Below are 125112 nucleotides of genomic sequence, written 5' to 3' on the forward strand. Positions count from 1 at the left end.
GCTGTATGTACATTCTTTGTTTATATTGTTTATTTCTCTATCTGAAGGGGATTGTCCGAGTGCCTGCACCCTGTCAGTACGCACACAAACTGGCTTTCCTGGTTGGGCAGAGCATACACAAGGAGCCCAACAGCAATCTGGATGACTTCCTATACTACCTGTAACCTGTTATCTAATAACATGTTTAATGTGGAAGCATAATGATTGTTTTGCTCTCTTGGTTGAATTGAAAGTATACTTGGAATGTTAATCAAACTTTGTTCAAAAAAAATGTTGTGTTGAATTTTCTAGGCTCTAGTGTGTTTCTGTTCTTGGTTATAAATTGAAGTGTAGTGACGGAGGATTCTTGCATCTGTGATATTTAAAGAAATTCAAATTTATGTTTAAAGGCTTTGAGTGTTGATTAATGGACCATTTATTTTCTGGTTACATGTGTGCAAAATGTTTGTTTGAGATGCATTTATGTTTAAAGGCTCTGATTGTTCATTATTTGATTTAGTAATGAACCATTTATTTTCTGGTTAGAAAAATAAGTGTTACATGTGTATACAAAATGTGTAATCTGCACATGTATCGTATTCATATATGGTTTGTTTCTAACAATTAAAGGTTTGTACAAAAACGTTTTTGTTGCTCTTAAAAGTGTAAAACCGGATTTGAACTTGTACACGTTTTTCAAAGAGATTATATTTGAGGCCAATAGCAGACAGCTTGTTTTTTTGTTTTGTTTAAAGATATATTGTAGTCCACTGTAGTGGCCACCTGTACCGAATATGCACGAAGGGTGGAGGATGATGGACTTGAACATTTTCCTTTTAATCAGAAAGAAACTTGAGAGATCACAAGGCCCACAATAGCTCGTATAAAACCGCATACTTCAATTGGAGTGAAGTGGTTTGGAGAACGAGTGTGCTGACATTTCATAGCGACTACATGCACTTCAATTATACTTTTATTGTTCGCTCTTATTGCAGAAGTAAAAAACATCGTTTATGTAATAATTGTACACTTACCAACGTAAATGTGAACCGGTGATCTTTATAAACGTTTAAAAGCGACGGGCGCTTTGATTGGGTCAACCCTTACAGCGCAGAGAAAAGTAACAGGTCTCATGTGACCAGGTTACCGTTAACTTTAGGCGCTTTCTGGACTGTAATTTGTCACTGAATAACAACACGAAGAAATTTTAATAGTCAATAAACTGGTAATATAATAAGTAGTTAAAACTGAAGTAATCTCCATTGGACCTGACAGAGTCATCGTTGAACTCCGCCTATTTCAGTACCGTTGCTCTACCGCCCTGTCTTTCAGCTGCGCCCACAGCATCATTCAGTCAACCAAACAAACAAACATGTAAACATAACTTCTTGACTCCGTGAACATACGCCAATATTATATATCCATCATCAACTCGCCAACGCCAATGGATACTTTAATAATCCACTTTATTTACTTTCACCGTCATTCGTTCAGTTTTTGTGATCTAGCCAGGACTTGCAATGGACTTTAACGCTTACGCACCGCCGCAGCGGACGTGTTCAGTTAACAGAGGATAGATCGACTTCACAAACGGCTTTGTTATGAGGGACCGACTGGCTGCTTTGAATGCGGTGAGTTTCAAAATGGTCATTAATCTGCGCACTTTTTGAAGCATTTGTTTGAATAACGCGATGAAGTAACGTTAGCCTAACTAAAAATTCAACTCATTCTTTTATTTGGAAACGCACTTTCTCCATGTTCCCCCCTTGTAACGTTACTTCTAAAGCTTTTTATGAGTTTTTCATGCAGGAGTCATCTGTGTTTATTCGCTTTTTTAGGGCAGTCAATGCGTCAGTAATGACGGGCTTGTCACTGTGTCCATGGAGAGAGATGGCTTCATGCAGGACTTTTTCAGAAAGGTTGTCATTCATCTTTATGAAGTTTGGGTGCTGCAGCTTCTGTTTAATCAGTTGTAAAGAAACATCTACAAGTCAACCTAAGTGCAACAGACATGTCTGAACTGTGCTCTGCTTTATTTCAGGTGGAGGAGGTCAAAAGTGTCATTGAAAAGATCTCCTCCCTTGTCAATGAGGTTAAGAAGAAACATAGTTTGATTCTCTCTGCCCCCAACCCTGATAACAGTAAGTCATCCTACGCAAAGCTGGTTAATGTCACGCCATTTACTCTCAACGTACAACGGGGTGTGGGTTAGTGGTTCGGTTGAAGGTTCAAACCCTGCTAGGGATGAATTATGAACCATCACAACTGAGCTTTTAAGCAAGTTACTTAAAGGGGTCATATGGCGCGAACACGTGTTTTTCTGTGTCTTTGGTGTGTTATAAGTTGCCCATGCAGACACGTAAAATTGCAAAAAGTGTGGTAGGTTCAAACCCTGCTAGGGATGAATTATGAACCATCACAACTGAGCTTTTAAGCAAGTTACTTAATCACAGGTTACGCTGAAGAGACTGTATTTGCACTAAGTGAACAAAAATGTCTTCTACAGGCTTAACCCTGGTCTGGTGTCATTTTCCTGTTAAACGCCACTTTTAACCCTGGATTAAAGAACGGTTAACACTATTACGTATCAATGGCTTTGCGTCACACTGCTGTCGCATGGCAACTTTAATATTGTCTGACTACACATAAAACCTTGTCATTCACGTCCACACAATAAACAAATAATACTCGGGGCTCTGTAACAAACAAACATGCTGTTGTATAACTGCACAATGCTTTAAAGCAGTGGTTCTCGAACTGGGGGGGCCCTAAGATGGATCCAGGAGGGGCAACAGTTTTGTGGCATTTTATGAAATATAGAAATTTAAGATAAATTTTGTGCAATCAAACGTCAGAATAATAAGACCACCAACCAAAAGAATTTATGTTCCAGCATTGTACAATAGAATATGTTTTTGGTTGAATTGAAATTCTATGTTTAAGATCACAAGTCTTTATTTGGGGGGCCACAAAGCGATACACCCAACACAAAGGGAGCCAAAACAGTTTGAGAACCACTGCTTCCTCTGCCCATTTTATCTATCGCGGAACACATCATTCTGAACAAGTACATCTGCAACAGCCAGTAAAACTATAGGAAGCTCCGATTACATTATACATACACACATTCTCATGGATCCTCTGATAAATAACTTTTTATTGGTGTGTGTGAGTTCAATGTGGCGATGGGGGTCTCTTCCCTCAAACCCGGAAAAAGGCGCCTCATAGGAAGTCAAGTTTGGGCATGTGAAGTATTGTGGTTTCTCCATCACATTTTTAGAGGAATTTGAAGTGTGTGTGAATTCTTTTAAGCTATTACTAGAAGGGCATGTATAGGACATGTGAGGAATGTAGGGTTGAGATAAAGACATCTGGGAGGGTGTGAAGGTATCTGCAAAGAACTCTGGGTTCGTTTTTCTCCTGCACACAAGTGCAATGTTGCAACGTAAGCCAGAGACGTACTTTTTGTAAATGTATGTTTGTTGTCCTCAAGAAAATGTGCGAAATGGAATGATCAGTGTGAGCATTCTGAATGTGTAGTTTTTACAGTCATTTAAAGGGACAGTTCACCCAAAAATGCAAATTCTGTCATCATTTACTCAACCTCAAGTTGTTTAAAACCTGTATACATTTCTTTGTTATGTTGAACACAAAGAAAGATATTTGGAAGAATGTCAGCAATTTTCAGTTCTCGAGTTTGTTATTTTGAGTAAGAAGTTTTGTGGTCATTTTTCATCCATTGTGTTTATTTTTGGGTAATATCTGTATGGCCTGAGTTGTTGGGCTGGATGGTTCAAGCTAACTGCCTATTCTGTATGTCATGATTGTGTTTTCAGAAACAAAGGAAGAGTTGGAACAGCTCACAGTGGATATTAAGAAAAATGCCAATATTGTCCGAAACAGCCTGAAATGTAAGTAGAATGATCTTCTTGTGTGTTAAAATGACAGTTGAAGATCCTGCAGATTAACATTTGAGGGTTTTACTGAAAAAAGGACACTCTTGGGAGGTCTCTTAAAGGAATAGTTCACCCAAAAATGGTGAAAGGGTGAAAGAAATGACATGGTTCACTCTGTATTTGTCTTAAGCCATACAGCAGGGTCTTCCTCCGGAGGAGCAGATGGTCCATGCTTCAGTAGATGTTCGCATCCAGAAAACTCAGGTGCACAATCTCTCGCACTGTTTCTACTGGCATCAGTTGTTTTGATCTCAGATTATTTTGTCCCTTTCTTGTTGTTGTGTCTTTTTTTAGTACACTAACTTGTCTCGAATGTTCATGGACGTGATGACACAATACAACGAAACCCAAGTGTCCTTTAGAGAGAAGAGCAAAAGCAGGATTCAGAGACAGCTGGAGATCAGTGAGTCATACACAAACAACACTAATTGTTTGCTGTGTCTCTCAGTCTTTCTCTCTTTGCTACACATTTACAAGCCATCTTTTGCTATACAAAATATTCATATGAGCCAAAAGTATAATAGACTTGATACAACCACCCTATTTAATTGTTATGAATCTATCTATTTAATCTCTATATGAATCTACAAAGCATTTGTTTATTATGGTGGACTAATATTTCATCTTGTCTTTCATAGCTTCGCATTACTTTATGGTCATATTTTGAGTATGAAAGTCTTTAAATATTAAAAGCAAAGAAAAATGTCCACTTACAAGTTACAACCTTTATTAAAGCAGGTGCCTACAGTAACATTCCAGTTTCATGTGCCAAGATCTGTTAAATATAGATTATTATGGAAAAATCATTTTTTAAGTCATTCAATCATTTTATAAGGGTGACTTGGAACAAGTTTCAGAGAATAAGAGAAATACAATGAGCCTGAGTGAGTGATGCTAACTGGGCATTGCTGTAAAGAAAATTCACTGAGTTATACATGGTCAGTTTTGAGCAGATGTACTGTAGGTGTTGTCTCTAGAGCGTGTGTGGAGAATGAGTCCCAGAGGGAGCAGATTAATGAGCTGCTTCTTTGCTTCACGACACATGAGATGAAGCAGGTTGTCACCAGAGACTGCAAGGCAAACGCTACCCTGGCAACAGGGCTCCTGGGATAACGCTGTAACTTTGGACAGAGGGGCAGGCAGGAGCAGAATGTCATGTGACACGGATAGTGAATCACAAGTCATGTGGCTTTTAGCGTTTACATAGGCCCAGTTACATCAAGTGAATTCCCTAAAATTTGATTGTGCTCGTGATTTTCCGTTTAAACTTTGTTTATGAAAGTAAATGTCCTGTTTATGTGACTTGAAGTACACTCGCTCCATTGCATCTGTGCTTCAGTTAGCATATAGATTTACATAAATAAAATATACATTCAAGGTCAAATTGACAATTAATCAAATTTTCTCCTTTTTAAGTATGCTTATGTGCACTATCCAGTGCTTATGGGCTGTAATGTGTGTGTTTTTCCAGTGACATTTACATTGATGCTTTCAGTCACTGTATTGTTCTCACTCTTTTCCCAGCTGAATCAATATAGTCCCAAAGGTATATTTAGATTGACCACACACACAGTTGCGTGTAGTACACACTTTACACACAGTTCCATGACACAAAGCCAAACAAATATACAAATGGACTAGCCTATTAGAAATTGCTGGTCACCATGTCATGTTTACCCATGACAAATTTACACAGTGCACTATTTAGCATGTGAATTATGGCCTGAAATCGGAATCAGCAGTTACCTAGAAACCCATTGATGTGTAGTATCAGTACCTTTAAAACACATTACATTCATGCATTTGACAGAGGCTTTAAGCGATTTAGAGGTGCATTTTGGGTGTGTTTTATCAGTCCGTGTTATCCATGAGAGTTAATCCCATGACCATGGCATTTTGAGGGACATGCTATACCAGTTTAGCTACAGAAGTAAAATGCCAAAGGGAGCCCGATGCAGGGTTGCCAGATATGCGAACAAAACCAGTCCAACGGCCAGTCATATCTAGCCCAATGGCCCCAGCCTAAATACCAAACCTAAAAAAAAAACTATAACTAAAAACATGTTTTACAGTTACTGTTATGCATTACACACAAATTCTTATTGTGAATCGCTGTGTAGTAGTAGTACACAGTTTTTTTTATAAATACTTCATCTTACCTAATGAATGACTGCCAAAAATCCATCCAACATTAACCCACGGAATAAAAAATACATAAAAAATATTTAAAAGTAGTAAAAAGTATAGGCAATATTTTAAAAGTAGACCAATATCAAGGGAAACAGAGGACTTAGCAACCCTGGCCTAATTTTAGTCGCATTTATTTTTCGAATCTCTTCTGAATCTTGTAGCTGGAAGAGTCACAACTAATGAAGAACTGGAAGAAATGCTGGAGACTGGAAACGCATCTGTTTTCACCTCTGATGTGAGTTTTCATCTCAAAATGACATTTTCTAATCTGATATCTGAATATCATTCAGCTTCATTTACTTCTGACTTGCTAATAAACAACATACTGTACTTTGTTATTTTTTCCTATGTAGCACCCTCTGCTGGATTTTTTCCGCATTGTGTGTGTAATGTGATTGCAAGGGCAAACTTCTTCTGTTTTCAGATCATCTCCGACTCTCAGATAACCCGTCAGGCTCTCAATGAGATCGAGTCCAGACACAAAGACATCTTACGCCTGGAGTCCAGCATTAAAGAGCTACATGACATGTTTGTGGACATGGCCATGCTGGTGGAGACCCAGGTGCAGTGTGCTGTCTTTATTTTCAATTTCTAACTTTTTGGTTGATTATTTATTCATTTGCTGTTTTGTGGTGTACAGGGTGAGATGATTGACAACATTGAAAAGAATGTGAACAATGCTGTAGAATATGTCTGCCATGCTAAAGTGGAGACCAAGAAAGCAGTGAGATACCAAACACGGGCCCGCAGGGTAAGAACTAACATTTAACTTTAAAGGATTTATCTTTTTGAATGTTGTCTTTTTGTTGTGAACAGAGCACAACAGTTGGGGAAGAAAATGTGAATTTTCTCCATAAATTAATAATTTTGCCCAGAAAATGATTTTGGCAGCAGTGTATAAATCTTAAAAAAACAGATGTTCCATAGGTTGTGATGATGTATGCTTCTGTAAAACCCACACGTCATTGTGATTTCAGTGTCAAATTTGGGATGAGAATTTGAAAAATGATGTGAATTATTTTATGATTATCAACACATATTTTAGATGTATCATGCTTTCGAAGCTAATGGTTTACCTTAGGTTTGTTGTGCATCACGATGTGTTTCACGTTCTTGAATACATGCTATCAATATAACACTTTCTCTCTTTTAACCTATACAGAAATACATAATTCTTGCTGTGATTGTTCTGGTCGTGCTTTCTGTTGTAGCACTAATTATTGGCTTATCTGTGGGCTTATCTACCAAAGCCGCTACTAACTCCGCCTCCTCCAGCTCTGGTTCCACCTAACCATGGTAACACCCTGTGCCCCATCACTAACTTACTATTTCACCATTTCTAAACTTTTCATGGTAATTGGAAATATATATACACTGTCGGTTTATCTGCTTTTAACACATAACATGAAAACGCTGTGTGCCTTTAACACAAAGGTATTTGGAAGTGCACCAGATTTAATTTTTCTTTTTTCTTTGTCCATCATAGAAAATGATCTACATTGCCATTTGTGGAGCTGCTTGCATTCTTCTTATTATTATTATCACCATTGGAGTTTACAGCGAGTAGTCACCTATAGCAAAGCGCTGGTGGGGTGTTTTTTTCTTTAACATCACTGTGTTATTAGGGAACAAAGACTTCGACTAAACCTTTGTTGTTTGGTTTTGACTGAGATTTCAGTATGATTGTATTGCTGAATACAAAAACCTCGAAGCTTTTTATTTTTGTAAACACTGATTTCTGCTCCGTGATCTTCCTTTGCGATTTAAAATCTTTGTCACTTTACGATAACAACCAAAGGTCATTTTTCTGCTCTTTTATTTATTTAATGTTGGTTTTCAAATTTTGCACAGTTTAGTCATGTTTATTATATATTGAAATATGTTACTTCAGGTACAGTTTATTTGTTGGGAGGTCTGACTGAAAAACGTGGAGTTAAATACAGTCCAACAAAGTGCACTTAAGATTTTAAGATGATCTTGAACAAAATTTGTTGTTTTGACACTGGTTTGGCCATGATGGATCCACATAATATGATGTCAGATCTATGATCAATGTTAAAAATGTGACACTTAATAATTCCTTTTCGTGTCTTACATATGACTGTTTCTGACAGGAGTGTAACCATGGAATTATGGTCAAATATTCACATGTGTATTGTAAAATAAATATGTTTCTCACTGTTCAAAACCGTTATACTCATGTTACTGTCATTCAGATTTAATACGAATAATTGCTAAAATTATAAAATGTGCAACACAGTGGGCAAAGATTTTTTTTGGACACTTTAGCAACACTTAAGATGTTTATATAAATGTCTGGGGCATTATGCGACGAAATATGCAGCAGAGACAAATTTACTGTATTTACAGCACAAGGACCCTTTTAAGTAAAATGTTTAAAAATACAATTAAAATGATTGCTCAAACGTTTTATTTCTTGGGTTTTGAGAAGATTTTTATGATGTTGGTAAATCTAACCCTATGCTGATGACATCATCATGATGGACAGCTCCGTACGGGTGAAAATCTCAAGCAGGTCCACACATTGATACTCATGAGAATTTACTCAAGACAAATAACAGCTGGGAAAATCTCTCTCTTTCACATACACAAGACAATCTAGACACTGTCCCTGCATTCATTGCTTTGTGTGTGTTTAATATACAATGATTATACACACACACTACAGTATATAATAGCTGATTTACTCGTGCCATGACACATCCAGGACATCCTATCTGTGTTATTGAGCTGTGAGTGCAGAGGCAGACACGTTATGTAACTGAAATGTTCCTGCCTCAGAGACAGTAAGTGAGCGTTCACACGCACACAAGGGACAATGAGAAATAAATAAATTAAAATATCACCTGACCTGGTTAGGGTGAATGAATAAAGAGATGAAGCTAAAATAGAGAGATTGATCATTCTGTGTGTGTCTGTGTCATCGGTTGGCTGACCAGCGGCGTACTGGAAAACAAAGAGTCTGACATCGAGGAAACTGAGTGTACAGGTGTGAATTATAATGTATGTGCCAGTGTATTGTAATATATCATAACAAACATGCATGATATTGTGAAATTGAAAAATCCTGTGAATAATTAGAAGTACCTTATTTGAATTGTTTAGATTTTAAGAATGCACATTAGCTTCTTTTCCAACAACTGGTTCATATTTAAAATGCAGTATATAAGAGACTGAAAGAAAATCCTCCTGGCTTTCAAAACAAAGCAGTGTCTGCAATTACTTGAGATTGATCAAAGCATAATAAAAGTATAAACTCTGTTTTAGTAAAACAAAGATCAAATATTATACATTTTTATCTGGTCTAAAACATTAGTTAATGTTATTCTTTACAGTAAAGATTTTTGGCATGTTTGTAACAGCTTATAACTATATACATTTTAATGTATTTAAGTGCTAATTGCGATTAATCGATTCCAAAGTAAATGTTTGTGTTTATTTAATATATAAATGCACACGTGTATAGACTGTTTCATCGGACACATGCGCCTGGCCCGAAATTAACTTCAGGTCTGAGTTTGTTTGTCGGCCTATATATTATAACAATTTGAGTTATATGAATAATTTAGTTTATATTCATTAACAATCCTCTACATGGACTCCTACATGGAATGTTGTTATTGATTTTACAGAGGTCTACCGGAAATTAACTTTGGGCCACATAATGTTTGTTTATGTTGTTGCTGTTGAAACCGTCTATATACAATAAATATTTACATAAATATATATACATTTATATTTAAATATAATTTACATTATGTATAAATATAAATCACTCATATTTCTTAAATATATGTACACAGTAAAATCGCCAGTGTTAAAAAAGGTCAAATTAACTCTCACAGTGTATATTTAATCCACACTTCGAGAGTTAATTTGAACTTTTTTAACACTGGCGATTTTACTGTGTATGTTTGTGTATTTATACTGTATATACATAGGCCTATAAAATACATGCCACACACATACTAATAAACAAACACAAACATTTATTTTGCAAGAATCGTGATTAATCGTTTTGACAGCAACTTATTTATTTATTCTATGAAAAGTTATGAGTACAACACTGTCGTATATACCATACACCGTGATAAAAGTTCAAGCAATTATTGTGATATGCTAAACATTTTGCGGAGGTTGATTGAACATGTAAGCTTAAAAGATAATAAACTTCATTGCGGAGGGAGCCATTTTGATTACGTTTGAAGTGTCTTATGATGTTCAGCCTTTAAATGATCTCTAATGCTGTGCTGTGTTTGCTCATTAATAGCCATCTTTAAAGAACTAGTCAACTAAAACATAATGTCATGGGTCAGATTTCTCTTTAGAAAGAAAATATGTTTACCCGTTTCATTATAAAATGTAAATGTGTTTTAGATGGAATTGTGTTAAAATTGGAATGTATGTGAGCAACCACAAGACAGCATAAATTCCCATCTGAATGTTCATTTGCATTATTAATTACAGAAACAAGCTTTACTTTTCATTTTTCCACACCTTGAGGGGAGAGAATAAATACTGTTGATTGAACAAAATGGAGTTGAAATTAAAACCACGCTCCTTATGAATAGTCAAAATGGGGTTAACATTACAATCACGTTCTCGGTTAATTATTTGGGAACGCTAATAAACGGTTCATTTTGCACCTGAAGTAAACACACAGAGGTCAAATAGATGTATTTGATAACGCAGTGTGCACCCTAGATTTAATGTTTGCTGCTGGAAACAGGCTCATTGAAGGATTGAAGGTGTAATCGATTTATTAAGGCCAGCTAGGTTTTCTGTTCACTAGGAGGGAATAGATCATTTAACCAAACTCGCCTTCGGCGATGTCCTCAGTTTTCCGTGTACTGCTAAGGGGTGATTCTGTGGCCTGTGCCCTATCCAAGTCAGGTCATGTGGTCTCCCGGCACCTCTATACTGGCACATCTGTTACTACAATTCCTCTATTATCATTTACTCAAACTCAAAGTATCTCCTTATCTGATCTGGTTTCCTACAAGGCTTTTTAACTGTGGGGTAACAAAATAATCCAGCATGGGCTCTTATGTAACTCTAGTGAAGTAGAGATATTAATAATCCCACGCCGGGTCTGTGACATCACGTCAGTCACAGCGGAGTCTGACTGTGGGTAAGCACGCTGGGCATGGAGCTGTTTGCTGGGGTTAGCAGGGCTGCCAAGGATTTTTCATAAATTTTGGGCCATGGTATGTACTGCTTATGCTTTACAGATGTGTGGAATGACAAATGATTTGGAGATTATAGGCTTTGGTCGGATTTGATTGTCTAAAAGCTTAATGTTATGTATAGGCACAGTTTTGATGCCTTTTGCATATGATGCCTTATAGATGAAGCACAATGGTTACTAAAATGAATGGGGATTATTGTATATATGAGGAATAAAAATAGTTTTAAAATGCTTTTTTCTGCTTGTGAACCATTTCTGTACCATTTGTTTCTGTATAAAGGGGAAGATGTTCAGGCCTTTGCACGGTAACAGAATATGCATAATATACAAAGTGTGTATACCGTATATGTATGTGTAAATGTTTTGTGTGAGTTCTGAGTTTATATGTTTGTATTTATGTGATACATTGTTCTCTGTCGTGTAGGAGATGATGGGGGTTGAAAGACAGTGTGGGGTGGAGGTTCCTAAACAATCTCAAAAGGAGTTGCAGTGGGTCCAAAAGCAGCTTTCAATCCTCTCGAACAGAACTAACGGACCATCTGGAACCAAAAACAAGGTTAGTCTCATCACAAAGTGAACATTTCCAACCATCACACAGCGCACCTACATTCCAAAAGGGCCAAAAGACCACTAGTGAAAATGATTTAATTGAACAATACATTTGATGTTGCTTTTTTCTAAAGTTTTCTTTATTATAAAATACCAGTGTATACGTTTGAATGAAAAGAAAAACATACATTTAATTTTAGAATTCAAAATAAATTAAGTACAGTACTAAGCCTTCATTTCAATCATTGATTGAATGAGATTTTATTCAGAATGTATCCAGGATGCAAATGATCAAACAAATGTGAATGTTTTAATTATTTGAAAAATAATTGGTAGAAATCACACAGGCAACCACAAAGCACGAGCCAAAGGGCATTGGTAGCCAATTGCATTAGTCTGTGTCCTGAGAACGGTTTGGTTTTTTGAGGACTTGACCGTCTCTCCTCCTTTACCTGCACCTCGTTTCCCTCCTCCTCCATCTGCTCTCTTTCAACAAAAGTCACCGTCTAATGTACAATCAAAAGCTTCCGAGAAGTTTACAATTAACATCAATTTAGTGAGTCTGCTTCAGTCTCTTGATCACTTTAACCTACAGTACTTCTGAACCGACCGAGGAGCAACCTTCCGGTCTCTCTTGTGAAACCAACATGGAAGTGACTTAATCTGCAATTCACTGACTGGCCGCTAGAGACGGTTTTGTGCCAAAACAGAGCAGAATCTCATTTGAGCCCCATGTTTAAATTCATAACTTTATAGCTTGGTACAAAAAAATGATTTATAATCAAAGCTAATTTTGCTCTTTGTGACCATTTTTTGTGTGAGTGAAATTGAATTTCTAATGAGAAAATAGTGGGTGTGGGTGACATATTTCACTGCGATGCAGAGCAGAGTGACAGTTGAAGGGGAGGAGTGAACGGATGCTCCGCCCAAGCCGTCTAACACACGTCATTTAGGATGGGGATAGCCATTACAGGAAGGAAGTGCATTTTCAGATTTAAACTAAAGATTATGAGGGCACACGAATTTTAATAGAGAATGACCCACATTGATAAACTATTTACAATAAACGCTGCAATTTTTCATGAAAAAAATCTAATTTAAAATTCTGTCTAATTAAGGATGTGACCACTTGAGTGACAAGTGGTTTCACCAACCAGGCACCTCAGCTCCACCCACATCCTGCCTGTTTGCCCTTTTTTATTATCCGGGAGTGACGTGCGGTGACGCGCTGCCAAGATGGCGACCACTGGCTCCACCCACTTTTTTAGGCTTCAAAATTGCTCTTCACAAACCTACCAGTGAGTGCAAAAGCAACGTAATATACCGGTATCATATTATAAAAGTAAACCATATGGACGTAATGTCTTTTAAAGCAACACTATAGAACTTTTGCTCATGGTTCCCCAATGTGGGTAAGCGTAATTGTATGTTACCAGTGTCGTAAAATGTCGCTATATAAGCTTCCACGTGGGCAGCGCAATACATGTGAATTTTTTTACCAAGCTGAAAGAGCCGACGAATGCAGAAACGTTGTTTGGATCCATGTCGCACTCTTCTGCAGGCAGGGGATGGGCGGGGCTGTGTGTACCGACCCGAACACAGAACTTACAGAGTGTGCTTGTAGGGTGCAGCAGCGGGTGTAGAATTCATCCAGTTAAGAGTTGTTCTACCACTGGAATCATTTTAGAGACATTATTTAAGGGTCGAAAACAACAAAGTGTTGCTTTAAAGCTAACTTTTGGTCTGTTTCTTACACAAAGCTATCAGAAGACGTGGTATATTGAGCTTGAATGGACTACTTTCATGAAACATTTAGCAGCACTTTTGAAGCTCATAAGCAACCACCACCCCCCCTTCCCAATTTTTTCCCAATATCTACAATTCATACTTTTCCTTCTGTGGTCCTGCGGGCTTAAAATGACATAACTCAAGTCAAAGAATTGACATTTTGTGGGTGAACTATTCCATTGATGAATATTACAATGTTTAATTTTAGTGTTATATGATGACACTCGGGTTATATCTGCCTTTTAAGAGGGGAAATAATGAAGGTTATATACTTACTGTTAGAATGGTGAACTATTTGGTTGTGGTTATGCAATGTGAGCTATCCCATGGGACAGAGGAGGGTCTTTCGGGATACGCTGAGGGAAAAAAAGAGGGACAGACAGCTTGCCAAAGCAGCCATGTAACACTTTCCTGTGGCTCAGTGGTTAGAGCATGGCACTAGCAATGCCAAGGTCATGGGTTCGATCCCAGGGATCTGCATATAGTCAGAAACAAAATGTATAATACAATACAATGTAAGTTGCTTTGGATAAAAGCGTCTGCCAAATGCATAAATGTAAATGTAATACGCACGCAAACTAAACGGACTTGTTTTGCATCTTGCTGGGCTCTGGAACCTAATTTCCCAGATTCACTTCCTGTGGTCTTACTCCTAAAAAATCGAGACTCTGTGTTCCTTGCGCACAGCATGCATTTGCGTCTCTTTTGGCACCGTGCTGTGATGAAGGTTTGTTGCAGTACCACACAGAGTCACGGGGGCAGCCTTGTCCTAATGTTGTCTTGCCAAGTCTGGGGAAACCCTGAACTGTCCAAATAATCCTCCTTAATACCCTGCTGCTCCCGCATCCCTGATCTCTGATTGGGCTGGGCTGTTGGGAATGGTCCTGCCACTGCACAGTGGGAGATAAACGATTGGTCAAACTCACTCATGGGGGGAAAGAGTAAAAGAGAGGAGGAGGAAGAGAGAGAGAAAGAGTACACAGGCTTCCTCACAAGAGCTCCTCATTATGAAATCCATATTTTATATTTAAATCACAGATAGTGTTAAAACAGAATGTGTGTGTGTGTGTGTGTGTGTGTGTGTGTGTGTGTGTGTGTGTGTGTGTGTGTGTGTGTGNAGAGAGAGAGAGAGAGAGAGAGAGAGAGAGTGAGTGAGTGAGAAAGCGACAGACAATGGTGAGAATGTGAAAGCACCTCGTTTGACCTTGTCAGCTCCCATCACGGCCCCTCCAGCTGCATCCAGGATGAGTGATGCTCCTGAAATGCCGATGAACGGCACGAGTAATACATATTTACATGACAGAAATAGAAGCAACGCACTGCTGTTAGCTGCACTGGCTCCGCACTCGCGCGTGCCTCCGCGTATGCGTATGTGTGCGCGAGAGAGGGCAGCGTTGTTCTCGTATCTTGCGTTGATCCAGCGCACAGATCTAGAGGTAGCGCTACGGGCACTGTACTCGAGCGCTGCGCTCTTCCAGCAGTGTGCGCGCGTGTGTAAGCGCGCGCCTGTTTGTGTGTGCGTTGTCTCTTCCGTACCGCCCGCTCCAGCGCTTCTCTCCTTCTCTCTTCCCGACGCTCGTTAATGAAGCGTTTTAAGCCCGGGTATCACGGACAGCGGACGGGAGCCGTCAGCCGTCCCCTAATATGACACAGGTGGACGCGGCCGTCTTTACGGGAATCATCTTCGGACGGAAGAGGTAGAGTCGCTTGTTTTCATGCACACAGCTGATCTGAAGGCATGTTGTGTCGATGGGAAAGGTGCATGTTTGGATCAGAAATGCTGGTTTGATGCGGTTGTAGGATGTGCATGTTCACGGTTTAGATGTAAAATGTCGCGATGTCTTTTGCGGCTGTACGCTTATAAATATAGACAGTGGTCCAATACATTATACAGTATGTGCTGAAAACAGTGTAAGGATGTGTGTGTCAGTGAAACACATGGCTGTGTGGGGTAGTTTTTTGTCAAAGCCATTTTAGATTGCAGCAGTGGTGAATGTTTCCCACAGTATGTTGTACTATTAAAGAGATAGTCCTCTTTTTTTTACATCAGACACTTCAGAATCTTTAAAACTCCCCCTGCATGCAATACCATTCACTTATTTGACATTCACTTATTTGTAGTATTTAACACATTTTGTAAATATGACCATCTAGGAAGAAGTGTTTTATATATAATATACAAATATAATAAAAAGTAATAAAAGTACCGTTTTTTTGCACATCTTTTATGTACGTTGGAATACCGTGCCATGTTGTATGTATCCTATATGGACATCAGTTACGTATATATCATTTTTACGATTTTAAATGAATGTATGTTTTTATACCTGGAGACAAATTCTCGCATTTGTTTATTAAAGGGACAGTTCACCCCAAATATAAAAATTCTGTCATCATTTACTCACGTTCGAGTTGTTCCAAATCTGTATCAATTCACTTGTTTGGTTGAACACAGAGAAAGATATTTGGAAGAATGCTTGTAACAGTTCTTGGACCCCATTGACTACCGTAGTAGAAAAACATTACTTTATCATTTTTTTGTTCTATTGAACACAAATGAAGATATAAAGATTGTGGGACAGCAAACAGTCCTGGGACACTTTTGACTTCCATTGTCATTTTTTATCCTTCTATGGTAGTTAATGGGGTCCAAGAACTGTTTGGTTACAAACATTCATGCAAATATCTTTCTCTGTGTTCAATCAAACAAAGAAATGTATACAGGTTTGGAACGACTAGAGAGTGAGTGACAGAATTTTCATTTTTGTGTGAACTTTCCCTTTATTAATTGTCGTATCTAGTACCCCATCATCTCATCGAATCGATTTGACACAGAATATCTGTCTAGGGAAACACGGCATCTTAAGCACAATTCAACACATTTTATTCGTACAGCAGTCAGCGTAATATGTTTGCTGTTGCTTTTCATAGCTTGATACCAAATCCATTTGGTCTAGTCACCAAAACTGTTGCCATTTCAAGCAGAAAGACACACACACACCCTTATGTGCTGGTAAATTATTAATATAGGCTATAATGACACAGTGTAACATTAGTGTAAGATGACTATCTGTTGTGAGATGTGTCAAGACTGCGTGTGTTACTTCACAGTAGGCTATGCAGAAACAAGATGAGAATGATGTTGCTGAAGTTGTGTTGACGTTAATTGTGTTTTAATGAAAAGATTGTTCCGGTCGTGTTGTGTTTCATAGCTCTGAAGTGAGGCAGTTGCCACCAAGCAGATGTTTCTTTCACACTAATTGCCACAACAGCCTCCTGATGCATTATGGGATGCATTACAGTAGTGATGGATTCAATGTGTTCTTTTATATTTGGATCGCACCGATCTTTTAGTCCGTGCGGTCCTATACAGTAAACAAGCAGACTGTGTAAGTTGGACTGCAGACTTGTTGTCATAAACTATGTCTTATAGTTGTGTTGTTTTTTTATAGTTCTTGGCTCCGTAGTATTAAAGCTTCTAGAAGTAGACTAATTTAAAAGGCTGCTGTAGGGTACATATAGTAGTGCAATAGCTATTATGAAATAGTTTGTGTAATAACTAATAAGGCACTGTGGTAAATTACTTACGGTATAAACTCAATTACTTGAGATGTGTCCTCTCAGAGGTCATAGAATATTAAAGGGACAGTTCGCCCATCATTTACTCACCCTCAGGTTGTTTCAAACCTGTATAAATGTCTTTGTTCTGATGAACACAAAGAAAGATATTTAGAAGAATGTTAGCAATTTTCAGTGCTGGGACATCATCCACTACCATAGTAGAAAAGCAGCATTGTGCATTTTTTTGTTCTGTTGAACACGAAATGAGATGTTTTGTAGAATTTAGGAAAACAAACAGTTCTGGGGCACTTTGGACTACCATTTTAATTTTTCCTACTATGGTAGTCAAGGATGTCCCAGAACTGAAAATTGCTAACATTCTTCCAAATATCTCTCTCTGAGTACATCAGAACAAGAATTTATACAGGTATGAAATTACATGAGGGTGAGTAAATGACGACAGAATTTTTATTTATGGGTGAAGTGTCACTTTTAGAAGTCTTAAGTCTCTCACAAGAACTCTGTTTGTGTTAGTCATGACATCAGTGTAATTTCGAGCATATAGCAGGCACAGGTCATACTGCATCTGAACAGTGTTGGGTGTAACTAGTTACTAAGTAATTAGTTACTGTAATTTAACTACTTTTCCCTTGAAAAAGTAAAGTAAGGGATTACTCTTATTTTTTCTGTAATTTAATTACAGTTACTTATGATGTAATTAAACTAAATACTTTGTGTAATATATGTGTGTGCAATAGTGGAATTGACATCAAAATTCAAAGTCTAACTTTAAAATCCGTGCTTTAGTGTATAATTCTCAGTAATACTTTGGTCAGTTAATAAGAGTACTTTATGTAGTTTAATATTATTTGATTGAATGAATTAAAAAAGCCATTTCATGTCTATCCTTAAATCACTTAACTAATCAAGGTTGATGTAGAATATAGAAAGTAATTTTGTAATAAGTAACTAAATACTTTTTGGAGAGAGTAATTTGTACAGTAATCTAATTACACTATTGAATATGTAATGAGTAACTAGTAATTAATTACTTTTTCAGAGTAACTTACCCAACACTGCATCAGAAAGATGAGGTGAGCAGTTTCAAAAAGTAACGAGTTTTACACTCACAAACACTTACAGCTCCATCAGCCCGGTCACCAGCCCGGTTCACAAGCAGGCAAACATTTTTAGTTGTATTTTTTTGTTCCTCATATATCCAATAATACAGATGCGTCAACTATCCCTTCAAGGAAACCGCTTTTTAGACTAGCAAAATTATTGTCGAGCCAAATCAAATCCTGCTTTTAGGTGTTAAAAGTAAAAAAACTCAATGGGAAGCGGTACATTACAGCAGTTTTGCCACAGGTGAGATGCAGTCTTGGGTGTGATGTGGAGCTGTTTGTGGTTGCCTAGCAACTTGCAGCATCAATATAGAATGTGCGGTCTGAATTTTAAGCCAGGATATCAATTTTAGCAAAGTCTTTAAACCCCAACATGAATCATTCCTTTGTAAACCTTCTTAAGGTAGAATTACACTGAACTATTAATATGATTAATGAAGTTTTAAGGATCTCTCTTTTTTGTAGTGTGTTGTAGTAATCTGGAATAAAGTGAAGCTTGTGTAGCCTGCTGTGCTGTAATATCTGGATTCTGGTGAGATGCTTAGTGCCCTGCTGGCAGTACAGGGCACGTGTCTCACTCTCTCTTTCCATTTTTCCCCTCCATCCCTGCCTTACTTATATGAACAGCGGCAGGCATGTCCACATTACATAACTGCCACTCTCACCCTCATTTGTCTAGTCCAGTAATGCTCATGTGGAATCTCACAATGATGCTGTAAACCTTTTATTTTGTCCGTTCTAAGACTATACACCCTTCATTTAAAATCTGTTCATGAAGATACTCATCATCATTCCTTCTCTTTGCCCAAAATGCTTTTGGGATTGTATTAGAGTCTTGCACAGCGGACAGGATTTAGTGTTTAGATTTACTAGTGTGCACTTGGTATGTGTGCTGAGCTGTGATTTTCTGTGACGGACAGCAGTCAACAGCGTAAGCCTTTACAGAGAGCTGCCGGGGAAATGGACATGCTATTGAATTATGAAATATGTGCGTATGCACATGCATTGCCTTGCAGACAGGTAAGAGGGAGAAAACAACGAGAAAGATGGAGGAGGAGGAGGAGAAGGGAATTCGAAAGCAAAGGGGTGTGTTAACAACAGGCGAAAGACAGAGGCCAGTCAACGGCTGGTGTTTGCATACAAATGAGTTTAGGAGATAATGGAGGAGGCCGTATTTATTGGTGGGAACAGATGTTTGAGGGTGTAGGTGTGTGTGAGGTTACACCTAAAGGTTTTTGTGCATCGTTCAAAAAATTGGGGCAAGAAAATAGTAGACTGTATAAAAACAAACTAAAAATAAATACGAAGTTTGAAAACCGCAAAACCTGCAAATAAAAGTTTGAGAGGGAGTCAACGTCTCTTTGCCTCTCTAGATCTAACAGCATTTTTATTGAGAACTTAAAGGCTCAATTTAATCCAAATTAAAGTTGACACAATCTATGGCTGTTTTTTAAAGTGACCCCTTGGCTTGGTTAAATACAATTATAGGCTTTAATGATTGAGTAATAATTGAATAATGAGTAGTGCTGTGAAAATGAATAAAATCAATAAATAAAAAATAATAATTAGTAATATCTATGAATCATGATCACATAGCCGACAGTAAACAAATAAATATGCTAGTTAAGTAAACAAATCTATTTTTCTACTAGTTGCTTGTAATGCCAAAAGTTTAAGGTTAGCCTAACTAAAATACAAATTTACATTGGAATAAAAAAATAAATGTGAAATGCCAATATTTCAGACGTCACATCACAAACGTGATCATATCTGATAGGCTATGTGAGCATGATTTATGCTCCTGATTTAATGCTTGTGTTTTGTTGTGTGGCTCTAATGGTGTTTCTCTGAGTCCTGTCATTTATCCCTGTCCTCCCAAGGGCTTCCATAATGAGCAAATGAAGCACGTTCGTCTCGCGTGTCTGTGGGAACATCCCGAGCTCGCGTGTCCAAGGAACTCCTGTATCACATAACACGCTGTGCCAGCTGATATTAATGATAGCGTGAAACCCTGACCCAGTATTCCAGCAGAGAAGACAACACCTCACTGTAATCTCCAGCTGTTTAATCAGCCTTAATTGGGATTAATCAAACACGCACAGCACAGCTAGAGCGGACAGAGATAACCCTGACGTTAGGTTTAGCCCTGATGTCTCGCAGGACTGGGACTCCAGCCCAGTTTGTCAGCTTGCTTGAGATCCTCTCTGCTTTCAGCATCACAGATCCGTCATCAGTTCAGGATGGGTCAAAAAAATCGAAACACATCTAGGTTCTCGTCAGAGAGACATTGATTTTTAATTATGCAAATATTAAACGGAGACAGTGATTTTCACCGAGGAGTCTGCCAAACATTGTTTGATAGCAAATATAAATAAAAAACATTATTAAGATGAAGAACTTCTTCGATAAAACTTGTGATGGCATACTTTATGGGACGTGGACTCTTTTGTGTGGAATCACTTTTCTTTCCTGCGATTAGAGTTTTTAGTTTGAAGGCGGCATGCCTGACAGGATTTATCTCTGCTTGTGATTGCCTATGACCCGAGCGTTTGAGTGCAGACACTTGTTGATCCAGTCATGTGGGGATTCACACTAATATGAAGTAACACCTTTCAGTAAAGCCGAGCTTCTATTATACAGTAATGTGACAGCCAAAGCTTCAAAGCTCACCCTGTAATCATCCAGAGACACCCATCCCCGGGTGATGCCCACAGACATCTGGTGTGGCATCCGGAGATTTTTTGTGCAGCTTGTTTGTTGTCATGGTCTTTGTTGGCCAGAACATTCATTTATTTGATGTATTCATTCATTGAAGTGTTTATAAGTAAATGCTGTATGAAAGTAATTGCTGCATCACAACATTTAGCTAACTTATTCGTTAAGCCTCTAGAATTGAACATAGAGCAGACATGAAGGAAAGTGAAAATTACGATTTATAATAAGATCTAAACTGAAAACAAATAGACACAGAAAAAGAGAGAAAAGCGTGTTTGCTTGAGATGTGAGTTTATATCATCATTTATGATATAGTAACACTATTTCAGTATTATATCAAATATTTTTTTATTTCAAAGCATGAAGAATGCCTTTAAAAGGACTAGTAAAATGTATCCATAGTGGCTGTTTCCTGCTGTGGATAGGAAAAGTGCATTGCCTGTGACGCTTTTAAGAAAAGTTTACTTTTACAGCTTGACACAGAACTCATCTTGACTAAACCTTTTTCACTGTTGTTGTTGTTGTTATTTTTAGTTTATTGTCTCGAGGATAATTGTGTGGCTATTTCTTCTGTAAAAACTAAAAATTTCAGTGTTAATTTTTACAGTATGTGCCATTTTTTTCTGTAAAAACGACCAAATTTCGCTGTTGTTAAAGGGGTCATATGACACGGCTAAAACAAATATTATCGTTTGTTTTAGATGTGATGCAATGTGTATACACGATTACAGGTTCAAAAACGCTGTATTTTCCACATATGTGCATGTTTGTATCTCCTCTTTGCCCCGCCTCTCTGAAAAGTGCAGATTTTTTACAGAGCTCATGGCTCTGAAAAGCAAGGTGAGCTATGATTGGCCAGTTAACCAGTGCCTAGTGATTGGTCGAATACTGCAAGCGTGTGACAGAAATGTAACGTTTCTTACGATATTTGGAACATCAGGTTCCAAAGCAATTGTGCTGACAGGTTCGCCCACCTTACTTGCGTATACATTTGGGCGGTCTTAGTCAAATCATACCACAAACTGATGTAGATTTGTGGGGGTGTGGTTACACGAGGCGTTTCAGGCAGGACTGGGTGAGCATTCGCTTTTAGATAGAATGCATCTTTTGTTCCGACACTTTAATTTTTGCAATTTTACGTGTCTATTACATGCATGGGCAACTTATAACACACCAAAGACACATAAAAACACGTATTCGCGCCATATGACCCATTTAATTTCAAGGACTATTTCATGGAGTACTTTTCCAAATGTGAGTGGTTGTTATAGGTTGTTCCCATGCTATTGCAATACTAAGCTGAATGGCTTTTAGTCCATTGTGATGAAAATGTTTTTTTGAGGGAAGCTACTGTAGGGCGTATTTTAAGCATGTTTTGTGTGTTTAATTTCCTCTTTTGTGTGTTTAATTTCCTTAGAGGGTTGTTAATTTCCTCTTAACAACCCTCTAAGAGTTAACCCTCAAATAACTCTTAGAGGGTTGTTTGGGCCAAGCTCTTTCAAACAGCCAATAGTGAGGTTTTTTAGCTGACAAGGTGATGACTTGTTTTTTTGGGGGGATGTGCCATATGTTGTTGTAGTCTTCTACCATCTCTGGGTAAATGTAGTGCTGCTGTATCAGAGCATGCCGGGCACTGACTCAGGATGTGATGTTGTCAGGCATTTCTTTTCTTTAGTTATCTGGGGCACGTTGGTAACAACTGTTCCAATGCCACAAGAACTCCAATTATGAGGAGTATATACGTGTGATATAAAAAAATTCAAAAAATGCATTTCTTTTTATAAATACATTTTTCAGGAAAGTAACATTTTTACTGAATAGTGATGTTTGATTTGTGATACATTTGATTTCTTTATTTGCCATCTTATCACAGGCATTTGCGATCTGGTTTTCAAATTTCAGCAAGGTTTAGGCTCCGTTTTTCTCCAGAGCTGCTGATCAATATGAAGACAAATGTCTTCAAAGACCCTCATTTACTCTGCAGGGTTAATTGATTCTCACTGCTGTTCTGATCAATTTCATTTCACACATCATTATGTCAACATAAATATCACCCCACTGTTCCCTCAGACAAATGCACGTCTTTTCCTTTCTTTTGTTTTCTTTTATCAAAATTTGTCACACCTTTCAATTCAACTTGTGTCTCTTTAGACAAGACTATAACCATTATTCTTTATTTTATTGATATGATGCTTATTTTGTCAAGTGTTACACTAAGTGCCCGCATTTGTGACAGCAATGTTTTTCATAACCTCTTTTAGAACGTTATTGCTCAAATACATTTTTTGAGATTTTAGTATATTGGTAATTATGTCACAAAGAAGTAAAACAGTCCTTTATGTTTCCTAGCTTTGTTTTGATACCATAGTTCACCCAAAAGTGTAAATTCTTTGATCATTTACTCACCCTTATGTCATTTCAAACCTTTATGAGTTACTTTCTTTTACACAACACAATAGAAGATATTTTGAAGAGCGTTAGTAACCAAACAACATTTGCTCCTATTGACTTTCATTGTATGGACACAAAACCACTGAGCCATTTCTCAAAATATCATAGTTTGTGTTCCAGAGAAGAAAGAGTCATGAACTGGTTTTGAACGACTTGAGGGTGAATAAATCATGTTTTTTTTCGGTGAATTATCCATTACATTACATTTAGATTACATTTATGCATTTGGCAGACACTTTTATCCAAAGCAATATTACATTGCATTATACTATACATTTTTTTCTGAGTATATGCAATCCCTGGGATCGAACCAAAGATATTACGATGCGTCACTGCCATTGAAATGAATAGGGAGGAACACAACGCTCAATATGGCCGCCCTAGCGAAGCTTTGTGCATGCGTAGTATCTAAAGCAACATGACAAAAAATGTTTTTAAGCGCAATTTGATCTTAGGAAACAAACTTTATTGTACAGTTTACGTCCTTTTTCAATGTTGTTTTTAAATTTGTACTTTAATTTGGATTTTAGCCAGCGATTGTTGCAATATCAGTATTCCCCATTCAATCTTGTTTGAATTACGTAATAACTGCCCGGAGGCGCATTGCAAACAGTGGCACGACCAGTAGCGTTGTTAACCACCACGCAAATCAGGCAAATGCGTAGGGCCCCGCAAGCTTGGGGCCCCCCTAGTGGGTACCCCCTCATATGTTTTTTTCTCTTTTGAAGTGCCTTTCTTGCTTTCCGGTGGCCCAATGCTAATTCGACATCACACAGTATAGATGAGCGCAGAATCTTTATCTCAGCCTTTCAGAGCATGAGAGTAGCAAAGGCTAATTGAATAGCATAGCTGTAATGGGCAAGATTTAATTTGACTTGCCCTCACTGAAAAGCAATTAGGCAAATGGTGAGGAGGGGCGGCCGCCTTCTCCATCCACAGTCCTGTCTGTAAGTTTCACTGTACTGGCATCGGGCAAATTTTTGCCTACACGGGCAGGATGCCAAGGCTGACCCCAATATAAATGGCCTCTCGGCTTTTGGAAAAAAAGGCTTAACCATATTCACAGAGAGCCTAACACGCTTATTAATATTGTTAATGGGGAGATCAAGGCTGTGCTTTGCAAACAGTGACACAATGATGGAATTATCAGGCCCTTGTTTTATTTTCATGGCGAATGAAGATGGATGATGAGCCCAGGGTACGATCCGTTCTGTGGTGCTGAATTAGTGCGGCGGCTTGCCAATCTGCTGTGATTGTTTGTTGTTTTTTAGGAATTGGGCATTCGCTAAACCCCGCCTTAAAAACCGCACAACCTGCCTAAGCAACTGTTGCCGTCCACCAGTTTAAAGGGATAGTTCACTCAACAATACACATTTTGTCTTTATTTACTCACCTTCGAGTTGTTCCAAATCTGTATAAATTTCTTTGTTCTGAAGAACACAGAGAAAGATATTTGGAAGAATGCTTGTTACCAAACAGTTCAAACATTGTAATTTGTCATACCATGGTAGTCAATGGGGTCCAAGGACTGTTTGGTAACAAGCATTCGTCCAAATATCTTTCTCTGTGTTCTTCAGAATAAAGATATGTATACAGGTTTAGAACAAATAGAGAGTGAGTAATTAATGACAGAATTTTCATTTTGAAGTAAACTATCCCTTTAACAGACAAGCTTATGCTCTTTTCTAATGTAAGTCTATGGAATAGTTTAAAACTGAATTTTACTATAAACCTCTATTTTTGGTTGATTGATAAATGTTGATTGTAAATTTAATAAAATGGCAGATATTTGTTTTAATCCCGCACTTTATTATAACATATTTAAGAATAGTTTATATCAAAATTGTGTTGTTTAAGTAATTCTTTGTCTGCAATGAAAGCATCATTAAAGAGACAGTACACTCAAAAATTAAAATTCTGTTATCATTTCCTCACCTTTATGACATTCCAAACCTTTGTTTCTTCTACAGAACACAAAAGAAGATATTTTGAAGGATGTTGGTAACCAAACAACATTCGCCCCCATTGACTTCCATTGTATAGACACAAAACAACTGAGACATTTCTCAAAACAAACAAAAGAGTCATATACAGGTTTTAATTGACATGAGGGTGAATCAATGATGACAGAATTTTTTAAATCTTTTTAAAGGTTTAATATATTATTCCTTTATGGATTACTGTAAAACATAAGGTGATCTGCTGTCACCTGTTGTGTCACATTCTGCTAAAATAATTGACCTTTTGGAAAGCTCCGCCTCCTCTGCTACTGTTGGTGGCTCGGACAAGCTTTACTGAATAAGTAGGCCTATTGTAAGTATTCTTTTTACAAAAGTATTTACTAAATAAGTATTGAGTGCAGTAACAACAACTAAAAAGGTTGAGGTTAGTATTTAAAACAAAAATTGTCATAAATAAACTAGAACTGTTCTGAAAGCGATAAGTGGTGAACGGTGAAGAAGTGAAAAAAAAAAACGTGTTGTTTTGAATTACGTAACGTGAACTCAGCTGGTGTGGTTTCTAAATGCCAGAGGTAAACAGGGTGATGGTGACATTATCATACTTCTACCAATTTATCAGGTCTTTCTCATTCTCACGTGCACTCTCTCTCTCTTGCCAAAACATCCTTTCTCTCTCTTTTGTGGACTGTTGATGTCCAGATGTCTGTTTGCGTTATGGACGTTATGTGCTTGGTTTGCTGGAGGGGCGAGCTTGTGTTGCCCAATTGCCTGTTGGCAGGGTGTAGGAGCCGTGCAGCTGGGGATGTGTAGAGCTATAAATACCCTGCCTCTCGTTCTCTTGAGGCCAATGGCTGCACGATGCATTGGGCTTTATCTGATCCGCAGCTTCTCTCTAAACACATAACATCTGAAAGGTCATTGAGTGGTCTCACATGCAAATGATGGATCTCAGTTGACTGCATGTGGCAGAGCGGAGTCTGATACTGGTCAGAATTAACAATAAAGGTTCTTTTGTGGTTCTTAGGGACAGCAGAGAATACTATTTTAATAATGTTTATCTCCCATGGTTGGCTGAAGTTGAGTTGGCTATGGTTTGTTTTTAGAATTTAATGTTTAAGTTGTTCTCACGATTCAATTCGATTCTGAATATCATGTCAACAGTTCGATTTTATTTAATATCATGATGCATTCTGATGTGCTGCATATTTAATTTTCGCAGTTACTGCACATGTACCTCTGTCTCTTCACTTTCTATTAGGCTCACACTTTTACAGTTGCGGCTCTTTTTTTAAAAGAAGAGAGGGTGAGAGAGTGTCATCTTTCAGTCTGAAAGATGTATTTGTATGTCAAAAGCAAAATTTTCTAATAAAATATAATATTAATACTTTATTTAAAATAAGTGCAAAACAGAAACCTTTGGCACATAATATACTTAAATGCATTTTTTTTGTAAATGAAGCTTATTTGAGGAAAATGAGGTTGAACCTGGTTAAAAAATTTTTTTTTGTTTTTATGAAATGCATCTAGATTTTCCAAGTATTTAAGTCTATTAAATATAAGTTAAATTGAAGTGACTTATAAAGCCAATTTGAGCTAACCTAAAAATGTAAGGCAGCTTTTGAGAATTTTTACAGTGAATCTTTCTATATGAGAATGTGTTAGACTTCTATATACTGTATGTTGGTTAGACTTAAAGTTAAGTACGAAGTTTCCAAGCATAGTAAAGCCATAGTAAACTTCTTTCTTTGCCATAGAAGACCATGAAAGATATTGCCATTTCACTTTATTTCCATAAATATACAGTCACACGAGGCAGTCACTTTGTCCACGTGCCCTTAACAATAGACGCAAGCTAATCAATTATGACGAAAACACTGACGTACACATACACGCTCAGTTACATTACCACAATCAAAATACCCTACACAAGCATATGAGCTTCACACTGCACGCCTGATGATCAGCCCTGTTGTTTTGTTTCACACACTTGTCAATGATCACGCAGTTGTCCACTTTGCTGCTATTTACACCATAGTCTATTTTTAGTCCCGTATATTAAGCCTAAAACGGGTTCGTCCCACAGTGTAACGTTTCTGCTTCTTCTCCAGAACAAAGGCTCCCCCCTGTTACACCTGACTGGCACGATGAATAAGTAAACATCCTTTTTGTTCGTTCTACTTCCTGTGATCTGGAGGGCTAAGCTAACCGTTAGGCTAACTCACCCATCCCAGTCACTTAAGAGCGGACGCTTAGGCAGGTGTGAGTATCTGGAGATCTTAAATGGCACACATGTAGGCACTTTACGCTGTTTGCTGGGTGAGTTGTTGAGTATTTGTGGTGCTGGAGATTGCGAGAGAGCAGTTTTATGGCACATTTGTTCCGATTCGGAAGCATTTTGCACTGTTTTTAAATGACATTTTAGGCATTAGATTCAGTTCAGGCTTCACTTATTCTCATTATTACTCCAGACTGGTTAAAGGCAGTGTCTCAGCAAGTTTAAAGTGGAGATGTGGTCTTTTGCTAAAGATGTGTAACAATTTACTACTGTACATTTACAGTAGATAATATACCTGTAAAGTGGGGTTAAAATGTCTGAGACCACTTGAGAAAATCTTCTTTGCATTTTTTATTTAACTTAATTTTTATTATTTAATATATTATTCATTATTTTAGAAACTTATTTAAAAAAATACAATTTGATTAAAGTGCTGAATTAAATTGATGTATGATGCATGCCTATTTCTGTACAATGCAGAAAAATGGCTAAGCTGCTTGTTTATTATTTACTCATTCATTTATGAAATATCTCAATAGGATCATATGAGGCTTGTGATGAAACCCAAACATCTGGTTTTACCTCCTGTTTCCATTCATATCACCTGGCTAACAGCAGCAAAGATTGTTGTTGTTTATAATACCCTCTTTTGTGTCTTCATTGCTGTTTGTTAGTTTTTTCTGTCTGCAATTAAACAGAGCAGGTGTTAAGGTTTTGTGTTACCCAAACCCTTTCGATGAGACTTAATGGGCACACACAAATGCACACACACACTGATAAGCTTGTGTTTGTTTGCCAGGGTTGTAATGGCCCCTGTTAATGTGTTAAGGACATGATGATGGTGTAATGCTGTTTTGTACTCGGCGGCCACCTGCTAAAGTCAGCCCTTACAGGAAACCACCACTGTTGACAAGAACCACAAAGACTCTCTCTACCAACAAAGAACACGCATTGTAAACACACACGCACACGCACACGCACACGCAGTAACAGACGGTTAAAATGTTGACGCTGCTCATTTAGACATTCATTAATGAATGTTTTTCCTGAAAAACACAATTGAAGGGATAGATCACTGAAAAATGTTTACTTACCTTCATGTTTATTCCAAACTTGTCTAACAGGTCAAATATATTTTGTGTGCTATATTCTATATTCTTTTTTAAGCTGTTTACCACTGTGATTATTGAGCAAGTGAGTTAAAGGACCAGTGTGTAAGATTAATGAGGATCCATTGACAGATATGCAAAAAAGCATGTTCGGTGTTCGGCCGAATAAGTGAACGTGTGATATGATCAAGCAGCAACCAGCGCAGAGAGAGAGAGAGAGAGAGAGACCAGATAGAGAGGTCATGCACAACATCAGCTCCTGAACTTTCTTGAACTTTCTTGAGTTTCTTGCTTCCAATATGAGGTAAACCGAAGAAAAATGACAAAATTTACAAAAAATGCGATAGTGAACAGAAGTTCACTCTAAAAAGATAAAAATTATATGACAAATTAGGAGAAATAGTTTGAAAAAACAAAGAAACCTTGTGGAAACTACATAGAAGGACCTTACTGGAGTGGACCATTTAACAAGACTTCAGAAGGAAATATACAAAACCTACTGGAAAAGGAACTACTCCCAATCTTTACTGGATTATCAGTAACGATTGTTCTGAAAAAAGGATTTAACTGAAATAATATTCTTACAAACAACAAGGATAAACAACAGTGAAAGGACAACCAAACCAACAAAGATCTCCAACTTTCCACTTGATAGAATCCTCTAGGACTCTGAAGCTCTAGAATTCCAAAGCAACTTTCAATAACAAAAGAGGATCGTTGGACTTCACACCTCTTGATTGGATTACCTGAGCTATTCATTTCAATACCAACGACCTGTGAACTGCACCATCATGGCAACATCAGCAATGGTGAATGGAGCTCACGCCTTCTCCTACCCCCCAGACATCCAGTCTGAGAAGAGCAGACAACAACACAAACTCAAAACACAGAAAGAAAATCCAGAGACACTGTTTAAAGACACTTCAAACAGTAAAGACAAAACCCTCACAACAAATCTACTCTTCTACACAGAACGCCCAACTGTTTGGCACACAGCTTTCTGCACATTATTTCAATATCATACCAAACATGGAATCTGCAAAGGCAGACAACTGTGTATATATGAGGCTCATAAAAAGACCCAGAGAACAGACATCTGACAACAAACTTCTACCAAAATGGAACCGTAATGGTACAGGGAAACAGTGCTGCACTAACAAACTTTGAACAGACCTTCCACACCTTAAAACATATGGTGGAAAAAGAGGAAGCAAATCCCTGAAAACAAAGCCATACAGACACATCAGAAAACACAGAACAAAACGAACCCTCAACCCATGCTAATACAAAGAACAGGACCACTCCAGAAAGAACTGAAAACACCATCATTCTTCCCTCAAGCCCAGGACTAAACAACAACACAGTCGCTCAACTGCAGCACAGCCTTGCACTGATGGAAGTGGAAATAGTGGAACTGAGCGAGCAGGTTCATGCCCAGACCACAAAAGACACTGAGCAACTCAGAGACCAGCTGTGCCAGATAAGAAACCAGCTGAAAACCTCTATCCAGGAGCTAAAGGGGGAAATAGACACCCTGTCCAAGGACAGAGAAACATTAAAAAAAGACTTCAAAGAAATTAAAGAGATAATGGGCAAGGAATTTTCAGAAATAAAAGATTACATGAGGAGGGAGCTCACAGGCTACAAAGTAAAGCTACAACAAAGGGACACACAAATTGAGACCCTGACAACACAGATATACCCCTACAAATGCCCCAAAGAGCAAAGACCCCCCTGGCCTCGCCCACACCCACACAGTCAAACTCCAGCACATCGCTAACATCCACCAAACCATCACAAACCAGCAATAATCAAAGAGATGCAAATGCACCTGCAACTCCCAGCAAGCCTGAGGAGGAACCTCAGAAAGCCACAACCCTGACTGAGAAACAGCCACTACAAACTGAGGCTGAAATCGTCATTCTCATGGACTCCAATGGGAAGTTCCTGCATGCGGAAAAAACTGTTTCCAGGCCGTAAGACAACAAAACTCTGGTGCCCAAAAACAGGTGATGCCCTCAGAATTTTATCTGACTCAAGCTTTGGCACACCATCACACATCATCATACACACAGGCACCAACGACCCGAGAAATGAACAGGAGAGAGTTGGACATCTGATCCGCAGAGTAGCAGAGAAAGCTACAGAGACCTATCCCAACTCAAAGATCATCATATCCACTCTCCTACCCCGCAGAGACATTCACCCAGACGCCATCCAGAGAGTCAACTCCGACATCTCCAAAGGATGTGCTCGTCTACCTAATGTGCACCTGGCTCATCACCTCACTATCACAGTAAGAGAGCTGTATGACCACGTACACAAGGTTAATGTGTTTGCAAAAACACAGAAAGACACAGCATGGGGCAGACAGGCCACCTCAACACCTCTGAAAACAAGACAGCTGTCAACACATCACACTCCACAAACCCAGAGATCCAGCAGAAACCCACAGTCTCTTCACAGAGAAAGAGCACCAACGACTGGACAATACTGGGGACCCCCATCCCACACTAAAGTCTACCTCAGAACACCTCACGCAGCTGAACATCACCACAGACCTCTGCCTACATCATTACACCTGCAGAAACCACAGACTGCACCAGATCACCACCCAAGATCCTCGCCACCACAAAGACATCACGCAAGGCAGAGGAACAACACCAGAACGGTGCCACAGCCCCCAGCAGCTAACCCAGCGCACCCACCTTCAGCTGAAAACACACCAAACTCAGCACCACCACCACACTCCAGGAGCTACGCACAGGCTGTCAAAGGACAGACAAAGATGAGTGAGATCAGACAGCTGCTGAACTACATCAGTGAACAACTGACTTCATGACAGTCTACAGTCTTTATAAAAAAAGACAACGTATCTTTTAAACATTCCAAATGTATATTAGGAAAGGATTACCTCTTATTCTTTGGAAACAAGAACTCTACACCTTGAACTCTTAGAATGTCTCTTTCAATATCAATGTGGAATATCCAAGGCTTGAACTCTACAGCATTCGGCTAAAGAGCTCAAACACAGAATTCCAAAAGAGCATCAAGGACATGGACATTATAATTCTACAGGAGACATGCAGCAGGGCAAACAGCACCACCCACTGCCCCCCCAAATACAGAGAAACGATTCTACCATCACAAAAACTCAACACAGTCCAACAGGGCAGAGACTCAGGAGGACAAATCATCTGGTACAATTCTAAATTTCACAACCACATCAACACGGTGAAACATGGAAAATACCACACCTGGCTCAAAATCCACAAGGATCTACTCCCATCTCAAAAAGATATATTCCTGTGTGCCATATACATCCCGCCGTCAGAGTCTCCGTACTACAGCGAAGACACGTTCCCAACATTACAGAAGGAGACGAGTCACTTCCAGGCCCAGGGAAATGTGCTCATCTGTGGGGACCTGAAAGCCAGAACACGACTACAGCCGGACTTCACCGACACACAAGGAAGTAAATATATCAACAGCAAACTGACCTGCATCAATGACACATTCTCACATATGCACAGAAATAATGATGACCATATGGTAAATAAGAATGGGAAAGATCTCCTGCAGCTCAGTCGAAGTCTGGGTCTGTACATTGTCAACGGTAGGTTACGTGGAGATACTTTAGGGAGAATCATACAGTTGATTACATGATAACAGACATAGATCCTTCATCTCTCAGATCATTCACTGTTAGAGAACTAACCCCGCTATCTGATCCCAGTCAAATTACTCTACATCTCAAAAAGACAGAAAATAGCATTAACACAGAGCCCAGTAAGCTGTACAATATCAGAAAACCATACAGATGGACTGAAAACACTGCAGAAGAATATCAGAAAGCACTTAGCAGTCAAAAAATACAAACGCTGTTAGATAACTTTCTAAATAACACCTATGATCACACTAAAGAAGGTGTCAATCTTGCCGTAAAAGAAATAAATTTCATATTTGAAAAATCAGCAAAACAATCAAAATGAAAAACAAAAACGGGGAAAAATCAGATATCCAAAAATGACAAAAACTGGTTCAATCATGACTGTCAAACCTTTCGCAAAAGACTGAGAACATTGTCAAACCAGAAACACAGAGATCCAAACAATGCAGAGATTCGACTTCTTTACTGTGAAACATTAAAACAATACAAACATACACTCCGAACCAAAAAAGCCCTTTACACCCAAAAACAGCTGACAATAATCGAGAAGTCAGTCAATACAAATCAATTCTAGGATAATTGGAAAAATCTGAAAAAAACTGATCATGAAGAATTGGCAATTCAAAATGGAGAAATATGGGAAAGTCATTTCCAAACATTGCTTAATAAAGTACAGACAGACACAAACCGTGAGCAAAATCAAACAATCAAACAATTAGAAAAACTAGAATTAGCAATCAAAGATAATCAAAACCCATTAGACTTCCAATAACTGAAAAAGAACTTGAAGGCAAAATCAAAAACCTTAAAGCAAAAAAGCATCTGGACCTTATGGGATTTTAAATGAAATGATAAAACATACAAACAGTCAATTCCAAAAGGCAATTTTAAAACTATTTAACGTGATTATGAGTGTAGGCCACTTCCCTGACATCTGGAATCAGGGCTTGATAACACCAATCTTTAAAAATGGAGATAAATTTGACCCGGACAACTATAGAGGCATTTGTGTGAGTAGTAACCTGGGAAAACTATTCTGTAGTTTAATAAACGCTCGACTCTTAGACTTCATCACCACACACAATGTCCTGAGCAGAAGTCAGATAGGATTTTTACCAAACTACCGCACAACCGACCATATCTACATGCTACATACTCTAATTGAAAAACACGTTAACCAAGATAAAGGTCAAATATATGCATGCTTTATAGACTCAATTTTGCACCGAGTACTTTTTTACAAACTTATTGAAAGTGGCATAGGTGGTAAAACCTATGACCTTATTCAATTAATGTACACCGAGTGTAAATGCGGCATAAAAATCAGCACAAAACGTACTAGATATCTTTATCAGGAGCGTGGAGTGAGACAGGGATGCGGTTTAAGCCTAAAATGGTTTAATATTTGCATCAATGAACTGGCAACCATCCCCTGGTCTCACTCTACACGACTCACAAATCAAATGTCTTCTGTATGCAGATGATCTGGTTCTGTTGTCTCCCACCCAACACTTTTTACAACAGAACCTGGCCCTGCTAGAACAATTTAGAACAATTGCAGAATTAGACAAATATCCACTGATCATAAAGATAGAAAAAAGGGAAATAAAATTCTGGAAACATCTCAAGCACAGTGACCCCCTTTCATATCATAATAGCCCTGAAATACCACGAGATGAGCAAAGAAATGAATCCTCTCTGTCAGCTGGTCCAGAGCTTCAGTACTGATGTTTCAGTCCTAACATCTACTGATGCTCTCGACCACAACAATACTGACAAAATCACAAAATTACAACACAAATGAAACAAAACTATATCACTCATTGAGAAACCCAAACAAAACAACAAAGTAAAATGCGATGTTATTTGGCCCTAAAGAGAGAATACAGTAAGGCAGACTATCTGTACACAGTGACAGATAAAAAACTAAGAGCCAAGTTGACAAGATACAGACTCAGTGGACATAAACTCACAATAGAGACGGGCAGACACAGACAAACATGGCTGCCACAGGACCAGAGACTGTGTCCACACTGTGATCTCAACAACATTGAGACGGAACTCCACTTCCTAACAGAATGCACAGAATGCACGGATATACGGACAATGATTTATGGAAAATCAAGTCCATACACCAGATGTTTGAAAGTCTGTCAAATGATGAGAAACTGGCGTGTCTGTTAGGAGAACACAAGGACTGCTGTGTGTTAGCTGCACAATATGTGTCTGCCTGTCACAACACAAGAGAAAACAATCAATCTGCCCTGACCTGATGTTTCCAATATATGATCATAACCCTTTATTCTGCTACTCACATGTATATTTTGCTTTTGTAAATCTTTGTTTAAACTATACTCTATTTCTGTTTTTATATATTTACATATACAAAGTATTATAAAGCACTTTAAGTTGCACTACATACGTAAACACTTTATTTTATTTTATTTTATAACTATAATTATCTTTCTTTTCGTTTGTTACATATTTGCACTATTTGCTTGCAGCCCCGCTGCAAACGCTTTGGCAATACGAATGTACATTTTGTCATGCCAATAAAGCCCCCTTAAATTGAAATTGAGAGAGAGAGAGACGTGCTTTAGTAATGTAGCAAACGTGTCGGCAGTGTGTGGAGCATTTAAGTGTCAGAGAAAGACACAGCACGGAATGAATTTCTGAATGAAAGCGTCTTTACCGGTCGGTGACTTGTGTAGTCCCGCCGCTAGCGACGTCCTTTGACATCATACAGTGGTGGCGTGCACACAGTTCCCTGTACTAAACAACTTGTACTAAACAAGTATGTTCTGTGCATCCCTTTTGTGGGCGGAGTTTGGAGGAGGCGTGAACTGAAATGGTTGTTTGTCAGCGTCAGTCAGCATTGCTTGCATGGATGATTTTTTTCTATAAATCATTTTGCCGTGTAGCCTATAATAATCCAACAGTTTTCGTTTATTCATATTTTTAGCTTATAATGTTGAATGACAGTTTTCAATGAAGTGTTTTGTTGCAGCGGTACAGAGTACAGTACACTCTTTCAGCAGTCAGCTGACATCACGCCCTATGTTGCAGTGGCGCCACCATCTTGGGAGGATAATATACCACTGCTATTATTATTTTGATTTGTACCGTTACTTGTTTTGTTTGATATATGGTGAAATCGAAAGTGAAAGAACCATGGGCTTTTCCTGAACGACTCTGCGTAATGCTATTGCAGTTTTTAACACAACAAGACCGACCTACCATAGTTATATTTACTACTCAAACAAGAAAAACAAAACACTTCATTGAACGCACTAGCAGCCATCCTCCCATGATGGTGCAACGTTTAATGCGGCGTGACTTCGATTAACAAGATCTATATAGGCTATTCAAGAAGGGAGAGGACTCATTTTTTTTTGTTTTAATTAAGCCTACTTGCTAAATTTTAGTTTAAGTTATATTGTATTATATTGAAAAGCAAGACAAAATATAAAAAGCACATTTTGACCATTCAGTTTATTCAATAGTGAAAAATTGGCTAAGTAAATACAATAGAAGAAATACAAAAAGCCGTGATCGGTGTTCGGTGTGTTTCATTTTTATTCGGCTTTGGCCAAGAATTTTCTTTTCGGTGCATCCCTAGTGTAAAGACCTTACATGCCGAAGCATTATGTTTTTATTACTTTAGAATGAGCTATTTATCTACATGCACCGCGGGTCCTCTAGCATGGAATTTACCATGTCGTTTCTACAGTAGCCCTAAACGGACAAACTGTTGTACAGAACGCATTTCGGAAATACGTTATTTCCTTTGGCAAAGTAGCGGAAACGTGACGACATCTCAGTGCTGTGTCAGCCACCATAGTGCTTCGAAAGGGAGGGGTGAGCGGTGGAGTGAGCCGTTGGTTGCAATTTGTTACCTCACCACTAGATGCTGCTAAATTTCACTAACGCGTCCTTTTTGAGAAACATGTGAGTGATTAGTCACAAATGAATCATTTAGAATGATTTTGTGAACCTGATAGGCCTTTTCTATAAAAAAATCTGTCTTAAAAATCTCACAGTACACGTGTACAGGCTATTTCTTTTGATAAATTTATTTATTTATATAAAATTTGATGTCTTTTTCAGAAACCAAGGAATAAGGTGTTTCCACTGCGTATAACGGAGTGCTCCCCTCAGCATGTGGAAGCATACCGGCTGCTAGAGGCCAGGAAATACAAACTCTCACCTGAGGCCTGCGCTCTCTACCTGCTTCAACAACAGCACAAACTACTGGTCTGTTTGCATCACTTTATTTCCAACTGTCTGGCAGATGTGATGTGGATAGGTTTTCAAATTTAATTCTAAAAAAGTAAAGCTGGAGGAGCCTTTGTTTTTTTAATGTTTACCAGCTCACACACACACACACACACGCACGCACGCACGCACGCACGCACACACACACACACACACACACACACAGTCATACTTTAACACATTTCCCAGTGGAGACAGTGGGATGTGCTGGACCAGATGGAAATGAATTGCATTGTTTACACACACACACACACACAAACGCACACGCACACACACACACACACACGCACACGCATGCACACACACACACACACACACACACACACTCCATATTTATGTTTTCTAGTAGAAATACTTGTCATCAGGTTTCCCCTTTCACTCAACCACGTACAGAAACGTTTGTTTTGCTGTGTTTATGTTCATACCAAGCTAATGATATTTATGTTGTGTTTCTACATCGAAATGTAATTCTAACATTTAGTTCTTTGTAATGTTATTTACACAATATTACATATTGTTTACATCTTACGTAATTTATCTTTTTTTTATTTTTTTTATTGGCAGCATGGTTACGTGTTGCTGTGGATGCACAGATTTGCAACCCGTCTCACCTGTTAGTTGCTAGGAAACAGCATTTTTATAAAAGCCGCTCATTAGCATGTCATTATGATCCATTTTTGATGTGTCACATCTTTCATTGCTCAAAAACTGGAAACAAGAATGTAGAGTGGTGCATCTGTTTGCACATGTGTGTGTGTGTGTGTGTGTGTGTATGTCTATAGGGTGTTATGGGAAAACAGAGGCAGCTAGTCATCAGATTTGTCGTTGCCTGTTTGGCAACACTGGTTTGTGCTCTCAGTCATGTGTGATAAAAGAATTAAGTGTTGGAAAACCATCAGTGCATAATGACATTTTGGTAATGTGTGTTTGTGTGTGTGAGCGTGTGTGTGTGTATGTGTGAGGTATTAACAAAGTGAAAAGTAATGTGTGTATCAGTTTGTTTCTGTTAAACACATTTACAGCATTATACATTTTCCCCGCTTGAACATTTGGCTCATTTATAAATCGTTTTGAATTGTAAAGTTCACCTAGTGTTGTTAACCGATTTGCTGAATGGCAGCTAAACATGTGGTATCCATATATTGGGCGGTCTGCATTTGTTAAGCGCCAAAGAACTTCTTCATAGTCTTAATGTTATTGTTGTGGCTTCTGCTACTGCTATGAAGAATCCGAGTCTAGACCAGATTAGTTTACCATGTATGAATGGCTGCACACACAAAATATGAATATCCTGCATGGGTTTTTACATAGGCCAAAAAAACAACTACGTACATAATAACATAATTGGCTGTATTTGCATTGATTATACTTGATTGTTTTAGATTCTGATCAATAGCCAAAAAGAAAACGTAAAAATCCGCACACGGTTATATGCAGGGCTAACACCTCCTTAAAAAATATTTATTTAATGCTCCTGATCAATAGAAATATTTTACCGTTTATATGCCTGGCTACTAAAAAAAACACGTGCATAAAAAACTAAGAGCATGGCCACGTTCATATAAATGCTAATAAAATTGAATCACCATGCTGACCACATTACAAGCCTTCCATAGACCTTTAATGTAATTATCCGTCTTATTAACGCTCAGAAGGAGACAGTCTGGCCAGACTCCTTGCTCGTTCTGTATCTCTTTTATTTCTTTTCTCCAAGATCTGTAATACCGGGTACAAAATGCTATTTTTAGCATTCTCATTGATCTATAGTTTTGATGAGTTTACTATTATTCTATAAGGTGGAAAAAATCGAAATAAAGAGAGTAATGTAAGTGTTTCCAAACTTTTGACTGGTGCTGTACATCAAACTTCGAGTATACGTGTACTTTTTATCCCAATAAAACTGCTAGGTTATTTCAACCCACGGTTGGGTCAAAAAGGGACGAACCCAACCATTGGGTTATGTACGAACTCAGGGGTTGGATATGTCCTTTTCTGACCCAATGTCCACATTTTTTGGAGATCAGGGTTTGATCATATCACATGATATTCTGTCAGTAATTGATGCCTATTGGCATGCAGCTAAAGGTAGACTGATGTCACAGGAAGGGATGTAACAAGCACCACAACACAGAGACTAACTGCAAAAGCAGACGAAACCAGCCAATATGATCTGCTTAAACATTTTCAATCGTGCCCTATTGAAAACGATCAAAGCAACATGACGTGTCATGCTTACTGACAAAGATATTCTGCTCTCTCACTTTTTTCCTTTCTCTAAATATTTCCCATTAGACAAGAGAAGAAGCAATGACAGGAGAAATCAGCCGAGCTGAAATCTTTTCCTTCCCTGCCAACTTTCACAGTCATTTTTCTTCCCACTGTGCGAGAATTCATTAAAATTTCACCCTCTTTCTCTCTCTCTCTCTTTATCAATCTGTCCCTCTCTCTCTCTCTCGTCCCTGTTCTCTCTCTCTGAATGAATGGATCTCTGAATAATGTAACCAGTTTTAACAAGATCATAAAAACCTCCATCTAACATTCATAAGCCGGTTAGCCGAGGTTTGAATCTTGGTGATCGTACGCGTACGTCAGACGCGCGTCGTCCTTCTCGCGTGCTCGCGTGTACATGCGATCGGGCACGTGCAGAAGCGCCACTCAAAAAATCGCCGCTATTCCAGATGCACGCACACGCATGCTGAAATTCCGCAGAGGATGAAGGAGTGACGCAGGAGCTGGTGAGATGAGAGAGTGGGGCGGCTGGAGGAGGAGGATGAGAGACAGAAAGTGAAATCAAAGGAGCAGTGATGTAAGAGGAGCCCCCATAGGTCTCTCAACTGTATGTGTGCTGAGAAAACTGCTCCGGCTGTCTGACTCACCAGCAAATTGGAGATGTGAATGTCATGCTTATGTTGCGTTATTTCTAGATCAGTTTTAGTATTTATAGCGCACGCTAAACAGTGTTTACATGCACATTCACAGTAGGGGTGTCACAATATACAGTTTTGTCAATAACCGTGATATAAAAACCATGATTATCAATACTGTGTTAATTCTACATTTATGATATTATCGTAAATAATTCAGCAGGTTTTGCCTTAAAGGAACAGTTCACCCAAAAATGAAAATTCTGTCATGATTTACTCACCCTCAAGTTGTTCCAAATGTGTATAAATGTCTTTGTTCTGGTGAGCACAGAGAAAGATATTTGCAAGAATGCTTGTAACCAAACAATTCTTGGCCGCCATTGACTACCATAGTAGGAAGAATTGCTTTATAAATTTATTTGTTCTCATGAACACAAGAGAAGATATTTTGAAGAATGTAGGAAAGCAAACCGTTCTGGGGCACTTTTGACCACCATTGTCATTTTTTCTACTAGTCAATGGTGGCCAAGAACAGTTTGGTTACAAGCATTCTTCCAAATATCTTTCTGTGTTCATCAGAACAAAGCAATTTATACAGATGTGGAACACCTCAAGGGAGAGTAAATGATAAAAAGATTTTGTGTTTTTTGGGTGAACTGTGCCTTTAAGAGGTCGCAAACTCTCTCTAATCCCTACACTCAAAGTTTTTAGTGTGATTTGTTGGCCAAAAATGTGTTCATTTTTTAAAAACATATTTAAATAGGTATCCCAATAATATCGTTACCAGAACTCATATGGCAATGAAAACCACGAAGTGAAAATCTGATATCATGACAGCCCTGGTTCACGTGCATATGGAATGAGATACAAGAAAACATCCACAGAGAAAAAGAATAAATAAATAAATACGTTTTTTAATGAATAATAAAAAATAATAATACAATTGGAAAAATAAAATGAAAAGCTAAATATAAAAAGAATGTGGTAAGTTATAAATAATATTATCAACAGCAATTATATTATTTATAGCGTTTCACCATATAAATTAATAGCAATGTGTAATAATATTTGTTTGGTTGAACATCTAATTTAGTGATAACGAGATATGTGGGTAGATGTTTGATTGTTGTGTGAATGTTTTTAAGTCCGTGAAAATAAAACGTGACCTGTGGAATGTCACATACACAACGTGGAACAGACTGCCGCAATTACTGTCATTCCAAGCTCAGTTAGTACATAAATATTGATGTTTTAAATTGGGACTTCTGTGTATGAGTGTATGTGTCTTGGCATATATTGCCTGTTTTTCCTCTATATTTGATCTTGGCATTTTTTCTTGATTCATCCCTATTTCATTTCAGCTGACATATGCAAACACGCCAATGCAGAAAGCCTCACGTTTGGTAGACGGTGTCAGACATCACAGTGAGAATGCAATTCTAAATCTGTAACATCTAATTTTACGCTATCAGAAGGAGGGACATGTTCAATCTCACAGCCCTTAATTAGATCTCTGTCAGTCGAGGTGTGTGTGTGCGTATGTGTATCTGCGGGGAAATGTGTGCATGAACATACGCACGTCTCTGTGGGTGGGTGTGTGTTTGCGCTAGACAAAAGGCGTTGACGTGAGAGAGACATTGAAATCAGTGCGCGTGTGTATGTGAATGTTGTGAGTGAGAAAATGTGATCATATGGTTTCGCGTATATTTGGCTCATTATAACACCTATTGTGTTTCTGTTGAGTTAATAACCATTAATCCATCTCACACATTTTAGGATTTGGCACCGCAATGGGTGTTTCTACAGAGACGGATACCATGACTACAGACTCTTAATGCATTTCCTGGCACCCCCCTCATAGTAATGCAGAAGAGTCTGTGTGGGATATTTTTAGGGGAGTGTTAGACTGCTCCACTTGGTTTTTATTTGGAGTTTTGACACCATGTGAGAAGGAACATTTGAAGCTGTTACAGTATACTTGCAGTTTATTCAGTTTTGCTAAACTAATGCCAGGAGAGTTATTTAAGGCAGTCACATTGGATGATGTTCAGATTGAAATACTTTTTGTTCAGGTGGTAAATATAATGTGTGTATAAACCATGCTGGTCTCAGCTTCACAGGCCCTGTGTAAAAATATTCTCTGTTCATTTGATGAATAGAAGTAGCATTTGTAGCAATGGCCAACAATACATTGTTTGGGTCACAAATATAGATTTATCTTTTATGCCAAAAATCATTAAGGATATTAAAGCGACAACGAGCAACTTCTGCTCACTGTTTCCCCACGTGGTTGATAAGCGGAATTGTCTGTTTACAGTGTCGTAAAAACTGTCGCAAAGATTTCACGCTGACAGCTCAATACACGTGAGTTTGTTTACAAAGCCGGCGGACCCAGATATGTCGTTCAAACTATGTCCACCGATCAGGTAAAGTAGTCCATATGTCCTTCGTATATCAGTACAAAGTTTTATGTATCGTTTCTCCATAATTAAAAACTATAATGTCAACAAAGAACAGTAAGTTAGCCGACCAGGCGTTGTGGTTTGTGTATAACTACAGTCAACTCGCTATGAAAACAGCGCATAGCATGTACATATATTTAACGATAACATTAGCCTACTCAACAACTGAACTGTTCAACATTTATGTGGTTAGTGGTCTGAACTAAAGAATCTGCTACTTTTTACCACAATGCGTTAATTGTGTTTTTTTACTATTCATTTACAAGCACTACACACATTCATGACGAGACACGACAACATGCTAGCTATCGACACCGGCAACAATATATTATCTCTCAGCTATCTTACGGTTATAAAGTGTGAACCGGTGGTGCGCCAATAATAACAAATACGTTCGAAAGTACAGGACAGTAACAAAAAATGTACAAATAACACTTACAAATCCAGGAGCAGGACCGCTAGGTCTACATACGTTTTGCAACCCGTTACCTCTTGCTGCTCGAACCACTGAGTGTAAGCCTGTCCGATATTGATTCGTGACCGGCCTCGTGTCCGATCACTCTCTCGCTTACTTTTCTTTGCTTCCTCCGACAAAACCCTCTTTGGTTTTTTGGCTGGCTCTGCCACGGTGATGTTTTGGTTTGTTTCGTCTTACTGTTAGCTCTGCTGTTCGTTAACTTCTCCCAGGCTACGAGTAAAATGTGACGTATGCCTTAAAGCAGGGGATAGGTGGACAAGGCTTGTACCGGCCCGAACACCAAAGTTGCAAGTGCAATTTCAGACGATAGGAGGCTGCTCAGGTAGCAACGGCAGTAAAATTCGTCCAGTTAAAAGTTGACCTACCACTAAAATAATTTTAGAGACATTATTTTTAGGTCAAAAAGTTGCTCGTTGTCGCTTTGAGCAAAGATCATGTTGCACGAAGATATTTGTAAATTTCCTACCGTAAATATATCAAAACTAAATTTTTGTGAGTGGATGCAGCAAAATCGCAAACAAAAATGGCCGCAAACTACAAACTTCACTCCCTGCTGCCCGCTCTTTGGGAATCACCCACTCTAGTTTGGTATTTCCGCTTTCAGGTTCATCTACTCTGCACAATGTCAAGCCAATAGAGAGATTGTTAAAACAAACCTGTTTCTTCTTAGCAAAGGCCTGCTACACTGTCTCTGATGGACAACTTTAAAGGCGATTTTCTATATTTTTATTGTATTTTTGCACCCTCAGATTCCAGATTTCCAAATAGTTAAATCTCGGCCTATCCTAACAAGCCATACATCAATGGAAAGCTTATTTATCCAACTTTCAGATGACGCATAAATCTCCATTTCAAAAAATGTACCCTTATGACTGGTTTTGTGATCCAGGGTCACAAATAATACTGAAGGAGTTGCCATCTATAAGCCACTTTAGAAGACAACGCTGGTCCAAAAGAACTTCCTGTTTCAGTTTTTCATACTGTTCAAAAGTTTAAACAAAATTCAACCAACAGTACATTTATAACCGAATCAAAACGATAAACGATTATCTTTACGATTTAATGATATATGTGAGATTAAAAAAAGTGATCTGGTGCTTCTGGATCAGTGTTTACATGTTCTGTGCTCTTATTGGCTGCTCTTTCCTCATTATTCAGTCAAAGTCATCCATTTAAATAACTATTTTATAAAAATTGTATTAAATAAAGTCTAATTTTGTAATAAAAAACCGGTATGTTTGTGCAACTATATTTTTGTCCGCAATTTTTTAAGCTTTCAGATCAAAAACAAGAGTTCCACAACTTTTGATTGTTAATTAGGGCCCGAGCACGGAGGAGCAAGCCACCGGCTTGCACCGTAGTGCAGAGCCCTATTGTTTCTGTGTTCTTCTCCCTCTTTGATCGCTAATTTGAAGGCCTAAACATGCTCAAAAACTCACAATAACTTGCACATGCATCAGACCTGGCGAAAATTTACGTCTGATATGGGTTTCAAAATTAGGCGTGGCAAAATGGCTCGCTAGCGCTACCTAGAACTGCCCAGGCCACCACGCAAAACGTACATGCACCAAATTTGGTGGACTCATAGAACACCCCGAATCATTAAGAAAAGTCTCTTGGAGCATATCTCTAAACACAACAGGAAGTCAGTTATTTTTAATTTCCTGTGCAATTTTGTAATTTGTTTCAATTTCCAGTCGTCGTACTTTAACAAACTCCTCCTAGAGTTTAAATCCGATCAACATCATCTTCATGTCATTCTCATCTTAAGGCCTTTGCGAAGCTAAATTGCGGAGATCTTGACTTTTCATGGGGGAACGTGACCCTGGCGGCCATCCAAAGTTTGGCGTTTCGCCATGAACAGGAAGTTGTTGTAACTCATTCATTCAATGTCCAACAGGCCCCAGACTTCACCCAGACTTAACACACTTGATAAAAGTCCTGACCTGAAGACACCTACATGGTAATTTTCAGATACAGTTATAGCGCCACCTGCAGGAAACAGGAAGTGACATGTTTTAAACTGTGATTAACTCCTCATAGAGATTTGAACAGATCAGCATCATATTTGAAGAGTACAGCCAGTATGATCTTCAGACCTTTGTGAAGATACATTGAAAGATCCTAACTTTTCGCTGAGGGGCGTGTCCGTGGCGGCCTGATAAAGTTTAATGTTTCGCCATGAAACAGGAACCTATAGTAACTCAGGCACACAATGTCTGACCAGTCTCACACTTCACACGTTTGATAAAAGTCCTGGCCTGAAGACATCTACATGGTAATATTCAGATACAGTTATAGCGCCACCTGCAGGAAACAGGAAATGGCATGTTTTAAACGGTTTTTAACTGCTCATAGAGCTTCAAACAGGTCAGCATCATATTTGAACTGTATAGCCAGTATGATCTTCAGACCTTTGTGATGAGACATTGCAAGATTCTGACTTTTTGTTCAGGGGTGTGTCCGTGGCGGCCTGATAAAGTTTGATGTTTCGCCATGAAACAGGAAGCTATAGTAACTCAGGCACGCAATGTCCGACCGGCCTCACACTTCATATGTTTGATAAGAGTCCTGGCCTGAACACATATCCACGTCAGTGTTCACTTATAGTCATAGCGCCACCAGCTGGCAATAGGAAATATGTAACTCCTTATATGCACGTTGCCTACCGTTCACTGTTCCTGAGGCCGACGGGTGGTGATGGCACAGGGATGCGGTTGCACTTTTGCGCGAGGACCCGATCATCACTGCTTGCAGCTTTAATGCGTATTGTATTCGTAAACAAAACGGTTAAAGCTGTCTGAAATCATACATTCCAGTTTTGGCTGGTTCTGATTGGCCACTTTTGCATTTGAACATTTGCAATAGATTTGAACAAGACTCTTATTCAAGTGTTTTGTTTGAGACTCTCCGTACCAGCAAGTAAACAAGATGTGGGTGGCCACTATGCATGTTAATCAGTCCCTCTCTTCATAAGTATTGTGATCTTGGCCATAATAACTTACATCGTAATCCAAACATAACTCTATAAGAACAAAAACATTCAAACTATGAGAATAGAACATAGGCTTTTTGGGATCCTCAATGGCATTGATAAAACTAGCGGAAAAGTTTGGATTAGTGAGCGAGTGTGTGAAATGTGTAGTGTGCTCAGTCTAGTGCATGCTTGTTTCAGCACCATGGACAGCTCCTTAAAAGAGAACGAGAGTGAGCGAGAGAGCAATGTACTGAGTGGGCTTCATTCCCTCAGACTGTGTCTTTCCTTTGCCAAAGAGCCAGTTTGTCAACATTTCATTAAAGGTTCATCAAAGAGCTGACTGGTGATGATAAATAAATAATTTGCATAAATTATCAACTGATATGTTTGTGCTGTGTGGTGCTGAAGAATTCTGTAACTGAGACGTATTTCTAAAGAGCTTTATTTCAGTTCATCATAGTCACAAACTGTAATGTGCTGCTTGCTAGTCAGCTACAAATTGTGCGGATGGATGGACATTTTCACTCGGTTTAATTGAATAAAAACTGTATAGTGCATGTATTTCCCTTTGAAGGGCTAGTTCACCCAAAAATAAACATTTGTTCTCCCTCATGTCATTTAAAACCTGTATGTGACTCTTTCGTCTGTGGAACACAAAAGAGATATTTTGAGAAATGTCTCGGTGGTTTGCGTCCATACAATGGAAGTTAATGGGGATCAGTGTTGTTTGGATACCAGCATTCTTCAAAATATCTTCTTTTGTGTTCTGCAATAGAAAGAAAGCCATTCACGAAAGGATTTTCATTTTGGGGTCAACGATCCCTTTAAATGTGTTTATTTCCTGCTACACTTTCTACAGTAGCATGTACAAGCTATCACACATGGACATGCCACATACCACATAAGATATTATTCTCTCTTTCTAAGTATATACTATGTATATGTGTGTGTGTTGTGTTTGTATTGAATCGAGCAGTCTGTAGGCATATCCATCAGTGCGTATGTGCCTAAAGGTTAATGTGAAGTTGGATGGCTTAAACCGCCCCTGTAACTCAATCAACAGGTATGGGATCAGTACACACAGTTGCGGTATTGAGTTACAGTGACAGCGCTCTACTCCTCCACCAATGGCCATCATCCAGGCTTCTGGAAACTTCTTGCGTGTTCAGATGTGTCTGTTAGAAGAGAAAGCAGTCATTCTGAGTGTTTGCGAGATGAGTACTGGTAATATTGGAGCGTGTGCAGGATGGTTGTAGTCGGTGGAAAGCGGAGAACACGATGAGAGACATAAGCCTCCAGTACTGCTCGGTGTGTGCATGGGAGAAGGTAAGAGAAAAGAGACTTCAGACTAATAGCTATAATGTAGGACGAACATATAAAAGTCTGTGATTAATTACATTTAGTTACATTTGGGAAACCATTTATGAACTTGAAGCACTTGGAGTATGTTTATTAATGCATGAATCAATGTATTTGGTATATACATGTGTATATATATTTACATAGACTTTGTGTAAAAACGTGCATACTTCTTCTGTGACAAGTTTCCATTACAGTTTAGCAATTTAAAGTGAATATTTACACATTTCTTTGTATTTGTTTACATTTTTTGTGCTTTGAGGATGCACTTTAAAATTGCATTAAAATCAATAAGTGTTTTATGGAAAAAGATCGTCTTTAATGGAAACCTGTTAAAACGATCAATGTGGCAGATTTGTTTGATGTTTAGTTTTATTTCATTAAAAAACGTGTATCACAGGCAGTTTTTGCCAATCTCATATTCATCTTGAGTGCCTATAGAGTAGTATTGCATACGTCGTGTCTTCGAAGAGTATTTAGTTTGATCAAATTTATAAAAGAGAGATACAGCTGTAAGATTATTTCCAGAAAAACACGAGCTGCTAGAGGTGGGACTAGTGGAGAGAGTGGGATGGAACTACAGCACGAGCTCACAACACATCATTCCTTCGTGTTTTGTACATTATGCACATACACGCCGGTTGCCAACAAAACACAGACGTATGACTTAGTTTGACTTACCACGTGCAGTTCATGTCCAGGATCTTTTAGCACTGGGACCGCGGCATCTATCAGTTTCAAACGATCTCCAAATCCAGCGTTATATCCACCGTTTATATAACATCCATCACCTAAACTTCACTATCGCAAGAGTAACGAGCTGCAGCGCAGCCCATCTTGACGCAGCGCAGACAATCTTGATGGTAAGCGGGTCTCGCTCGTCGGTTGGCTCGTTTGTGGGCTCTTTCACCTTGCCGTGCTTTTGGCCAATAAAAGGAATAGGATCCCTGTGACGACACAGGGATCCAGAATTAGAAAACAAAGTTGGAGTGCTGGGGGTGTGTATCAAGTACAGAAATACTACGTCATACGTCCACCTCATTTTTTAACAAGTTGACCATGTTAAGCATGAGAAGCCAGCACGTTCAACAGTGTAAAGAAGTCAGAATGCATGACATAGCATGATAGCTCCACTTTAATGCCCTAGAACTATGTGAATTAAGACACATATGTTTCTGAATTTATATAAAGTACAGGAATCTGAAGAAACTTTATTTAGGGACATTTCGGGACATCCTCATTAGCAAACTATTGAAGTGATAGTTCACCCAAAAATTGTCTGTCACCATTTATTCACCCTCGTGTTGTTCAAAACCTGTATGTGACTCTTTCGTCTGTGGAACACAAAAGAAGATATTTTGAGAATGTCTCAGTGGTTTCGTGTCCATACAATGGTGGTCAATGGAAGCCAGTGTTGTTTGATTACCAACATTCTTCAAAATATATTTTTCTGCGTTCTGCAGAAGAAAGTCATACAAGTTTGAAATGACTAGAGGGGGAATTTTCATTTTTGGGTGAACAGTCCCTTTAATATACTGCTATATAAGTCTATACTATATCCTCATGTATATACAAATTCACATGTGTTCTCATTAAGCTGGCGTAATAAGTGTTTGGTAAAGACTTTGTCCCCTGTAGCATGTGAGACAAGAACTCACATTACTTGTGAACTCATATTGGTTAATACAGAAGGAAACTTAGTGTAACCAGATCAGCTCCAGGCTACGGAAAGTCTGATCTCTGATCATCTCTGATGTTCCCACCCACGGCAGAGTCCATTTCTCTTTCTCCTCCATCGCTTATCTCTTTTCCTCTGTTAATCTCTCCTAGCGTTTCACTGAAAAACTCAACAGAAATCTCATTTGGATGGATGAGATTCTATATCTCACCCTCTCCAGATCCTCGTGCAGTCACATCGTCGGTTTACACTTTCTAGAATTAGGTTTTGACGGGTTCCCCGCTGAGATCTTTGATCGTGCTCATGTGTAATAGGCTTTGATCAGGCAGAAACAAAGGCAGTTTAGACGTAAAGGAAGTTTGTTTCCCCTTGATAGAAGTTTAGTTAAATCTTGTAAATGTTGTAAATGATAATGATTTGGTCGTGAGTTAAACATCTTTTAATGTATGTTTATGGGTGAAATGAAGCCTATGGATTTTTTCATTTCCCTGACGACACATTCAAAAGGGACAGTTCACCCAAAAATAAAAATTCTGTCATTATTTACTCACCCTCAAGTTTTTCCAAAACTGTATAAATTCTTTGTTCTGTTGAACACAAAGAAAGATATTTTGAAGAATGTGAAAAAATGAAACAGTTCTGGGGCTACTACAGTAGTTTTTTCCCTACTATGGAAGTCAATAGTGACCCAACTATTTGGTTACAAACATTCTTCCAAATATCTATCTTTGTGTTCAGCAGAACAACAGGAAATATACACAGGTTTCGAACAACTTGAGGGTGAGTAAATGATGACAGAATTGTCATTTTTGGGGGAACTGCAATGAAAAAGAGTTGAGATAAAAATGAAAGACGACATTGGCATTTCAAATAACAGCATATTTACAAACTGTCCATTCATCTGTATGGGTGTTTCAGAGGAATGAACTTAATACACATTAATTATAGTCTTAAGATGTTGATGTATGTGCCCGGTTGTCCTTCAGCTGCTTATTTCTGGAGTTGATGTCGCTGGTTGCTGTTTGTTTCTGTGGGTCTTTTATATTAACATGCTTTCTTCTTACTAAATCAAACTTTTTCGTTAGCACAGCCGCCCTCGAGATATTTGAGCCTTTGAGAGCCTTTTATGTGTGTTTTGTTGAGATATGAGTGCTTTGTGTTGCTTTTGTACTTTTTTGTACAGTAACTGTGCATTTATGACCTCCCTTTAGGACATCCTCATATGTAAAAACACTAAAAATGTAGTAAATTAAGCTTTTTCAAAATTGTAAAAATGCAGAAGGTTTTCGGCTAAGGTTAGGGTTAGAGTAGCTCAGTGGTAAGAGCATGGTGCTAACAACGCCAAGGTCGTGGGTTCGATCCCAGGGGATTGCACATACTTAAAAACAAACGTATAGGATAATGCATGCATTTTTGGATAAAATCGTCTGCCAAATGCATAAATATAAATACAAATATAGAGTGTGGGTTAGTGTTAGGTTATAGGGTTCCTAACTAGCTGTGTTGAAAAACAATCGGAGTCTATGAAAAGTGCTCATTTGATAGATAAGTAAACATGCATGTGTGGTATTTTGGTATCTCCTTCCGCATTTACTGTACGAGCCTGTGATTCTGGCAAACTTTAAGAATGCAGATGATCTTCTGCACCAGTGATGACTCATTCACGCACACACGCACAAACCCTGCAGATATAGGAAGAGAGATTGGGGTAGAGGGAATGAGAGAAAGGGGGAGAGAGGAAGAAATTGTAATGATGGAGTGAGAAACACAGTGCATGCTTGGTCCCACACAAATACACACACACACACACCAACTTGTTAATGCATGCACACACACACACACACACACGCACACACACACGCACACACGCACGCACGCACGCACGCACGCACACACACACACACACGCACACACACACACACAGATACATTATGATAACTGGAGTCAGCATAGCCTTAGGTTATCTCACATGAGAAAATCCTGCCTGACATTTATGTGTGTGTTCTTCTACCTGTTATTCTATATTTATCTATGTTGTACACATTAAACATTAGCTTTGACATTTAATCGTGCATCTCTGAATCCACAACCCTGCAAAATCCAGCATTATGTTGTGCACATGCGCTTGAAGACATGTACTGTACGTTATGTGTGTATGCTATATGTGTGTGAAAAGCGCCAAGGCCAATTGGTAATGCAAAGTGAACGTTTTGCGCATTACATAACGTTTCGACTTGAACAACCCCTTCACATTCAATCACTTCTCGTTCGTAAGCGAGCCACATCCAAACACTGTAAACTAGATAGGCACCCGCTCTCCAGGGCCTGACGCGCTGACTGAATGTGAGCATAGAGTGAGTGATGTGTGATTTCAAACAAGATCAGGCTTCAGAGATGGATGCGGTTGGGTTTCAGCACAGTAGGGTGCAGTTGTTCTGCAGTCTGCGGCGTTTCATGTTGGTAACGTTGGTTGTAGCTTGTAATTGCTATTGATATGAACATTTACATTTATGAATTTGACAGACGCTTACATCCAAAATGCATTCAGGTTATTCATTTTATCAATGTGTTTTCCCTGGGAATCAAACCCATGACCTGTGTTAAGCACTATCCATATTCTACCAGATCCAATATAGTGTAAGAAGTTCAGTAACTCTAATGAAAATATTACAGTCAATATGAAAATATTCTCATGATTTACGTATTTTATGCCATTTCATTTTTACTATATAAGCTCATAATATCCATGATGTCATTAGGAAGAGTAAATTATAAAAGAATTGTCATATTCAGGTATAAGTAGTTCATAGTATTGAATTTTGGCAGATAGCATTAGGCTGCTATACAATTTTTGAACAATAACTTAAACAGGTTCATGACGGGAAGAATCTCAATTCTTTATGTTGTAAGTGGCTTGTAATTACTTAAATAAATGAAATGTTGGAGCACTTTTGATATTGCAAAGAAAACAAGTTTATATTCACTTTTAAGTAATACAACAGTAATATTTGTACATGTATTTAGGAAAAGTTTAAAAAGTATTTGTATGTGATCACCTTGATTTTTATCACAGTTTTCATGTGTCTTGTCATTCTGTCAGTCTTTCACATTGCTATTGGATGACTTTATGTCACTCCTGAGGTTTGATTTTGTTAAAATTAAACTAGACTGGAATGGCCACAATACATCTAGAAATGCTGATTAAATGAACATTTGGAACGGTCTCGTAATATTTTCCGCGACTGTATAATAAAATCTTGAAAAACAATTAAAATCTTTATTCTGTTCAAACGTTTGTGTAGTGTTAAACAAATGAAACATGGAGTTCTTCTGGACCAAAGTGGTCTATACTGTAGTTGTATATTCTTACCTATATGTCAACAATTGTCTCATTGGAGTCTATTTTTATTTCACTTATGGAATTTTAAGAGACAAAATTGGTAACTCAATAAGCATAACTAAGAACTCCATTAAGCTATGAGAGAGCAACTTGAGCAATACAATTTTCCACTGGGCTTTCATCCCTCAACCCCTCCCAACTTACAGTAGCCCGCTTTGTCTCTGAGATTCATCTACTTAGCCCAGTGAGTCAAAACACCCCTGTTCCATTGGCGGGACGTGATCGCTCAAATAACTCGCTTTACCCAGAAGGTTAGAACCGTCTCTTTGGCTGACCAATTCGCGCCAGCCGGCACTGTAGAAATGCATTCTGGGAAAAGAGCTCGGAATGCTGGGCTGCCTTTCATATAATGTAAATCATCATTATGTGATAAGCCAACAAAGCTGCCACATGATATTTTAGCACCTCATAAAGGTATTAAACCCAGAATGAGTTCACTTTGCGACAGCTGGATGATAAATGAACTGCAGATTTGACACTGAGTAAGAGCTTTAACCTGCTTTGTGCTGGATGAATGAGACTCCAGGTTGTCTGTACTGTATAAACTTCTTGGGTGACTCATGGACTGATGTGAGAGAGATCTGTTGTGATCAATGAAGTCCGTCTAAAATGTCTCTGTCTATCAGAACTGCTGTTTGTGACTTGAATCTGGATATAAACAGCTCATTACCTCAATCATAAGATCTCTTTTTAAAGTCTTTTCAAATGATTTATGCTCTATCAAGATCAACATGATTACTGTGTACCACTATTCATTTTTTTATTACAATGACGGTCGGAATGCTAAAATATTAATTTAATATAGTCACATAAATCAATATTTACTGAGAAAAGACATTAGGCTGGTTTAAACAGAGAAAGTCCATCAAGCAGACTTTTTAAAGTCGCCTTAGGTCTGTGTGGTGTGTGTGCAAATGTATCATTCAAAACCATTGCTGAGTATTTTCTCTGTAAAACTACAGTTTTCCAAAGACAGTCCCAAAAATGTCTAAGCTAACAAGCAGCGCATGTGTGCATTAAGAAACCAGCTTTACCAGCGTCTGGAACTGTCGAATGTCTATCTATATCTAATCTATATGTATATCTATGGTCCAAGATGGTGTGATTGAAAAAGAATTGTGTGTGGATCTGCATATATTAAATAAAGCTATTTTAAGGCATGAAGCAACTATTATCACAGAAAAAACTTTTACATATTCTATTTTAATGTTTAAAGATAAGTTTTAAGTGACAAAATTATCAACAACAGGGGGACTTTAAAAAGGCCATAATAAAATATCAGTACATCGCACATTGCAATTCAAAGTTCTGATACGTATCGTAAAGCAATGGGCATTGTTTTATGTCGTCGGTTGAGCTGCCAACATGTGACCTGTGTCAATATAGTTAGTTTTTAATGCTTTAAGTTTTCTCTGTGTTTAGCTCTCGTAATACCTTTCTTAATTTAAGTTTTGTCTTAATTCGGTTTTATTTTTCAGTGGCATCTATTTAATTATTTAACATAATAATGTAATATAATGTGATATAATAACATTCATGCTTTTACGATTCACATGTATCACATATCGTGAGCATGTCTCGCATCTTCATCAGATATAACAAAGTGAATTCCAACATGGAGTGATGATGACAGACGTACATTAAATGAGGGGTGTACCAACATAACTGCTCTTACTGTAGATGAATTTTGAAAATTTCAACATATTAGCAAGCAAACAGTGGAGAGATTGAACGTCAAGTGAGCATATGCTGTTCCTTCTGTTGGCCTGTATCATAAGCAGAAGCATTTGTGCTGTGAAATGTCAGACGCAGCCAGGCTCAGAGCCCCTTGACGCCTCTGTAATGTATTCATAATGGGCTAGATCTGCTTGTCATCATAATACTATTAAATTATGTGATCAGATTCAAGATTGGTGTGAAAGCTCATGTGTGTCATTTGTGTGTGTGCGTGTGTGTGCGCGCGTGTGTGTGTGTGTGTGTGTGCTTGTGTAACGGAGGCCAGCTAGTGAAGAGCTGTGCAGTGTGTAAACCTCGCTCCCCGACCAACAGAGACGCTCTAGCGACAGACGCTAGAGACTGCGGTCTTTAGCCTCCTCGTTAGAGCGCACGTCTCCCATCCGGACCGACGCCGGTTCGAGGCCCGCACAAAGCGGTGCGAGTAGGACCGGTTGCATTGGTGCCTTGACCCGGATGGGAGTGAGGTTTAGGGGGGTGAGTGTAACGGAGGCCAGCTAGTGCAGTGCATAAACCTCACTCCACGACCAACAGAGACGCTCTAGCGACAGACGCTAGAGACTGCTGTCTTTAGCCTCCTCGTTAGAGCGCCCGTCTCCCATTCGGACCGACGCCGGTTCGAGGCCCGCGCAGAGCGGGGCTAGTAGGACCGGTTACACTTGTATGGCTTACAGTGGGGCAGAAATGTAGTGTTTATGTGGTTTTGTGTGTGGGGGGAGTTGCAAGCTTGGCATTCTGTTTGAGGTTTCGAAGCGTCTGATCGTTCTTAAAAGCTGCTTTTTTCTCACCCTTTCCTTTTTTCTCTCCCCCCTCCATCAGAGACAAATGGCTGCTTTGGGTAGTTGACTGACTGCTGACTGAATATAGGCTGTGCGCTCTGACTATGTGTGTGTGCTTCTGTCTGCTGACAAACAAACTTGCGTTCCCCTTCGTCTTTCTCTTTTCTTGCTTGTGGTGGTGGTTTTCGGTTCCTTCATTATCTCTGAGCAGGGATGTTCTTTCAAAGTTTGTGCTTTTAGCATCTAACAGACAGTAGTGTATTAAATCCCCCATATTCATAAATTCATCTTGAGCTGCTTAATGAATAGACAGTATTTGAATGTGGTTTTATAGATGAATTTAGCCTTAGGTGTGCTGGATTTGTTCATTTAGGATTAAAGAGTGTTCTTGTTGGAGCAATTTGGCTCACTTGGCAGCCATCTTGGAAACACCAGACTTATTTTCTGTATTTTCAGAAGTATTTTCTAGTCAGACATGTCTTATTTGCTTGAATGAAGAACAGCTGTATTCTGTATTTTCTACCGCCAATATAATCTCAGCTTTACTCTAAAAACTTTAGTGGCGATTTTACGTGAAACACTTTACACTAAAAATCTATGAAATATACTGTTTAAATTGTGTAAATGTGAGTAAATCAAATATTTATATTAGAATTCACCAAAAAATATTAAGTGTATATTAAAAATATAATTTGTTAATTAAATACTTTTTCATTAAATAAACTTAAATAATATATGCACATTTTAGAGATATTAACTGTTGGATTTTTAATCATTTTTTTCATGTCCCACTGAAAAAAATCAGTTAAATTATTTTAAAAGAGTTTATTAATTTAATATAACTGTTTATTTTTGTGATATTTACTAAGACACATGAATGATTTTTAAAGTGTTCTTTAGCTCACTTAAAAAGGCTTTGGGTTTGGTCTAACTAACAGCAAAAGCAAAAGAGACAGCGACACATAGCGCGACCCTGGCGCCGTAAACACTGCGTAATTTTACTAGGAGTCGACTGTCTCGTCTTTTTGTGCCTCTGTTTTTCTCATTAAAATTTATTGAAAGAATGTTCATAATTTTAAGACAAACTGTTGACGTTGATGAAATTGTATTATTTGTAGGTCTGAATGTGATAACTGGCAAAAAAATGCAATGCACTATACAGTAGGCTACGATAATGCATTTAGTTTGTAAAATCATTGAAATGATAATCAAATATATTTCAAATCTGAAAATTCCTTTGACGTTATTTCTGGGAAAAGAAAGTATCACTGTCTCACCAGACTCTCTGCTATCTGCATTGAACTTAAACTTGCTTTAAACTTTTTGAAGTATTACAATCATTCGGTTATTGCAAACCATTGCGACATACATTTTGCAATATTTAGATGATTTTGATATATCCTCCGGCCCTATCTGCTCACAGTTTTACACTGGTTTATTTCATTTGAGTCTTTAGAATGCATATGAAATCATGAATGACACGTGAACATAGAAATCACATGACATGTTTTTTCTACATAATGTTGGAGATGCAATTCCTCCGCTGTCATCATGACTGTCTATCCAATCAGCATCACACTGATCACGCTGATGGATCACGCTGAAAGCTTTAGTTGTTAGTGGCAAACACTGGGCATATTCAGCTGCCAGGATACAGGCAGTGTGCTTCTCATCCTTTTGCGGCCTGTTTGCTGTCGTCGCATTGTTTGAACTATAATTCACCGAATGTGATTATCTTGTTAAACAACATATTCTCTATTTGTTTGGTTTCGTCATTGGTGTCTGTAGTTCAAAGACAGGAAGGAATGGGAAATGTGATTGTCTGGGTGATGCGTCTGGAGAAAGAAGTGCAGAACAGTGAAAGGTTCATTTTGTCAGTCATCATTCTTTATTTCCTTCTTAATCGGACTTTCCTCTAACTTAAATCTATTGCTTTGTATTTTATATTTCAGCCTTTTTTGAAGAGAATTATTATTATTAATGTGATATCAGTCCGAGGTCTGAGTGAGATGTCAGATCTGTGGCGGGTTATCTGATGTGTTTGTTGTTTTCTTGTTTATGAATTCTCTTGTCATCGGATGCTCTGACATTCCTGTCTCGTCCTCCGATAAGGCTCAGTGAGCGTGACAACAGTAACCAAGCTGAGAGCCGATGTCTTGTGTGTGTATTTTCAAGAATACTGATGCACTTGCAGCTTTGCAGTTTGCGTCTTCACAAAAGTAAAGTGTCTGAGACTATTTATGCACTTTTTGCAAAGTTTTCTGCAAAGCCTGAAGGGCTTTTTCTTATGATTCAATAGTTCACAAGTTAATTTATGAATTATTTTGATGAAGAGCCAAAATGTTTTTTTATATATTCGTATATTCATCGTTCCCTAATGTAAAGCCTATATGCCGTTGCATAAATCTTCACCAAGGGGTCCGCAATTGGAGTTTGCTGGACAGTCATTGTTGGATCTCATATTAGATAAGTAACTAAAAAGTAAAAATTTCCTATCAACCCTCCAGAACTCCCAAGCAACCATTTAACAACGCCCAGACAACCACTCACAACACAATAACATCGTGCACACGCAAACACTACATTTTTGATATAGTTGTAACAGTGCTACTAAATGCACCAAATTCCCAAAGTTATACCTAAAAAATGCAGTCATACCCAGATTTGCAGTCTCAAGAGTGATTGATGCTAAAGAAGTCCAATCAAGTTCCTGTCCTAATCCAGGACCCACCCCTTCACCTCATACAGCTCTCAGCTGGTTTGGAATGACATGCCACTTTAGGATCTTGGTTCCTTTGAGAGGACTCTTGAGAACAACCTGCTAAAAAGGGTCATGATTGTCGTCCGGTGACTGTCACTGCCGAAAGAAAGCGTGGCAGAAGCTTGATTCCTCGAGTGGCCATCACTGGTCTTGATTTCCCAGCCAATCAGGTTCATCCTGTGTTTCTCACAGGACATGACTTATGCCGGGGCCTCACCAAACGATTTTTTAAATCTTATAAGAGTTTCAAACTGTGAGAGACCACAAACACGAGGACAAAAAAAATCCTAGATTAAAAATTTTTTGCTCCTATTTTTGGTGCGCCGTGATGTGTCGAAGAAAACACACCACACACGAACAGAGTCCCTGACTCGCAAATTCTCTCGAAATTTTTCAGAATACGTTTTTTATTATTTCACTGTATGTTTATTATATGTGTTCAAAATGTGTACCTATAACCTTTTATGTGATTTTAAAAATATTATTTATCGTTGAGAAATTGCTCAAGCAGCGTCGTCTAAAGCACAGCACTAGATATCATTTTATTGCAACATTCAAATGTTGTTGTATTTATGTCTTCAGAGCAGTAGTGAACCGTCAGGGCCCTCTGTGATGACCTAAACTATCGTAAAAAATTATATTTAAAAACTTGAAAAATACTATTTTCAATAAAAGTCGTCCGATTTACCCTATTAGATATGTATATTTGACTTCCTGGATCGATGCGGACTCTATCCACGTGAGATTTCCAAGTCTCACGAGAGAAATTAAAGATCACGGAGCAGTCGCAGTTCTGCGATGTCATAAGCTGTCTGCGCAGCCTGCGCATGCTGCAAGTCGAACGTGTGCTTACATCGGGCACCTTCATACCGCTGGCTGACAGTACAGTAAATCAATGGGAGAGATTAATTTTGAGCGACAGTTAAACTGACCAATCATATCATTTTTCTTAATGGGCGCACTTTGTTTTTTTGGTAACTTTCCGCCATCTGGGGTGTTATTCACCAGCAGTCTCGTAAAGCGGAAGAAGCACATGAAGTTGGTTCAACAAACGCCAAAAAACTGTAAAAGAAGAAGAAATGAGGAAAACGTCATTCAAAACAGCATGTGGATGAACTTTGTTATCAAGTCTCGGGAAAAAAAAGAGAAAAGCTGATAAACGTTGTTCAAAACAACAGGAGGAAGACTTTGTTATCAAGTAATTTGATAATCAAATTGTAAGTTATTTATGATTTAAAAGGCCGCCGTGACTCAATTCACTCTGGTTGCTGATGTGCGCATTTGTTTATGTTGCTTAGCTTGCGTGCGCAGAGGGCCAAGGCTCAAACGTCACGGTTCGCTACTGCTTCACAGTAATTAAAAAAGAATATTAAAACTGTTTTGTTAATAGCTGATGACATTATCACCTGAAAGAGTCTGCTGGCTCCACTGGACCAATTTTTTCTGTTCTACCTTAAAGCATCAGCACACTCGGACTCCTACCACTACCGTCACTTGCACACTGCCTGAATTTTTTTATTGAAATTATTCATAATTGCGATAATAGTGTTTGTAATGCTTTTGACAGAAAATTGACAGAAGAAAGAAAAGGGTTTGGTTGAAGTCATGACTACGGTTGTTGTGCATCTGTCAGCAGTGTTCTTGTGCGTTTGTCCTCGGGGTTTCCCCCACACAACAGGATTTCTGATCGTAAATAACATATATTTACGATTTGAGATCGGGGCGGCTCCGATGTTCTTCCGATCAGGTTCATTCACTCTTAACACACATCACACCACAGGGAAATCTGATAAGATCATCTGTAGAGCCGTTTAAGATCATCAGGACTTTACCTAGGATTGTCGGAAGGGAGAAATCGGCCCGATTATGTTGTGGTGAGGCGCCAGCATTATTTATAAATGTCAGTGGCATGGCAATGCATTATAGGCTGCAATACAGCATTGCATATTTATGGTATACGGGATAAGGTTTAATATCGTTGCCTTCTGAAACCTTGGATGTCCAGACTGGAAAAACATTGTACTTATTAAATGATTAAATACTGTGTTCTCAAAGTTGACAAGCACTTTTAAGGCTTTTATTGGTTAGATATTTGCTAAACCCAGTGACAAACAAGGATGACTAGTAATAATGATTTATGGCAAAAGAAATCACCAAATATGGAGGTACAAGGTTTCAGAAGGACAGCAGTGAGATTTAAAGTGACAGTTTAACCCAAAAATGAAAATTCTGTCATCATTTACTTACACTCTTGTCATTTCATGGCTTTCTTTCTTCAGCAGAACAAAAAAGAAAATATTTTGATTAGAAGAAAGTTGGTAACTGAACAGCACTGGCCACCATTCACTTCTATTTTATGGACACAAAACCAATGCAAGTGAATGGGTGCCAGTTAAAAACTTTTTCAAAATATCTTCTTTTGTGTTCTGCAGAAGAAAGTCAAACAGGTTTGAAATGACAAGAGGGTGAGTAAGAGAGAGACAGAATTAGTTATTTTGGGGTGAACTGTCAATTTAAGTTGAGTATGTTGACAGTAGTATATTGTCTGTGCATTTTAGGAGTATGCATCCATTCTTTGTAGGAAGTTTCAAAATAAAAGTAAATTGATAAAAAATAATATTTGTAATATTTATTATTATTTAATATTATTATGTAGGAAGTTTCAAAATAAAAGTAAATTGATAAAAAATAATATTTGTAATATTTATTATTATTTAATATTATTATTTATTATCCCATTAGTATGCTATAACGCGGTTTGCTTTCGCATTTTCCACCTTGTAAAATAGTTACAAGTTCCCGTAAGATTTTTCAGGTTTCTGTTGTAGAAATATGCTCGTTTATATTAGCAGCTCTTGTTTTCTACATCATATCTATTGCTACCAACTACAGACTGGTAAAATAAATCAGAAGGAGGAGGACGTGTGTGTGGTTAGTTGTGAGCGTGGAGGAGAAGGCGGTGTTGAACTGTGCAGTGCCTGCAGTCCAATCTGTGTGCAGACCAGAAAATAAAGCAATTTGTTATCCACTCGGTCTCTGCAGGGGTGCCTCCTCAGCACTTTTCCTACTCGCTGTGTATGCGCGTGTGGTGGGCGAGAGAGACTGTGTTTGTAATTTCACTTGTGATGTGCTGTGTGTATGTTCCAGTACATTACCTTAATTGCTCGGGTCTGTCTTTGTGTTCCTCTGTTAAGCTCAAAGCAAAGCTCAAGCCCCTGTGCTTTGCTTTCTGAGTCACTAACACGCTCAAATCTCATCTTGCTCTCTCTTTTACAGTATATGTGTTACTGGAAACCTAATCCTAGAGCTAAAGCCTGATGCGTTTGTTAGAGATGCAAAATTGTCACTTGTGGTCTTTTGTAAAATCTACTCAGCTGTTTATGTAGGTATGTATTACATTTTAACACATTTAGTGCTTGTAATGCAAAGACAAATGATGGGAAATGAATTTTGCCTTAAAGGAACAGTTCACCCAAAAATGAAAATTCTGTCTTCATTTACTCACCCTCAAACAGTTCTGGGGCACTTTTGACTATCACAGCAAAATTGCCAGTGTTAAAAAAGGTCAAATTAATACTCGCAGTGTTGTTTATATAATCTTTTAAAAAAAAAAGTTTGGTTACTTACAAGCATTCTTCCAAATATTTCTCTCTGTGTTCATCAGAACAGATTTGGAACAACTCGAGGGTGAGTAAATGATGACCGAATTTTAATTTTTGGGTGAACTGTTCCTTTAAGAACGTTTCATTGCACCATTTATCTTTGGTAAGTTTATTTGAATCAATTTACCCAAGTATATTCATTATTTTTGGGTGAACTGCCCCTTTAACCAGCCATCTTTTTAAATGCATTTTTACCAAAGAGCAAAAACAAACATATTAGCTCAACTTTGGACAGATAGGAGTGGATGTACATTGATGTATATAGGCCTGGTCATGTTTTATCAAGACTATTTTAGCGCCCTGTAGGAAACATCTGTCTTCATTTAAGATCAGGACTCAAGATCAGAGAGAGAGAGAGAGAGAGAGAGAGAGAGAGAGAGAGAGAGAGAGACAGAGACTGTGTCATGCTGCTTAGACAGTCAGGAGAGGGCTGTAACAGTCATAGACATTTAGTGGGACACGGAAAAAACTTCAACAGCTCCTTCAGATGCCGTTTTTATTCTTTCAACCACCCATCGATCCACTTGCACAGGATTGTGGGAAATTTTAGGCAGTGAAGGATACATCCATGGTGCTTTCAAACATCGACCACTTGGGGTGTCTAAGCAGACAGGAATTCTTGGTGGCTTTCTACAACTTGATATGACCTCTTTGTACACATCTTTCAGATTTCATACGCAATCAGAACATTGAGAATTCACCTCGCAGAACTCACAATGTCTTCTGTCAGTGCTGGTGTAAGAAGCAGGTCTGTTATAGTGTATAGAAATATAATACTTTTCAAAGCCAACAGATTTACAGATGAGACAGAATTAGTGCAAAATAGGATTCGAGGCATTTGCCAGTGGCTTAGTATGTTGTTATGGTAACCTCTGCAGTTTTATCGAGAAAGACAGATTGTATGGGCATAACACAGAAAAGTCTGTATATAAACCTAATTATGATCAAATAAGTGCCAAAATAAAGGGAAATATGATTTATTTTTGTTTCATGTGACATGAATGCTTTAACAGTAGCCAGAGTCAAAGGGATAGTTAGCCCAAAAATAAATATTCTGTATCATTAATTCACCATCATGTCAAAATCTATATATGACTTTGTTTCCTCAAAAGATATTTTGAGAAATGTCTCAGTGGTTTTGTGTCCATACAGGGTTGAAATGACATGAAGGTGAGTAAACGATGAAATGACTTATTTTTTAGGGTGAAATGTTCCTCTAAGTGGTGTGCAAGCTTCACTTAGACAGTAAATTCTCTTTCGTTGTTTCTCACATTACTCTTCTTGTCTATGTATAGTGTGCTCTTACTTTCTGATTTTTTCTCATTGTGTACCTTTATGTTATCTCTCCGCTTGTCCTTTTTGTAGGTCAGCATATGTGCTCTTAATATGCGTTTCATCGCAGCGGTGCTTGTTTTTCTCCCTCACATGAGTCACATGAGTGTCTAGTGGGTGACGAGACCCTCAAGCAGCGAGCTCTCACACAAACTGACCTCATGTAATTCAGTCAGCCTTTTCCAATGATGAGCGATCGGGAACATCTGAGATGAGGATTTGAGTGTGTCTGGATCATCACAGGCAGGATACATGTTTTGTAGGGTTCTGAAAACCACAGACTCGAGTGTATCGGTTTTATGTGTGTGCAAAAAAAGTTGTAAGTGTAATGTGAAAGTGTTTGGGACAGTGTTAAAGCGTGTTTGAGCTTTGTGTGTCAGAGAATGTGGAGTATTAGGGTTTAAATGCGTAGTTGATGTGTTAATGAAGTTGCCACAGACCTTAGTTAGAGCAGACGCCATATTTTATTGATGTATAAGAATCTGAATCTGTGCAGGATAGAAGAACTGTTCAGTTGACGTCAAACAATCTGTTTGAAATATTCATGAAATACTGGTTTTGTCTTGTTTTTTCAGTGATTAATACATTTATTTAATAAGCAAAATGGCATTAAAAATGAGGTGATAGTACAGTGTCAGTGACCTGTTTCTCAGTGAGTCGATTCTCTGCGTTATTATTGTCACAAATATGGCACTTGCATGTTTCTATAAACTGGTTTAGGCTTTTATATAATATATTTTATAATTTATTTAAAATGTGTAGGTAAAACTTTACGATAAGGTGTTTTGGTTAACATTAGTGAATGCACAATATAGGTTTTCAGCATTATCTTTGTTAATGTTGGTTAATGCCAATACAGTTGTTCATGTTAGTCCATTGTGCATTAACTAATGTTAACAGTTTCAACGTTTAATTAAAAGATTAATAAATACTGTAGAAGTAGTTAGTTGTACATTGTTAGTTCATGTAAATACAACCTTATTTTGTTACAGGTTTATAGAATCCACAGCAAAGTTTTTTGTAATCATAAATGGAGCCAAACCACAGTTTTTACCTGTGGTTTCTTTGTTTTTACTACACATAGATGAACCCAGGAATTCACTAAACAGTTCTACCATTTTTGTGCATGACTTTTATTTCAGTTTATTTCATCACCTTTTTACGAACCACCTGCAATCCAGTTTAATCAGACACTTAATGTGTTGAAATACTGTGTACTTAGTACTGTAGTTATTGCCGTTCTGTGTTTCCGGCATTAACTGTGACTTGCCTTCGGTGAGATTTCCCTCTTCCTGACACTATTTTCTTCCTGCAGTGCGCTGAACCCACGAGACTCAGATCACACAGTGATTGCATTAATATTACCAGTATCTTAATACATTTATATAAAATAGATAGTTTACCCCAAAATGAAAGTTCTTGCATCATTTATTCACCTCTATGTCTTTCCAAACACAGAACACAAAAGAAGATATTTAGAAGAATGTTGGTAACCAAACAACATTGACCCCCATTGACTTCCATTGAATGGACACAAAACCAAAGAGACATTTTTTCAAAATATCTTCTTTTGTGTTCCACTGAAAAAAGAGTCAAATACGTGTTTTGAACAACATGAGCATGAATAAATGATGACAGGATTTTTATTTATGTGTAAACTATGATGCGTCACAGTCTGACAGAATGTGGTAGTCTACCGGCTTGCAAGATAAAGATTTTTAGCGTCCGTTGGTTTTAAATCATTATTGTTGAACTTCCCTGTCAAAGTGTATGCAAAAACTGTGATGTATCTTAATAAGGGGTCAAAAATAAAGCTGTACCTGTGTAGCGGTTTACAGATGGCCTCACAGCTTTGCATTCAGTGTTACACAGCATGACAAGACATATGCATACAAAATCAAAGTGAAGCTCTTATATAAAAGGCTGATTAGGCCTGATAGATCGCTGTGTTGAAAAGGTTTCTCCCTTCATCCATTTAATCTCAGCGTGTGCTGTATCGATGTACCGTGAAGCCCGAGCCAGCTTGAACGCGAGGCTGGAGGGCTTTAAATGAACATCAGCGCTATGCTCGAAGACAAATGACTGCTGATGAAATGTTAAATATTCATACTAACACTTAGAGCCATGTTGGAAACAACACACTGCTCAACGGCAGCCATTAAACACCGCCACGCCTAGGAGCTGTGCTGCCAGTCTATATCACATAACTCTATGCTCCACCAAACAAGAGCAATGCCAAACTACAGTATGATACAGCCATTACTCTCTGGCATGTTACGGACCCACAATGCCAAGTCGTGTTATGGAACTGAAACAGAAAAAACATTACAAAGGCTACAATATATAATATACAGGACACAAAAAAATTCATAACATTGAATAAAGGCCACATTGGCTTCCATTGACATTAGATTAAATAAAAGTGTTGAATTTGAGTTTTGAAACAATTAGTTGAAATGGACAGTGTGTAATTTTTTGGAGGGTCTATTGACAGAAATGCAATATAATATACATAACTATATCTTCAGAGGTGTATAAAGACCTTACATAATGAAGCGTTATGTTTTTATTATCTTAGAATGAGATATTTCTATCTACATACACTGCGGGTCCCATACATGGAATTCGCCATGTTGTTTCTACAGTAGCCCTAAACGGACAAACTGATCTACACAACGCGGTTCGTAAATATGTTATCTCCTTCTGTAAAAAAGTGAAAACTTAACGACATCTTATAGTGCTGTCAGCCGTCGTGGTGCTTTGAAAGGGAGGGGTGAGTAAGTGAGGGGTGGAGTGAGCCTTTGGTTGCAATTTGCAACCTCACCACTAGATGCTGCTAAATTTTATACACTGGACATTTAATGTGAGTCACAGAAATGAATTGATCTTGAGAAACGCCATTTAAACATCTATACACAAGGAGGGAAACTGGTGTAATAACATGTGTTTTAGGAAACTTAATAAAAGAATCACTATATTCACTTTGCTGGTTATTTTTATATTAGCAGCAAAATCATTGTCAATATAGCATGAATACATTTAGTGTGCTATAATTTTCACAAGCTGTTTCTGTATTATAAACGCAACAATTCATTGGTCCACTGCAGTCAGTCGAGACTTCACGTGTCAGTGAAGTATGTTTAAACTAGATTACCCAGCGCTGCACATTCTGTACAGTTATTTTTTTTAAGTGTTTCAGTGAGCAAGCAGGCCTTATTTGTGTGATTTATTTTATTTACCTTCTCTCCTTCCCTGATGCTGACAGTCAGATCAAATTTGCAGATCTAAGCTGTTTTTGGCCTTTTGAGGTTAGTTAAGTGTCGAGATTTGTGAAATAACATCTGTTTTTGTCTTTAATAGTGTTACCAGACTGGTAGTACACAATGTTATTCTTAAATTATTACACGGCTCGCTGGAATGCTTGATTCTGATTGGCCAGTCGCGACATTTGCAGGTTCGTTATTCCCAGATAACAACCTCTCAAAACTAATAACACACGGTAAGCCGGATGCAGCAAATCATTTTGACAAATCAAGTTTTTTTTGACAAATGAAAAATAAATATGTCTTTTAATAACATATATGAAATTATATTTACAAATGATCAAACCAAATTGCCTGGTCGAGACATATGAACGTCCTTTCTTCCCTTAAAACCGAAAGTAAACGGCTTTTCCTCGCGGAAGGTCCGCAGTCGGTAAAAATTTGCTAATAAAATATTTCAAATTCACATTTCATGTCTATTTTTTTCTCATGTGGCAAGTAGCCGTGTAATAAGCGGGAAAATGTACAAGAAGCCTGCTGTTATCGTGAAATAAGCCCCTTCAGTGTGATACAAGACCTGATCAAGACCTGACCTGACCTGATTTCACAAATGACTAAATAGGCTTGTAACATCAACCCCGTTTCTAGTGTCAGAACATGCGTCTTAAACAGCTGATCAGCAGTTAAGTGTTGAATATCCAGTATCTCTCTAATCCATCCATCCTCATAGATATTCATTTATTATTGGAATTGGATCTTGTGTCTTCCATCCCTGGTGTCACTAAGCAGGATGGATGTTGCCATTCACTAATACTGCGTGGACGTTCACACACTCTCACTCCCAGCTCAGGTTGACTTCTGTTAAGACTGATTCACACATTGTTATAAGGACACGACTGCCATGTGTGTCCCAAACACGCACAAATACCTGTACAGTCCCACATACAGGCACACAGTTATCCTGCCTCCCTGGAGACCAATGAAAGTCATTAAGCCATTGGCAGGTTCAGTGTCCTTTGAAACGGTAGTGTTGTAAGCCAAACCGTTGAAAAATTACCCATATTACGCTCTTACGGTGTGTATGTGTGTTTGTGTGTATCACAGTGAGATCTACTGTAATTAGAGAGTGACATCAGCAGTGGAGACTCCATCAGTCTTGTGTGTAACGCTGAGGTTTGGATAAACCAATGCTGACATCCTGTTTAGATGTAAACCGCTTGCATCATCAAATGGAAAAATAGCTTTTTTCACGTTTGTTTAATGCACACTTCCCCATCTGCCATTAGTTCACCCAAAAATAAACATTCTGGCATCATTTACTCACCCTTTTGTCATTTCAAACCTGTATTACTTTGTTTCTTCTGCAGAACACAAAGAAGATATTTTGATGTTGTTAACCGGCACCCCTTCACACTTCACACTGGTTTTGTGTCCGTACAATAGAAGTGAACGGGGGGCAAGTGCTGTTCGGTTACCAACATTTTTCAAAATATCTTCTTTTGTGTTCTGTGGAAGAAAGTCATACAGGTTTGAAATGACAAGAGGGTGAATAAATGATGACAGAACTATCACTTTAACCATCCTGTAGACATTTTTATTACTGTGTGCATTTAAAATTGTGCTTAGCTTTGTTTTTCTTGCACCAAATATGTTTTTCTAGTGACTTTTAGATGTGCATCTCATTAGTGGTGAACAGTTTTTATTTATAGGTGATTTACAGTATATGGGGTCCACACCAGCTGTGTGAATGTTGTATTATTTTCTATGCTGGCGTGTGCACACGCAGTGTTTGTGTGTTATGCTGCATAAAGCGTTCTGGTGGTTTTATTAGGCCAGGTTGTGTACTATTATAGCAGAATGAATCCTTCCATCCATCCAACTAACAGTATTTATTTTTTCTCTTCCTTAGGAAACTGAGATCAGCAAGAAGAGAAAGGAGTGTGAAGTTCTTGAGGAGGAGGTGAAGAAAAAGAGTCAGTCATGTCAAACACTGGTGAGAGCCTTTACAAGTCTCCGGAGAGGGTCATGTATGCTGCGTGTCATGAAGAATCTTCTGAGATGTTTGTTAGATGGTTATGGTGCATTTATGGTTGTGATTTATGCTGCATCTTGAAGAAGTAGTGGCCAAAAGTGATGTCTGTAGGGGCATATTTGTTCAATATTTACTTTTAATACCCCCACAGGTTAGATTAACTTTTGTAGGCCAACCCGGAAGTTAGTGCCACAGTGGTTCTCTCGACCGAAAGCCTGTGCATTTTTCCCATAGACTTTTGGAAGATTGCAAAAAATAAGCTATGTGATTAACAAAGGTTTATGATGTTTACACGTTTTGTCTAACAATATAATCTTTACAAATGAACACATTTGTTACTTTTGAAGCCTAAATACATTTAGCAAAAGTAATAGGCTAATGTGAGGCTATAAACAGACTGGTCGCTCGATATCAACGTCACCACCACCAAGCATCCGACAGTCGCTTTTAGCAACTTGTTAGCAGCCAGCATTTTTAAGACACAATAGCTGTGTCCCAATTCGAAGGCTGCGACCTTCTAAGGTCGCGGACTTAAAAACGAGGTAGCACGCAGCCCCCGAAGTCCACGAAGCGAACCGAAATGAGACGGTCTAGCCTTCCAAGTCCAGGAACTGTCCAGAAAAAGTTTTCTGCAGATAACATTCGTTTATTTTAAGAGTAAACCTTAAAATTGCACTTCATGCAGTGTGTAATGTTGCTGTGTGTGGATGTAAACAGTCTGGCAAGTTTTAAAGCCGAAAGTGAACGAATAACAAAGTTATTGGCTTGGGAAAAAAGGAATCGACTCACGCATCTGTCATTCTAATTTCAGTTCCGGGTCGGATTTGCTTCACTCTGTGTAATGCCCACCTACGTTCCATTTGTGACACTGCACGAGGTAGACCAATCACAGCAGACTAGACCATCTGACCAATCAGATCAGAGTAGGCTGACAGAAATGAGGGGATTAGACAGAAGAATCGCCAAATGAATCATTTGAGAAAAACATGTATTCTCTGAGGCACTCTATTGTACAAATGCGATTGGTCGGCAAACACGGTCATTATTTAGTTTTATGTAACTACTTATTTTAAGCAGCATGAACTTGCTACTGTGCCTTTAAGACTTTCTCATGTAAATTGCATCTGGTATGACTGGCTAACCTCGATATGATTGACTAATCTGGTTGAAATTAATAATAATGCTTACTTTAGGGCTCCGGTAAAAACCATGGGTACTTTATTAAATATTTAATATAAATAATGTCACTGATTTCTTAATTTATTATGTCACTGGTTCCCATAAATGGTTTGCACAGTGTACATTAGTAATCTTAAACTCTTGCATTTACAACATCAGTGAATTTGTTTTTGATGATACGGCTCCTTTAACTGTGACCAGAGCACAGGTCACCTTACGACGCATCGCTCGAAGCCACAACATTGAAACGCGGTGTAGGATTATACAGGGCATTAAACCATTAACCTTGTGGGACGTGGCCCACTTCTGCAGGTCTTCCCATGAGATCTGTGTGCTTCTGTATCATAATTATGCTGTATTTTGATTGGCACGGTACATTTTGATACAGGTGGACCATTTCTGCTGGAACGCAGTTGCTGATGGAGGTGATTTCTCGGTAGCGGCACATAGATGTTGGAAAGGCTTTTAGTTTTCAACAAGGCCTGCTGTGCCGCTACACCATGACCACACACACATACTCATCCCTCTCAAGGGCATTTTCTCTCTCTCTCTCGCTGTCCCCGTACTCCAGACGTAGAGCACTGACTTCAGGGTGCACTGTCAGGGTAAACAAAGCGGAGAGAAGGACAAAAACGTAAGAGCAAGATAGTGGAAAGGAGCGAATGTGGAAGGAGAGAGAGAGAGAGAGAGAGAGAGAGAGAGAGATAGAGTAAGGGTTGGTGGAGGATATGCCGTACAGAGGCTAATCGTCCTTGACTGCCATGGGAAACTATTTTAAAGAGGTTCTCTCTTTTCTTTATTCATCTCACCTCAGCATTCGGGGAAGACTTTTCTTCCATAACACATGAGAGAAGCTTGCTGGGTCTTTATAAAGCTGAGAAAAACCTTTTAAATGGGTCATGCCCCGAATTTCAGATGTGACTCCTGGTTTGCAGTCTTTTACAGAATGAATCAAGTATGCACATGGATTGTTACGCTGTACATGATAAGTAGTGTTTTTGTGCGGTTTTCCTGGAAAAATATCTACACATTCTTCAAGCAAGATGCGAGTAAAATACTAATAACAAATGTGACCCTAGACAACCAAACCAGTCTTATGTGTAAATTTTTCAAAATGTTTACATCATCTAAAAGCTGAATAAATAAGCTTTCCATTCATATGTTTTGTTAGGATAAGACAATATTTGACCGAGATATAACTATTTAAAACTCTGGAATCTGAGGGTGCAAAAAATCTAAATACTGAGAAAATCGCTTTTAAAGTTGTCCAAATGAAGTCCTTAGCATAGCATATTACTCACAAAATATATTTTTTAATTCATTTATGGTGGGAAATTGACACCATATCTTCATGGAACATGATCTTTAATTAATATCCTAATAATTTCTGGCATAAATGAAAAATCGACCGTTTTGACCCATGCAATGTTTTGTTGGCTTTTTCCACGAATATTCCTGTGCTACTTAAGACTGGTTTTGTGATCCAGGGTCACACATCACGTTTTTAGAGAATATATCTTAAATTAGTGTGATTTAAAGGTCCAGTGTATGAGATTTAGCGGCATCTAGCAGTGAGGTTGTGAATTGCAACCAACAGCTCACTTCAACCTATAATGTTAACATTTGTATTGTTTTAATATGGAGTAGAATATACTAGAAATTAAGGTAGAGTTGCCACAGCTGTAAGGTAATCAGTCATTGATATATCTTGTGTTATGAGTAACAGAAGTAGATCAGCACGCCCCTCAACCGTATTTAATCAATGTATTTCTCAGTGATTTTTGCTTGATTTAGTTTAGTTTTGTCGTGTTAAAAGTTTGTTTTGTGGTTTTGTTTAGCTGTGCTTAGGGAACTAAATGATCCATAGATATTAGCTCAATCTGAGAAAACCTTCCTTTGGGGATGTGCTGGGGCATTCTCAAAGACAAAAAATCTTAAAAGAAGAAACCTTTTCTTTTTAAAATGCAAACTGCTTTCTTTCAAGGCTAGAGAAGGTCCATAGTGATTACAGTGTTTTATTAAAACCGTGCTGTAAGTCAGTGATGCGTCCTCAGTAAATATGTGCGTGTGTCTTAGTAGGATGCGTGTTTCTCAGTGTGTGAGAATCAGCCGTGTAAACGTTTCTCTCCTGTGGGAGTCTCTTTATACCACAGGAGGCTCCGTTTTCAAAGTAATGACTGTAAAAATACCCTGAGCCTAATCTCTTGGCAGGTCTCTACACACGAAAACATTATCAAAGCCTGAGAGCGCCGTTTTGCTTGTTTGTTAAACTTTATTCACTGCGTATTGGCGGAGCATTCATCCAAGCTCCTCCAACCTCTTTTCAACGTTGCTTTCATACAACGCAATCTTTATTTATCGCAATGTAACTAGGGTCAGGAGAATTTCCTCAGAGCACAGCAAAAATGTTAGTAAAGTGTAATGCAGTCACTTTAAAAAGTAAATAAGTTTAATAAGGGTGATGGCACTATTTTAATCCCTTTTTCATCAGGTGAATCTAGGCCACTTTTATGCCATTATTAAAGACTGTGCTATAGCTAAAACAGTACTTAGTTGTTATATTGAAATGGCTGGATGGAAATTTAGATCTCATGTGACCTCTTTGCATGAGTACAGTCAGTGATGTTCCCAGTCAAGCACACTTTTCACGGAGCTGCAAGGTCCTAACTCAATTACCTAAAATCTGTGTTCGTACGTGGGAGCCTTTGAATCATCTAGAAGATGCCCTGGGTTGTTTGTGTGGTGTGTTGTTGTTTTTGTGAGTATACTGTATGTGTGCCGTTGTGTGTGTGTGTCAGTTAGTGACAGAACAGGGCAGTTTGTCCCTTCGGCTCTAGTAGTTGCACTCTGTGCTTTTGTGGTCATTCTGTGTCCTTCTGAAAGGCTAACATGAATTAAAGTGGAACAAAATGTCAAAAAAGATTTGATGTCCTTGTACATGATGTAAAAATGATGTCTTTTATTCCCTCCTTGGAGCTCAGTAATACTGGAAAAAGCCATCCTGAGCAGTAAACACTTTTAATGTCTTCTCCAAAAATTGGTCATTAACAAAACTTCTGTCCAAATTTAGATGTTGCTTGCAAAAAAGAATATGGTCAATTTAAGTGGTTCATTGAATAGCCGTCAATGGAGAATGTGTCATCTGTGCCCTCGTCTCGTCCTCTCGTCTCGTCTGTTTTGTCCAAGATCAGCAGAGTGCAATGGAAAACTGTTACTGGTTGTGTTGTGCAGTATCTTTGAGGGTGGGATGGAGGGGTGGTCTCTCATATGGTACCATCTGGCTCTACGTCTTATTCACTCATCACATTTACATCTGATTACTGCAGGCAGCCATGTTAAACACAGATCTCCACATGTGCACCTAAATGCATTTGCGATTTCGTACCATAACTATATCCAAAAATAATTCCCATACATTTGCAATTTTGTGTATGTCATGTTTCAGTGCTATGCGTGTGTATAGGTTTTACTGTACATACAAGATGTAAGATAACAAATAATTGAAAATGCATGTTGTTGGTTCAAATCTACAGTAAAAAAATGTTCACAAGTTTGTTTATAAGATACAGCGCATTTCATTAGTATGAAACGGCTGTACAGTGCGACATTTATGTTGCATATGCTAAGAAAAAATCGGTCTGTGCTACATATAAATGTAATAGTGTGGCACGCGTGCGATGCTGTTTGGCAGGTGCATTAGACAGAGCCGCTTGTTTGTGTGAAGTGCGTTTGTCGTTGTTCATGTGTGAGGGTAACTAATGCCGCACCACTATTTATTTTTGTTTTTGCGATTAAAAGTTGTTTTCTGGCTGCATCAAGTCCATTGATCTAGAGCCCTATAATGTGCATGATGTGGAAAACATTTAAGGAATCACGAAAGCAGAATTCTACTATTTAAATATGTCCTCTGCTTGTTCTGTGTGTGTATGAGTGAATTAGTTGCACATGTTACAATATAACTCGTATCTCACACTCTGTATCTCACAATTCAAGGACGTGAATACATGAACTTCATCCACAGAGTTGTTCCAGGTTTATTTTACGAGCATTTAACTGTTTGTGTGAAGCTACTGTCAAACAAGCTGAAGCTCAAGTGTCTTCGTGGCCAACTGCCAAAATAACAGTCAGCTTAATTTGAACCAGATGATAAAGTAATTAATTCGTAGTAAATTTATAAACTGTAGTAAACACAAGGGGCTGCGCTAGGGGTGGGCTAAGGGGGCTGAAGCCACGAAGGTTTTCAGTAAAGCCCCGAATGTTTTATTGCCATGCCGTGTACGAATCACTTAGGGGCCGTTTACAATTTGCGTCTTTTGCATGTCTACCCACAGATAAATGTGAGTGGGTCCTTCGCCGTAAAAAAATGTAGAGTGTAAAAACAACACACCTTACCCAGCAGTTTCTGTGACGTAGGGAGTAAGACGCATGACAAGTAGTACTGACTCGACATAAGAGTTCAAGATCGAATCCACCTTTTGCCGAACTACATTCACATGACATATCAGATCATACAGACATTTATTTTCAACAAAATTGAAAAAATAGTTGAAAATGGCTAACAGATGTTTAATAATAAAGTGTATGGTGAGGTTACGGGTAGTAGAGAGGTCTTTATTGTACCAGTTAGTTGTCATCTATTTAATCATTTTAATACATATCATTTACACTCTTATTATTATTGTATAATGTATAATTTACAACATTACTTGTTTACCTTGCGGTGTCGAAAACTGAATGAAGTTTAATTTATATGGACTCTGAATGAGCTCGTCAATATCAATCTAATTGAGGTGGCCAAACAAATGAAAGAAGGCGATCAGCTTTAACTGTGAAAGAGCCAGTGCGATGTAAGTAGCTAAAAGTTTAATATTTGATAACTGTTTTATCATAGAAATGTTGGGGCCATTCACATGTTGGGAGTTTACACTCCCTTGAGGTCTGCCGTTACTATTTGAGTGCGATTGACACGCATTAACATTTAAATAACAAACCTGAGTAAACAACCAATGTCCAGTAATGCGCAACGCGGTCGCAAACAGAGTGTCTATTTACACTGAGTAAAAATAGGCCGCCTTGTTGGCAGAGACTATTTGCACTAGCTCCGCCCACCAATATGTGATTGGAATAGAGAAAGTGTAAGAACGACGCCATCTTAAATAGCGACTACTGTGGCGTCAGGTGAAAAGTCTCCAGAGCTTGGCAATGGAGACCGGAGTTCTAATCCACCTCTTGCTGAAAATGCTCTTTTCCCTTTTTCTATCACATTACAGATCATAAGGGCATTTATTTTCAATAAAAATGATTTAAGACTTAAAATTCTATTTTATTCATAAAGTTTAGGTTTAGTGTAAGGGTAGGTGTAGGTGTAGGGCTTTAATATCTCAATAAGTTTCCATCATTTTAATCATTTTTATAAATATAATGATTTACACTCTGTTATTATTGCATAATGTTTAATGCACAACAATACTGAGGTGCAAAAAGTAACGTTATCTGCCACTATTTATAAGTACCAATACATCTAACTACAAATTCTACTTAATCCAAAGAAAATTCAGCTATTTTCGGTTAGTGCAAATAGCATATCGCTAAGAAATGCTGCTATTGTCACTTAGTGTAAACAGAACCTACTGCTATTTAAACTTAAAATTGCCGCTGCCTAGAAGTTTTTGCATAAGGGCCCGGACCTGATCTTGCCACGCCACTGTATTCGAACACATATGTGGAGGTCTCTGGGCTAAGCCCCGGATATCCACTCACCTTAGAACCGCCCCTGGTAAACACTATAGTATACTTTAATATTTACTATAGTAATTAGGGTGACCACCGTCCCGCTTTGTGTTGTGCCGCACAGCATTTTCACCCCTTGTCCCACGTGTCGCATATTGAGAAAATGTCCCACATTTTCATCAGTCTATTGATTTTTAGTTGTCACATTAAGAAACGTTCTTTAACCTGAAACGCACATGAGACGCTTGTTCGCGCCATTGTTTGTTTAACTATTTAATTGTGCTGTGTCAAAGCAGTCCAGTGCATACCAGTGTCCAACGAGCTCATAAAAACGCAACTATGTTTTAAAGCCTGACTTTTATCCAATGTATGAGAAGACGGCAGTGATTTCAGTCATCAAGAGGCTGCATCTTTCAGTAGATCACATGGCGATCCTCCCATGTCAACTTGCCGGATAAAAATTCACTAAAGCCTCAAAAACTGTGTGGCTTTGAAACTGTGTTTAGCCTTTAGGTTGTGGTTAGAGTATTAAAATAAAAATTATTTAGCAAATAATAAAATGCATTATTTAACAATAATACATTTCAAAAGAGAAACTCTTTTTCATTATCTTTTTTTTATTCTTTTAGTTTTCTCTTTTTGAGAAGATCTTCAAAGTGTACAACATGATGACTCCGCGTCTAATCTGTACTCAACATTTAAAGAGACAGAACACCTTAAATTGAAATCGCCATTAAAATGGTTTTATGTTATATAACATTTTAGCTATGCCTTAATTATGCTGTAGTTGGAATGGACTAAATAACAAATTATTTTTATGAGGTAAAAGGTAGCAAAAATATATAAAAGTGTTTAATTCCGTTATTATATCCCCGTTTCACGCTACCTTTCAGTGGTGTCCCACATTGTCCCACACAAAAGTATTACCTGTCCCACATTTGGTTTGTTGGGTGGTGATCACCCTAATAGTAATGTTCAAATATACTATAGTACACAAGAATTTTACTGCAGTCTACTGTAGAAAATACTATAGTATACAGTATTTTTATGGACAAATGTATTTACTACTGTATAGTAAAGCATTGAAAATACAGAACTCAGAAAAATTTTCAAGGAAAAAACTAATTTGGTAAAAACTAAAAATTAAATGGCCCTAATTTATCTATTTGTATTACATGAATGTCCTTTTTCAGTTACCTGTCTATTTATGTGATGACCTGCACTTGTGTTTTTTAAAAGATGATAACAGATGTATACTTGTGCTGCAACTGTCACGAATTTCGAGTGAGAACCCATGTGCAGACAGCAGTTTGCACAAAGACTTTATTTAAATAAAAAGCTCACGAGGGGGCAAACAGAAAATAAACAAGAACCAAGGGTAGAAAATGAACACTAAAACAAAACACTTCCCACGAGGGGGCAAAACAAGAACTAAACCGAAAATAAACACAACTCTGGGGACAAGGCGGACTGGGATATGAGAAAGAGTCAAAACAAACCAGCACAGGACCGAAGACAAGAGGGCCATAAATAGGGGAAACTAACAAAGGATAATTACAATAGCCAGATGTGGGGCATGAAACACTGGTGGGAAGCTAAACGAGGAAACGAGGGGGGAGGGGTCAAAACACGACAGTAGAGCACATGGCCATTATAACAATTAAATGGCCATGCGCTTCCACACAAAACACAACAAGCACAAAAGACATGGTACTGTCACAACCCTGTCCACAAAACTAGAAAACTCCTGACAAGGAGGACAGGATCATGACTACAACTGTTTGGCCTGTGCTACAAAATTCTAAAACTCTGTTGCACCGTTTCTTTGTGGAAAAAACGTTAACGTACAGCCTTGTGAAAACCATGTGCATCTGTGAGTTCGACATAAATAAATTCAGAGTGTGTTTCTAAGAGCTAGAATAGAAACATCACCTAAAGCGTTTCAGAGATTATTCATGTGAGAATTAAATACGGCAGTTTGCTTTTGGCAAATGTTCAACAAAGCATATGCATATGTGTTCAATATTTGCCTCTTAATTAGGTCAAAGATTATTAGCACTGTGGCAGTACAGTCATTACTTAACATGTCAATTCAGTTTTCTGTAAACATATGGACAAGACTGCACCTCTGGAGTATTTTTCTGTGTGTTGATGTGCATCGATGAATTGCCTTACTTGACTTTGCCAGTGGGGACTTAAATACTCTTGTTTGTTGGATTTTAAGGTCACGCCTCTCTTGAATGATTAGTCATAAAAGTGACTTAGACTAAAACAATTTATCTTTTTTATCACATCAGGATTTGAATAATATGCCTACAGATTCTTATTGTTAAGGGTACAAAGTGCATATTGTGTATGTATAGCTATGTTGGTTAAACTAATTCAAAAGAATACCTAGCATAACTAATATTTTTCCTCAAAATGTTTTGCAATTTCAATTAAAGGGACAGTTCACTCAAAAATGAAACTTCTGTCATCAATTACTGTATCATTTTCTGTATAAATTGAACACGGAGAAAGATATTTGGAAGAATACTTGTAACCAAACAGTTATTGGCCACCATTAACTACCATAGTAGGAAAGTTGACAAATTAGTCAAAAGTGCCCCAGAACAGTTTGCTTTCCTACATTCTTCAAAATATCAACAGGACAAAGACATTTATTAAGCAATTTTCATTTATGGATGAACTGCTCCTTTAACTCTATTTCTTGACACAGGTTGTCCTTTGACTGTGCAAAATTCAGATTTATTCATTTTGACTGGTGGACAATAAAACTGGCAATAAAGAAAACACAGGCCATATCTTATTGTCCCAATATTATAGATCAGGGGTGCCCAATCCTTCTATTAATAATAGTAAGAAAATCTTCCACCCTTTTTGACCTTCCTTTCAGAAGCTGAGAATCTCAGTGTTTTTACCAAAAACTCAAAGTGCAATTCCTCAGTGAGTACCGCTAATCTCAGTTTAACTGAATCTTGGTGTCATGGGGATCTCTTGAGAAAAGTCTCCATGGACCGGAGAAAACACAATTGCGAAGAGAGAGGGGCGTTTGGCGAACAAGCACCGAGTCGAACAGATTGTGTCGTCTCAAAGGTCACCGTCGCTTATTTCCTGGAAGAGGCTGGCATCCATTACCCCAGTCCTGACTGGACACATTTCACGCAGCAGGATGTCTAGATCCAAAAACTAACACACTAGCCATGTTCAGAATGGATTTCTTGCTTCTTCTTTAGTATATCTATTTGTAGTACATGAATGTCCTGTGTTTGTTATAGGTTATTTGGAGTAGACATGACATGCAGTTAACCGCATGGCATAGTTGCGGAAAAAATGGAAACAAAGGGAGGACAGGATCCACAGAATAAAGAAACATGCGTAGTACAATCCCAGTAATATGGATGTGACATTTTCAATCAAAACTTGAAATATAAATGTTCAGAGAACGTATTTATTACAAATATATTGAATATTTGAGTCCAGACATCAGAAATAAGCACGAGTTTTCTATTTTAAAAGAGAGAAAAATGAATGCATTATGGATGTGACAAAAAAGAATGCACATTTTTGCGAGACGAATCTTAATAAGATTTCTGTGAATTAAAATGCACAAACTAGAAGCAATAATACCCAACAAATGAAGAAATGGCTGTTCATAGACCACAAAATAGACCGAAACATAGACATTGTTATAGAGATGACGAAGAGTTCTTAGTGTGCGAGTCTAATTAGTGTCCTCCTCACTTCTAATGCATTATTATCAGGCTATTCCAGCAGAATGAACATTTCTGTAACGACCTCCCTCATGGCATGCCCTTTATTTTTATTTTTGTTCGTTTGCAGCACATGCAGATTGCGCTGCTGCAGAACCAGCGTCGTGTCTCCCGGGCTGTCTCGTGCAATTTGTTAGCGTTCAGTGTGAATCAGAGTTTATATGCGTCTAATCTGTAATCATTAGATCTCTCTCCACACCGGGTCACTTCATTTTTTCGTGGCTCGGTCTATCATCCGTTCAGAGTTTTTTCTGGATCGATGTTTAGCGAGCGGTCTGCCAATGCCGTCATGTGCTGCTCAGGAGAGATTGGAAGTGACTGCAGCGAATTGACAGTAGTTGAGATCACAATGACTTTTCGATGAAACTGAATGGAGAGAAATAGAGGTGATCTTCTGTTATGAGGCGAGACTGTGTGCGTGCGTGCGTGCGTGCGTGAGTGTATGTATGGAGGAAACTGTTTTTAAAATGTGAGATCAAACATTATTGGTTTAGTTTTTTTTTGTCTCCTTGAGCTATGAAAAGGCAACATCTGAGCAATAACACAGTGATTAAACCTTACTCTGGGGAATGTGACAGAAAGTCAGCCATTCAAGCTTTTCAGACGAAGATAAACACACAAGCACATAATGCTTTCCCAGAAGATAACACGTTTAAGTGACACTTGCATCACATCACATGGATGTTAGTGGAGTGTAATTAAGTTTCTCGCTATCTGTGAGGGAAGAATCTCAATCTGCATGGGATGAGGTTTGGTTAGGGGGCGTATGCAAATTCTCATCCGCGTTCAAGATTAACCAATGATTTGAGGTGTTAACCTAATTACACAGAGCTATTTAAAGACACACAGATGATTCAATCATGAAATCAGCATGTGCTCTGGTCCTGTGTTCTCCCTTAGCAACATATAGTAGTGGCCAAATATGATGTCCAGAGGGGTATATTTGTACAATGTTTGCTTTTAGTGTTCTCTTAGGTCTTATAAAACCATTTAAATGTGAAGTTTATGGTACAACATGGACAAAACACTAAGGGCCAGATTTACTAAGAGCTTGCGCCAGCGCAAGGATTTAGAGACACGCTGTAAAGCATCAGCACTAATTAGCACAAAAAAATTGCAAGGACAGTTGTTTTTGCATGCTTAACTTATTGCACATACATTCGTAGGAGTTTCCCTTTCAGATGCAAAATATATGGGAGTTGAGAATTAAAATAAATATTTTACCAACATTTTTGTGCGTCAATTTGCGTCTTTAATGTTTTAAATGCTAATTTGCACTGACTTAGATTACATTTGTCATTATGCAAATGAAATATTGTGCCTGTGTTTTTTAAATATGCGGCATGTCAAGAAGTTACCCGCAGAAATATATTAAAATAAAAAGAATTAGAATAAAAAGCAAAAACGTCAATTGTCCAAAGTTGCCCATCACTTTTAGCTGGGACTGTGTGTAAAATAAAAAAATGTTGCCTAAATGAAGCAAGCAAGTAGTAATAACAAATAAAAGTCAAATAGTATAAAATAAAATTTTAGTGCAAAATTAAATTAGAAATTGTTAACCAGATGGAATTAATGTGGTAAAATAGTGCCTAGAGTAAATGTGCTAGTAAATGTGTCAATAATAGTTATAGTGGTCTCTCTGTCTCTGTCTCTCTACTTTCTAGTTCCTGGCATGTTCTGATCTCTAGTTCAAACCTTCGGTGTCAGACTCACAGTATAGACTGCAGTCTCTCTCTCCCCTCTCTTTCCTTTACTGTCTGCGTATATCATCACTCTCTCTCTCTCTTACTATCTTCGTCTTGCTCTTCTCAAAATGAATAATGCATTGACAAACACTGACTGGGTTGAAAACTCTCTGTTCCTACCGGGAACGGAGCCTCCTTTCTAAACGCGTGTTTATCTGTGTGTGCCAGTCATTATTTCTGCCTGACACATGACAAGCAATGTAAAAATGTGTGTGACAATCTGATCTCTCCCTCAATGGTTTTGTTTGTGTTCGCAGGAGAGTGAGCTTCAGCATGTTCTGCAGGAGAAAGCGCGTCTGAATCTCCAGTTGTTCAACGATATCCAGAAGGCAGCCAAGTATGAGCAGGTAAGCAGTCAGTCTCATTCAGGCTTTAGGGCTATAGATAACAACCCCTCCACACACACACGCACACACACACACACGCACACGCACACACACGCACACGCACGCGCACGCACACGCACACGCACGCACGCACGCACGCACGCACACACACACACACACACACACAATGGCATTGTAATCCGTTCTGGCTGTAGTTTGTTCTCTGGTGGAGAGAGCTAATGGTGTTTTTGCCACTTGAGTGGAAATGGAGGATTGTTCTTCATAAAGCTGGAGGCCTTGGGCCGCCCCAACACATTTTTGCTCCTCTAACTCAATCCGTTGAGTCCCTCTGCCCTGCCGGAGCACATCAGTGACCACCCACTCGTTCGGGAGATTGATGAGTTCAACTATGAATGAGTGTATCCACACACTGAATATAAAACCCTGAGCCGCTTCACTGCCTAACTCTTATATGTGGTTGCCTTCTAAGGTAGCGTCCTGCTTTAAATGGAGCCTTGTGAGTGACTGATCAGGAATGCTTTACCAAAATTCCTTCTGGAAAAATCACAGGCACTCATCTGCAATGTTTGCAACCTCTTTGGATGGCCAATTCAGTAATACATGACCTGTGTCCTTGAATGGGGGAGGACAGAGATCTTAAAAAAACGCTAAGATCACAATAAAACAACATATTTTTGAGTTTGACCAACATTTAAACCTTAAACGTTGAATTAGCACCTCAGCGACCAACAGCAAGAACTCTATTAAAACTTATGGCAGGACTGCCATGAAGACACAGCTTGTCTCTTGGGCAGAAGCACTGATGTGCATGGTGTTACAGACTCGCAAATCTAGACCCTTGAGCAAAGGATAAAAGTAATACATTCTAATCCATTTTCAACCTTACAGACAGGTTTATCTGGTAATGTCTCTTGCCAGCTTTTTAACATACATTCGTAATGGTATGATCAGCTTTCTCGTGACTGTCTTTATGTCTGACAATTGCTCTGCGTGGTTGCCTAGCAGGCAAAGAAAGAATCAATGGCAGGGTTTCCATCACCCCATAATTTGAAGTTTCGCATCAGAAACAAGTGATGGAAATGCCAAATTTCGAAATAGAAACCGTTAATTCGCAAAAAAGTTTTTACGCTCGCTTGAGGTGGTTTTTCTTCTTTTGCGAAAAAGGGTTAATGCGAATAATTGGAGATGGAAACGCATTTGCCGAATAAATTCCTCCAGAAAGTAATGTAACTGCACTGTAAGACGGCGTAACCTGACTAACCAGAGTACTGATCTTGATACACATCATCTGAAATGTTGTTATGGTCATTATTAAATGCCTGAGCAAAGTCGTCGAAGTATTTCTGTAATTGCCTCCCAGAACTGTCACGACTGCGTTTCCCAAACAGCACAATAGCATCTGTCTGCAGACGAGATGCACTGTCAGACACATGCACTCTCAGCCGCGCATGCGCACTCGTCACATGCACTGTCAGCCGCACATGCGCACTCAGGCACATGCACTCACAGCCGCGCACATTGCGGTGGGTCGAAAACAGAAGTCGGTCAAAATGCTGTGTACAAACTAAAGGTACGACTTAAGAAGAACTTCCTGTGACAACCGTCGGAAAATATTTGAAAATAATAACGTATTTCACGAAGTGAACTGTAAAATTCTATTAATAAAATGTGAAGGTTACTGCTTTTTAAGAGTACCGTGAAGACTGGTGGTTCGGGTCATTGCCCGGTATTTATTAAAATTTATACACGATTAATCTCCGATTATTTTGGGAAATATTGGGAAAATACATTACTAAATAAAACCTTTTCTTGTACACGTATTCTTCCGGCCTAAAAATATATATAAACAAACACACATGTATACATAAATGTCTCATTCTACAATAAACAGGTGCTTGTTAATCAATGGTTTATTTATAAAGTTTTATTATGTACACATTGTCAGGAATGGAGGTGGAGAAAGAACCCAAGCGCAGGCAGCGGCAATGAAGGGGTTAACAAGGATTTTTATTTTAATACACACAAAACAAAACCCACGATGGGGGAAAACATAATACAATAAGATAATAACAGGACGAAGACTAACTAACACTAAACTGAAAATAAACAACACTAGACATAAACTAAACTGAACACTTACTAGACTGACGGGGGTTTTCACAGCAAACAGGAACACGAGCGTGGAAAAAACAGGTAATCACTGGACACATCAAGACATGGAACTCAACCAAAGACACCATATACAATGACCGAGCAACAAGACAATGAAACATGAGGGCATTTTAAAGGGAAGACAAACGAAGGGTAATCAACGAGGGCAGGTGGGAAACATGAGCTGAGTGAATCGTTACATCCCTATATTTTATAGATTTCAACATCATATTAAATAATGTTGAGTAACACCTTGTCTAAAAAATAATTATATAGTGCAGGTCACCTGCAAACTTTCCTGTCAGTTTTCAGAACAACAGCCAAAACACAGAGTCAGCCAAACGCTACAAAATTAATTTAGATAACGTTAGTTCTTCACTAAATTACTGTATGAAGAACAGGTATCGTTACCCAAGTATCATAGACGCGATATATCTGGTATCATTGATTATAAGGATTAAGTTAGTTTTCGAAAACATTATCTTATATATTAAAACAATACTTTTACATCTATCTAATACTGTATGAATGAAATCAATATACTTACAACAATACTATAAAACACTTGCAACTAAGGCCTTATTCGTCTGATAATGTTAAAGAACGTTTTCGATTACATTTGTCAAATAGTTCATAATAACACTTTTACATCGACTTAATCTTGTTCGAATTGAATATAGTTAAAACAACACTTTTACTTCGACTTAATATTGTATGAGAATAAATAAATTGAATATTGAATAAATATACTTACAATTGGCCTGTAGGTGCATTTAATTCACACACGTGTCTGACAGTGCATGTGTCGGAGTGCGCATGCAAGGCTGAGAGAGCATGTGTCGGACTGCGCATGCGAGGCTGAGAGTGCATGTGTCGGAGTGCGCATGCAAGGCTGAGAGTGCATGTGTCGGAGTGCGCATGCGCGGCTGAAAGTGCATCTGGCCTGAGAGTGCATCTGGTCTGCAGACAGACCCTTCTCAAACAGCAGGCATCCACAAAAGCACCGCATTTATTGTGTTTCGTCTGCATGTGCAAGTAAATACTATGTATGAAAATTATTATATTTAGGGGCTTCTCTTACTTTTCTTACTGATATTTAGTGTCAGCGTATTAGGGAATGACGGCTGACTAGTTGGGTGCAAACAGAGCTTATTCGCAAATGTTTATGTGATATTCCAATTTTGAACATAAGCTAATTTCGCAACTTTGGATGGTAACCTGTCTATTGTAATGGATAAAGTGTATCCAGATGTGCTAAATTCAAGAATGTGTTTCATGTGTGAAGTAGATTTTCACCTCCATCATCCATCTTGTAACTGGAAATCTTTCTGACAGAACTGTGCAACATTTACTGTAGCTGCGTTTACAGTTTAAGAAATCAGATTTCTCTTAATCCCCTTCATCATTTTGGTATTAATATATTTTTGGGTGGGTTTCATTCACCGTCTGTATTTCTTGTTTGTGTTAGTGCTAAAGGGGTAAACGTAATTTCCTGGATGGTCAAGTTGATATTGCTTGTGATTGTCGATTACTGATGTTTATTTACATAGTCACACAAAAGCAATTTCCTGGCAGATCTTTTGATGACAATGTCTGGTTACACAGTACACCAGACGTTGTGTTTTTGGATATGCTGAATGTTTTTGCGTGTGTACTGCAGCTGTGTGTTTGTGGCTCACTGGCTCTGCTGAGGCTGTTTGAGAGGATATGAAGAAGCGCTGCTCTCTGGAACTGGCAGATATTACGCTTTTCCAATAGCGGAATTATATAAAAACATGATTGGGTTCAAGGTTGAGCAGCAACGTGTTTAAAGTGCCGCTTTGTCTCGATGATGATAGACCATAACTCCCATCAGTCATGTTGCCGTCACTCAGACATATTGAATATTACTCAACACATCAGTTAGATCCCATTACCAAACAATATCTCATACATTTCTGAAAGTACAATATAAAACTGTTGTTTGTACACACATTAGGGTCATAAATTCTTCTAAAGAGATTAAGGATGTTAATCTACATAACTATGTCTTCAGAGGTGTATAAAGACCTCACATAATGAAGTGTTATGTTTTTATTATTTTAGAATGAGCTATTTATATCTACATACACGCAGGTCCCCTTACATGGAATGCGCCATGTTGTTTCTACAGTAGACCTAAACGGACAAACTGCTCTACAGAGCATGTTGCGTAAATACGTTATCTCCTTCTGCAAAGAAGTGAAAACGTGATGAAATCTTAGTCCTGTGTCAGCCACCGCAGTGCTTCGAATTGGAGGGGGGAGGGGTGGAGTGAGCCATTGGTTGCAATTCATAGCCTCACCGCTAGATGCCGCTATAATCTCCATTTTTCCTTTTAGCGAATCTTAAATATTCAGCTTGTTTTATAATATATATTATAAGTATTAAAAGAAATTCCAATGCTGGTAATATGAGAATCTTACGGGCTCATGCATGCCATTGTTTGCAGTTTAAAAGACAAACGTCCCATTTTGAGAAAGTCTAGGGCCAATGTAAAGATTTCCCAAAGGTTTGGCACAGATTACGTAAAAGTATGAAAGAGTAGTGCTTACGGTCTACACACGCTTCGCGTCTTAATCTCTCTTCCCCTTTAATAGTCTTAATCATATACTGTAGCAGCGTATGTCTGCACCTGTGATTTATAATCATCTACTTTGGTCTTTTGATAAGCATTTTCCCCTAATTCTGTCTCAAACCTGCACGTCCGATACTGCTGATTTATGCAGCGTCCCTGTAACCTGCTTACAGTTCATCTTTTAGTCCTGGGTGTCAGTGGTTAGTTGACGGCACGTTTTGGCATGCGATTCTGGCAGAGCAATGTTTTCCTGCTGAGCTGTTTAAAGGTAGGCTGCATTCATTACCTCCAAATAGGTGCGTTGTGAATGTAGCAAAACAAGATCCCTTCTCTCTCATTAGACATTCATGAATGCAGCACCTATGAGAAATACAGAGCAGGTACATACAGCGCAGGAAACCGACAGCTCAGTTACCAAATAAAGGAACAGATATGCTAATAATGCACTGCATATCGCCTGACAGACACTGTAATGTAAATGTGTGATATTTATATACTGTAAAATTACAGTTCTCTATTATTTTGAATATATACCGTGGAACCTTGATTTTACTCTATGCTGGCCTACATTGAGACTAGGAACATACTTTGTTCAAGTATGTTCAAGTGCAAGTATACATCAACACATGTTGAACATACATAATGTGTGCTTTTGTATTAAAGTGATAGTTCACTTTTTTAAAAATAAACATTATTTCATTATTCATTCACCATCATGTAATTTCTGAAGCTGTATGACTTTCTTTCTTCTGCAGAACACAAAAGAAGATATTTTGAAGAACGTCGCTAACCAAACAACATTGGCACCCACTGACTTCCATTGTGTGAACATGACATTTTTCAAAATATCTTCTTTTGTGTTCCACAGAAGAAAGAGTCATATACAGATTTTAACATGATGGTTAATAAATGATGACAGAATCCCTATCCCTCGAAGGGGCTGATAGAGTTTGACCATTGGTGAACAACCTTTGCTCCATCATCTCTATAGCACCCCTTGTGAAAATGTTGAGAATCTGCATTCAAGTGTTTACCACAAACAGCTCCTTACGTTGCAATTGCAATGCTAAACCGAGAGCAGTAAGGGTGTGGTTTCTTTGGACAAGTCACGTGAGCATGCTGTTGTTTTGAAAAGAATGGTCCTTCATGCATCACTTATCTTGTGAGTACATCCATCCCCATCTCAAATAGCTGTTTCAGAGTGAGACATCATTGAATCTAGAGCTCCATCCCATCACTCAGAATGGCCGTCATCATCATAGCAACCGCAAAGCATGGGTGTAGTGGCTCAGCATTACAACATGAGAGAAAGATCATTTAAGAAAGTTTAAAGGGATACAAGTTCATCATTTATTAACGCTTATGTCATACCAAAACTGTACGACTTTCTTTCTTCTGCAAAAAACAAAAGAAGATATTTTGAAGAATGCTGGACCCCGTTCAATTGAATGGACACAAAACCACAGAGACATTTCTCAAAATACCTTCTTTTTGATTATAATTTTGGTTGCGTGATAAGTAGACAATGAAATCATTGGTTACGATTATTTTTATAAGGCCATGTGGCCCTGATTTACATCATCAGAAAATATCATGTGTTTTAACGGCAGAGAAAGTCATTACATTTAAAAAAAGTTACACTCTCTCTGAACACGGTCGTTTCCCAACATCACCGTGATTATTTAACAACGTGGGTTGAATGTCAAAAGAATCAACAATACAAGGTGTAATAAGTCATGCATAATTCTTCCAGAACAAGCATGTTGAGTCCTAATTGCTGTTGCAGTGAGCTGTGCGGGTCAGATTGCAGATAAGAGATGAGTGTCAGATGGGGCAGGTGTGGAGTGTGTACTCACTGCCTCTCTCTGACAGCTCAGCTTTTTATCACGACTGACGCTGCGATCGATACAGGACGTCAGCCCCTCCTCTCTCTCTGGCTCTAAATACACTGCTCTCGCTTCAGAGAGCGTGCCTGAGCTCACAGCTGGAGTTTAAAGAGGACGCGTGTTTGCCCCCAATCTGTAGAAATGAGATCGCTTTAATATGGCCGTTGTTATTCTTGATATTAGAATAAATGAGGGTTTCAGTTGAAGTCACTGGCTTCTCTGATGTTTCTTCTGAAAAACTTACAACCGGTTTTCTCACATGAGTGTTTCTTTGCAACTTTAAAAGATCAAACTGTGCTCAGATTTTCAAGTTACTTGAAAGAATGCATGTGATTTCAATATAATTGTGAATATTTATCAAAACATTCTTTCAAGACCACATAATCTGAACAATGCTGTCTACATTTATTTTTTAGTTCTGTACTTTAAAGGTCCGGTGTGTAATTGTTTTTATAGAATCTATTGACAGAAATGCAATATAATATACATAACTATGTCTTCAGAGGTGTATAAAGACATTACATAATGAAGCGTTATGTTTTTATTACTTTAGAATGAGCTATTCCTATTAACACACACCGCGGGACCCCTTACATGGCATTCGCCATGTTGTGTCAGCAGTCGTAGTGCTTCAAAAGGGAGGGGGGAGTGAGCGGTTGGTTTCACTGACTGGTCCTTTAAGGGGCCGTTTACTAGGGGTGTAACGGTACGAATATTCGTACCGATCAGTCATGAGCAGTCACGGGGAAAATTCCAAATGAAGTCAACATCTGCTGACAGACACAATGCTTCGTCGTCACTGGAACATGCCAGCTGAAGATAATGAGGAAATTACGTCGCTTCCTTTGCTAAGTGCATTCCAAACATATACATAATGGCACGTAAATGCCCTGTTCACTCCAAAGTCTGAACTCCAAGGGCTCTGCCCTTCGAAGAGAGTAGGGCATAGAAATGATGACTATATTTGGAATGTTGCCCATGACGGTTCGGTACTAATACACGTACCGTTACACCCCTACCGTTTACACAAAAACGTTTTCACCTCAAACTTTTGGCTGTTCGTTTACATGTGAAAAACGCAATACTGTGAAAATGCTGACGTCATGTGTATTAAGTAATCAGTTTGTAGGCATATGCGAGTATTCCCAAAACAACAATGGCGGCCTCCAGTACTGTGTGCTTGTTCTACGCAACATTTATTTAGCAAAAAGTACAGTAGATTTACTTTACACTATGATCATTTTTACATTCATGGGACTCTAACCACACAAAAAAAGAGCTTTTAGCTTAGAACTGGGTATGCATATGTGTGCAGGTGCGTAGTGTTTCTTTACAAAGGGACATCGCCATCCACTGGCCTGGAATGTATAATACAGCATTTACACTTGTTTTCAAGTATCTGCAGATTGCTTTGACAACATTGATTGTATGTGTAAAGGGATAGTTCACCAAAAAATGAAAATTCTGTCATGAATTACTCACTCTAGTTGTTCCAAACCTATAAATTTCTTTCTTCGGTTGAGAAAGATATTTGGACGAATGCTTGTAACCAAACAGTTCTTGGACCCCATTGACCATAGTAGGAAAAATGACAATGGTAGTCAAAAGTGCCCCAGAACTGTTAGCTTTCCTACATTCTTAAAAATATCTTCTTTTGTGTTCAACAGAACAAAAAATATATAAAGTAATTTTTCCTACTATGGTCGTCAATGGGGTCCAAGAACTGTTTGGTTACAAGCATTCTTACAAATATCTTTCCCTGTGTTCATCAGAACAAAGACATTTTTACAGATTTGGAAAAACTCGAGGGTGAGTAAATGATGACAGAATTTTCATTTTGGGCGAACTGTCCCTTTAAAAATGCAAACGAAAAACGTTTGAGTTTTCTACTCCATCATTATTGTGTAAATGTACTGTGACTGTATGCCAACAATTGTCTCATTTCTTTGTGCTGATGACTTACAAGCAAGTCAAAGTTGGACAAATGTAACTAAGGGTTCTTTAAAGCTCCTGAGCTATAGAAGAACAAAATCTGAGCCTAAAATGTGAGTTTGGGTTGATAAGCAGCATGTTAAAGGTCCAGTGTATGAAATTGAACAGCTCACTCCACCGCTCACCCCTCCCGTTCGAAGCACTACGGTGGCTGACACAGAACTAAGATGTCGTCACGTTTTCGCTTCTTTGCCGAAGGAAATAATATATGTATGAAATGCGCTCTGATGAGCAGTTTGTCCATTTAGAGCTACTGTAGAAACAACATGGCCAATTCCATGCAAGGGGTCCCACGGTGTATGTAGATAGAAATAGATCATTCTAAGGTAATAAAAACATAACGCTTCATTATGTAAGGTCTTTATACACCTCTGAACACATAGTTATGTAGAGTATATTGCATTTCCGTCAATAGATCCTCGAAAAAATGACACACTGGACCTTAAAACAATCCCTCCGGTGATGACTCAAGCTGTCAAAACACCTGCACCAGTAAGCCACGGATTCAAACCACTAGGTCATTGGGTTTTTTGTGTAAAGAGCCATATTTTATTTTCGTTGGCAGGAAAAGGATGACATTTCATCAACTGAGGTCGAAGGAGAAATGGTCAGAAATTCTTCATTAAAACTCTCTCTCTCTCTCTCTCTCAGGTAAAAAGTGAGTATGAACAGCTGCAGGAGGCTCTGTACACAGTGACAGTGGAGAGAGATTGCGCTCTGTCCGAGAGAACCGAGCTCCAAGGCAAACTGGAGAACCTAGAGCAGGTGCTGAAGGTAAGAACCTGCCGCAATCCTCAATATGGCCACAGTTGAAACTATAAACACCTGGATCTTAGATTAAAACTAGCATGGATTAGTCTTCTTATGTCTAGTTTGGGTTGACACCCTTAGAACACACTTTAATAATGCCTTCCATTCTCTTCTGCATCTTCACTTCTATTTGGCCCCTTGTGTCCTCTTTATACAGTATCACAGGACTGTGTTTTACCTTTTAGAGCTGTCGCGCGCCCTCAGACCGTGGATCCGTGATCAACTAGGAGACCCGGAGCGCCCCATTACTCCCCTAACACTTACCGCTCTCACGCCCTCTCCCCTCCCCGACTCCCTCCATATATTTCATTCATCAGGTATCTCTAAAGACTTTACAGAAGCCAGCACTAACTGAATGTGCTTCTTTTGACTGAATACTAACAGTGGATGCTGTCTTGAGATCTGAATGACCGCCCGGCTAAGGCACTACGGAATGCGTTTGTGCATGACACGAGAGTTATGCACAATTACAACCGTCCCACACACACCCAAAATAAATAATGAAATGCTCTTTTTTTGGTTGTGAAATACACAGAACCCACAGGCTGCAAGCAAATGCAAATATTGTTGAATAATTGCATATTTTTCTTTTATTTGAGTTGTTCTGGGGTGCCCGTTTTTCTGATGTACAAAGTGTGAAATATGTGAAACTAAATAAATAAAATGATCATTGAAATTCTTGATTTTGACTTAAAGACCAAATCATATTATTAGTTATTCTAATATCCTTTTTAACATTTTTAATCATATCAAAAATCAATTATGTGAAAATGTGAAATCATCACATCTATGTTGGAAATTGTTACCTGCCAGAATGACTAATTATACAGTTATGAGGCAACTGACCAATCAGAATCAAGTATTATACAATTCCATGTATTAAGTAAAAAACAAACTACAAAAAATGTGATTATATATCCCGTGTCTGTTTCATCACTTGATGATAAAAAGCTGGCATATTTCACACAGGGTACAGATATTTTTCTTCTGAAGGTGAAATGTTTCTACCTTCCTCTGCCCTGCATTCTTTCTTCGTGGCAGCATGGAAAATCCCTTCTTCCCCTCCTTTGCCCTCTAACCTCACCTGTCGCAAATACAATTTTGCTGTAGGTTTGTCAACAGGTCAGGAGAGCTTCTGGGTGGAACCGGCACTGATTGACCATGCTGTGTTGTTTGCACACCCCTTCATGTACAGAGCCGTCACCCTAAATCCTTTATCGGTTATGCGAAGCTTCATGGCTGTGCTCGGTCTGGCTGGTTGACATGATGCATCGCTTCTGTTTTTGCTTTACCTGAAGGGTTGAAGCAAGCAAACAAAACCCGGATTAATGACATTTTGTTCTTTTTGCTGTATTTTGGAAATCTTTTTTGTAAACCGCAGATATAAAAGTATAATTATTGTTTAGATAATGCTGTATATTGAAAGGGATAGCTAATTCAAAAGAAGATATTTTGAAGAATGTCGGTAACCAAACAACATTGGCTTCCATTGTATGGACACAAAACCTCGGAGACATTTCTCAAAATATCTTCTATTGTGTTCCACAGAAGACAGAGTCATATCGTCCTTGTCCTTCCAAAACCTCTGATCTTCAAATTCACTGTTTTTTAAGAAATGGGGAAAAAACACTGTACTTTTTTAAAGGAATAAAAATTGTGTTGTCACAATGTGATTGTGGTTAGATATTTGCAAAACCCAGTGACAAACATAAAGGGTGACTAATAATAATGATTTATGACAAAAAAATCACAAAATATGGAAATATGGTTGAGGATTCAGAAGGACAACGGTGATATATATAGGTGAATGACACGAGGGGGAATAAATTATGACAGATTTCTTTTGGGGAGGGGTGGACTGTCTCTCTAAAAACACTGGTTTAGTTAGGCTGGGAGTCCAGTTTAAACCACAAGCCAGCTTTAGCCAATTGAAGTTGCTTTACGTTATTTTGTCAGGATGTGACAAATACAAATCCTAGGGTTTAGATTAGATACTACTTAAAGAAAAGGGATAACGACGGTGATGTTCTCTTAAAAACTTTAAGACACAGGGAGTTACTGTGTAGATCAGTGCATTGCCTGTATTTTACAGCAGCTAAATGCATTGCAGCGGGGCCCTTAAGAGCCTTTAATAATGATTGATCATTGCTCTCATTCTCTCTGTTCATCCTTTTCTTTCGTCTCACCTTACTCTCTCTCTTTCTCTCTCTCTCTCTCTCTCTCTCTCTCTCTCCAGCATATGCGAGAGGCTGCAGAGAGGAGGCAGCAGCTAGAATTAGAGCATGAACAAGCCCTGGTCGTCCTCAGTGCCAAGCAGCAGGAGATTGACCTTCTGCAGAAGGTGAGAGGTCAGGTTTCATGTCTACATCATCTCATGCACAGGCCAAAGGTTACAACGGCTTTCTGGGATAGAGATTCATCTAAAACTGGTTTAAGGTGACACAGTAGGCCACCTTGGGCCAGCAAGAAACCAGCTTGACCACCTTTATTGGATTGAAATGTTTTTGCTTGTTGCTAAAAGTATCAGTTTCACACACGTGACTGACTTTATATTGAAAATATATAAATGAAAAAATTACAACCACATGCAGCTTTGTAGATTTTGGGTGTTTGGTGGGCAAGTTTAACACTGGGGTCTTTGGGTATTAGAAACTCCCTTAAAGGAAAAGGAAAATTCTGTCATCATTTACTCACCCTCAAATTGTTCCAAATCTGTATACATTTCTTTGTTCGGATGAACGCAGAGAAAGATATTTGGAAGAATGCTTAAAACCAAACAGTTGCCCACCACTGACTCCCATAGTAGGAAAATTTGCTTTATAAATGTCTTTGTTCTGTTGAACACAAAAGAAGATATGTTGAAGAATGTAGGAAAGCAAACAGTTCTTGGGCACTTTTGACTACCATTGTCATTTTTCCTACTATGGTAGTCAATGGTAGCAAAGAACTTTTTGGTTACAAGCATTCTTCCGAATATCTTTCCCTGTGTTCAACCAAACAAAGAAATGTATACAGGTTTGGAACAACTGGAGAGTGAGTAATTCATGACAGAATGTTCATTTTTGGGTGAACTGTTCCTTTAAAATGCTTAGTTTTCTAATCATATTTATTAGAAAATAATCTTATGTATCCATATTAATAAGAAAATGTATCTTATAGTATTTTATCTTGCTCTCGTCCAACAAAAACTGAGCTTTTAAGTAAACCGTCTCAGCTGGATTTCAGGGACAGTCATCATTTTAGTTCAAAACAAGAACTAGATCTAGATTGTCGTAGTTGTTACTTTTAAGATCGAATCTCTTAGACAAGAGTAAGACGAGGCACAGTAACCTGTTTCCAAGACATTTTTATATTACACAAAGAAAAACTATTAAAATCAACCTCTGGAACATAAGTGCTTTTTAAAACAACACCCAGTAATAAATCCCACTGGACTGTCAGAGCATCCTCTCATAATAAAGAGAGCTTCATAAAAATGTTTTAGGAGTCTTAAGTAACTATTCCTTTCATTTCTCCATTTGAATGAAGAGAATGAGCTGATTTCACTGCTCAGAGTGACTGGCTTTAATGAAACGGTGGAGCAGGCGATCGAATCTGACATATTCTCCTGAGTGAGAGAACATTGTCGCCTGCCAAAACGTTTGACTTATTGTCTGCGTTTACTGCATGGATCGCTGCGGTTAGAGAGACAATGAGAAAGTCACACACAAAGGATTTTTTTTAGGAAATTTAAAGATTAGCTTAAGAAGGCAGTTGTAATGTTATGTAGTGGAATCTGCATGCATGAATACCTATTCATTGTGTGAAGCAGCAGAAGTTGAATCTCAAACAGATGTTCCTCTTTTCATGTGGAACTGACCGTGTTTTTCCACAGCTGCTGCTGAGTTACGTTGAATGATCCTACGGTGCAAAGCATCGTTCTGTAAAGTTTATTTTACCAAACCAAAAACATTTCGAGTAGATGGGTCAAAATTACCCAAGAAGTTTATAGGACATCTGCAGGCGAAATAACATAAATCTGGTTAAGTGCAGTTTCAGAAAAAAGCGTGCCAAACGTACATTACATACATTTACATTTATAGATTTGACACACTTTTATTCAAAGCAACCTGCTGGTATCTAGATTCATGCTGTTGGGCATTGGAATCGAACCCGGGACCTTGGTGTTGCGAGCCACAGCTGCCAATAGAGAGATATATTTTTGGTCAGAGTAAAATGTATTCATTTTTTGGTGTTATGTTTAGGCTCAAGTTGAGGCTAAGAAGGAACACGAAGGCGCTGTCCATCTGTTAGAGGTGAGTAACTTGCGCATGTTGAAGGTCGCATGCATGCGAATGTGGGCGTGCATATAAGCATGCATTTCTAACCATACTGTAGCTCGGCAAGCCGGTAGTAAAAGTACAGCACATTTTCACATGTGCCGTCGTATTATTGCCGTAAATATGGCTGCTGTATGAGTCACATCTAAACTTTCATTATGTTATTCAATTGGTAGAACAGGATGCATTATTTTACAATTAAATACATTTTCTTATACAAATCTCCTCGCCTTCCACTTTTTGTCTACCTGTGGTGAAAGTTTTTAAAGTAATGTACAGTACATCTCTCTGGCACACATTTTAAGATTTAATGAGCGTGTTTTAATGTGTTGTTTTCTCATTGCCTCCATTATTAAATAAATATGGTATTAAAATGCAACAATACAGTAGGCTACTGTAATGATGTCGGGTGACCTCAGGAGCTGTGCTTGAAATGCCTGGGTAACACTTTACAATAATGTTTTATTTGTTAACATCAATTAATACATTAGCTAACATCAACTAACAACAAGCAGTGTATTTTTACAGCATTCATAATTCTTGGTTAATGTTGGGTAATACAAATGCAATTGTTCATGTTTTTTCATTGTGCACGAACTGCTGTTAAAAGAAAGATGATTTTTTTAACTTTAAACTAGTAAATGCTTAAATGAACATTTACTAAGATTAATAAATGCTGTACAAGTATTGTTCATTAGAATTGTTAATTATGTAGTCAATTAATGTTAACAAATGGAACCGCATTGTAAAGTGTTATTGATGCTTGTGTGCGCAACTGTGATATGGTTTCTCACATCTCTTGTCACTATGTTACTGGTCTTTTTTGTTTTTGTTTTGTTTGTTTGTTTGCATATGCAGAATCACTTGGACAGCATGCAGGTATTTCTCCTCCTCAGAGTTTTCCCTCTCTTCCCCGTGTGGTTCATTGGGGGCAGTTCCTGTCACCTCCTTTAGCTGTCCTGCCTTGAACATATCCATGACTGACCTGTTAACATGCGATCAATAACTTGGATCTATATTGCCATAGATCAAGTGATCGAACCTTTTAAACGTTACCCCATCATAGTCATTTTATACATACAGTACCCGAATGAAGTTGTTTACATGTTTGTAATTGTTTAGAAATACATCTTCAAAGCCAAATGTATTTCTTAATAATTCTTATTATTTTGTGGTATCTTTTTCATTTTTAGATAACATATGAAAAACGTAGTTTACATTTTTTTAAACAAACAAAGTTTCATACTTTTTTTAGCACCCTCAAACGATTAATCGCATCTAGAATAAAAGTTTGTGTTTACATAATATATGTCTGTGTACTGTGCATATTCATTTTGTAGTTATAAAACACACATACATGCATATATTGAAGAAAAATATAAAGCATAAAGATTATTAAACATTTATATAAAATATATATAAAAATACATGTAAACATTTCCTAAATATATATACATGTATGTGTTTATAAATACACAATACACAAGACATATATTATGTAAACACAAACTTTTCTTCTGGATCCGGTTAATTGCGATTAATCGTTTGACAGCGCTAATTGTTTTTAGTCAGTTAATAATTTTTAGAAAAAAGATTTATAATAAACAACGGTTGAACAGTTGGTATAAATGTATTAATATGTTATAAAACAATATGCATTATTATGAATGACAGTACATGTTTAAAACAATATTTCACCTGAAAAAAACTGCACTTTCCATAATCACTAGGATCAAGTCATTGATCCACTACACTTAAGTACACACATCACTTCTTCAGTGAGAAAAATTAGGAATTAAAAATGATCTTAACCATCTCATTTAGTTTTATTTTCAAATAGCAATACTTGGCTCCCGCCATGAACGTAGCCATACAAGCTGGCATAAGAAAAATAAAAGTATCTTGTTTTTTGCAACGAATAAACCCTACCAGGATTAAGCAACGTGCACCAAGCAACAAAAGTCTTGTTTCAACCTTGATTTTAACTTCAATCCTAGTTTTAAAGCAGCCTCTTATCACCACATGCCTCTTAGGAGGCAGTTTGTCTGATAAAACACAACCTTAACACAGGAGATAAATGAAGATTTAGAAAACCTCTGAACGTGAAACACTACAAATGAAACACTCTTTTTTTTCTCGTTCGTTCCATTGTTGTTAGAGTTTCTCATTCACTGCCTGATCCTTACAGCTCTTCTGTTCTGATGCATGAATGCAGCTTTGTGTTATTCCTGCTAGCGTTTCGCGGATATGTGCGTTTGCAAAAACCATCAGTCGTGGGCAGATACCATTCCAATGGCTGATGGATTGCAGAACATGATACGCCCTCTTTTTTCTCGCCTTTCATCAATTGCCTTGCCTAAAAAAATCCCTGTTTGGTGAATAATCTGTGCATAAACATAATGTACGATGTAAAAGGTACAGTTTCATATTAAAATGCAAACTCACATGATCCTCAAATGGCTATAAGAGTATTCATGTGAGTTTCTTCGCATCGTCGATGGGGCTTTTACTGTTATTTTGGCATGAGTGATAACCTTATCCATGTTATCTAACCTCTCATCTCTAACTCCATAACCGAAAAAAAAGAGTTTTGTTTTAACAGCTGAACATACAGTAGATTGACTCCTGTCTTTGTTTGATTCTGTTGTGTCTCAAGCTGAGAAGTGTCCTCCGCACTAAGAGCACAATGCGGTTTTTGGTAGGAAAATCCTCCTTTCGGATGTAGGCTATGCTGTGGTAGATTGCCGTCATTGTCTTGTGCTTACCAGCCACAGTAAATGTTGCTAGAGGTGGCAGAATTCATTCATTAGCTTTTATCAGTTTGGTGTGTTATTGTACAGTAGTTACTATTAGAAGTTTAGTATGCTCTCATCAGACATGTATGTGTTTTTAATACCAGCTTCTCTTTCTCTCTCTCTTTGTTTCCAGGCTAAAGTGAGAGAACTGGAGGAAAAATGCCGGACACAGAGTGAGCAGTTTAACCTGCTGTCAAAAGAGTTGGAGAAGTTTAGGTTGCAGGCTGGGAAGTTAGACATCCTGAGCAGCAGTCAGCTGACAGGGGGCGACTTGGCCGGCTCGCCCACTAAACCCCTCTCACTCGCTCAGCTCCTCAACGGCCTTGCTGCCCCCACGGGGAAAGGTACACATACTGATGAAAGAACTGAATTAGTTGACACTTTAATTGTTAAACACTTTTTAATGTGTCCTAATATACAAGGGTGGGAAAATTAAGAAACCACTCCAACATGTTTTGTGTTTTTCTGAATTTTCTATTTATAGGTGTTTAAGTAAAATGATCGTTTTTTGTTTCATTCTGTGAACTAGGGACAACATTTCTCACAAATTCCACATAAAATTATTGTGTTTATTTGCATTTGTTTGCAGAAAATAAAAATGCAATGTGTCGGATCTTAAATACTACAAAGAAGTCAAGTTCATATTTATTTTAAACAGCACTATAATGTATTTTATTTGACAAAAACCCCTGATTGGCATTCTCAGTTTTTCACATCGCTGTTTGGGACTTGTTGTTGCTCCTTATTTTTTCCAGAGCTATTTACAGCTAAAAATTAAGAGACAATTTCAAAGACCATTTTCAGGTTTTCTGAATTTACTGTTTATAGGTTTGTGTTTGGGTAAAATTATCATTTTTTCAAAATTATCAATATTTCTCCCAAATTTCAAAGAAAAATGTTGTTTATATTTGCATTTATTTGCAAAAAATGAAAACCGGAGAAACAGGTCAAAATAACAGAAAAGATGCTCTGTGTTTTTTCAGACCTCAAATTCTGCAAAGAAAACAAGTTCATATTCACTTTTAAGCAATACAACAGTAATATTTATACTTGCATTCAGGAAAAGTTCAAGAATGGTTTTTTTATGCGATAACCTTGATTTTTATCACAGTTTTAATGTGTCATGCTGTCAGTCTTTCACATTGCTGTTGGATGACTTTGTCACTCCTGAGGTTTGATTTTGTTGAAATTCAACAGACACTGGACTGGAATGACCACAATACATCTAGAAATGATGATTAAATGAAAATTTGGAATGGTCTCTATTTTTTTCCACGGCTGTATGTAGATACTGAAAGAAACTTTCAAGCAAAGCGTTTCAGAAAAGAAAAGAAACTTGTTAGATTCAAAAGAAAGAGAAAACACTTTCTGATCGTCAAACTTAATTAGATGGACATATCTAATATGACTAACTACATCTGTGGTTACCTTATTAAAACACCTTTATTCATTGACATCATACATCCACTGAAACTATTTTTGCAGCCTGACTCCTGTGTTTCTGTGTTAATGTGCTGGAGGTGGTGGAGGATGGAGGTGTACCGGCGTGTAATGAAGCAATCACTCACCTTCCTGTTTGTGTGTGTGAAGGTAATGAGGATCCTGTGAGTAAGATCTCCGAGCTCATTCGGCCTCTGCAGATGAGTGAGGGGGAGAAGGTAGAGCTCCTCTCTGTCAAACCCACCTTCCTGTCTCGCAGCACGCCCTCCACCCCACGACGGGCTTTTCTCTCAGAGGTGCGGCCTGTCATCGGCGCTGCTGTAAGTACCATCAGCCAATCACTCAACTTCTTCTTTCAAGGATACCTTTAATGTCAGTTCTTGTAATCTTAAGTTTAAAGCTTGAATTAAAGATTACAGTTTAAAGTTTAATTAAAGTTAAAATGAAGTCTTAGTAACTGAGAGTGAAATGTAATTTTGGTATATTTAATTGCAGTTTTCTGATAGATGTTTTCATTGTGAAACTTGTATTCTGCACAACCAAGCTCATCTTGTTTTCTAATGTGCATAAAAATCAACAAATAGTGTAAAGTATCTCCTCAGTGTGAATGTGATCTTAGGCTGCGATTTGATTTTTTTTTAATAAACAAAAATCTGAACTTTTACCGGTTCATTTTTACTGTTTTCAGCTTTAAATAGACACAGGCTAGGCCATCATTAGCTCACTTAAAAATGAAAATTCTTTCATATTTTACTCACCCCCGTGCAATCCCAGATGTACAGGTATATGACCTTCTTTCTTCACTTGAACACAAATGAATCATTTTATTTTAAAATGCCATCATGTTACCATCTTATACAATATATAAGAATGGTAATGCTACAAGTAAATCAAATGGATTAATAAATGTCTTGTAGAGCTAAATGAAATGTTTGTGAGAGAGACATTTCATATTTTGAGCTTGTTCAGCAAAACTGAAATGTAAACAAGATTCCAGCGCTAAATTCAGTAATGGCAGCACGTCGATAACTTCATATCTCATTGGTTCTCGCATGTCACGTGACTAGTTGTCATATGCGTTTTGTCACGAGACACAGAAGAACCAATTAGATTTGAAGTCGTCGACATGTGGTCACGTTTGAATTCCTGGAGCAAAGTTTTAAAAGAATCTGAATCAGTAATAGAGTTTTGCCTTGCAAACAGAATGGAATGGAGTAAAGTAGAGTAGACTAGAGTAGAGTAGAGTAGAGTTGTCACGACTCTGCTTTATCTTGTCATGGATTTCTTGGTCTTATGGCAGTGTCGTGGCAAAGCCTTATGTTTAGTGTGAGAAACCATGGGGTGTTTACCTTTTTGACATTCCATGTGCTTTCTCGTGTCTTGTCATTGGCCCCGCCCCTCTAGTTTCATGTATTGCTTCCCTGCCGTGTCTAATGTTTCCCACCTGCCCTCGTTGATTACCCTTAGTTTGTCTTCCCTTTAAAATGCCCTCATGTTTCATTGTCTTGTTGCTCGGTCATTGTATATGGTGTCTTTGGTTGAGTTCCATGTCTTGATGTGTCCAGTGATTACCTGTTTTTTCCACGCTCGTGTTCCTGTTTGCTGTGAAAACCCCCGTCAGTCTAGTAAGTGTTCAGTTTAGTTTATGTCTAGTGTTGTTTATTTTCAGTTTAGTGTTAGTTAGTCTTCGTCCTGTTATTATCTTATTGTATTATGTTTTCCCCCATCGTGGGTTTTGTTTTGTGTGTATTAAAATAAAAATCCTTGTTAACCCCTTCATTGCCGCTGCCTGCGCTTGGGTTCTTTCTCCACCTCCATTCCTGACAAGAGTAGAGTAGAGTAGAGTAGAGTAGATTAAAGTAAAGTAGAGTAGAGGTAGATTCTAGTCGTGTGTCATGTACCCCAGTGATTTGGCGGTTATGAGAATAATTACAGTATACAGTGACAGGTTGTGTGTGTGTGTTAACAGAGTGTGTGTGGGTGTGAATAGTCCAATCTGTCTGTTCAGACTGTGCTCTGCTGGCGTTATTGGCTTAATCGCCCACATTATCAGATTTCACACTGGAATTTGCTCTCAAATATTTCACACTTTTATCAAAAATCTCAAACTTGGAAAAAGCGTTTTTCATCTAGTTTTTCAACACATTGATTTGTTCATAGCTGTGTGATGGGTGTAATCTCTTAGTGCTTTGAGCTACAGTATTCATATTACTACTGATCTGTCTTTCTGTCTCCCTCAGATGGACAAAGAAAGCACCTCGTCTCCCAGGTCTAAGTCCAGATATACAGGCAAAGTGCGATTGTGTGTTGCTCGCTACAAGTGAGTGAACTTGCTACAGCTGTTGTAATGTGTTACAATAGGCCATTATCTGTAATAATGGGATATATCATGTCATTAGCTATAATGATTTGTTACAGCATGCCATTAACTGTAATGATTAGGTGTAACATGGTATTAGTCATTGTAACAGGTGTTGATGTTTAGCACTAAAGGGGTTAAACGCAACTTAAGATCTATCGGCAGCATCTGTGGCCTGCTGTCAAAAACCACAGACTACAAAAACGTTAAAGTATAGTTGCATCTTTTTTATCATGTTTTCTTTGTTGAAATGGTTTCTATAAAGCGTCTTTGTAAGAATGCACATTGCAGTGAGCGCTGATAGCCTCTAGCGGTTAGCGCACTGACATACTGTATATTGCAACTGCACCTCTGGCGACCCGTGTTCGAATCCTGACTCGAGGTCCTTTGCCGATCCCACTCCCTACTCTCGACTGCACACTTTCCTGTCAATCTCTAGCATCCTGTCTAAAAGCATGAAAAAGGCCAAAAAAATTATATTCATGCAATGATCCTAGAAAAAAAGTATTATATGCTTTTTATTCAGCCCTGAATATACAAATAATGCAAAGCCAAGTGTTCTGCAATCTTTGTAACAACATTATTTTCTCTGTGTAGTTACAATCCTTACGATGGCCCAAATGAGCACCCTGAAGCAGAGCTCCCCCTGTTGGCTGGGAAGTACTTGTATGTTTATGGGACCATGGACGAGGACGGTTTCTATGAGGGTATGTCACGTTTCAGATTTGATAGCTAATGTCATATGACAACTGCTATTTATCACAATGTTTACAAAACAGTGCCAGATTCTTTAGTTCTTAAGTTATGAAACTAAAAAATGAGGCATTTTCCCTACAATAACTGAGGAGGTTTTATAGATTTAATCTCTGTATTTTTTACATTACTTTGGTGAAAATTCTGAAACAAAAAAAATACTTTTTTTGACTGATAAATCTAATTCTGTACAGCATGTCTGTGATTTTCAGTGTCTTTTTTATATAAACCACTTTGCAACACAACACCAGTCCAGAAGCACTTCCTGTTTCAGTTTTTTAACATTGTGTTAGAAAAAAATCAAGCAACGAACATTTAGAAGCAAATTGAAATGGTAAACAAACATTATGAAGACATACAATGTCATTACATATCGATGCTGTCTTTCTTAAACCTCGTATCTCCATATTTCGTGATTACCATCAATCATTATTATTAGTCACCCTTTATGTTTGTCACTGGGTTTTGCAAATATCTAACCAATAAAAAGTATTAAATGTGCGTGTCAACTTTGACAACACGGTACTTAATCATTTAAAAAGTACAGTGTTTTTTTCCATTTCCTTAAAAACAGCAATTTTGGACGGTTTCGAAAGGACAGCATAAAACAGAAAGTTCTTCTGGAAAGTGCTTATTTTCTACTTCTTGCAAAATTATCTACACCGCATTTCTCATTGCTTTGTCTGCTCTGACTCCCTTTGCTCTTTTTCATTTCTTTTTATGCTCTCCAGGGGAGTTGTTGGATGGGCAGCAGGGTCTTGTCCCCTCCAACTTCGTGGACTTTATCCAGGATGAGGAGCTCCCTTCGGTTCCTCTCTTGGACCGCATCAAGGAACCGTCCTACCTCAACCACAGCCCCGCCTCTATGCCGAGCAGTGCCGTGAGCACTCTGAGCACCCTGCTGTCGGAGAAGCTGGATGCCTTGGGCTCGGGGACTGGGACCGGCACCAGCAGCAGCAGCGGGGTGAGCAGCTTGGGCGTAAGTAGTTGGGGCATGAGCAGCTTGGGCATGAGCATGGGGCTGGGCATGGACTTCCTGGGATCCTGCAGCAACGGCACAGGCACGCTGGACGTGAACATCGATGAGATCGGAGAAGACATCGTGCCTTATCCCCGCCACATTACCTTGATCAAGCAGCTGGCCAAGAGCGTGATCATAAGCTGGGACCCACCGGTGGTGCTGCCCGGATGGGGTCCCATCAATGGTTATAACGTGCTTGTGGATCAGGAAGTGCGCATGAGCGTGCCGTTCGGCGGCCGCACGAAATCCTTGATCGAGAAGCTGAACCTGGCCTCATGCACGCATCGCATCTCAGTCCAGAGCATGACGGAGCGCGGGCTCTCGGATCCGCTGCGCTGCACCCTGCTGGTGGGGAAGGATGTGGTGGTGGCTCCCTATTATCTCCGCGTGGAGAACATCACGCAGGTGTCGGCAGAGCTAGTCTGGATGCCGAGCAACAGTAACTACAGCCACACGATCTACCTAAATGATGTGGAGTATGACGTGGTGAAGCCCGGGGGGTACAAGTATCAGTTCTACAACCTGAAGCCCACAACGGTCTATAAGATACGGGTGGTGGCCAGACCTCATCAGATGCCCTGGCAACTGCCCCTTGAACACAGGGAGAAGAAAGAGGTCTCGATGGAGTTCTGCACACAACCGGCAGGTGGGTTTTAGCTTTAAATACAAATTTGATTTTACTCATTGTTCATTTCGTATTGACAGGTGGTGTGGGATTTAGTCATCACTTAGTCATACTACTAATTTTATGTTTTTTTAAAGGGTACTTTATGAATGAATTATACGAAGAACAGGATTTTGTTGTTGTGCTATCATGACGGTGGTTGCTAAGGTGTTCTAAAGGATTTTGAGCATGGTTGCTAGGGTGTCATTTGGTTTTTAAGGGTGCTTCGGGAGGTTGCTAAGTGTTTTTTTCGGCCTAAAGGAGACCCCCATCCTCAGTCTCTACCCGTACTACCTCTTACGTACCTTTCTTAGACGTTTGTTCAAATATTTTACGCTAAGTATGACTAATAGCAATGCTTGTCTTCGTCAGCCATTATTAAATGAAATGAAGAATGAGTATGAAATAAATAAATGAGATCTTAGAGAGATCTGACATCCTGTGTGCTGTGAGGAAGAATGAGGCGATGACACCCTGTTCACAGCTCGTGCTGTAAATATCTGCTGTGATTTCTATATGCGGGACTCACAGCTGTCAGTGGATTGTGCTTGATATCAGTCTGAATCAGATATTAACCCTAATGTTTGCCTGTAAACTGCCAGATGCACTGTCAATGAATGTGGTTCAAAATATATTTTTTTCGGATAGTCATAGCAACGTGAAATTTTGTAAAAAAAAAAGGTAGACTAAAGAATAGATTTTTGAAAATGCAAGAAAACCGAAGAAGTAACAGGACTGTCGAATTGAAGGGATAGTAGAAAATTCTGTCATCATTTACTCACCTCCGTGTCATTCATAACTTCTAGGACTTTCTTTATTTTGCAGAACACAAAATATTATTTTGATATTTTGAAGAACATTGGTAACCAAACAGCACTAGCCCCCATTGACTTCCATTGTATTGTATTGACGCAACACTTCTGAGACATTTCTCAAAATATTTCTGTGTTCCACAAAAGAAAGAGTTACAGTATATACGTTTGGAACGATATGAGGGTGAAATTGTATTTTTTATTTTAAGGTAACGAGGTAACGAATCCACTTTTCATGCTACAACCAGTGCGTCACTTAAAAGTGTACAGTATTCATGGGAAGTCTCCAGCTGTAGTAGAAGACTGTGAGTTTTGAGCTATAATGAGCTTCTTAATCTTACCCCAGAGAGCCTCTAGACAAGCACATGTAGCCATGATTAAAACAACCCTATGACACATTAGTGTATAAACAAGTGCAGCGTCTGCTCCTGTTTCCATACAGCAACTATTAAGCAGACGTCTACCTGAGATGTTGATCCGCCGACTTGCATTTTGCTTCTCTTCATCTTGACGCTTTTCCCCACGGACCCGCGCGCTCCCAGCTTTGGAGAACTGGCGAAAGACAGCAGAAGAAATGAATGAATATGTGATGAATGGAAATGGGCCGAGCGTTTACCGCAGTAGCGAAGCAGAGCGAGTGGAGATGAAAAGAGAATCAGAAAGGATATGAGGAATGGGGGGCAATGAGGGGGATGCCCGGAATTCTGCTTCTGAAGGGAGTCATCACTCTTTTTTTACCTCTTCCCATGCATGTACACACACACAGACGTATACACACTCGCTCCAGTGCCAAAAAACAGAGCTGACATGCATATGAAGATGGTTTCAGTGAGTGCCAATCCAGAGAGTGACTGCCATCGTCAGCGGCGGAAATGAAAAGGTGTCGGAGTTAATGCGTGTCCCTGCGGTGCCAATGATTGTCACACTTGACACGATTAAAAAAGTATGATTCAAAATATGTTTTAATCGATATGGAATATTACCTAACAATTTAAGGTTTTGGAACATCATTTTGTTTAGATTTTTATTCATACAGTACAATGTAAACAATCCACTATGGATGGCACATAACCATAAACTGTTTGGTTATGATATATTTTTCCTTATTGAATTTAAATGTTAAAAAACATTTCCACCCTGTATGACTTTCTTCTGCAGAAAACAAAAGAAGATATTTTGAAGAATGTTGGTGACCAAACAACATTGGCTCCCGTTGACTTCCATTGTATGGACACAAATCCACTGAGACATTTCCCAAAATATCTTCTTTTGTGTTCCACAGAAGAAATACTCGCATACATGTTTTAAAAGGGTGAATAAATGACGACAGACTTTTTATCCCTTCAAATCAATTCTGCATTTGCATTCATTTTCCCAATTCCCACCGGCAGCACAAGCTTTAATAAAACTTAATGGAATGTGTGCAAATTTAACACCATCTTCAAGCTAGCAATCAATATAACAGAAGCAGCATCAGCAACTGTGTGTACCCAACCCTGAAGAGAAACTACATGAGAAGCATCACCTCCCATGTGCTACATTTCCTCTTTCCAAAGAACATGAACCTATACTTCAAACTGGAAACAGTCCAGATGTTAAACTTGAATGTGAAATGTGAGGCTTTCTCCTGCTCTCAGTAGTTGTGTTTAATTGATGTATGTTAATTGATATGGAGTGTTAATTAAGGGACAGCGAAACGGCCCCTATTGCAGATTATTGGATTTCCATAATAGTGGAGTGCATACCTCAGGACATCTTGACATCTAGAGATAAATGAACCCTTATTGGGCTAGTCTGTGCGTTACGTTCTACTCCTCCGTGTGTGTGGCAGAGTTCATTTTTTAGTTTAGTTTTTAAGTTTCATGTGGTTTTATTCATATTTTTCAGTAGCTTTTATATTTTTAGTCTGCGTGTTATTTTTCGGCAATTTTGTTATGTGCTTTTGTCTTTGCAGGATTTGATTTTCTTGTTTTATATTGCATTTAGTGCTGTCAAATCGACTCCAAAATAAATGTTTGTGTTAATATAATATGCAGATGTATTGTGGCCATTCTAGTCCAGTGTCTGTTTCATTTCAACAAACTCAAACCTCATCCAACAGCAATGTGAATGTAACAGACAGCATGACAAGACACATGAAAACTGTGATAAAATCGAGATTATCACATAAACGTAGTCTTTGAACTTTTCTTAAATACATGTACAAATATTACTGTTGTATTGCATAAAAGTAAATATAAACTTGTTTTCTTTGCAGTATTTGAGGTCTGGAAAATATACAGAGCATTTGTTTCTGTTATTTTTACATGTTTCTTCAGTTTTCATTTTCTGCAAATAAATGCAAATAGAAAAAAAATATGTGGAATTTGGTAGACATGTTGTCACTAGTTCACAGACTGAAATAAAAATGATAATTTTACCTAAACACACACCTATAAATAGTAAATTCAGAAAAACTGAAAATTATTTTAAGTATGTGTGTGTGTTGTGTATATTTCTATGTCTATATAAATGCACACATACATTTTACAATTATTACGTATGTACTGTAGATATACAGTACATTTATATTAGACATCACCAATTGCAATATATGAAATATAAAAGTTAAAATTATTTCATTATTATTTCAGTTTTAGTTTAGTTATTTTTTCAGTTAATCATTTTGGTGCTTTAACTAAAACTTATGTCAGTTTATTCCTAAGGCAACATTCCTAATTTTCATTTAGCTAAAGTAAAAAAAAAAAGGTTTTTGTTTTATTTGACCTCAATTAACAGAATTTAGTAAACTACACTCTAAAAACAGTTGTGTACAAACAACACATTTTGTGTTCAGTTAAGGACAACTGTGGGGCTTCCCTGTGGGACAGTGAAGAAATCTTTCATTGTGTGCCGCTTCCACGCTGGAGGCACCTGCAGACATTTAACCGCATAGATGAAAGCCTGATCGGATGAAGACAGCCTTTGGGCTGTATTCAATTACACACCATTGATCCCGTTTCTCTGGATCAGCTTCGCAAATGACACCATCCAAGTTTAGCTCTTGCGCAGGCAGTTATGGTCGTGACATCTTTGGACCGGGCGGTGCCCTCGCTCTGGGGTGCGTTTCCCGAACAACGACATAACTCGCTGGTTAACCACCATAGTATGATGCATCGTTTGAGAAACTAACTAGATACTCACGACTGTTTCTCGAAAACATAGTGACTTTGTCGCACATCTGTCGTTTGAACCACGTTGGTTCAACAACATAGTTGATGACGTCACATAGGTGGTGAAGTAATACTGTCTTCTAATAAATCCGTTTAGATCGATTAAATGTCATATTATTGCTGTAAATAATGTACACCGCATCCAAAAACTATTTTTGTTATCGTATTTTTGCTCTCTATTATTTTATTTCACGATATTTAACTCATTCATAAGCAGGGGCGTTTTTACCATTTTGGGGGCCCTAAGCAAAGTCAAGACCTGAGGTCCCCCACACATGAATACTAACATTTGTTCTTTGAACTGCACAACAGTAATATTGAGTATATGTCATTAGTGAGACATATATAACCTGGATTTATTTGACTTTGAACAGCACACAAAATTGTTTACAGTTTGGTATAAGAATAAACATTCTTTTTTTTGGAATCTAATATTTGATATGTGCGCTTCAAATTTTGATAATTTAAACAAAATAGCATGAACCCAAATCAAGTAAATATTATAGAAATTAATTTTATTAAAGAACCCTCAAGATTTCAGTGCTTGCATTCTAGACTAGGTGAACACACATTCCACTTATTGTCAATGAAACATACAGTTTGCTTTTAACACTATATGGAGCCTGCGTCTCATTATCATATAATTTTCGCAGATGCATCTAATAACAGCAAAATTGAATTCACAATATCAGACAGCAGTATTTGTAAGACGCTTTAAAAATCACATGTTGACATTTCGCTGTGTCACTTTACTCCATAGCAGCCTAAACTTTTCTCCAGCATGACTTACTTTATTTGAAGGACTCCACATAAAGAATGTTTTTCCTGTAAATGTTAGCAACATGAAATGAACGGACGATTGCGCCTCTGGCTGAGCGTCACAGTGTGGGTAACTCACCCCCTAGTTTTAAAAGTTTTGATTGGTTTATCAACCGAGACAGACCTGTCTGTTATTAGGTGCATCCGGTGCAGCGCACGCAGGCCGATTGGCGCCAAAAGCAATCATCAAAGATTTAACCGCTTGTGGCCACTAGGGGGCCCCCAAGCTTGCGGGGCCCTACACATTTGCGTGGTTTGCATAGTGGTTAACACCGCTACTGTTCATAAGTTTCCTCCTGCGTAACTCCGCCCAGGGATTCCCCAGGGTCCTAGGTCCACTCTCATGTGCACTTTTAAAAAAACAACGCTGAATTTGCATATTTAGAATGCCGGATATAGAATGCACTACATGTTGCTTGCTTACCTGATTGCTTGCTACGTTGCTTGCTTACCATGCTCAAAAACATGATGTATGTAAGTCTACATGTAATAATAATAAGGAACTATGCTTCTAACCACAGTTCTAGACCTGTAGAACCACGCAACTTTGCGATGCTGTTTGCAATTGATCGTTGGAACGAGGGTTTCAGGACACACTTGAATCGTTGAACTATGCTGGAACGACGGAACTTGCGACCATAGTTGGCTAACAATGCTTTTGGGAAACGCACCCCTGATTGAGTTCTCCCGTGATGATCTGTCATGCGGAGGCCGGAGGAGCGATCAGTGGGGATTGGTGAGATCCATGAGCAGAATCAAACCTGTGGCCGCTTTCTGGAATGAAGCCAAGATCACTTATCTCAATTAGTTGTTTGATAGTGAGAGGTTGTCTCTGAGCCAAGAATATTACGTTTGATCAGATTTAGGACCTTGTAGGGTAAAAACCTATAAACACAATTCAATGTTGATGTTAAATAAGGTATCTTAGATTTGTCTGTTTCAAAGGTTGGGTCACTAAGAATGTTCATTTTGCACTCTTGTTCACTCCAGCAGTGGTATATTAAACATTTGTGATGATAAGTCACATAAGTGAATGTGTGTTGTAGGTGTGAGAAGGTGCGGCTCTATTGCTGCTGACACATATAACGTGTATGATAAAAACGATTCAGCCCACACAAAATGAGTCCTGACATAAGCAAATACTGTGAAAGTCTGCGGCCAGCTGGCGGCCCTTTCATCTGTGTAATGTGCACGCACCTCCACACATTAACATGCCCATTACATATGCATCATAATTTCTCCATAGGCAAGCATTCGTTTTGGCATTACAGCTCATGAACAAACACAAGTGCAGTTGCAGTTTCAGTGTATAGCAAAATTTGATTGAATCTTGGTATTCTGTAGCACACTAATTTATGGAACTTGTTTCATGTTTTCTTTGTGTGTATCTTCTGTTTCTCACAGGACCTCCGTTGCCTCCTCAGGACGTGCAGGTTCAGATGGGACAGACTCCTGGAGTCTTGCAGGTTCGCTGGAAGCCTCCTGCTCTTACAACTACCGGCACCTCCAATGGAGCCAATGTTATTGGCTATATAGTCTGCACTAAAGGTCAAAAGGTGAGGTGACGTTATATCTACTGTAACTAGGGATATGTCAATTTTGGCTGATAACGATAACTGATAATTCTCTAACGTTGGAAGCCAATAACCGATATATTGGCCGATATACTTTTTACATCTGCTTTTATTTTAAAACATTGACTGCAGAAAACAGGGTAACATTAAGTTAATTTTTTCTTGAAAGTCATGTTCCAAGCCTACTTTACACTAGTTAAAGATTCTGGTTGAACCCACCTGAATGGGTTCAACTCAAGGAAATGATTCATAATTTGTCGTTTTTAATATATTGGCCTGATTTTTACCGATGACATTAAAACTGACCATTTGTCGGCCAATACAGATATGACTGGTAATATACTGTGCATTCCTAACAGTAGTCATACAGAAAACAGTTTGGCATACAGAAAAAACAACCTGAACTTTTAATATGTCCGGTTTTTTCTTTTAGACAGCAATGAACAATTTACCAAAGTTTTACCAAAAAACTCTTAATTATTAAAACATAAATAGAGGCAAAACACAGGTCCAGGATCAGTTATTGGAGGGCAGACATGCTATGTCATATAGAACATATTGATGTGCTTTCTAGGTATCTGCAAGTATGAGGAATTCAATCATTTCATTTTGCTCACTGGCGCCATCTCATGAGCACTTTTGTGTTATATAATGACACATATAAGTCCTCTGGACATTCTTACTTAATACACATATTTGAACGTAATATTGGCCACTTATTGCTGAACTGCACTGTACAAAAATAACTGAGGTCAAGCAGTTATATCTTTTTTGACAAAATTATTTGGAATATTTTGGACAAAGAACAAAAAGATGGCAGGAAATGAAACATACATTGACTACAATTTTAGCTGATATTAATATTTTGTCGATCTCCTTATGTAGTAATATTGTGTAGCCATTCTCCTGGGTCTTGACTTAAGCCTTGTGCATATGTTGCGTGTTTTTTTTTTTTGCAAAGCCTACTTAATTTCCAACCATTGTTGCAATGTAAATTATTGTATTTTGTACATGGTATATAATAAAATAAAATGCAAAAACATTTTTTTGTTTTTTAAATAAAATAAAATAAAAGTGTAAAAATCGAATAAAATATAAAAATAATCAATATAAAAATAAAACTCAGTAGAGTTTGGAAATATGGAAATATTTTTGCCACGAAACATGTAGTTGAAAAAAAACTTTTTTGTGGAGCAGTATAAAAATCCTTGCAGGGCCTGCAGATGCATTTGTTCATGCTGTATTTGTTGTGTTTGCTTGTTGGTTTGTTTTCAGATAGCAGAGGTAATGTTCCCCACAGCGGATTTCGTTACGGTGGAACTGAACCGTATCCAGTGTCTGGAAGCACAGGAGGTCGTCGTGAGGACAATATCAGCACAAGGAGAGTCTCAGGACTCTCCCGCGGCCTCCATTCCACACACCGTCCTGGTGCCTCACCACCATTCACACCCGCACCTCCAGTCTCATCCTCCACCTCACCCCCAGCCTCATTCTCAGACACACCCACCCCCTTACCCGCAGGCCTACCCCCCAACCCACCCGCAGCCACACGTCCAACCTCACGGTGCCCCGCCACCCCAACCGCCACAACCCCCGCCTCACCCTCAACCCCCTCACCCTCAGCATCACATCCACCCCTCGCCCTCACAGTACCCCATGTCTAAACCCAAACTCCTACCAAGTGCCAGAGACCCCCATGCCAAAGAGCCAGAGATGGGCAGGCGACTGGGGCAGCCCTGGGAGCCACATCCTCGGGCACCGTCACCCTTACCGCACCGGGGGCACACGCTAGAGCCACCTCACATAGAAGGCCGACGCTCACCCTCTCCCCAGAGGATCTTGCCGCAACCTCAAGGAGCGCCCATATCTAACACAGTGGCTCGTGAAATGGCCCGCCAAGCGGCGCAGAGGAACCCTCCAAACAGCAGGGTGAGTACAGGGGAAACAGGGGTGTACCTTGATGACCATGTGTTATCAGTAGAGATGCACCGATACTAAATTTCTCCACCGAGTTATATTTACCGATTCTAAAGATTAAATATATATTTCTTAACTTTCTGAATGCTAATGTTCATGTAATGACTAATATTAATATTGAAACTCAAACTGGTGATGCTTCTTAACATTTTCTATATACAGAGCACAAATTCATAGCATTTTCCTGTCGTCTATTGATTGACAGGCTATATCGGCCCTGATCACTGGCTGTTTTTAAAACTATTGGCCGATATCCAGTAGTGTGAAAAATTGCTTTTATCATCCGATAGCGATTATTTACCGATATATTTGTGCATCTCTAGTTATTCGTTTTGAGCGGTTGTTATTGGGGAATAACAGACCTTGGAATGTCATGACTAGCCAATGAGAATCAAGTATTCTACAGTTGATTGATACATATTTTCAATTGATACATAATTTGAAAACTTTATTAGTAACTGTATTTGTTATATTAACTAACTAACTGACTAATAGACACATGTAGCAGAACAACATTTTTGTTTTTCTTACTGCATATCACAAATTTGCTGTAATCTTTAATGTTTTCATATAAAATGTTTAAAAGCACAGATAATTACTTTTAATGACCAGTACTGACGGCCGATGCCATTGATTGGCCAAAACATCGGTATATTTATTTTTATATGCTGTATGATAGTTGTGATGTGTTTCAGGTGGAGAGGAGGAACATCTTCAGTGAGAGGGGTAACGTCTTGCACTCATTAAACTCGGATGAAGAAGAGGACGGGTACGACTCCCCCCACACCAGGCGAAGAGGAGCTTCTGTGGATGAATTTCTCAGAGGCTCAGAGCTGGGCAGACACGTGAGTCTAAAGATGCTCTCAAATGCTCTTCTAGTTCTTCTAGTTCTTCATGTCCTCTCATACAGTCAGGGCCCGTGCTAGAATTCATGAGGACCAGGGCAAAATGAGAAGGTTACACCACAGCCTGTATACATCCAGCAGTATAAATTCAATTTAAAGGGATAGTTTATCCAAAAATGAAAATTCATCATTTACTCACCGTCAGGTTGTTCCAAACCTGTGTACATTTCTTTGTTATGCTGAACACAAAGGAAGATATTTGGAAGAATGTCAGTAACCAAACAGATTTCATCGCCCATTTACTGCCATAGTAGGGAAAATAAATACTATGGGAGTCAATGGGGGATGAGATCTGTTTCTGACATTCTCCCAAATATCTTCCTTTGTGTTCAGCAAAACAAAGAAATTTATTCAGGTTTGGCACAACCTGGGGGTGAGTAAATTATGAATTTTCATTTTTGGGTGAACTGTCTCTTTATTTTAATGATCTCCCTTGTCACAGGGCCTTTAGTGTTTTTTTTGTATGGTCCTATAGTGGATGTATGAAGTTGGTTTTCCGTAAGTTTAAGTTAATCACAACTATGTATACAGTTTCTAAATGCCTTCATAAATCTGAACAGTACAACTATAATGTGATATTTAAAAACCTAACAAACTTCACCTATTGTGCTTGTGATGTTCTCTTCTGTCTTTTTTTGACTGATTTCTTGTTTTAAGTCATGAATATCTCTCATTCTCTCAGCATCCTCACTACAGTCACAGTGAGGATTACTACACGGAGAGCAGTCGGGGCTCGGATCTGTCTGACATCATGGAGGAGGATGAGGAGGAGCTGTACTCAGAGATGCAGTTGGAAGAAGGACGACGACGCAGCATCAACTCGCACAACACGCTAAAGGTATGGAACAGACACCCTACGGGCCGCCGTCTGTCTTGGGCGTGGGCTGCAGGGCCGCAGGCTAGAGGCTGGGACAGACGCAGGGGGATGGAGTATGCCGTGGTCTGTAGGGGTCCTCGGAGGGGGTACTATTAGACGGTTGCCACTTCAACAGTGTAGAAACAAAAATCTAAGTTTTATCATTGTTTACTCAGCCTAATGTTGTTCCAAACCTGTATGAATTTCCTGGTTCTTGAGTTGATCTCTCTCGTGACATGGGGTTGAGTAAATGGGTGAGTATTTCTTAAAGTTAGGCTGGTTTTCAGAAGCAGCGGATGGTGTTAAAAATGGTCAAAAATTGGGATTTTAAGATGGGGGCTGTTTGACGTTCTGTTTAAAGTTTGAGCATCTGAAAGCTGAGCGTAGTTGCAGGATCTTAACGGGTCACCCCATCCTCAGTCTCTCCTGGGTCCTAAAGGCGGGTGGGTTTGCACTGCCGAACTTCGACATCAACCATTTAGCTAGCTTTGTATAAGCCTGTCTAATCATACAAAGCACAATACATCTGAATGGCTTAAAGTGCAAGCGCATTGCATGAGTCGAAGATCTGAAATGCTTTTATGCACTCCACTTGTTTCCAGTTTTAGATATTGTATCACTATACATTTACAGTATATCTAGTAGTATTAGATCTGGATTACTTGATGTTACATCTAGTAGATATGGTGCTTGTGTTTATACAGACAGGATCAAAGGATTATTAAACAGATCCTATATAAATACAGATTAATTGCATATGATAATCCTACATGTGCAGATATACGTTGTGAATTTGTTTGAGGTCTTCCATATGGATTATAATGTCTTTTTTATCATTATTGACAGGTTTTTATATTTGTGTATTGCATAAGCTTGTGTAAAATCAGTCGTGGGACAAACTGTATCATGAGCTAAAATGCACATATCATTCCAGGGGCATTTTGGGAATCTCATTTAAGTAACGTTTGCTTAAATGACACGATTATTCACTTTTGGTTTGTTTGTCTCATAGTTACACTTATGTTAAATTTTGCTTTGTTTTCTGTGTAATTTTCAATTTTGTAAATATGTGTCTCTTCACGACAAATGTTTATTATTGTTAAGAGTTGATTAAAAAATATATGACATCTAATACAGTATAATGCAGGGTTAAAAAACTGTACAGTATGAATATATGAGCAATAAATGGTATGTTGTATTTCAGTTTTTGTCATTTTTGTTTTTAATTATCTTTGGAGACCTGAGCGGCCATTGGAATTGTGGTATGATATATATTCTATAGATTACGTGCATCTGTTTTTGGGTATGTTTTAAATGTAGTGAACTATGCTCAAATTCAGCGTGATGTCAAGATACCTGTCAAAACTCCACTTTCAACGTTAAATGATATTATATAGCAGTGAAACAAAACTATTGAAAAACAACGATTACTATTTATAATGTGGCTTCTTAAAGGGAAAGTTCACCCAAAAATGAAAATTCTGTCATCATTTACTCAACCTCAAGTTGTTCCAAATCTGTATAAATTTCTTTGTTCTGCTGAACACAAAGGAAGATATTTAGAAGAATGTTAGCAATTTTCAGTTCTCGAGGACTACCATAGTAGGAAAAATTAAAATGGTTTCAAAGGCGCCGCAGAAATGTTTGCTTTCCTAAATTCTTTAAAGTATCTCATTTTGTGTTCAACAGAAAAAAATATATATACAATATATGGTAGTGAATGATGTCCCAAAACTGATTTTTTCCAAATATCTTTCTTTGTGTTCAACTGAACAAAGAAATGTATACAAGTTTGAAACAACCTGAGGGTGAGTAAATAAAGAATTTTGGGGTGAACTATCCCTTTAATGTAGCCATTATATCAAAAATAACAGTATTTTTTATTTCAGGATACTGGCCCAATAACTATGAATTAAATACAAAAATACAATAACTTTGTCACAATTTGCTTGGCAGACAAATCTCCATATTGTTTGTTTGTTTGTATTAACATTCACTTGTAGTGTGTAGATTCTTTCCATAGATTCCTTTGATCGCCGGTTATTGATTTATTTTTGTTCTGTTTGATGATTTCTCATAACAATTATTTTTTTGGATTGTGCTTTGCCCTGCACACTGTATGTGATACTTTCCAATTCCCATTTTCTGTACAGTTTGTGTTTCCTGACGTCTTCCTCCAACAGATTCCCTTCCGTTGCATGTCATGTCCATCACGGAATGAGACTGCATGCCCAAAATTCGGCCATGACCTCCGATAACTAATTCTGTCTTTATTTTGTCTTTCTTTTCCCATTTTGTTCTCTATTTGCACACTGTTTTATCTACTCTGCCTGTTCTAACACCATCAAACCAAAAACAATCCCGATTTTAACTGAAAAACCAAACCTTTGGCTCATCAATCACCCTCTCTGGCCTCCCAAAGGCATATTACAGGCGTCAGGACCTCACCGTGGAACGCGACAGTTGGGACCTCCAGCGTGAGGTGGTGCGGCAACGCTCCTTACGCTCCCACAAGCGGCTCCACAGCATCCCGGAGGTGGCAGAGGAGGATCCGGACACTGAGGTCATGGGTCAACGCCTGCGTTTCGAGGAAACTCGTCCAGGTACTCCATGCATGAGCCCCCGGCCCTATCACCAGGACTCTCGGCAGCCGAACCACCTGTCGTCCAGCAAGTGCGTCCGGAGGCTGCAAAGGCAACGCTCCTCTCCGCGTTACACCTCTATAGATGAGAGGGCTCCCAGAGGTCCGTGCTGGAGCAGCAGCAGTAGCAGACAAACCACCAAGAGCCCGGACAGCGGACTTGACTGCGGCAGCGAGGAGGAGGGCTCGCTCGGATACCGTGGGGGGTACCATTCGTACACGGGGGGCAGCCCGCTGCGGGTGGGCTCTGGCCCCAACATGCGGATCATCCACAGCGAGGGGCCGGTGGAGCGTCGCGCGCTGGCCGCCGGCAGGAAAAGGTCCCTCACTCGACAGTGCAGCATGGAGGAGGACTTCCTGGACGTCATTCCGGAGAGGAGGAGCATGCGGGAGTCGTACCATCATTACCACTATTATCCGCATCATCACCATCCTCACCGCAGATTCCAGAGCGAGGGCAGGCTGAGCGAGGTTGGCAGGACCTATCACAGGGACATTAGGGCCTACTCTGTTGCCAGGCTCAACAGGGCAATGGATGAACCCCTGGTGTGTGTCTCCTACCCCTCCTGTCATCATTCCGCTCTCCTCATCCACCTGCTGCTTTCTGTTCTCATTGACAAGCAATACAGCCATTCTTCTTTTCATGGTCTTCCACCCAGTCTCTTATTCGTTTGGTTGTAGTCTTTTGGTTCGTCTTTTCCGCTAGGTGTTGCTTATTGTTTTCATTTTTTAAAAATATTATTTTGGTGTTATTCTGATTGTTTTCTTTGGGGGGATGTGTTGCTATGCGATCGTTCTTGACTTTGATTTGTTTTAGACATGTGACTTTGTTTGATTCCTAGGTTGTCGAGTGAAAATTTTCAAACATGTGGTTTTATTTTGATTACCTAAAGGCCATTTCTGAGTGTTTCTTGTTTCTGTGGTGAGACATTTTTCGAATCAAATGACACTGTTGCTCACGTCATGGTCCATCAACTATATAAATAAACTATTTTACATACTATATGTACTTTAGAGCTTAAGGAGTGCAGGAATATCTCATTCAGCAAGGTTTTTGAACTACTATCAAGAATATAGACCACTTTGCAAGATGTAAACACTGGTCCAGAAACTTCTCTGGTTTCAATGATTTATTTACTTAATATTATTATTTTTTTAATCTTACATATATGATAAAATCTTACAGATATTTGTTTTACATGTTCTGTTGGTTGTACTTTGTTCAAACATATGTGTAGTGTTAAAAAGCTGAAACAGGAAGTTCTTCTGGACCAGCATTGTTTACGCTTTCCGAAGTGGTCCATAACCAAATATTCAATATTGGTTGGCACCAAATGAGAATGTACAAATTAATTATTGAAAAACGATTTGTGTTAACCATATTTAGAATATTGGAGGTGATATGTGGTTGTTATGGCCTAACTATATGGACATCTGTACCCAAAATGTAAATTCTGTTGTCATTTACTCACCAACTTGACTGTAACTTTTTCTTTTGCGGATCACAAAAACAGTAAAAGAGGTCTAAAGCTCTCAGTCACTAACCGTCTGCATAACATTTTGTGTTCCATGAAAGAAAGGACATCATGCTAATTTCAAACAACAAATGATGACAGAATTTGCATTATTACATTCATTAATAAGTCTATGCACTGTTGTCTTTTAGAAAGCTTTCCAAAACATTCCCAGAGGTTCACAAACTGATACGGAGCAGAACAAAAACCAAAATGGTCTTTAGCTAAGCATCTGATTTCTGCCAAAACCCTGCTCATGTTGTTGTCAGAGTTTGTTTACGTTCTGATTGTTTATGTTAAATGTTTTGCCGGGTTCATCCTCCTTGTTTTGATTCTCACCTGGGACTAGAATCTTGAGAAAGTACCAAACTTATTCATTTTTTGGGTTGAATGGAATCCGATTTTATAGGATATATCCATTTATGTAGAAACCACATGTTTAATTAACATTTCAATGTTTGCTCTTGAAGATTTTAGGGAACTCTCCCTCAACAGGACACTAGGATCGACTGGACCATCGTGGCCGTAGGATGAATCACAGCTGCCCGCCCCCTCAGAGACGACCGATCAACGTTCCTTCCATTGGTTAGTGCGGTCACATGATGCTTGGGATCTACCTGCCTTCCTCAGCCTGAGTCACACCTAATGTCTTTTCTCGATCCCCCCTCTCCCTAATTCTTTCCGAAATACGGTGACAGTTCTGGTGTCAGTAGGCCCTGAAGTCTCTTAAAGAAGTGTTTGTTGGATCTGAGGTGTTTATATCACTTCAGATTCGCATACTGATTTAACTGCATTAATAGGACTGTTACAGGCCACACCATCACCTATAAAATCATCATTATTTTAATCATTGCTGTTTTCCTCTGAAGCAACCATAAACCATGTCAGCTGGCTTTCAATGCTGTTCTAAGATCAACATGCCATTGTTTTGTTATAAGAATGGCATTCCTGATCCTAAAACGTTTCTAGACAGCGTTTGCAAATGTCATAATCCACAACTAGGGGGGTGTAGCTGGAATACTAAAAATGATTGGTGTTTCCATAGAGATCACCGTGGAGAATAACAGTGAGGGGAGTGAGGGGAACCTCTCACCTAAGGACGATGTTTACTATGGCAGTGTAGCCCGCGGCAGGAAAGGGCCCCCACAGCAAGCAGAACACCGATATGGTATGTGGCGAGGGCCTCCATGGGAAAAAATGATGAACAATATCAAAACAATTGAGCTAAAATATCAGATTATTGAAGGTGTATTTTGATTACAAGAAACAGGAAAGCAGAACAGAAGCTGCCCAACGTGGTATAGACAGAGCAGTCATTTATTGAGCTACAGTGGCCCCAAAATAATATCTGAAGCTTTAAATGACAAAACATGAGATGTTTTAGACAATAATGTTTTAAAATGAAAGTATTTGTGAAGATCTGCTTGTCAGACATTTGTATAGCGTGACCCTACATAGGAGAAAATAGTCCCCAAATGTACCCAAGGTTGTCACTGGGGCGGTAACCTCTAAAACTGTCTTATTATTTACAATTTAGGGACAGATGTGTATACATTTGGTACCAATATGTACCTCTGGGGTGCTAATATGTAACTTTGAAGAACAAATATAAACTTTTTACATACTGCACATTTGCATATGAAGAGTTTATTTGCAAACACAGATAACGCTGTTTCAAAAAAAAGTTTTTTATTGTGTTTTTTAGTTATGATTACTTAATTAAAACAACTCAACTGCAGTTTGGCTGATATTACTTGGAATGTTCAATAAAAACATGATTGAAAATAAGTAAATGAAGTTATCTGTTTTTGCAAATGAACTCTTCATATACACAATTATAAAATATTTTGCCTAATTTTAGTAATCCTTTCAAATGCGAATAACATGAATAATGAGTGTACAGCAGCACTTTCATCTTACTATATTTAACTATTCAGTGTGTAGAGGAATTCCACAGATATACTTTTTGGGGCCGCTATATTTTCAGTTCAACCTTCTACTTTAGGTGATTACGGTGTGCCGTAAACCAATAAATGTTTGTGTATTGATACAATTATCTAAAGCACTTTCGTTTCATATTTGTTTATTTATTTGTATACTTTATTTTCTAGTTTTTTAGTCTTGTTTTAGTTTCAGATAATGAGCACTAGGAATAAGAGTTTCAGTTCCATTCACTGTGTGCTCATTGTGTGGCCTAAAAACACCAGACAGTGTTTGTGATGACACCCCCCAAATTGCTTTCCTTGTTGTTTCCCCCATCATTGCTGAACATGAATTAGCATGGATGTTGTCAGTGTATCAGTACACCTCATAAGCCTCTTCTTAAAGATCTGAAGCGCTGCTTGTGAATGTTCCACACATGTTCATCTCAGTTGTAGGGCTCAGTTTTGACAGCTTCACTTCCAGTTTACTGGGATGGTCCACTATTTACATCATCTTATTCTGGAAAATTATGTAACCTTACTTTCCCCATTGGTATTACAGTAGAGTCACAGTGTTATTGTTTCAATAAACTCTTTACAAGATCAAGATTTAATTTGATCTTAGCTTTTCGAACATGAAATGCATAGAAACTAGTCAAGTAAATACAAACCTGAAACATATATTATTTATATTTTACAAAACAAAAGAAATGAGGGTCAGTCATTTTTGTCCATTGTTGTTCTTTTTAAAAAATATGTTAAAAATAAAAGGCCAGTATATAAAAATGGCAAAATAAAACTCCAAAAGAAAGATCATGTTTAGGATATATTTTTCAGCATTTTTCAATATTTTCTCTGTTTCTAAAATAGTTTTTTTTCTCTGAGCTGGTGTGATTATAAAAGAAATGAAATGTTGACTGTCCATATGTAAGTCACTGCTTGATTTGATTTGTAGTGGATCATTTCAGTAAGCTTGTAAGTTGCTGCATGTCTGTCTTAGGTCTGTGTGTTTTACCAGTAAAACTGTGTTTATCTCTGTTTTTTTATGCATGACAACTTTTAAATATGAGCTTGCTGGTGGTTTTACTGAACAGAGAAAATGACATTTCATGGTATGATCATCATATAAAATGGTGTGACATATTCATTAGGTATGATTATCATTTTAATCAGTTTATTATGTACTGTATTTTGTATTTTAACAAAGTCGTGCTGCAATGTCATTTTTGCAAATTGAATCCACTAGTCAAGAGTGGACTGATGCTTCTGAGGGCATGTAAATAATTTTTTTTAATGATTTTTATTTAAAAACGTAGACAGAAAGACTACAGCATGGCTGGGTTTGGATCTGTCATTTGGGTTCTGTGTGTAGCAGAACTTTCTCCTCTTTGCAGATGGTTATGGAGGCCGAGAACGGAGGTCTCCAGACTATTATGAGTCAGAGCGAGAAGACCTGCCACGATTATTTGTGGCCATGTTTGACTACGACCCCCTGTCCATGTCTCCCAACCCTGATGCTGCTGTGGAGGAGCTCCCGTTTAAAGAGGGCCAGATCATAAAGGTTGGAAGTCAACAGTGTGTTTGTCCTCACTTAATATCAGCATTTTGAAGTGTTGCTTATACTTCATTTCAAGTATTTGGTTTAGTTCATAAATCCATTTGAGTTTTGTTTAGCTGGCAACTTGTTTAAAAGTGCATTTACATGGTCCTGCTGTGTTGTGCAGGTATTTGGAGAAAAGGACACGGATGGATTCTACCGGGCGGAGGTCTGTGGCCGCAGGGGGCTCATCCCCTGTAACATGGTCTCAGAGATCCACACGGACGACGATGAAATGATTGACCAGCTGCTCAAACAGGGATTTCTGCCTCTCAACACCCCCATTGAGAAAATAGGTATGAACTTCTTTCATTCTACAAAGTCCCTCGTGCTGGCCTCTTGCCATCTCAGCCTACTGTACTTCATTTCCCCTCATCTATAATCTTTCATCAACTCCCTCTACTCCTGTAAGGGAGAGTATTTCTTTTGAATACAGTCTGTGCATTGCTTGCCTTTATTCTTTCCTCGCGCTCTCTTTCATTCTCTACTTACTCTTTTCTTTTCAAGTGAACTGTAATAGGTTCAGTGATGGCCGTTCAATTAACCGCAGGTCCCGGAAATCCAAGAGAGGTTTGTACCTCTTCAGAGTTTCTGTATCAGTTTCATTCAGTCCTTTTTTTTCTGGTTTTCATTGAAGTGCCTTTTTTATCGCTCACCTCTGAACTTTCCTTTGGCTCTTGAATGACACTTCAATTGTGAGCATGACTTGTACGTCACCCACGACACTTCAAACAAATGGAAAAATGTACTTGGGATTTACACTGTGACCCAAAAGTGTTATTTGTTTGTGTCTTTTACTAACTTTTACTAATATTTACACATTATATGATCAGCATCTTTGAGTAAAATATGTGCTCCTGTTACTTTAATAACAGCATGCGCTGGCATGGACTCCATACGTTTTACACTTTTTTTCCTGATTTAAATGCGATTTCTCTTATGGGATGTTTAATGTGATGTTTAAATGTTGTATCACACCTGATGTTTCCAGTGACACTACTGTATTTGGTGCTGAATAGTTCATATCAGAATTACAGTATATACAGCCACGGAAAAAATTAAGAGACCGTTCCACATTTTCATTTATTCTAAAAATATTGTGGCCATTCCGGTGTCTGTTGAATTTCATCAAAATCAAACCTCAGGAGTGACATGAAGTCATCCAACAGCAATGTGAAAGACTGACAGCATGACAAGACACATGAAAACTGTGATAAAATCAAGGTCATCGCATAAAAAATGTTAGGAAATGAACAGATATTACCCTCTATTGCTTAAAAGTGAATATGAACTTGTTTTCTTTGCAGTATTTAAGTTCTGAAAAAACACAGAGCATCGTTATGTTGACCTGTTTCTCCGGTTTTCATTTTCAGTTAAAAAACTCATTGAAACCATTTTTATTTGAAATTCGGTAGAAATATTGTTAGTAGTACACAGAATGAAACAAAAATGATCATTTTACTTAAACACATACCTATAAATTCAGAACAATTGAAATTAATTTTCCCGCGGCTGTACAGTATGTCTTATATTATTTTTCATATCATGACTTGTGTATTTGTTTATTTTGAGTCATTCAAGAAAAAACGCGTTGCATGTGTCACAGCAGAACAGCCGCACCATAACAAGCAAATTGATCCTTACAAAGGTTTTGTTTTAGGTCTGTCTAATCTGCTGAATAATTTGCACTTTCTTTTTCTGTCCATTTATTGTGTAACTTGTCCTCAGAGCGGAACAAGAGGAGTGGAAGGCAACACCAGGTGTCGACGCGGAGAATGGTGGCCTTGTATGATTATGACCCCAGAGAGAGCTCTCCAAACGTGGATGTGGAGGTACAGACGGACCCTGTCCTAGAATTATAGTTCTAAAAATCGCCCACCAAATAACTGTCAGCCTGTGTGGTTTTGTTGTGGGAGAATCATCCTACTCGGTATACTTTAATTGTCTTAGTCTTGGAAAGGAGAAAATATTTTTTACAAATTGGGCACTTCACCTTTACATTTAATCATGTATCAGACACATTTAGCCAAGTACAAATGAGAAAGCATTTAATAGTTTGTCTTTATCGTCGACATTTAAAGGGATAGTTCATCCAAAAATAAAGTTTCTGCCATGAATTACTCACTCTAGTTGTTCCAGACCTGTATAAATTTCTTTGTTTGGTTGAACACAGAGATATTTGGAAGAATGCTTGTAACCAAACAGTTATTGGACCCCATTGACTATCATAGTAGGAAAAATGACAATGATAGTCAAAAGTGCCCCAGAACTGTCCTACATTCTTCAACATACAGTATCTTCTTTTGTGTTCAACAGAACAAAAAAATATATAAAGTAATTTTTCCTACTATGGTAGTCAATGAGGTCCTAGAGCTGTTTGGTTTTAAGCATTCTCTTCAGATATCTTTCTCTGTGCTCATCAGAACAAAGAAATGTATACAGATTTGGAACAACTTGAGGGTGAGTAAATGAAGGCAGAATTTTCATTTTTGGGTGAACTGTCCCTTTAACATCACCTACAAGGTGGAAAAATCCAGATGCATTAAATAGTGTACATACTTGACCAATAAATCCAGAATAGATTAATAACAAGTCAAATGGACTAAACCAATTGCTATGACAAATGATTTGCCTTCTTGCATATTTACATCCGTTTCACTTTGAAAATGCAATTTGATATAAAATGTAAATAATATAAAAACGTTTGAGTAAAGTTGTTGAGTAAAACACAGATTCACCAGTAACACCCAACAAAATATGTCTTCCAGTTCTATAAAAAACTTACAGAACAAACCAGGTTAACTCAAATATTAATGCTCAGTAATGAATGGAATCATATCATTAGCATTATAAGTCTTTTCCACCCCATTGTCACTTACTGTCACCTTTGCATTGACGTTGGCACACAGGCCCGCTATGAGGGCAGCTTGCCGAGTGAGGAGGTGAGTGTGGAGAGAGAGAGAGAGAGAGAGAGAGAGAGAGAGAGAGAGAGAGAGAGAGAGAGAGAGAGCGGAGAAGAGAAGAGAGGGAGAGAGAGAGAGAGAGAGAGAGAGAGAGAGAGAGAGAGAGAGTCTAAACTCACTGGGCTTGTGCCAAATGACACTCTATTTCCTGCTGAGGGATCTCACTGCACTATATCAGCGCATGTACTGTCTGTGGATCTCTCACTCACACGACCCAAAGCTCATAATGCACGCAAAACACATCTGCATTTCATACTAAATGTGTTCTGTTTGAACTTTTATGGCCTTCATAATTTGCCGTAATGATTCTCCCAGAAACGGCGTAACGGGACATTTTAAATTCCGTGATGGTAGTATTAGTGTCATGTTATAGTGAATAAAATCTGCATTTAAATGGATTAAACTGTGCACGCATGCTTCTAACAATTATTATGAATCATTAAAATGCATTTATGAAGGCTTTATGTAGGGTTGTTTTTGTTAAGTGCTGTAAGTGGGTGAGTTCCTGTTAAAGGAATAGAGAATGGTTATTTGTGACACTGAGACCTTTGTGTGTCTGCTTTTGCTGTTGTCGGACTGGGGGGACACTTAAAAGTTACACAGTCACTGTGGTTTGTGATCACAGCTCCCAGTTTGAATGAGAGGACCTGTCTTGTGCTGATTGATCTGTGTTTGTAGTTCACTTGTTTGGTGTACTTTGGACCTGAACTAAAAATGTTGCATTTATTAATAGTTTATTTATTCATTTATTTATTTATATTGATATAAAGCTTGTGTAGATTGAATTTTACATGAAAAGTGTTTGGATGGGTGGGTGGATGGATGAAGAGAGGATGAAAGAGATTGAGATGGATGGATGGATGGATGGATGGATGGATGGATGGATGGATGGATGGATGGATGGATGGATAAAGAGAGAAAGAGAGAGATAGCAATAGATAATTATATGGATGGATGGATGGATGGATGGAAGGAAGGAAGGAAGGAAGGAAGGAAGGAAGGAAAGAAAGAAAGAAAGAAAGAAAGAAAGAAAGAAAGAAAGAAAGAAAGAAAGAAAGAAAGAAAGATGGATGGTTGAATGGATGGATGGATGGAAAGCGATAGAGATGGATGGATAGAAGGAAGGAAAGAGATAGAGATGGATGGATGGATGGATGGATGGATGGA

The 125112-nt window shown here is 38.4% G+C and overlaps 4 protein-coding genes across 8 annotated transcripts in view; 3 read left to right on the forward strand and 1 right to left on the reverse strand.

Moving 5' to 3' along the window:
• Positions 1 to 468, forward strand: part of piwil1 (piwi-like RNA-mediated gene silencing 1) — a 15350-nt gene extending 14882 nt beyond the window's left edge. The window contains exon 21 of the mRNA XM_057356720.1: positions 48 to 468. Within this exon, the coding sequence (XP_057212703.1) occupies positions 48 to 164 (117 nt within the window). The 3' untranslated portion in view covers positions 165 to 468. The remainder of the gene's footprint in view (positions 1 to 47) is intronic.
• An 848-nt stretch (positions 469 to 1316) lies between these two features.
• On the forward strand, positions 1317 to 8781 carry stx2b (syntaxin 2b). Of its 2 annotated transcripts, XM_057356614.1 has the most exons (11): positions 1317 to 1610; positions 1818 to 1898; positions 2021 to 2120; positions 3816 to 3890; positions 4066 to 4139; positions 4230 to 4338; positions 6287 to 6360; positions 6550 to 6687; positions 6766 to 6876; positions 7288 to 7421; positions 7612 to 8781. In XM_057356614.1, the coding sequence occupies exons 1-10, from the start codon at positions 1581 to 1583 to the stop codon at positions 7414 to 7416; spliced, it is 921 nt and encodes a 306-aa protein (XP_057212597.1). In that variant the 5' UTR covers positions 1317 to 1580; the 3' UTR covers positions 7417 to 7421; positions 7612 to 8781. The 2 variants fall into 2 exon arrangements, with proteins under 2 accessions (XP_057212597.1, XP_057212598.1); XM_057356615.1 differs by lacking the exon at positions 7288 to 7421 and having other exon boundaries at positions 7612 to 8779.
• Positions 8782 to 14288: 5507 nt separating this feature from the next.
• On the reverse strand, positions 14289 to 15353 carry LOC130568310 (uncharacterized). Its single transcript, XM_057357077.1, has 3 exons — positions 15323 to 15353; positions 14876 to 15246; positions 14289 to 14561 (listed from the first exon to the last, which is right to left on the reverse strand). The coding sequence occupies exons 1-3, from the start codon at positions 15351 to 15353 to the stop codon at positions 14289 to 14291; spliced, it is 675 nt and encodes a 224-aa protein (XP_057213060.1).
• Positions 15354 to 46755: 31402 nt separating this feature from the next.
• On the forward strand, positions 46756 to 120894 carry rimbp2b (RIMS binding protein 2b). 4 transcript variants are annotated; one of them, XM_057356243.1, is made up of 20 exons: positions 46756 to 46919; positions 67471 to 67554; positions 80278 to 80367; positions 89644 to 89766; positions 92039 to 92143; positions 94047 to 94097; positions 94980 to 95000; positions 96778 to 96819; positions 97050 to 97260; positions 98507 to 98676; positions 100597 to 100676; positions 101313 to 101422; positions 102200 to 103135; positions 109401 to 109552; positions 110846 to 111499; positions 112243 to 112392; positions 113135 to 113290; positions 115731 to 116495; positions 117934 to 118048; positions 120780 to 120894. In XM_057356243.1, exons 1-19 carry the CDS (start codon positions 46872 to 46874, stop codon positions 117964 to 117966), a joined length of 3981 nt encoding a protein of 1326 aa, XP_057212226.1. In that variant the 5' UTR covers positions 46756 to 46871; the 3' UTR covers positions 117967 to 118048; positions 120780 to 120894. The 4 variants fall into 4 exon arrangements, with proteins under 4 accessions (XP_057212226.1, XP_057212228.1, XP_057212227.1 ...); XM_057356245.1 differs by having other exon boundaries at positions 115731 to 116420; XM_057356244.1 differs by lacking the exon at positions 120780 to 120894 and adding an exon at positions 118509 to 118622.
• Positions 120895 to 125112: the final 4218 nt, after the last annotated feature.

This window comes from Triplophysa rosa, linkage group LG17, assembly GCF_024868665.1.
Source record: "Triplophysa rosa linkage group LG17, Trosa_1v2, whole genome shotgun sequence".
Taxonomy (NCBI): Eukaryota; Metazoa; Chordata; class Actinopteri; order Cypriniformes; family Nemacheilidae; genus Triplophysa; species Triplophysa rosa.

Excerpts from the sequence above, each read along its gene's own strand:
- stx2b (XM_057356614.1), top strand. The coding sequence starts at position 1,581 with ATGAGGGACCGACTGGCTGCTTTGAATGCG. Across the intron at positions 1,899-2,020 it reads TGCAGGACTTTTTCAGAAAG|GTGGAGGAGGTCAAAAGTGT; the intron begins GTTGTCATTCAT and ends GCTTTATTTCAG. Across the intron at positions 6,361-6,549 it reads CATCTGTTTTCACCTCTGAT|ATCATCTCCGACTCTCAGAT; the intron begins GTGAGTTTTCAT and ends TTCTGTTTTCAG.
- LOC130568310 (XM_057357077.1), bottom strand. The coding sequence starts at position 15,353 with ATGATTCCCGTAAAGACGGCCGCGTCCACCT. Across the intron at positions 15,247-15,322 it reads AAAGACGGCCGCGTCCACCT|CGTCGGGAAGAGAGAAGGAG; the intron begins GTGTCATATTAG and ends TTCATTAACGAG. Across the intron at positions 14,562-14,875 it reads CCGTGATGGGAGCTGACAAG|TGGCAGGACCATTCCCAACA; the intron begins GTCAAACGAGGT and ends CCCACTGTGCAG.
- rimbp2b (XM_057356243.1), top strand. The coding sequence starts at position 46,872 with ATGAGAGACATAAGCCTCCAGTACTGCTCGGTGTGTGCATGGGAGAAG. Across the intron at positions 95,001-96,777 it reads ATCACTTGGACAGCATGCAG|CTGAGAAGTGTCCTCCGCAC; the intron begins GTATTTCTCCTC and ends TTGTGTCTCAAG. Across the intron at positions 109,553-110,845 it reads TCTGCACTAAAGGTCAAAAG|ATAGCAGAGGTAATGTTCCC; the intron begins GTGAGGTGACGT and ends GTTTGTTTTCAG.